This window comes from Coregonus lavaretus (genome assembly GCF_964263955.1).
Source record: "Coregonus lavaretus genome assembly, chromosome: 31".
Classification (NCBI taxonomy): Eukaryota; Metazoa; Chordata; class Actinopteri; order Salmoniformes; family Salmonidae; genus Coregonus; species Coregonus lavaretus.
This window is the reverse complement of record NC_140018.1, coordinates 35,556,583-35,700,761: the sequence shown is the minus strand read 5'-3', so window position 1 is coordinate 35,700,761 and position 144,179 is coordinate 35,556,583. Positions and strand designations below refer to the sequence as shown.

The following is a 144,179-nucleotide window of genomic DNA, read 5'->3' as shown; positions in this document are numbered from 1 at the left end:
AGACAGATCCGGGACTTGAACCCGATCTAACTTCTCTAGAGAGACCTGAAAATAGCTGTGCAGCGACGCTCCCCATCCAACCTGACAGCTTGAGAGGATCTGCAGAGAAGAATGGGAGAAACTCCCCAAATACAGGTGTGCCAAGCTTGTAGCGTCATTCCCAAGAAGACTCAAGGCTGTAATCGCTGCCAAAGGTGCTTCAACAAAGTACTGAGTAAAGGATCTGAATACTTATGTAAATGTAATATTTCCTTTTTTTGTTTGTGTTTTTGCTTTTGTCATTATGGTCTATTGTGTGTAGATTGATGATGAAAAAAAAACGATTTAATTAATTTTAGAATAAGGCTGTAACGTAATAAAATGTGGAAAAAGTCAAGGGGTCTGAATACTTTCTCAATGCACTGTATATGGAGACTGTTTAGTGCCAAAAATAAGGGGTTAAATAAATGTCAAAATAAATAACAAATGCTCCCTGATCTTTCTGATACAGTGGCTTGCGAAAGTATTCACCCCCCTTGGCATTTTTCCTTTTTTGTTGCCTTACAACCTGGAATGAAAATTGATTTTTGGGGGGGGTTTGTATCATTTGATTTACACAACATGCCTAACACTTTGAAGATGCAAAATACTTTTTATTGTGAAACAAACAAGAAATAAGACAAAAAAACTGAAAACTTGATCGTGCAACTATCCCCCCCCCCCCCCCCCCCCAAAGTCAATACTTTGTAGAACCACCTTTTGCAGCAATTACAGCTGCAAGTCTCTTGGGGTATGTCTCTATAAGCTTGGCACATCTAGCCACTGGGGTTTTTGCCCAGTGAAGGCAAAACTGCTCCAGCTCCTTCAAGTTGGATGGGTTCTGCTGGTGTACAGCAATCTTTAAGTCATACCACAGATTCTTAATTGGATTGAGGTCTGGGCTTTGACTAGGCCATTCCAAGACATGTAAATGTTTCCCCTTAAACAACTTGAGTGTTGCTTTAGCAGTATGCTTAGGGTCATTGTCCTGCTGGAAGGTGAACCTCCGTCCCAGTCTCAAATCTCTGGAAGACTGAAACAGGTTTCCCTCAAGCCTTAGAAATTGCAGCCCAAATAAATGCTTCACAGAGTTCAAGTAACAGACACATCTCAACATCAACTGTTCAGAGGAGACTGCGTGAATCAGGCCTTCACGGTCGAATTGCTGCAAAGAAACCACTACTAAAGGACACCAATAATAAGAAGAGACTTGCTTGTGCTAAGAAACACGAGCAATGGACATTAGACCGGTGGAAATATGTCCTTTGGTCTGATGAGTCCAAATTTGGTTCCAACCGCTATGTCTTTGTGAGACGCAGAGTAGGTGAACGGATGATCTCCGCATGTGTGGTTCCCACTGTGAAGCATGGAGGAGGAGGTAGGATGGTGTGGGGGTCCTTTGCTGGTGACACTGTCAGTGATTTAGTTAGAATCTAAGGCACACTTAACCAGCATGGCTACCACATCATTCTGCAGCGATACGCCATCCCATCAGGTTTACGCTTAGTGGGACTATCATTTGTTTTTCAACAGGACAATGACCCAACACATTTCCAGGCTGTGTAAGGGCTATTTGACCAAGAAGGAGAGTGATGGAGTGCTGCATTAGATGACCTGGCCTCCACAATCATCCGACCCAACACAATTGAGATGGTTTGGGGTGAGTTGGACTGCAGAGTGAAGGAAAAGCAGCCAACAAGTGCTCAGCATATGTGTGAACTCCTTCAAGACTGTTTGAAAAGCATTCCAGGTGAAGCTGGTTGAGAGAATGCCAAGAGTGTGCAAAGCTGTCATCAAGGCAAAGGGTGGCTACTTTGAAGAATCTCAAATATAAAATACATTTTGATTTGTTTAACACTTTTTTGGTTACTACATGATTCCATATGAGTTATTACATAGTGTTGATGTCTTCACTATTATTCTACAATGTAGAAAATAGTAAAAATAAAGAAAAACCCTTGAATGAGTAGGTGTGTCCAACTTTTTGACTGCTACTGTATATACAAACATATGTGGACACCCCTTCAAATTAGTGGATTCGCCTAATTTTGAAGCGTGTAGTGCGTAAAAATCGTCTATTCTCGGTTGAAACATTCACTACCGAGTTCCAAACTGCCTCTGGAAGCAACGTCAGCACAAGAACTGTTGGAAACAAGTTCTCTGGAGTGATGAATTATGCTGCATGCCCCAATGCATTTTTGACTGGTACTGTATATACAAACGTATGTGGACACCCCTTCAAATTAGTGGATTCGCCGAATTTTGAAGCGTGTATCGCGTAAAACTCGTCTGTTCTCGGTTAAAACATTCACTACCAAGTTCCAAACTGCCTCTGGAAGCAACGTCAGCACAAGAACTGTTGGAAACAAGTTCTCTGGAGTGATTAATTATGCTGCATGCCCCAATGCATAGTGCCAACTGTAAAGGTCCATACAGAAATGGTTTGTCGAGATCGGTGTGGAAGAACTTGACTTGCTTGCACAGAGCCCTGACCTTAACCCCATCAAACACCTTTGGGATTAATTGTAATGCCGACTGCGAGCCAGGCCTATCGCCCAACATCAGTGCCCGACCTCACTAATGCTCTCGTGGCTGAATGAAAGCCGCAGCAATATTCCAACATCTAGTGGAAAGCCTTCCCATAAGAGTGGAGGCTGTTATCGCAGCAAAGGAGGGGACCAACTCCATATTAACGCCCATAATTTTGGAATGAGATGTTCGACGAATAGTTGCCCACATACTTTTGGTCATGGTGTGTTGTATTGATGATTGTGGTCAACCCCTTATTTTGATCACTTGTTTCTAAAGCATGACAAGTAATCAGTCAAACCTTAGTTTGTAACAAAATGCTAATCTAATACAATCAGAGAGTCCCATCAAATCCAGTGCTGACTTGGGAGTGTTTGTGAAATTAGTTACCTTTGGCCTGCCGCAAGGATTGTCTGAACTTTGGATCCAGGGTGGTACTCTGGCGGTACTGGATCTCTGAAAGAGAGATATGAGAACTATAAAAGCCAAGAGCCAAAGCAGAGAAATCAGTCTTCAATGAAAGAGGAGGATTCCCCAATCCCAAACGCTTCCAAGAGTTTCTTCCAGCCCATTATGGGAGATACAAAGCTCTTCCTTTTGCTGCTGCTAGGCACAGCCTGTGTCTTGGCCCGTAAGTAAAGTGCAATTTACACATTGTTTTTTAGGTCCTTGTTTAATACATTATTTTCATTATTATAAAACACTTTTCTGGTAGTGCAGTTAGCATCAGATTGTGTTGAAATACGCCTGACCTTAACAAAATATAATATACCTCATTCTGAGTACCCTACTTCCAATTTTTTTTTATTGACATAGGCCTATATATAATTAATATATGCAGCTAATACATTTTACAGACAGACACTTTCTTTAATGGGGGATGTTGTGTGCACTGGTATTTGGTAACTGTTCTCCTAATGCTTTTTTTCATTTTCATCATTCACAGAGCAAGATGTTGGGAATGCTGATGGACAATCTCCAACTTGTCTCTGTAAGTTTGTTCTTTCTTCATTTACATTTTAGATGAAGGTATTACAGTATAAAATAGTCCCTAGGGAAGACTTGTTTTTCAACTAGCTTCTAAACTAAAATAATTACAAAATGTCAAGGAGAAAATAGGAGGAAATAACCATGTTGCTAGCTACTGTTAGCTTGAAGCTTCAAGAGATTTTGTTTTACCTCAGGATTAAAATGAAAATACCTGTTTTTCCACTTGAAAATATTGCTAATATAGTAAACAAGTAGTGTCGATACAAGTATGATGGGGAATTTTCGTGATTTATACACTTCATTTGTAAACATTTAAACATTTAAAAAGAGGGAACGAACAGAACAGAACAAAACTGCTGCTTACCTCAGTCATTATGGGAAAGTTCTGAACGAATACGCGTCTCTTATGTCATCAGAACCCAAAACAGGTGGGAGATTAAACAAAAAGGAGGGTGATTTTGTGAGAAGTAATCACTGCTTGTTATAACCATAGAGGAAGAGGTGAATCTTTGTTATAACTCCTTGTAGCCTACTCAAATCAGCAGTGGTGTAAAGTACTTAAGTAAAAATACTTTAAAGTACTACTTAAGTCGTTTTTTGAGGTATCTGTACTTTACTATTTCTATTTTTGAGTACTGTTACTTTTACTTCACTACAATCCTAAAGAAAATAATGTACTTTGTTCTCCATACATTTTCCCTGACACCCAAAAGTACTCGTTACATTTTCAATGCTTAGCAGGACAGGAAAATGGTCCAATTCACTCACTTATCAAGAGAACATCCCTGGTCATCCCTACTGCCTCTGATCTGGAGGACTCACTAAACACAAATGCTTTGTTTGTAAATTATGTCTGCGTGTTGTAGTGTGCCCCTGGCTATCTGTAAATAAAAAAAATACAAGAAAATTGTGCCGTCTGATTTGCTTATTATAAGCAATTTGAAATTATGTATACTTTAACTTTTGATACTTAAGTATATTTTTGCAATTACATTTACTTTTGATACTTAAGTATATTTAAAAACAAATACTTTTAGACTTTTACTCAAGTAGTATTTTTCTGGGTGACTTTCACTTTTTGTATCAAGTCATTTTGCGTTAAGACATCTTTACTTTTACTTAAGTATGACAATTGGGTACTTTTTCCACCACTGGACTTTGAGCTCTTATGATGAGATCACCGTTCAGTATCAGGTTGACTTGCCAGTTTCCTTACTCAATAGTCAACCAGAACTCCTTATCTCACTAGAGATAAGATGTCTTTCAACATATGTCCAATCTGTACTTATTGCTCCCCTCTTGCTAATACATTAAATTGCAATGTCATTTATACCCCCTTCTTCTTAGTGGCAAAGAGGTTCAAGAACTTCAGGAGATTTGTGTACGAGTATGAAGTCGAGACCCTTAATGGCGTAAATGGAGCTACCAGCCTCAAGAATGGCCCTAAAGTCACCTGCAAGGTACGTGACAGACAGCTGAACCCAGAGCCCTCAATCAACTCTTCTGTGCTTTTGCTCAACTTCCATTCCTCAAAGCTGTTAATGAGAACCTTGACGACCTTGTACCTAGCCGGTGGGGATTCCGGTGGGGTACCCCCACTCAGGTAGTGGCAGTGCTGGCAACACTGGCTGCAGTAACCCATGGGGAGGGGGTCACACTCGGACAATCAGAGAAGGGGCATATTATTGTGGCCCTGGTGGCACAAAATAATCAAAGGTCTGACTGCACAGAGATGCTGGGGAAAAAGGGTCACAACGGGGGACCAGAGTGTGTGTGTTTCATGGGAGGAGGGTGGATCGGATCTTCGTCACCTAGAACTTGACATTGGTTAATCAAATCTCACATTTTTGCTCAATCTTGCATGCTTTCTCAAACAGCTGTAACTGTATATGCATTCGTAAATCAGGTCCTTTCTTGAGTTGGGCTCTGGGATGTAACAACATTTGAGCATCTGAGCTTATGGTTGATTGTGGTTGAAAGGGGTTGAGTGTGTAAGAGTGTGTAAGAGTGTGTGTGTGTGCGTGTGTGTGTGTGTGTGTGCGCGTGTGTGTGTGTGTGTGTGTGTGTGTGTGTGTGTGTGTGTGTGTATCCCACATCTGTTGCAAGGGGGTAAGGATGTTAGGGACAATATAGGATGAATCACAATAATTGTGTGCTAAAATAGTAATTGCTTGACAAAAATGCAATGCAATGGCAATCCTGGTTATAGGTAACAATCCTTTGAATGAACTGCCGACATTATTACGCATATTAATTGTTAATAATGGAAATTAAGATATGCAAGATATTTGAATAGATATATATTTTTAATAGGTATATATAAGGCAAATTGAGGCGAGAGCATTGGGAATACTTTTAGAGGTTAATCTGCTTCTGTTCTGTGGGTGGCACTGTGTACTGACCGGGAGACCCATGGGGCGGCGCACAATTGGCCCAGTGTCGTCCAGGGTAGGGGAGGGACTGGCCGGCATGGATGTAGCTCAGTTGGTAGAGCATGGCATTTGCAACGCCAGGGTTGTGGGTTCAATTCCCATGGGGGGCCAGTATGAAAAATAAAAAATAATAATGTATGCACTCACTAACTGTAAGTCTCTCTGCATAAGAGCGTCTGCTAAATGACTAAAATGAAAAATGTAAGTTGGAAGTTTACATACACTTAGGTTGGAGTCATTAAAACTAGTTTTTCAACCACTCCACAAATTTCTTGTTAACAAACTATAGTTTTGGCAAGTCGCTTAGGACATCTACTTCGTGCATGACACGAGTAATTTTTCCAACAATTGTTTACAGACAGATTATTTCACTTATAATTCACTGTATCACAATTCCAGTAGGTCAGAAGTTTACATACACTAAGTTGACTGTGCCTTTAAACAGCTTGGAAAATTCCAGAAAATGATGTCATGGCTTTAGAAGCTTCTGATAGGCTAATTGACATAATTTGGAATTGCAATTGGAGGTCTACCTGTGGATGTATTTCAAGGCCTACCTTCAAACTCAGTGCCTCTTTGCTTTACGTCATGGGAAAATCAAAAGAAATCAGCCAAGATCTCAGATAAAAAATTGTAGACCTCCTCAAGTCTGGTTCATCCTTGGGAGCAATTTCCAAACGCCTGAAGGTACCACGTTCATCTGTACAAACAATAGGACGCAAGTATAAACACTATGGGACCACTCAGCCGTCATACCACTCAGGAAGGAGACGCGTTCTGTCTCCTAGAGATGAACGTACTTTGGTGCGAAAAGTGCAAATCAATCCCAGAACAACAGCAAAGGACCTTGTGAAGATGCTGGAGGAAACAGGTACAAAAGTATCTATATCCACAGTAAAACAAGTCCTATATCGACATAACCTGAAAGGCCGCTCAGCAAGGAAGAAGCCACTGCTCCAAAACCGCCATAGAAAAGCCAGACTACATTTACATTTACATTTACGTCATTTAGCAGGTATACCAGGTATTCCTTAAAGAGGTGGGGTTTCAAATGTCTCCGGAAGGTGGTGAGTGACTCCGCTGTCCTGGCGTCTTGAGGGAGCTTGTTCCACCCTTGGAGTGCTAGAGCAGTCAACAGTTTTGACTGGGCTGAGCGGGAACTGGGCTTCCGCAGAGGTAGGGGAGCCAGCAGGCCAGAGGTGGATGAACGCAATGCCCTCGTTTGGATGTAGGGATTGATCAGAGCCTGAAGGTACGGAGGTGCCGTTCCCCTCACAGCTCCGTAGGCAAGCACCATGGTCTTGTAGCAGATGCGAGCTTCAACTGGAAGCCAGTGGAGTGTGCGGAGGAGCGGGGTGACGTGAGAGAACTTGGGAAGGTTGAACACCAGACGGGCTGCGGCATTCTGGATGAGTTGTAGGGGTTTAATGGCATAGGCAGGGAGCCCAGCCAACAGCGAGTTGCAGTAATCCAGACGGGAGATGACAAGTGCCTGGATTAGGACCTGTGCCGCTTCCTGTGTAAGGCAGGGTCGTACTCTCCGAATGTTGTAGAGCATGAACCTACAGGATCGGGTCACCGCCTTGATGTTAGCGGAGAACGACAGGGTGTTGTCCAGGGTCACGCCAAGGCTCTTCGCACTCTGGGAGGAGGACACAACAGAGTTGTAAACCATGATGGCGAGATCATGGAACGGGCAGTCCTTCCCCGGGAGGAAGAGCAGCTCCGTCTTGCCAAGGTTCAACTTGAGGTGGTGATCCGTCATCCATACTGATATGTCTGCAAGACATGCAGAGATGCGATTCGCCACCTGGTTATCAGAAGGGGGAAAGGAGAAGATTAGGTGTGTGTTGTCTGCGTAGCAATGATAGGAGAGGCCATGTGAGGATATGACAGAGCCAAGTGACTTGGTATATAGCGAGAATAGGAGAGGGCCTAGAACTGAGCCCTGGGGGACACCAGTGTTGAGAGCACGTGGTGCGGAGACAGCTTCTCGCCACGCCACTTGGTAGGAGCGACCGGTCAGGTAGGACGCAATCCAAGAGTGATGGTTCACAGTATCAAAGGCAGCAGACAGGTCTAGAAGGACAAGAGCAGAGGAGAGAGAGTTAGCTTTAGCAGTGCGGAGAGCCTCCATGACACAGAGAAGAGCAGTCTCAGTTGAATGACCAGTCTTGAAACCTGACTGGTTTGGATCAAGAAGGTCATTCTGAGAGAGATAGCAAGAGAGTTGGCTAAAGATGGCACGCTCAATAGTTTTGGAGAGAAAATAAAGAAGGGATACTGGTCTGTAGTTGTTGACATCAGAGGGATCGAGTGTTGGTTTTTTGAGAAGGGGTGCAACTCTCGCTCTCTTGAAGACGGAAAGGACATAGCCAGCGGTAAAGGATGAGTTGATCAGCGAGGTGAGGTAAGGGAGAAGGTCACCGGAGATGGTCTGGAGAAGAGAGGCAGGGATAGGGTCAAGCGGGCAGGTTGTTGGGCGGCCGGCCGTCACAAGTCGCAAGATTTTATCTGGAGAGAGAGGGGAGAAAGAAGTCAAAGCATAGGGTAGGGCAGGTGAGCAGGACCAGCAGTGTCATTTGACTTAACAAATGAGGATTGGATGTCGTCAACCTTCTTTTCAAAATGGTTGATGAAGTCATCCACAGAGAGGGAGGAGGTGGGGGAGGGGGAGGAGGATTTAGCAGGGAGGAGAAGGTGGCAAAGAGCTTCCTAGGGTTAGAGGCAGATGCTTGTAATTTAGAGTGGTAGAAAGTGGCCTTAGCAGCAGAAACAGATGAAGAAAATGTAGAGAGGAGGGAGTGAAAAGATGCCAGGTCCGCAGGGAGTCTAGTTTTCCTCCATTTCCGCTCGGCTGCCCGGAGCCCTGTTCTGTGAGCTCGCAATGAGTCATCAAGCCACGGAGCTGGAGGGGAGGACCGAGCCGGCCGGGAGGATAGGGGACATAGAGAGTCAAAGGATGCAGAAAGGGAGGAGAGGAGGGTTGAGGAGGCAGAATCAGGAGATTGGAGGGAGAAGGGTTGAGCAGAGGGAAGAGATGATAGGATGGAAGAGGAGAGAGTAGCGGGAGAGAGAGAGCGAAGGTTGCGATGGCGCATTACCATCTGAGTAGGGGCAGAGTGAGTAGTGTTGGAGGAGAGCGAGAGAGAAAAGGATACAAAGTAGTGGTCGGAGACATGGAGGGGAGTTGCAGTGAGATTAGTAGAAGAACAGCATCTAGTAAAGATGAGGTCAAGCGTATTGCCTGCCTTGTGAGTAGGGGGGGACGGTGAGAGGGTGAGGTCAAAAGAGGAGAGGAGTGGAAAGAAGGAGGCAGAGAGAAATGAGTCAAAGGTAGACGTAGGGAGGTTGAAGTCCCCAGAACTGTGAGGGGTGAGCCATCCTCAGGAAAGGAACTTATCAAGGCGTCAAGCTCATTGATGAACTCTCCAAGGGAACCTGGAGGGCGATAAATGACAAGGATGTTAAGCTTAAATGGGCTAGTGACTGCGACAGCATGGAATTCAAATGAGGAGATAGACAGATGGGTCAGGGGAAAAATAGAGAATGTCCACTTGGGAGAGATGAGGATTCCTGTGCCACCACCCCGCTGACCAGATGCTCTCGGGGTATGCGAGAACACATGGTCAGACGAGGAGAGAGCAGTAGGAGTAGCAGTGTTTTCAGTGGTAATCCATGTTTCCGTCAGCGCCAAGAAGTCGAGGAACTGGAGGGTAGCATAGGCTGAGATGAACTCTGCCTTGTTGGCAGCAGAACAGCAGTTCCAGAGGCTGCCTGAGACCTGGAACTCCACGTGGGTGGTGCGTGCAGGGACCACCAGGTTAGAGAGGCAGCAGCCACGCGGTGTGAGGAGTTTGTATAGCCTGTGCGGAGAGGAGAGAACAGGGATAGACAGAGGCATAGTTGAATACGGTTTGTAACTGCACATGGGGACAAAGATCTTAGTTTTTGGAGAAATGTCCTCTGGTCTGATGAAACAAAAATAGAACTGTTTGGCCATAATTACCATTGTTATGTTTGGAGGAAAAAGGGGGTTGCTTGCAAGCCGAAGAACACCATCCCAACCGTGAAGCACGGAGGTGGCAGTGTCATGCTGTGGGGGTGCTTTGCTGCAGGAGGGACTGGCGCACTTCACAAAATAGATGGCATCATGAGGAAGGAAAATTATGTGGATATATTGAATTAACATCTCAAGACATCAGTCAGGAAGTTAAAGCTTGGTCGCAAATGGGTCTTCCAAATGGACAATGACCCCAAGCATACTTCCAAAGTTGTGGCAAAATGGCAAGTCAAGGTATTGGAGTGGCCATCACAAATCCCTGACATCAATCCTATAGAAAATGTGTGGGCAGAACTGAAAAAGAGTGTGCGAGCAAGGAGGCCTACAAACCTGACTCAGTTACACCAGCTCTGTCTGGAGGAATGGGCCAAATTTCACCCAACTTATTGTGGGAAGCTTGTGGAAGGCTACCTGAAATGTTTGACCCAAGTTAAACAATTTAAAGGCAATGCTACCAAATACTAATTGCGTGTATGTAAACTTCTGACCCACTGGGAATGTGATGAAAGAAATAAAAGCTGAAATAAATCATTCTCTCTACTATTATTCGGACATTTCACATTCTTGAAATAAAGTGGTGATCCTAACTAACATAAGGCAGGGAATTTTTACTAGGAATAAATGTCAGGAATTGTGAAAAACTGAGTTTAAATGTATTTGGCTAAGGTGTATGTAAACTTATAATAATATTATGCCATTTAGCAGACGTTTTTATCCAAAGCGACTTACAGTCATGCGTGCATACATTTTTGTGTATGGGTGGTCCCGGGGATCAAACCCACTACCTTGGCGTTACAAGCGCCGTGCTCTACCAGCTGAGCTACAGAGGACCACTTACTACTTCAACTGTATGTATATGTATATATATTTGCAAAAAAATATATGGGGGATTGGAAGTGATGCAGACAATTACATTGATGGAAGCTACAATCTATCTGCAATATTAAAGCTGATCTACCCCCTTAAGAGAGAAAAAATAAAATCATAATAATACATTTAAATAACTTCCATTCCTCCCTTATAGAAGGGAACATTAAACGAACAGTCCTCTGACCATTCCTTTTCTCCTTCGTCTCACAGGTTGAAATCGATGTGCCCCAAACATGCAGTTTTATCCTGCGCACCACAGAGTGCTCTCTGAGCGAAGTCATTGACGTTGACGCAGAGGGTTCCCCTGTGTTCATGCCCGCTGCTGGTGCTGAGGCTTTCCAGGCTGCCATGGAGAAGTACGTTATCATGTCACTTTTATCCCACAGGGATTTACAGACCTTTTCAATTTCTTTATAACCCTTCATGGTAGAATAAAAGTATACGAAATAAGTAGTTACTAAGATGATCACCCCTTTCTTGAACAGGAACCCCCTGAAGGTCATGGTTGAGGGACAGACAGGTGTGAAACTCTTCCCTGAGGAGGATGAGACCATCACCATCTTGAACATCAAAAGAGGAATTGTCTCTGCTTTAATCGTGCCTGCTTTGGAGGAGGAGAAGAACAAGGACATGGTAAGAGCTGACAACAGTAATTTCCTCACCTGCCATCTCACTGCCAATTATTCAGTGACGTGAAATAACAGTACTAAGGTCTGGTCATCAAGGCAATTGGATTTTGTTTGTGCTATATCAGGGTGATAAATATCAAACCACAAGTTGTTAGAATGACTCCCTAGAATGACACCACCATATACAGTATAAAGCTGCAGGTTAAAGTCCTTAATAGCCTTATGTTAAGACAGTGTGGCTCCTCCTGTGCTCTATCTATTATATGGAGTTGACCATTCTAGATCTATATACTGTAGATAGCCTTTTTGGGAACAGTCGTGAAAAGGAAACACAGATGGCAAAGTATACTGTGTAAACCTAATAATAGATACTTCCTCTCCTGAAATGGATGAATGGACCTCGCTAAAGTCGTGTAGCTCACTTCATTACTCCCTTCTTGTTTAAAAAGCTCTGTTCCACAAGCTTCCAACATACCTCACTTCCCTTTTGGAATATAAAAATATGAGCTGCCAAAGCTCTTCGCAGTGTTTGTTAACTCTTGAGGTCCCTCTTTACGCCACAAAGTTTGGTAAATCCGCCTTCATTTTTAATGCACCACAGTTATGGAATACCTTACAAAACAAATGACAGTTTAAAACTGTTAAAGGAGTTGTTTCAATTGATTATAATAACATGTAATAACCTGATGTAATGTATTTTTAGCTGTCTTGTAGTTTTTTATATATATTTTCTTGTTGTTGTTGCTGTATTGATGTACTTTTTGTCCTCAGGGCACTATTGTTAATGAGACACTGGTCTCAATTGGGTTTCCCTGAATAGATAAAAGTTATTAAAATAAATAATATTCTTTCACTCATACAAAAACTCTCACAACTTTCAGGCCACCCTTCATGGAGTGTGTGAGACTGACTTCACCGTTAACTCCAGGGAAGACATAGCCACTGATGTCACCGTCACCAGGGACCTGTCCAAATGTGACAGCTTCATTGCCCAGAGGGACCACACCAGCCCCCTGGCTATCATCTCTGGCATGGTAAGAGGGGGGAAAAAACTAAACTTGATGGCGATCCTTTACAAAAAAAACATTTGGTAATTTTTCGATTAAGCACTACATTTGAATTGAATATCATAGTTGTATTAATTTACACCATAAACCCACCATGATTGTTGTTCCTGACAAAGCATTTGATTCTGGTTCCCTGTCAACAGCAATACCCACTGTCCAAGCTGATCAGCAGCACCCAGACTTGCAATTACAAGTTTGACAATCAGAAAAAGCACATGACTGCTGGATCCTGCACTGAGAATCACATTTTCCTGCCTTTCTCCCACCAGTAAGTCCAGACAACTACATATCTGTTTTTCCAGTGAATAGCATACTGAGTCTGCAATGATGTTAGCCCAGATATGATCCTGGCCAGTTTGTGATTCATCAAATGTTCTTCCATCCTGTTTCCCAAATGCAGGACTGAGTATGGAGTGTCAACACTGGTGAAACAGACTTTGACTCTCCTGGAGACAAGCAAGATCAACGAAAGAGTCTTCAACCACAGTAAGAATTTCCTCTCATAGTTCCCTTTACTGTTCAACCTTAAAAAACAGGACAAAATTCAGCTTTTACCAAAATTATGAACAGTATGTGTACTGTACCAGGCGGCCATTACAAAATTATCTCGAAAACATATATTTTACTCTCTGAAGATGAGGCCAACCTCAAGGGTCTGCCCATGGAAGCCGCTGAGGACAAAGCTGCCGTCCAAACCGCAAATGCTGCTCTTGCCACCATGAGGGAACTGAACAACCTGTCCGAGACCAACCAGGGCCACCAGCGTGCTAGCACCTTCCAGAGACTCGTGGCCGAGCTCCGTGGACTGAAGGGTGAGACTATGAGCCCCGCCGTCCCCGAGATGGTGTCCGTGTCGTACGCCCTGACCTGGCAGGCCCTGGCTCAGTGTGGTACCCCCGAGTGCAGCAGTGCCATGCTCCAGCACCTCAGGACCTTTGGGACTGAATCTATTGAGGTTGATGCTGCCGTCTATGCCCTGGGACTCCTGCCCCACCCCTCCCGCCTCCTGGTCAAAGACATGCTCAGCATGGCTCAGTACAAACAGAGCAAGCCCATCATGTTTTCTCTAGGTAACGTTGTCAGAAAGTAAGTCCAAAATGTATGCTCTACTTGGTTATCGACGGTGACGGACAATGACTTATGGTTTCAATTTAGTTGAATAAACATTGTGGTCCAAATGTTCATTGCCACCCTCTTGTTTTGTGTTACTAGGCTCTACCAGGCTGAGGGCAAAGTCACCCCCGAGATCACTGCTGTGTCTGAGTTCCTCGCCTCCCTTCTGGGTGCTGAATGCACTGGAGAGAAGGATCTGACCTTCCTGACCCTGAGGGTATGTTGTTGCTCAACCAATCAGCTACTTCCCACCTAATCACATGACATGGAAAGTTCGACTTCATTGCTTGTTTATCTGAATCTCTCTTTTTGTAATGGCGTCCAGGTTGTTGGCAACATTGGAGAGGCCATGGAGGCTGCCGACGCTACCATGAAGACCACCCTGCTGAAGTGCATGAGACAGCCCGCCACAACCCTGCAGGTGCAGCTCGCCGCCATCCAGGCCTTCAGACGCATGTCTGTGACCGATGAGGTAAACTATATGCAAACTCCAATACAAACTTGAAAAATACAAATAAAATGGGCCTGTATTCAAAAAGTGTCTCTGAGAAAAGTAATGATCAAGGATCACGTCCTCCTTATCCATATAATGTTGTTCATTATGATCCAATCAGCACTCCTACTCTGATACTCTTTGTGCATAAGGGCCCTGCACTGCTATACTGTAGCACGCATTCTCCTTTAACTAATTAGCTGCCATTTTGTTTTCATTTCCAGGTGCGCTCTAACCTCCAGAGAGTGAGCTCATACTCTAAGGGTGCCGTGCAGAAGAGACTGGCAGCCTACCTGATTCTGATGAGGACACCTGGGGCAAGTGACCTGGAGCTGGTGAAGAAAATACTGAAGGCATCGATGCAGGAGCAGAAACCAGAGGTCCAGGAGCAGAATGCGCAGGTCAAGGCCTTTGTGACCTCTCATATCTACAACATCATCCACTCCAATGACCCCGAGACCATGAAGTATGTATAAACTTCCTCTGAAACAGACTATCATAATTTTGACCACCAAAATAGTCAACTATCTAGTGTTCTACAGTGGCTTGCGAAAGTATTCACCCCCCTTGGCATTTTTCCTACTTTGTTGCCTTACAACCTGGAATTAAAATTGATTTTTGGGTGGTTTGTATTATTTGATTTACACAACATGCCTACCACTTTGAAGATGCAAAATCTTTTCTATTGTGAAACTAAGACAAAAAAACAGAAAACTTGAGCGTGCATAACTATTCACCCCCCCCCCCCCCCCAAAGTCAATACTTTGTAGAGCCACCTTTTGCAGCAATTACAGCTACAAGTCTCTTGGGGTATGATTTTTGCCCATTCTTAAAGGCAAAACTGCTCCAGCTCCTTCAAGTTGGATGGGTTCCGCTGGTGTACAGCAATCTTTAAGTCATACCACAGATTCTCAATTGGATTGAGGTCTGGGCTTTGACTAGGCCATTCCAAGACATGTAAATGTTTCCCCTTAAACCATTCAAGTGTTGCTTTAGCAGTATGCTTAGGGTCATTGTCCTGCTGGAAGGTGAACTTCTGTCCCAGTCTCAAATCTCTGGAAGACTGAAACAGGTTTCCCTCAAGAATTTCCCTGTATTTAGCGCCATCCATCATTTCTTCAATTCTGACCAGTTTCCCAGTCCCTGCCGATGAAAAACCTCCCCACAGCATGATGCTGCCACCACCATGCTTTACTGTGGAGATGGTGTTCTCGGGGTGATGAGAGGTGTTGGGTTTGCGCCAGACATAGCGTTTTCCTTGATGGCCAGAAAGCTCAATTTTAGTCTCATCTGACCAGAGTACCTTCTTCCATATGTTTGGGGAGTCTCCGACATGCCTTTTGGCGAACACCAAACGTGTTTGCTTATTTTGTTCTTTAAGCAATGGCTTTTTTCTGGCCACTCTTCCGTAAAGCCCGGCTCTGTGGAGTGTATGGCTTAAAGTGGTCCTTTGGACAGATACTCCAATCTCCGCTGTGGAGCTTCGCAGCTCCTTCAGGGTTATCTTTGGTCTCTTTGTTGCCTCTCTGATTAATGTCCTCCTTGCCTGGTCCGTGAGTTTTGGTGGGCGGCCCTTTCTTGGCAGGTTTGTTGTGGTGCCATATTCTTTCAATTCTTTAATAATGGATTTAATGGTGCTCCGTGGGATGTTCAAAATGTTCGATATTTTTTTATAACCCAACCCTGATCTGTACTTCTCTACAACTTTGTCCCTGACCTGTTTGGAGAGCTCCTTGGTCTTCATGGTGCCACTTGCTTGGTGGTGCCCCTTGCTTAGTGGTGTTGCAGACTCTGGGACCTTTCAGAACAGGTGTATATATACTGATATCATGTGACAGATCATGTGACACTTAGATTGCACACAGGTAGACTTTATTTAACTAATTTTGTGACTTCTGAAGGTAATTGGTTGCACCAGATCTCATTTAGGGGCTTCATAGCAAAAGGGGTGAATACATATGCACACACCACTTTGCCGTTATTTATTTTAGAGAATTTTTTGAAATAAGTACTTTTTTTCATTTTACTTCACCAATTTGGTCTATTTTGTGTATGTCCATTACATGAAATCCAAATAAAAATCCATTTAAATTACAGGTTGTAATGCAACAAAATAGGAAAAAGGCCAAGGGGGATGAATACTTTTGCAAGGCACTGTACCTATCTACTTAATATTAATACATTTTCACCATATTCTTGCTTTTCTACTCAGGCTGGGTGACAAGATCATGGATGTCCTTGCTGACCCTACCATTGCAACCACTCATGGTGACTACGCTACTATGTCTCGCAACTACAAGATGGATGCTGCCATGACTGGCATGAAGACCAGCATGCAAGGAAACATTATCTTTGATCCCACCAGCCAACTGCCCAGGGAGATCATGCTTGAGACTACCCTGAAGGCATTCGGCTATAACATGGACATGTGGGAGGTATGCAAAAACAGAAAGATGTTTTTATGTCTAGTAACAGGCTTTCTAATGTGATTTTGTTATATATCTACTCTACATTGCATTGTTCTTTTGTCTATAGATTGGCATAGAAGGAAAAGGCTTTGAGCCAACCATTGAGGCTCTGTTCGGAAAGAACGGGTTCTTCCCCGACACTGTGTCCAAGGCTATGTATTGGGCTGGAGACAAGATGCCAGACCAGGTCAACGAGGTTCTGAAGAACTTTGCTGCCCCCTTGAAGAACGAGAAAACTAAGGTTACCACACATCTTGTCATGTTTTTATTACTCCCCTGCATGCTCACATTCAGTTTGCATTATTTGATCAATGTGTGTTAACTCTACTCAAACCTTTTGTTCAGGTCCCAGAGAACCTCATGAGGGAAATTATCCGCAACTTCAACAAGCTGGCAAATGACCTGCAGGCTCAGGAGTCCCCTGAAGCCATGGCCTACCTGAGGATCATGGGAACTGAGCTTGGATACATCAAGGGCAGCGAGCTGAAGGGCATGGCCCAATATGCAGCCATGTATGCTGAGATCCTCCTCAAGACCATGCCCACAGAGGTAATTCACCTGCATACATCTACCTGTACCTCCAAGTGTGAAGAACACTCGTTTTATGCTATTTCCTGCTGAGAACAATTTAATGTACAACATTTATTATTATAACATCAATTAATTTCTTCCCTGGGTTTAGGTCATGCAGAAGATGGTGGCAAGCACTAACAATGAATTGTTCGCCCATTACATCTTCATGGACAACAAGTTCTCTCTGTCAACTGCCTCTGGCTTCCCTCTTAAGTTCTCTCTGTCCGGTACCTTTGCCCCCGGAGCTAAGGGAGGCCTCCGCATTCAGCGTAACATGGTAAATATCCCATTCTCTGTTATCTACTATCTTACTGCACTTAACATTCTTTCGGAAAATACTAATTCAATTTTGTATTTCATTTTCAGTAACAGTAGTTTTTCATATAATTTATACATTTGTATCACATTGTTTGTAAATATTTATAAACATTCTCAAGCATTTATAACATTGGTAGTAATAATATATTAAATATTTATAAGCATTTATACATATAACCAAGTTTTCTAATGTGCCTCTCACTGCTATGTTTTAACAGCAGGAAGTGTCCTTCATGCCCTCTGTGGGAGTGGAGTTCGTCACCCAGATGGGAGTCCACATCCCAGAGTTTGTCATCTCCGCTGTGGAGATGCACACTAACATGTACCACGAGAGCGCCGTCAATGCCAAGATCACCATGGAGCAGAACCATATCAAGCTGAGAATCCCCGCTCCTCGGGGCTCCACCCAGCTCTTCAGAGTCAGGTAAAAGAAAATGTACCTCAAAAAGTAAATAAATAAAAAAAAAGCTCATTTTCTATTGAGTAAATGTATCAAAAGTCATATGATTTGTCAGTGATTTTGTTCTTCTGCACTTCTTCAACAATAGTAACAGAATGCTGACAGTGACCTCTGGTCAGGCTACTCTGATCCCCCCCATGGATGAGGGCAGGACCAACATCGTGAAATGCAGCCCTCTCTTCTCTGGAGTGAAGTACTGCACCACCGTCCGTTACAACATCGCTGGTGACAACGCTGCCGCTCCCTATTTCCCTCTCAACGGAGAGACTAAGTAAGTACAACATTTTAGGGAGTTTGGATGGGTTTATAGAAGGTTATTGCTAATCATATTTGAAGGTCACACTAGCATCATACTAAACAACAGTCTCTCTCCTAGGTTTGCTGTTGACATCCAGCCCACTGGCGAGGTCTCGGAGTACACCGCCACCTTCGCCTATGAGCTCCTCAGCGAGGGCAAGGAGGGACGCCAAAAGGTTGACACTGTGATGATGATCCTGAGAGCAGAGGGTAGGAACATCTCTGTCTAAGCACTAAATTTCCCATGGTTAATGCTTTGGTATTTTTTCAATATATAGCAGTGGTATGAATCAACTCAATTTGTGTGGTTAACACCTTTAGACAGAGCAAACCTAGAAAAAGCCTCAGACCTTAAAACATAGCTAGCCGCCTGCTCACCTGTGCAGAGCAACTAGGCCCTATCTTTAATTACGTCTTTAAGTTGTCACTCAACCAGCAGAGGGTGCCGAATCTATGGAAACAGTCTACTGTGATCCCAGTCGCAAAGAACAACCACACAAAGGTTCTTAATGACTACAGACCAGTCACCTTGACCTCCTTGGTCATGAAGTCCTTTGAGAAACTGATTAAGAAGGAGCTTTTGGACAAGACACAGCACCTTCTTCATCCGTTTCAGTTTGCATAAAGGGCTAAACGGGGTGTACAGGATGCTACTGTCACCCTTCTTGACCTTCTATGCAAACATCTAGAGGTCTGCTTTTAACACCATTCAACCCCACCTGTTAGTGAACTAACTCACTAATAATTTTGGTGTAGGTTCTCATGTAGTGGGCTGGATACTTGACTTTCTAACCAACATAATCTAGAGGGTGAGTGTGAATGGCTACTTGTCAGGGGAGCTGTCATCATCAACAGGCTCACCCCAGGAGTGTGTCCTCTCACCACTCCTCTATATCCTATACACTGATAATTGTCGTAGCCAGTATGAGAACCGACACATCCTGAAGTTGGACAACTGACGTGGACGACTGTAATAGTCAGTCTCCTTCATGCCGATGAAACTGCCCACGATCCTGTTGTTTATGATTTTGTACATTGTTGCGTTCTTACAGCTGAATGTGACAAAAACCAAAGATATGTGTATTGATTTGAGGCATCAACCCCCTACCCCTCTGAACCCTATCATCAATGGCCAGGTGGTAGACACTGTTGACAAATACAAGTATCTTGGCACAATGATTGATAATAAATTGAACTTTGAGTGTAACACTGACATTTTTGTGTAAGAAGGGCAAGCAACGCCTTTTTTGTCTCGGGAAACTGGCAAAGTTCCAGGTAGACAGGACCTTGATGACTCTCTTTTATAAGTCGTACATAAAGTCTGCGTTAACATTGTCTTTGATTTGCTGGTACGGCAACCTTTGTGTCAAAGCAAAAAAAAGGCACTAACTAGAATAGTGAAAGTGGGCAGTAAGAACACAGGAGTCCAGCAGAGTAGTCGGTCTGATCTGTACAAAGGCAGAATCAGACAGAAAGGCAGAATCCTTTCTGTCTGATTGTGCCCACCCCCTACACCATGAGTTCCAGGTCCTACCCTCTGGCTCCTGGTTTAGATTACCCACTATTAAGACTAACAGATACAATCACTCCTTCACCCCGATGACCATTGCCCTTTTGAATACAGGGAAGAGAAGAAGGTAGGCTAGGGATGATGATGATGTTGAGGATGACGATGGTAATATGTTGTTGTTGATAATGATGATGATGATCATTTTAGTTTTTGTCAGCACATTGTTGATATGTTGTTAACGAGATGATCTAAGAATGCACAGACCACTTTACTTATTAGGCAACTTTGGCTTGCTATACTTTTTTTGCTGTTATTGTGAAGTGGAAATGTCAAGGAGCAACAACAGTTCAGCCACGAAGTGGTAGGCCACACAAGCTCACAGAACAGGACCACCGAGCGCTGAAGCGCGCACCGCGTAGAAATCGTCTGTCCCCGGTTGCAACACTCACTACTGAGTTCCAAACTGCCTCTGGAAGCAATGTCAGCACAAGAACTGTTCGTCGGGAGCTTCATGAAATGGGTTTCCATGGCTGAGCAGCCGCACACAAGCCTAAGATCATCATGCACAATTGCAAGTGTCGGCTGGAGTGGTGTAAAGCTCGCCACCATTGGACTCTGGAGCAGTGGAAACGCGTTCTCTGAATCACGCTTCACCATCTGGCAGTCCGACGGACGAATCAGGGTTTGGCGGATGCCAGGAGAACGCCAACTGTCCCAATATATAGTGCCAACTGTAAAGTTTGGTGGAGGAGGTATAATGGTCTGGGGCTGTTTTTCATGGTTCGGGCTAGGCCCCTTAGTTCCAGTGAAGGGAAATCTTAACACTACATCATACAATGACATTCTAGACGATTCTGGGCGATTCTGTGGGGAAGGCCCTTTCCTGTTTCAGCATGATAAAGCCCCCGTGCACAAAGGTCCATACAAAAATGGTTTGTCGGGATTGGTGTGGAAGAACTTGTCTGGCCTGCACAGAGCCCTGACCTCAACCCCATCGAAAACCTTTGGGATGAAATAGAATGCCGACTATGAGCCAGGCCTAATCGCCCAACATCAGTGCCCGACCTCACTAATGTTCTTGTGGCTGAATGGAAGCAAGTCCCCACAGCAATGTTCCAACATCTAGTGGAAAGCCTTCCCAGAAGAGTGGAGGTTGTTATAGTAGCAAAGGGGGGACCAACTCCATATTAATGCCCATGATTTTGGAATGAGATGTTCGACGAGCAGGTCTCCACATACTTTTGGTAATGTAGTGTATTTGTATTGATGGCTGTCAGCCCTATGACTTGATATACTAGCTCATTGTATTCACTATAACTGTGTGGCATTATGATCCATATGGATTTTATATGTTCAATGTTGTTTTTTATGTTCCTTTGTTGCAAAACCAATTGCCCTCTGGGACAAACACTCTCCTCCTCCTTGTTTCTTTAGGTGCTGAACCCACTGAGGCCACCGCCACCATGAAGTACAACAGGAACAGGAACGTCCTGACCACCAACGTCCAGATCCCCGACTACGATGTGGAGGCAGGAATCAGTGTTGGTCTCACCGACAGCAGAGCCAATGGAAAGTCCATCACCATTGACATCACCAACAAGAACATCCCTCAGCTGTCTCTGATTGGCCGTGCCAAGTAAGTAAACGCAAAAGCCCTCCCCATTAGCCACATTCATTGGTCCTTGTCTTCATAGATCAGCACACATTGGAAATTAATTGAATCACTAAGAGATTCTGATGGTTTTCTTTCCTCCAGGCTTAAGAACATGATCGACGGTATGGTGCAGGTCCAGCTGGTTGTCCCTGCCTTCAAGACTGATGCAGCTATAACTGCCACCATGAAGAGTGCAGAGGAACTCACCCTGGAGCTCAGGAGTGACATCAAGCTCCCCGAGACCACCTGCTTTCAGGGAATCATCTTCAAATATGGTACGCTAATTCTACAAATTGATAACACACCACTGTGTGGGGTGGAGGGCTGATCTTTATGTGATTTTCACTTTATGTTCACTTTATGTGTGATTATGTTTATTTCACTTGTATGAAATGGACATAATGTTCAAAGTTGAATGTACTAATAATACAGCATATGTTCCTTTTAGATGAGAACAAGGTTCAGGTTCAGCTGGTGTCCGACATGGGCTCCGAGATCCAGAAGCTTATCCCTAACACCGAAGCCCTTCAGGCTTGGCTGAAGCAACTCTCTGAGGACATTCTGGACCAGCAGGTGGTCAAGACCGACATGAAACTGCGTCACATCTTCATCAAGTCTCTTGAGGTAAGACATAACACCTAAATCCTTTTCATAGTCACCTCAATTCTTTCAATTTCCATAGAAGTTAAACCAATTTTTTAACAGGCCAGCAACAATTGGTTGGACAAGATCACCACTGATGTTCCCATGGTTGAGACATTGAAGGACAACATGCCAGAGCTGGCAATGCCCACTATGCCCAAGAGACTGTACCTGAAATCGTAAGCACATCTGAAAGAAGTTAACTCTTTTTGAGTCTCTTTTCTTTGTTGCCTAGTAATCTATGTGATGTCAGTGTCCAAAAAGTCCATCCATAGACATCTCATTGATAGTAACAAACTATTTGCATTCTTTAATTCCTTCAACAGTGAGAGCACATTCAAATACCAGTTCAACAAGGACCGTGTCACCATCAGCATCCCCATGCCACTCGGAGGAAAGTCATCTGAGGAGCTGAGGATCCCTGCCATGCTGACCACCCCAAGTCTGTCCATGCCCCAGGTCGGTCTGGAGCTTGCCTCCAAGGATGTCCAGGTCCCCACCTTCTCCATCCCCTCCAACTACGACCTCTCTGTGCCACTCCTCGGAATGGTCGAAATGTCTGCTAAGGTGAACAGCAACTACTACAACTGGGAGGGCATGGTCTCCGGTGGCAACAACTCTGTGGAGTCCCCCAGCTACATTGCTCAGTTTAAGGTGGTCGTTGACAGTCCAATTGAACTCCTCGCTTTCACATCTGAAGGTAAACCTTTACTCTTAACTTTTTTCAAACTTTTATATTTTTTATAACCTTATCAAAAGCATATAGTTAATTTAAAATCCGAATCAGAAAGGCGTTTTACAGATTGCCGTATTATCTGTATTATTTTGGAGGGGGGACATATTACATTATAACTTCAAATTAGATTATACAATATAACTTACCTTAAGTCAGTTTGACTAATTTACCTTGTGTGTACTATAGTGATTTCATGTCCCTTGTTTTGTCTCTTTATAGGAACTGCCCTCATCACTGACATGCCAGAATACTCTCTGAAGGCTATTGTGAATGGTTCACTGAGCCACAAGCTCATTGACAGCAGCTTTGAGGTCATGGAAACTGTCAGTGTGTCAGACAAAGTTAGAGCCACAGGCAACCACAAGATTCAGGCCTTCAGCTCTCTGGGTCTGCAGACATCCCTGGACATCACTTCCCAGGCCTCCCTGGCCTCTGGCATGCTAATCGGAGATGCTAATATGGATGGTAGTGTAACCCTTGGGTCCATGACCGCCAGCACCACCTACTCCCAGTCCTTCTCTGTCAAGCCCATAAAGAAAGAAGCCAGAGCCGAGTCCACACTGAGGATGAACTCCCCAATCCTGGAGATTATCAACAGGCTGAAGGCCAGCTATGCTGATGAGCAGCTTCTGATTGAGTCCAACACCAACCTGAACAACAACCCCATTAAGCACACCACCAAGTTCAGCATTGGCTACAAGGAGGCCCAGCTGACCATCAAGACTGACTCTGTGACCAAGGCTAAAGAGAAAATGATCCGCAGCCAAGTGGACTTCACCGCCTCTAGGAATGAAGCCAGCATCAGTGTAGAGAACCAGGCTGATGATACCGAGAACCGTGCCTATTCCCTACTCTCCGGAGCCCTGAACACAGCCGGCCTGGAGATCAACGCTGACTCTTCCGTCAACTACCACATCAGCCGCGCCTCCCACAAGGCCACTCTGACGCTGAACCAGGAAGGTCTGGCAACAAGCGCCACCACCACCGCCGCAAGCTTTCCCCTGACCTTCGAGAATGTCTTCCATTGTGGAGTCGATACCACCAGGGCCCACATGTCCCTCAACACCAAGGGAGCCATTTTGGAGAACACCGCTGTCCTCAACTTGGAGGGGAAAGTGGCAAGCTCTGAGGTCTACCTGAACAGCATGTACATTGGCAATCTCTTCGAAACCAACACCAGGAACATAGTGAACCTGAAGGTGAACGAAGACGGCCTGGCCCTCTCCAACAACCTGGTCGCTGCCCTGTATCAGATGGAGACTGAGAACACACACACCCTGACTCTCACTCTCAAATCCCTGGCCTTCCGCTCCAAGACTGAGAACTTCTTAAACGAGGAGAACACCTACAAGCACGACATCTCTGTCGACATTCAGCACGTTGGTGTATCTGTGAACATGAACAACGACCTCAAGATCACAGACATCCACTTTGTCAACGAGGCCATGTTCAAGGTAGAGGATTACAAGATGGAACTGACTGGCAACCTGAAGGGAGTCTCTAACGAAGAGGCCAATTTCAAGCACACCTATGAGATCAGTTTTGCTGACGTGACCGCCACTGCTAAGTGCAACACCCATGGAAAATACATGTCATCTCAGATTACCCACACCGCTGACCTTGAGATTGCTGGTCTGTCCACCAAGTTCAACAGCGTGGCTAGCATCAAATCCCAAACTATTCTGGGGACAGCACTGAACCTGGACAGCACTGTCAACGTTGTTGCTGAGCCATTCATGGTTGACATTTCTGCCCTATTCAACTCCAACGGAACTCCGAAGATGTTTGGAATTCAGAACATTGAGCTGTTCAACCAGTTCCTGTTGAAAGCGGAGCCCCTGGCTTTCTCCCACTCCTACGAATGCAAGGCCTCCACAACCCTCCTGCTGGAAAATGGAGACTCCGTCGAGACCAACCTGGGCAACAAGATCATCAGTAGTCTGACTCCTCAGGAGCAGTATGCCTCAATAAAGATGACATCCAAACTGAACAACCATGAATTCAACCAGGAACTTAGCACCATGAACAATGCTGAAATTATGGGAATGGATATGACAGGAGCTGTTTTCACCACCATCTTGAACAAGGCCAGTGAAAACCAGGAATACGCCATCTCTGGCTCCCTGAAGTACAAGAAGAATAGTGACAGCTATTTCATTCAGCTGCCTTTCGTTGAGCATATGCCTGCGGTTATTAAACAAGTCAAAATTGCAATGATGATGACGATGGAGAACAGCAAAGGCCTGCTGCTAGATATTGACACCAAGTATGAAATCAGAGCCAAGATCCAGGGGAAAGTGGGAGAACTGAAACAAGTTGTTGAGAGCTTCGACATCAACCTGTTCATTCAGGACCTGAAGAACTTAATCAACTCCATTGAAAGCCACATTCCTACACTGATGTCCAAGTTTCCCACTGAAGAAATCATGAATGTCCTGAAGTCAGTCAAGGACACCGTTATGAGTTGGATCAAGAAAAATGACATCGCTGGCAAGATGAATGCTATTTACACCAAAATTGATGAGATCCTGTCCAATTATGAGGTTGAAAAGATGGTTGAGAACATAATGGATGAGGTTGTGGAAATCATGAAGTCCCACCAGCTCAGAGAACATATTCAGTCAGCAATCAATGCTCTTACGTCTATTGACATCCAAGCCACACTGAAGAAAATCATGGCACATGTGAACTAATTTGTAAATGAACTGAATGCCTTTGACTTCAAGCAAATGGTAGACGACATGAGTGTATATTTCATTATAACTTCAAAAATAAATCTTGGATGACCTGATGGCCACCATGGAGAAGATACAGGAGCAGTTGATCGTCATTGTGAAGAAAGTTGGAGATGTCACTCTGGAAGATATCATGAGCAGGCTGTCTGCATTCCTGCGCTTAACTTTGGAGAAAACCGAAGAGCTCATTGTCTCCCCCAAATCTCAGGATGCGGAGAAACTCACCATGTGGATGAGCAACGTCTACAGCGACGCCATCAACTCCTGTGCCATGTATGATATCACACAGCAGATCAAGGAAGCCAAGAGAATCATCAGAGAATACTGTGACCTCGTCAAACTCAAGCTTGAAGACTTCTTTGCTGAAATGTCCATTGAGCAGCTCAACGCTGATATCCAGTCCTGAATTGACTCCATAATTCACTGCATTAATGCCATCCACACCAAGGTCATTGAGTTCCTTCAGGACATTACCAGAAATGCTGAGTCTTTTGTCACAGTGAGTGACAAACAGATGGACATTGAAATTCCTATTCCATTCATTGCACAGCTTGACATGTAAAACATATATGCTCAACATACAAACATAACTGTTATTCTCACATACAGTGTAGCCTATTTATATTGTAATGCATTTCCATTTATCTTTTGTAAATTACTAATTTAGTTTATTATTCACAAGGTAAGACAGCCACCTTGACTGGTCTTACTTTGCTCCCTTTGTATCTTGTTCTATTTAAAAACTTGAAAGGAAAACATGAATAAAGACCATTTATACTGCAAATGACAAAATACATTTTCTATATCACTCCCATTCATATCCTTTCATCCATCTTCTTTGGCCACTATCAATAACAGTAACTGAGTAAGCCTATGTCATCTTATCATACACAGTAAATTGGACTGGTGGGTCTCTCTGATTTTTGTCAAATACCCTATGAAACAATGTTTTTAAATTAAATTAAATCAGAGGCGCAATTTTGGTTTTAGAAGTGGGGGGAAACATAACTTGGTGGAGGGTCTGGTGGTCCTCCCATTTTTGGGGGCATCTAAAGCTCATTTCCTTCATTTCTACACAATCTAATATGACCCATGGCCCTTCTAGCCTTCTCTATTTAGAACAACAGAAAGTAAGAAAAAATGCCCAGTCATCAAGCTAGGTAAGATATCATTATTAAATGTTTAAGTGATTGATAAGACTGAACTATATCAATGATAATTCAATAATCAATATTGTGTTGCAATTTGCACCTTTAACCAATAGCCTAACAAATGAACAACTCTTACACATAAAGTACAAAGACTTTTGATTGTCTTTATTAAGACATACGCTATATCATAGTTCAGCCAGACCGCCCAGCCAGCCTGAGCCACCTGCACACCCAACCCCCACCAGTCTAGTCAATAACTCAACTCTCTCCCCAACACTTCCTTCCCATCTTTTTTTTTTATGTCTCAAGGAAAGGTTTGGAAACAAAAGTGGCATCCAGGCCTTATGAAAGTTGGACAGTATACCATTAATTTTGTAATAAATCAAATCTAGTGATACATAACTTGACATTTCTTCCATCCATTGTGGGAGGGTAACCAACCTTCCAATTAATGGCAATGCATTTCTTAGCCGCTATAAATGCTAGGTTACACGATTTCTTCTGATAAGTCTCCAGTATCAACATTTCCAAGCAAACAAAAACAGGGAGAAGGGAGAATCTGTAGACATGCTGAGATAAAAGAACATACTCTTTGCCAGAATTCAGCCAGCCTTCACAAGACCAAAACATATGCAAATATGTCCCCTTTTGTGTTTTACACCTCCAGCAGAATAATTATATTTCTGTGTGCATGATATTCAGTTTCACTGGCGTATAGCACATTCTATGGATGGTCTTAAACTGCAGTAATTTATTTCTGAGATTATATGAACATAACTGTGCATTCTAACATATCTATAGCCATTCATCATCATCAATAGCGTCTCCCAGGTCTTCCTCACATGTTTGTTTTACATATTTTGTGTCATCGGGAAAAGCCTCTATCAACCCTTGATACAGTTTGGAAATCAACTTTAGAGGTTTGTCAGACTGCTTTAAAATAGTTTCAATCTTTGAAGCTTCTTACTTGTATTTGCTGCACAGAGAAAATAAAGTGTTGTATCTGCAAAAATTCACCTCAGCTCCGTCACAGACTGGTCTTCCCTGGCTGCTTGACCCTGATGAGACCCCTGTCACCATCTGATCCTGTTCAGATAATGCATTACAAAGAATTACATTGGTGTACATTTATACATTATATTACCCATGAATAGAATGAATGGTTCAACAATTGAAATGACCATTATTCCCAGGTCCCAGACTGTAGCCTACCCATCAACACCAACTTTTGGTTAGCTCTGCTAGCTAATGGTGCAATGGTACATCATCAAATGTACTTCTGTTGAAACAAAACAAAACAAAGGCTATAAAACATTTCCACACACACAACAGCTGTTAGATACTGCTACCTGACAGATACTGTTGAGGATAACTAGAGCTGAACTGGCTGTGGTAGCTACTAGCTAGCTAACTAGCTGCTAGTAGTTCATTCACTTCAGTCGAGAGGGGATGAAACATTAGCTAACGTAACGTCAGTTACACTACTAGCTCAGCACTGTGAATATCTAGATTTTTTTATTCTGTCAAAAAGCAGTTACCTTGCCAGCTAGATCAGTCAACTAAATGGTAGCCAGTTTCTGCGCTGCTTGTTTTTACAACTCTGAGAAAAGTAAAAGCAACACCGACAGCACCTGCCTCTGTTCATACCTCCTGTGCTGGTCCTATATGCCAGCCTTTCAGAAGCTTTGCCTTCACACAGCCTGTCCGCACGCTCTGTGATGTCTGTGCGGTCCTAAATCCAGGCGCCTTCTTCTTCTTCTTCTTCTTCTTCTTCTTCTTCTTCTTCTTCTTCTTCTTCTTCTTCTTCTTCTTCTTCTTCTTCTTCTTCTTCTTCTTTGGGATTTGCTTGAAAGATCGCATCCAACTTTTAGTTGCATACACCACCACCTACTGTACTGGTGTGTGAGGCTATTTACGGCCGACCTATATTATATTATTAGATACAATAATACAATATTTTGAAAAAGGAAAATTACGCTATCACCTATCAGCCCTCTCTAAAAAGAAACACCCCCTGCAGCTGTTCTGCAGTAAATCCTCACAATCCCAAGTACTTCTCTGCCGCTGCCACTACAACCTCTGTTACTCTCGATTAATTTCTGCAGTACATTTAACAACCATGGCTATAAATGCTAAAAAGCCCACCTTACTGAAGCACATATTCTTCCCATCACTCTCTCGATCTCTACTGATCTCTGCCTACTCACAGGAATACTCTCAGGATCCCTCACCCTGTACCCATCTTCCTCTACCACTCTCTTCACTGCTTTGGTATACAACACTTTCTGTACTACTCTAACCCTGGCAACCTCAACCTGCCTTTCTCTCAACGGATACCTCCGATCTCCAGCCCCATGATCACCCCCACAACTAATACTCACAACTTTCTCCACCGATACCACACATTCCTTCGTCTCATGCCTTCCTGCACACTTCTCACATCTAGGCATCTCTCTCCTACACACTGCTGCAATATGCCCATAACCTTGAAACCTAAAACACTGTAATATTTTCGGAAGATAAACTCTCACAGGATAACTGACACTTCCTACCTTGTCCTTATCTGGTAACGACTCCGCATCAAAACTCAGCATGACAGATAATGTCTTCTCCGTTTCTCCACCGGATCTACGTCTCATCAAGCGGCGGGCGTCACAGACACCGGGAATCTTCCATTTCAACTGCTCCTCCTCAACACTTAATGCCACCCCTGTTACCACTCCTTTCTACGGCGCCCTGCTCCGGAGAGCAAAGCACGGCACAATTCTTGTCCCTAATCTCGGAATCTAGAGCGCCCTCTCCCTCTGGGCGGAGAAAACACAATAAATCATCACGAGTCCACTCCGAGTTACCTTCACCAACTCAACAGTCCCCAACCTCTCCTCCACCCAACCTAACACCACATATGGATCAACCAAACAGCAATGATCCATTCTCTCTACAAATCTCACTCCCACTGGGCCAAAATCATCCTTATCATCCTTGGGACGAGGCCCGAACTCGGCGATCCTCGCCGCAGGTACTTCACCATCACTCTCAACAAGTTCCATCTCTGAACTACTGGAGCACGTATCCCTGTTTTTGCACTTGACACCCACCTTCCTCACCTCACTACTTCCCTTACAATTATCATGTCTCATATTTTAACTAAATGCAATCTATTAGCTTCTAAAATGTGAGTAGGTATATCTATCTGTCCGATAACGCATTCTGATTGAATGGTTTGTCCTGCACTTTGTAAAAACCCAGAGTGCATGTTGGAAAAAGGTATTGGTTCCTTTCTAAACATAGCAATGTGAATGCAAAGAGGACTCGGTCTACAAAATAGTTGAAGTGAACTGGCAAAAGAGTTGAGTCCTCATTCAAAGGCAAGGTTAGTGTGAATACAAAGAGAACTGAGTTCTTTTGCTCTTTTTTTTTTTTACCCCTGAGCTTACTTTAAAGAGGACTGAAATCGGTTCTTAAAGAGGACTATATGTGAAAACACCCTAAGTCGAGTTTTCCCAGGAAGCTGTGATGAGCTAGGAAGCTGTGAAGCCAGCTTTAGCCTATTGCATGTTTATGAGTTGGTTATAAAAAATGTGAAACAATGTTGTGTATGTTAACTATTGCCTGATTGTGTTTAAATGTGTATGTTTTCTGCTTTTCATTAAATCATGTATGGCTACAAATATTGTACATACATTCCTTCATAAGGACAGAATATTGTAACATAGGCCTATAAAAATTTGTTCATATGGGCAGAATGTATATACATTTGTTCATATGGTTATATAAAGGCTGAAGGCTAAAAACAGCCAATATCTAGTTTCTACAATGTATTTTCATTTTAAAGAATACGTATTTCTGTTTTATCTAGTTTTTACACTATCCATTAACACCAACCATTCACTATAAAACCTTTCTTTATCAACAAAATAGCTTAGTAAAATATTAAAAATGATGGGGCAAAAATAAGCAGGCCTAAAACGTTTATTTCAAATAATAACAATAAGAGTAGGCTACATGACAATGTAGCGCCATAAAACAAGTTCAGGAACAAATCTTCCAAGAATGTGCTTAAAGGATTTTGGAGTCATTGAAAGGGTTGAAATTGATGTGTCATGATGAAGTGTCCAAGTAGGCTAGGTGCTCACTTTTCTCAGATGCATTTTGGAGTATTCACAACTGCAACTTGAAAGTGTAGGCAACGCTCTTCAGGTAAGACTCCAGCTGTTCAGTCGGGGTGTACTTCTGAACCAGTGTCATTGCAATGCCTCGATGAACTTCCAAATGGTGGGGTGGGTAGTGCCAAGATTTTCCAAAAATGTTCGATGCCAGCCCTCCATTTCATTGTTGGTCTTCACCAAGTCTTGCAGGACAGCATTGTAGCAGTTCCATATTTCTGATAGATAGAAGCAGATTAGCAACCATGTTATTGGCCTTGGGCATGATGTCATCAATAATCAGAATAAGAATAATAAAGGCATTATGTTAAACAAGACATACCTATGGGGAAAACATTGTCTTTCTTCCAATGCGTCCAACCTTCTCCCCAACCCATGTTGCCTGAAAGTAGGTCAGGAGCTCCTCCAGTTGATGTTCCGGGCACTGGAAGCACTTCGTATCCAGCATTACTTGGAGATAACCCCGTCAGTGAGCGTTATGCAACCTCGGCATTCAAAAGCGTCATATTTGGTGCACTTTCAGAAGCAGTTATTTTTTTTAATTGAAAATGGGAACAATGGGAAAGATAGACAAATACTTTTCAGATAGATTTCAAAGTGTGGAGTTGCCCATCCCTGGCCTGTAGAGTCAACCCAAAATATGGTATTCTGTTCTTTTGAAATAGCCTACATTTTCTGTATCATATTGAGACTAAATTAAAGGAAAAAGGCCAAATGGATTTGGTGATGTTTTCCTATATTAAATGGACTTATTAGACTGCTAACATTAATTCACTTCCTGTTGAATGCGGAACGAGGGAGAGCTCAGTTTGTTGTTTTGGAAAGTTTTTAAAGTCTATTGAAAGGTTACTTAGTAGCTAGCTACCTTTTGAGTTTGGATCCCGCGACGCGGTTGGCATCAGTTGCTGGGACTGCTACTATCTGTCCAGTGATCCTGCTGGGTCTGAGGAGCTGTTTGGCGTAGCAGCTAGCCTAGCTGCTAGCTAGGTGCCTATCAAGCTAGCAGGGTTTTCTTAAGGGCTTTAACACAGCCCGCAACGCGGGTAGCCATTTAGCTTTAAGTATTTTGTCCAAATACTGGTGGTCAACTAATAAAAGAATGGACAACCTGACCAGAGAGGTCCAGGAACTAAAAACAGTTTGTAGTTCTCCCAGGGTCAGCTCGATGAGTTTAAACAGGAGAACGCCAAGATGACAGCAATCTGTAAGTCATTGAAATAGGGTTAAGGTCAGTTCTGTATGTGAATCCATAATAACGATGATGGAGAAATCAGCCGGAACAACATGGTTGTGGATGGAATTGCAGAATCTCCACATGAGACCTGGACGGAGTGTGAGGACAAAGTGGGGGAAATGATCTCGGAAAAACTGAAGATGGACCACAGGAAGATTGAGGTGGAGCACGCAGACAGAACTGGAAAACCCACCACCAGCCCAGGTGACAGGCCCAGGCCGATAGTGGTCAAGTTCCTGAGGTTCAAGGACAAGGTAGCTGTTCAGGAAAGAGCCAAGAACTTGAGAGGAACGAGGACTATCCTGAAGCTGTGCGCCAGAAGAGGAAAGAACTTATCCCAGCCATGAAAGCTGCCAGAGCGCGTGGGGACATTGCTTACATCTGCTATGACAGGCTCATTGTCCACCCTCCCTCCCAAAAGCCTGGAAGGGATGAGAGAGCCAAACCTATGGGTTCGTAGCTTCAACCCCCACAGCACACACAAACATTTACACACACCAACTGATTAATGGACTGCTGAATGTATATTATTTTCTATTGCTTTGTTTGCTCTTGTCAATATTATGTCTATCTCTGATAAGCTACCCAGGAAAGGGCTGAAAATAGCCCATATTAATATACAGTGAGGGAAAAAAAGTATTTGATCCCCTGCTGATTTTGTACGTTTGCCCACTGACACAAGACATGATCAGTCTATAATTTTAATGGTAGGTTTATTTGAACAGTGAGAGACAGAATAACAACAACAAAATCCAGAAAAACGATTGATTTGCATTTTAATGAGGGAAATAAGTATAATAATAATAGCCATTTAGCAGACGCTTTTATCCAAAGCGACTTACAGTCATTCGTGCATAATTAATTTTTTTGTGTATGGGTCGTCCCGGGGATCGAACCCACTACCTTGGCGTTACTAGTGCCGTGCTCTACCAGCTGAGCTACAGAGGACCACAAAAAAATTAAACACGACATCAGGGGAGAGCGCGAACGCAGTCCCCCGCTACCAGAAATTATGCAATCGAGATTTCCACATTTGGGAAATTCGCAGGGGTCATCACAGCTGGAGTACAATGGCTGAGCCTCGCCCTGGGTGAACTGCCTTCTTGATCACGGTATCTCCCTTGCCAGGTAAGTATTTGACCCCTCTGCAAAACATGACTTAGTACTTGGTGGCAAAACCCTTGTTGGCAATCACAGAGAACAGACGTTTCTTGTAGTTGGCCACCAGGTTTGCACACATCTCAGGAGGGATTTTGTCCCATTCCTCTTTGCAGATCTTCTCCAAGTCATTAAGGTTTCGAGCCTGACGTTTGGCAACTCGAACCTTCAGCTCCCTCCACAGATTTCCTAAGGGATTAAGGTCTGGAGACTGGCTAGGCCACTCCAGGACCTTAATGTGCTTCTTCTTGAGCCACTCCTTTGTTGCCTTGGCCGTGTGTTTTGGGTCATTGTCATGCTGGAATACCCATCCACGACCCATTTTCAATGCCCTGGCTGAGGGAAGGAGGTTCTCACCCAAGATTTGACGGTACATGGCCCCGTCCATCGTCCCTTTGATGCGGTGAAGTTGTCCTGTCCCCTTAGCAGAAAAACACCCCTAAAGCATAATGTTTGACGGTGTGGATGGTGTTCTTGGGGTCATAGGCAGCATTCCTCCTCCTCCAAACACGGCGAGTTGAGTTGATGCCAAAGAGCTCCATTTTGCTCTCATCTGACCACAACACTTTCACCCAGTTCTCCTCTGAATCATTCAGAGCAAACTTCAGACGGGCATGTATATGTGCTTTCTTGAGCAGGGGGACCTTGCGGGCGCTGCAGGATTTCAGTCCTTCACGGCGTAGTGTGTTACCAATTGTTTTCTTGGTGACTATGGTCCCAGCTGCCTTGGGATCATTGACAAGATCCTCCCGTGTAGTTCTGGGCTGATTCCTCACCGTTCTCATGATCATTGCAACTCCACGAGGTGAGATCTTGCATGGAGCCCCAGGCCGAGGGAGATTGACAGTTCTTTTGTGTTTCTTCCATTTGCGAATAATCGCATCAACTATTGTCACCTTCTCAACAAGCTGCTTGGCGATGGTCTTGTAGCCCATTCCAGCCTTGTGTAGGTCTACAATCTTGTCCCTGACATCCTTGGAGAGCTCTTTGATCTTGGCCATGGTGGAGAGTTTGGAATCTGATTGATTGATTACTTTTGTGGACAGGTGTCTAACAGGTAACAAACTGAGATTAGGAGCACTCCCTTTAAGAGTTTGCTTCTAATCTCAGCTCGTTACCTGTATAAAAGACACCTGGGAGCCAGAAATCTTTCTGATTGAGAGGGGGTCAAATACTTATTTCCCTCATTAAAATGCAAATCAATTCATAACATTTTTGACATGCGTTTTTTCCTGGATTGTTTTGTTGTTATTCTGTCTCTCACTGTTCAAATAAACCTACCATTAAAATTATAGACTGATCATGTCTTTGTCAGTGGGCAAACGTACAAAATCAGCAGGGGATCAGATTATTTTTTCCCTCACTGTATGTAGCCTTACAAATAAGGTTCATGAAATCAATAACTTGCTAACATCAGATAACACGGAGGCCACCGTATCCTTGGGGACCTTCAATGCTGCAGAATTGTTTTGGTACCCTTCCCCAAATCTGTGCCTCGACACAATCCTGTCTCGGAGCTCTACGGACAATTCCTTCAACCTCATGGCTTGGTTTTTGCTCTGACATGCACTGTCAACTGTGGGACCTTATATAGACAGGTGTGTGCCTTTCCAAATCATGTCCAATCAATAGAATTTACCACAGGTGGACTCCAATCAAGTTGTAGAAACATCTCAAGGATGATCAATGGAAACAGGATGCACTTTAGCTCAATTACGAGTCTCATAGCAAAGGGTCTGAATACTTATGTAAATATGTTTGTTGTTTTTTTGGGGGGGGGGGGGGGGGGGGGTTATACATTTGCAAACATTTGTAAAAACCTGTTATCGCTTTGTGTGTATTGGGTATTGTGTGTAGATTGCTGACGTATTTTTATTTATTTAATCAATTTTAGAATAAGGCTGTAACGTAACAAAATGTGGAAAAAGTCAAGGGGTCTGAATACACTGTAAATATGTGTGTGTGTGTGTTTATATATGTGTATATATTAAATTAGTTTAATTTAGGAAATCTGTTCCCAGTATTCCCACAAATAAAAGAAGAAACATATGAGATCGTGTCTCAATATAATCAACTTATGAAATGATTGTTCTTTTCAAATACAATCTCTTTTTGGGCATAGTTGTGGTTAATTTGTATACAAATTATTATAATTATGTTCCGTCCCACCGAGCATCTGCTCCGACAAATAACGGCCCGCGACTGAATCTAGTTGCCTACCCCTTGTCACGCCCTGGCTCTGGGACTCTGTTATGTTGAGCCAGGGTGTGTAGTTTCTATGTGTTTGTGTTCTAGGTTCATTATCTAGCTCATGTGTTTCTGTGTTGGCCGGGGTGGTTCTCAATCAGAGGCAACGAGTATCAGCTGTTGCTTGTTGTCTCTGATTGGGAACCATACTTAGGCAGCCTGTTTTCCACAGTGTATTGTGGGATCTTGTTCCGTGTTGATTTGTGTAGGTTACCGAGGACTTCACGTATCATTTTGTTGTTTTTGTTTGTGTGGTGAATATAAAATAAAGTATGTACTCATATCACGCTGCGCATTGGTCCACTCCTTTTGACGATCGTGACACCCCTGGTCTATAAGGTCTTTAGAGGTAATTGTTTACAACTATCAATTCTCTATTAGAAGTATTCTCTATAAAGACATGACTGCTATTATTTCCCAACTTCCCTTTGATTTGCAATAACACTGATGTTAATCTTTGTCATATCAATGGAAAACCCATCGGCACATAAGGTGAGCCAGAGCTGGAGATCCATTGATTAGATATTGATTGTCCTGCAGCCGGCAATTTTTTCCTTTAATTCTCTATTGCTTTTTCATCTAAAATGTCATTTTTTTGTTGTTGTTTTACTATTTAGAGATACAGAGTGCAGTTTAGTAACTAGGTTTTGTTTCAATTAACCTGCAAATGCACAAATGCACAAATCTATGTATGTTGCAGAGATTATGTAACATAATGTTACATACTTTAGTTTGTTTCCACCAATGTACTTTTGTTGAGTTTATCTAGGACTGACAGTCCCTACCAAAAATGTCCTCTACTTTGCCTTTTATGTGGAAGAATAAACATTGTTGGAAAATGTATGTTCATACGATATAAACAAATTACTATAGTACACTATGGTATAAATAGTCTGCGAAAACACTACAGTGAATACCATAGTATTTACTGTAGTATTTACTAGGGCCTGGACGATACCATTATCGCGATACTCATTAGTATCCTGGCAAGGGAACAAAACACAAAGCAGTCCTAATCATTATGTTGTCATCCAGAGTCACATTTACTTATTTTCCAAGATTTAGCACACAATATTTTACATACAGCAGGTTTTTAATAGACAGATACTGGTATCATCCTGGCCTTAGTATTTACTGCAGTATACTGTTGTATTTACAGTTAACTATACTAGAAATACTGTAGTAAAAGAAAGCTGTAGTATATACTATAGTAATTAATGTTGTGTTTTTGCAGATTTCAGTATACTGTAGTATTTACTGTTGTCACACCCTGATCTGTTTCACCTGTCTTTGTGATTGTCTCCACCCCCCTCCAGGTGTCGCCCATCTTCCCCATTATCCCCAGTGTATTTATACCTGTGTTCTCTGTTTGTCTGTTGCCAGTTCATTTTGTTTTGTCAAGCCTACCAGCAGTTTTCCCCTTGCTCCTGTCGTTCTCAAGTTCCTGTTTTCTAGTTTTCCCGGTTTTGACCATTCTGCCTGCCCTGACCCTGAGCCTGCCTGCCATTCTGTACCTTGTCACACCACCCTGGATTATTGACCTCTGCCTGCCCTGACCCTGAGACTGCCTGCCGTTATGTACCTTTTGGACTCAGATCTGGATTACTGACCTCTGCCTGCCCTTGACCTGTCGTTTGCCTGCCCCCTCTTTTTGTAATAAACATTTGTTACTTCGACACTGTCTACATCTGGGTCTTCTCCTGAAACGTGATAACTATGGTGTTTTTGCGGACAGTACTATACTGTAGTATTTACTGTAGTGTTTTTGCAGACATTACAGTAGTATTTACTATAGTTTTTACTATCTTTGACATAGAAGTGGAGGCATTCTCCTTCAGGAAACCTCCTTGAGAAATACTAAAAGAGCTCATTTTCCATAAACTATAGGTAGGTAGGACTGGGGTCTGTAATATTTACTATAGTTTAACAAAAGTGTAGTGTTTTTGCAGATAAGACTGTAGTATTTACTATAGTATTCTACAGTATACTACAACATTCTATAGTAAGTACTACACATGATCACAGAATACTACAGTGCATAGTATAGTATTATGCAGTATATTTACATTTTACATTTTAGTCATTTAGCAGACGCTCTTATCCAGAGCGACTTACAGGAGCATTTAGGGTTAAGTGCCTTGCTTAAGGGCACATCGACAGATTTTTCACCTAGTCGGCCCGGGGATTAGAACCAGCGACCTTTCGGTTACTGGCACAACGCTCTTACCCACTAAGCTACCTGCCACCCTGTTGTAAACTGTACAATAGAATTTTATAGTAAACTGTCGTATTTTTTTGATGTTGGTAGTATCCAAAGGTAGAGACTTCCTCCATTTGGAACCAAACTTGTTTTAACCATGATACAGTGTTGTGTTCGAGACCACCTAAAGCGAGACCGATTCAAGACCAAGACCGGAGAAATGCGAGTCCAATTCAAGACCATGATTGTAATTTTCTTTAGACATTCAAAATAGTGAAAAGATGCATGGTGAGGGAAAATAGAGCCACTCTACAAAGAGAAAAAAAGATCCAATCAGGATTTTTCTTTGCTGGTCTCTGGGAAGATAAATCTAGCTATCTTAATCAGCTATTGGCTAGGCCATCAGAAGCTAGATAAAGGCATCTGCCATTCAACTGTATTAAGGCAAAATTTTGGAGTGTGTCGTAGAAATATTTGACTAAAAAGTAGTCAACTCAAAAATATATCTCAAGCAACCTTAGCTTGTGAATCCAAAAATTTGACTTTATTATTTGCATAACAAAGCCGAGCTTGCTCCATGGAACAACTGCCTCTCCTTGACTCAAAGATCTCCTTTTATACACATACAAATGCATAATCATGTTTACATAGCATATACAATTACTCCCCTTAGGGCAAATGATTAACTTATTTTAGTGCCACTTTAGTACCCTTATCTTTTAACGTCCACATGTGGTTTACTCCAAAAAGGCCATGGGCGCTTTTCCATATGAGGCCTCTTTCCCTTATCTCGTTATATTGGTGGCAGACCCTTTCTTAAAAATAATACACTTACATACATTAAAACATGGTTACACACTGTATTGGCTATATTCCTTATTTAAACATGCATCTGGATTATAGAATGTCAATCATATTTACTATATTTTACTTTTGACATTTCCCAACATTTGCCTTAATGATACATAAAATATTACCATATAATCCCCCCTTTGGGACTTCCAAAGTCCCAATAATGACAAAGATTTACTTTAAAATGAATGTAAGCCTGTGCATTTTCTTATTCTTAGCCTTGACCTATGTGGTTACTTTTTATATGCATATATTTAAACCAATATATCTTCCTCATTGTTTGACCCATCACGATGAGGACCCAGAGCCCAGTCAGGTATTGGATACAAGTCTGCAAGGTTTTCCTCTATATTAACCTCCAAGTTTTTCTGTTGGGCTTTGTAACCATGGCAGGCCCATCCACCCCCAGGAACAACTTCATACAAACATTCAGGATTCCCAAATGGACAGTCCATTGGTCCTCCTTTAACATTACAAGGTTTCGCATATTCATTAACATACTGTCCTGGAGCTCCCTGAACTGGGTGTATTTCTTTGGCTGAACTAGTAACAATTGTCTGTACAGTCATTTGTTTTACTGTGGTTTGAATCAAAAGTGATTTTAACAGAGGTAGTATACAACAAAACACTAGTCCCATCACTACAAGTGATATTCCTATCATTATTGCCATTTTTGTAAACATTGCACCCCATTTTCCCAAAGTTAAGTCCATCCAGTCCCAAACATGAGCATCATACCCAGCATTGTCCTTAACCTCTTTTCGTAGTCCTTTGAGCTTAGTCATTGCTTCAGTGAAAGAACCATCCGGGGCAGTATTATTGGGGATAAAAGTACAACATTAATCTCCAAACATAACACAAACTCCACCTTTTTCCGCTAATAGCCAGTTTAGAGCCTGCCTATTCTGCCATGCCATTCTACTGGTAGCCTGTACTTGCTCTCCTAGAGCTGATAATGCAGATTCTGTGTAATAATAATAATGTGCCATTTAGCAGACGCTTTTATCCAAAGCGACTTACAGTCATGCGTGCATACATTTATTTTATTTTTTTTGTGTATGGGTGGTCCCGGGGATCGAACCCACTACTTTGGCGTTACAAGCGCCGTGCTCTACCAGCTGAGCTACAGAGGACCTGTGTAATTAATAAACCTTTGTTGATTATAATAAATATAATTGATCCATTCTAGGTTTTTGTTGGTTGAAATCCAGACAAATATTGATTCAAATCCTGCTTTAATTTAATCTCTTGTCTTATATTTATTTGGAATTCCTCTGGGTTGACCTATTGCATCTAAATATACATTGGGGTCATGTTCATATGATCTTTTTACCCTTTTATTATTATTCTGTGCATCCCTATTTGTTGTTTTGTCTACCTCCCACTCTGATATAACCACCTCCTGAAGCATTTGTACTCTAGCACATACTCCCTTCCATCCTTTAGGCAAAGTAGCTCTAATCTTTTGTTCTCCACATACCCAAAATAAATCTGCCACTGCCACCGATTGATCCTCATAAGGAAAAATCAATGGCATTGCCAGTGTTTGCTTCTCACATTCCCCAGGGTCACCCGGCCCTCCATTTGTAGCTATTACCCCAGTTCTTGATCCTGCTGCCTGATACACTGCTCTGTGGGGGGTATCTGCATTCCAGGACATATCTTTATTTAGGTGCCATGTGGTCTCACACTTTCCCTTAAATTTTCACAAATCGTGCTCCCCATCCGTTTTATTGTAGCATTCATAATTTTGATTATAGTCTATACAGTATTTTTCTGGTGCTTCCATTTTTCTGGGCTTCTGATATCTAATTTTTTACACCACTCTCCCCATCCTACTTGATTATAGAATCTGTAATGATAGGGATTTCCCAAAAATGATAAACATTCTGCAGGACAGTAGGGCCTTTCTCCTCTTTTAAGATGACAGTAGCTTCGTTTAAAGTTAGCACAGTCCTTGTAACTGTGTGGATTTGGTATTACTATCAATTCTTTTAACGGAGAAGGAGCACATACTAAACAATTTGTTTTTCTATTAATTATTTTAGCTGAATATTGTGCCCATTTGTACCAATAATTTTGCATGGCTCCCTCCCATAGCCTTTCTATTTTTGTTGATGCTTTCATTACTTTCGGTATTACTGTTGGGGCTGAAGTAGATTGTCTATTTTCCTGACTTCCCCAATTAGTTAAAGAATCCCATACATTTTGAAAAAACCCAGTTGTTCCTATTTTTTCTAATCCTGTCTTTGTTGGTTCAACTGCTATAGTACTTAGTGGTCCTTGGGTAGTGGTCATAGTTACATTAAATATTTCAGGTTCTTCTTCCTGTCTAGATTGGTGTTTGGAAATAGGATCAATGTCTATTGTTGTTATACTATTCCCTTCTAACCCTTTAACGCTAACTATTTCCAATATGTACTTTGCATTATTATCTTGAGTCAATTCCTTAAAGGTAATTTCCCAACTAATGTCTCCTTTGTTAACTTCTATTTGGCAACCATATTCATCCCAGATTGCTGTTTCGAGCTATTTCCAAAGGTACATGCTTTTTTATTCTATTTCTTATTTTAGCTTCAGGAACCAATTTCTTAAGTACTGATGAAATCATGAGATGTTTGGCTTGTTTTATATCCATTATTTGTTCATGTCCATTCCCTTTTATCTCAACTTCTACACAATGATTTTTTAGGCATTTTATTCTAAACATTGCATATCCTTCAATCTGACATTTCCCCAATCTAGGCCATCCTGTGTACGATACTTGTTCTTTATTCACAACAACAATTCTTCCTGGCTCAGTAAGACTATCTCTAGAATATTGTATAGTTGTAGGCAGACTCACCACCATCTCTCCTAGGTTAACTGCTATTACCGTTCCACAGTTCTTAAATTGTCGGAGATCATGTGAGGGCAGAGAAGTCAATTGTGGGAAAATCCCTTTCCTCAACAGCAGAGGAGTCTCTTCCTTCAATGGTAGAAAGATCGCTTCCTCCTCCTTCTCCTGTTGTCCCTCCATTCCCTGGGTCTCTGCTTGTGTTTGGGGGATCTGCCATGGCAGGTATCCTATCAGCAGTATTCCCCACATCATCAGGCCCCACCTCCCTACTCTCCGGATTTTCAGGAGGGAGTGCCTGTTGTCCTTCGACGTTGGCACTTGGACTCGTGCTTGCTTCTTCTTCTTGGACTCCATCTGGTGCCTCGACATCCTCCGCTTCCCCACGGCTCGCCGACGGCAGACCGGTTCTCTTCGGGACCCTGGTGCAGTGGTTTAGATGGTACCACGTCGTACTTCCTTCCACCTGTACTGCTGTGGGCGTCGCTCGGATCACTGTGTATGGTCCTTCTCTCCTGGGCTCGTTCCACTTCCTGCAAAACACTCGGATGTAGACTCGATCTCCTGGAATCACCGGCCCTGGCTCCTCTGGTCCAGGTTCCGGTTCTCGCCCTTTTTCCTGGAGATAGATCACTTTATGTATAGCAGTTAGTTGTCTTACATATGCTTTAAGTTCCATCTCTAATTGTTCCAATGAGGGTCCTTTGTAGGGCCCTCTTAGACCTGGCACTGGCATGGGTCGACCCGTAAGCATTTCATGACGGGTTAGATGCGTATTTCTGTTAGTTTGCATGCGATAACTCATCAACGCTAGTGGTAGTGCATCCACCCAATTGAGCTTTGCACTGGCACAGATTTTATTCAGTTTAGCCTTGATGGTACCATTAATTCTCTCAACCATTTTTTTTGTTTTTTTTTTTTTTCCCCTGAGATTGCGGCCGATACACACACCCTAGTCTTTGCTTAATCCTTAGCTGCTGTAATACTTGCTTCACTGTTTTCTGAATAAATGCTGATCCTAGATCTGCTGAGGGTACCGCTTCTACCCATCTACTGAATCTATCTATGATCACTAGCATGTACCTTTTGCCATTCACCTTTTTTTATCATATCTACATAGTCCATGACTAAATGTCAAAATGGTCCTTCAGGAACTGGTATGTGCCCTATAGGCGTTGTTATTCCTTTCCTTACATTGTTTTGTGCACACACCTCACATCTTGCTAATGCCTCATCTATTGTTGCCTGTTGGTATGGAGACCAGTATCCTTGTTTTTTAATTTTCCTTACTATCTCCCCCCTTGCGCAATGGTCAAAACCATGCGCATCAGTTATCAATAAATTGAGCAACACAATGGGTGCTACTATGGTTCCTTCATGAGACCTCCATAATCCCTTCACATCTTTGGTGGCCCCTCTTTGGTGCCACATAGTCTGTTCATAAGGTCCTGCTCTTTCCTGCATCCTTATTATATCATCTGGCTGTGGTATGGATTCAATAATGACCATTGGTGCTGTTAACACTGGGACGGTGCATCTAGATGCCTTCCTTGCAGCTTCATCAGCTGCATTGTTTCCTTTGGTTATAAATCAATTTCCTTTCCTATGCGCCTGACATTTCACTATCGCCAATTTAGTGGGATACATTAACGCCATCATTAATTCCACAATCTGCTCGTGGTGTTGTATGGGTGTACCATCGCTTTTCTTGAACCCTCGCTGCTTCCAGACTGCCCCAAATAAATGACACACCCCATGTGCATATGCTGAATCAGTATAGATATTAACAGTTTTTCGTTTCTCTAGGATGCAAGCTGCAGTGAATGCTTTTAGTTCAGCCAACTGGGCTGAGCATGGCTGTGGACAGTATTCTGCTATCACCTCTTTGAAATCTTCTCCTTGTTTTTGCACTACTGCATAACCTGCATGATTTGCCACATGATCTTTATAACAGGATCCATCAACAAAATACTATTCTATGCACTCTTTCCCCAAGCTCGACAATGGGGTTGACTCTAAGTCTGGCCTTAGTCGAGTAAATGTCAATGAATCTGCTACACAGTCATGTGCTTGCCCCTCAACCTCCAAGGGGATTCTTTCAGCTGGGTTTACTGTACTGCATCGTTTAATGGAAACATCTGGATAGGTCAATAGAGTCATGTATTATAAAGTTCTAGCATTGGTAAGGACAAACTTCCCTTGTTCTATTAGTTCCACTATTTTATGGTGTGTATGTATTGTTACTGGGTATCCCATAGTAATTGTGGACGCTTTGTCATATGCATATTGTAATGCAGCTAGACCTTGATAACAGGGTGGATATCCCTGGGCAACAGAATCTAGTTTAGAACTATAATACGCAATAGGTTGTTTTCGTCTTCCACTACATCTCTTGCATAAGTACCGCTGTTGCATACCTACAGTGAGGGGAAAAAGTATTTGATCCCCTGCTGATTTTGTACGTTTGCCCACTGACAAAGACATGATCAGTCTATAATTTTAATGGTAGGTTTATTTGAACAGTGAGAGACAGAATAACAACAAAAAAATCCATAAAAACGCATGTCAAAAATGTTATAAATTGATTTGCATTTTAATGAGGGAAATAAGTATTTGACCCCTCTGCAAACCAGGACTTAGTACTTGGTGGCAAAACCCTTGTTGGCAATCACAGAGGTCAGACGTTTCTTGTAGTTGGCCACCAGGTTTGCACACATCTCAGGAGGGATTTTGTCCCACTCCTCTTTGCAGATCTTCTCCAAGTCATTAAGGTTTCGAGGCTGACGTTTGGCAACTCGAACCTTCAGCTCCCTCCACAGATTTTCTATGGGATTAAGGTCTGGAGACTGGTTAGGCCACTCCAGGACCTTAATGTGTTTCTTCTTGAGCCACTCCTTTGTTGCCTTGGCCGTGTTTTTGGGTCATTGTCATGCTGGAATACCCATCCACGACAACATTTTCAATGCCCTGGCTGAAGGAAGGAGGTTCTCACCCAAGATTTGACGGTACATGGCCCCGTCCATCGTCCCTTTGATGCGGTGAAGTTGTCCTGTCCCCTTAGCAGAAAAACACCCCCAAAGCATAATGTTTCGACCTCCATGTTTGACGGTGGGGATGGTGTTCTTGGGGTCATAGGCAGCATTCCTCCTTCTCCAAACACGGCGAGTTGAGTTGATGCCATAGAGCTCGATTTTGGTCTCATCTGACCACAACACTTTCACCCAGTTCTCCTCTGAATCATTCAGATGTTCATTAGCAAACTTCAGACGGCCCTGTATATGTGCTTTCTTGAGCAGGGGGACCTTGCGGGCGCTGCAGGATTTCAGTCCTTCACGGCGTAGTGTGTTACCAATTGTTTTCTTGTTGACTATGGTCCCAGCTGCGTTGAGATCATTGACAAGATCCTCCTGTGTAGTTCTGGGCTGATTCCTCACCGTTCTTGTCACGGTTTCGGCCGAGGCGGCTCCTCCTCCTTGTTCGGGCAGGTTTCGCCGGTCGTCGTCTCCGGAGTTCTAGCTGCCACCGCTCGATGTTTCGTGTTTGTTTGGTTTTGTCTGTTAGTCGCACCTGTTTTGTGTTAGGTCTCGTTGAGCACCCTATTTAGTTTCCTCGTTGTTAGGTTTGTGTTGTGTGTGATTGTTCGTGTCGTTGTTGCGCTACCTGTCACGGTACGCTACTGTCCGTAGTTACCTCCTTGTGTTTAGGAGAGTTTTACGCACCTTTGTGTGCGCTTGCATTACGCCTGTGTGCGTCCTTTTGCCTCCGAGCTGTTGTGGATTATTTTTGGGCTAAGTAAAGTCTTGTTGGACTTACCCTCTGCTGCCTGCGCCTGATTCCACACCACACCTATACACAGCACCGTGACAGAATCACACACCTTCCGATGGAATCAGCAGGAGCACCCGTCGACCCCATGGAGGAGCGTCTCCTTGGACACGAGCACCGGATCAACCGGATCGGGCACGCCTTGGAGGGCGTCATGGACACCCTCCGTCGATGGGAGACCAGCGGGGTTCCCATAGCCCCACCTATCGCACCATCACCTTCACCACCGGACAACCAGGCCGTCCATCGACCGGAACCCAGTGGGATTCGGCTCTCGCTCCCGAGGGCGTACGACGGCACCGCTGCCGGGTGTCAGGGGTTCCTTCTACAAGTGGAGCTCTACATTGCCACCATACACCCGGCGCCCTCGGGATACGAGAGCGTGTCCGCCCTCATCTCCTGTCTCACCGGCAAGGCGTTGGAGTGGGCCAACGCTGAGTGGAGGGGAATAGACGCCGCCACCGTCACGTATGCGGAGTTCTCCCGTCGCTTCCGTGCGGTTTTCGACCATCCACCAGAGGGGAGAGCGGCGGGGGAACGGCTATTCCACCTCCGACAGGGGATGAGGAGCGCTCAGGCGTTCGCACTGGGGTTTCGGACTCTAGCGGCTGATGCGGGGTGGAATGAGAGGGCCCTCATAGACCACTTCCGATGTAGCCTTCGGGAGGACGTCCGCAGGGAGTTAGCCTGCAGGGACAGTACACTAACATTTGACCAGCTGGTGGACATGGCCATCAGACTGGACAACCTGCTGGCGACCCGCGGACGTCCCAGGTGGGGGCCTCCCATTCCACCCTCCAGCGCCTCCGAGCAGTGTCCGATGGAGCTTGGAGGTGCTGGCGCTAGAGGGAGGGGAGGTAGGAGCCCGAGGGGGGCAGTCTCCTGCACCAAGTGTGGGCGCGGAGGGCACACCGCGGCTAGGTGCTGGGGAGGGTCCCCTGGTGAGGGAGAGAGCCGGTCGTACAGTGGGGAGTCCACCCAGGTGAGTAGGCGCCCTACTTACCCAGAGCTTTCTGTCGTGCACATTACCTTACCTGTTTGTTTCCCACAGGTTGCACCTCGGTCCCAGCATAAGGCGCTAGTCGATTCAGGCGCAGCTGGGAATTTTGTAGACCGGAGATTCTGTATTAAGTTAGGGATTCCCCTCCTTCCAGTCGACAAACCCTTTCCTGTACATGCCCTAGATAGTCGTCCGTTAGGATCTGGGTTGATTGGGGAGGTCACAGCGCCACTTAGGATGAGGACGCAGGGGGGTCATGAGGAGACGATTCAACTCTATCTGATCGACTCTCCTGCGTATCCAGTGGTACTGGGGCTTCCCTGGTTGATGACCCATGATCCTACTATTTCGTGGTGAGAGAAAGCTCTTAAAGGGTGGTCTGCTCAGTGTGAGGGGTTATGTCTGGGTGTTTCCGTAGGGGCGACCTCGGTGGAGAGTCCGAACCAGATGCCAGCACTGCACATTCCTCCTGAGTATGAGGATTTGGCGCTCGTGTTCAGTAAGACCAGAGCGGCACAGTTGCCACCTCATAGACAAGGGGATTGTGCGATAGACCTCCAGACAGGAGCAGCGCTTCCGCGGAGCCATGTGTATCCTTTGTCCCAGGAGGAGAAAAAGGCAATGGAGACTTACATTGCCGAGTCTCTGGGACAGGGATACATACGGGCCTCCACTTCTCCCGCGTCCTCGAGCTTCTTTTTTGTGAAGAAAAAGGATGGAGGTTTGCGTCCGTGCATTGATTACCGCGGTCTCAATCAGGTGACGGTGAAGTACAGCTATCCACTTCCTCTGATTGGGACCATGACGGAGTCCTTACACGGGGCAAAGTTCTTCACAAAATTGGATCTCAGGAGCGCATATAACTTGGTGCGCATTAGGGAGGGCGATGAGTGGAAGACAGCATTTAGTACTACATCCGGCCATTACGAGTATCTCGTCATGCCATACGGGTTAATGAATGCTCCATCAGTCTTCCAATCGTTTGTAGATGAACTTTTCCGGGACATGCAGGCGCAGGGAGTAGTGGTGTACATAGATGATATTCTTGTGTACAGTGCTACTCGGGCCGAGCATGTAGCCCTGGTGCTCAGGGTATTGAGGAGACTGTTGGAGCATGACCTGTATGTCAAAGCTGAGAAATGTCTGTTCTTCCAGGAGTCAGTTTCCTTTTTGGGTTACCAGTTGTCTGCGTCGGGTGTGAGAATGGAGGTGGACCGAGTGTCCGCCGTGCGTAATTGGCAAACCCCAACTACGGTTAAAGAGGTGCAGCGGTTCTTGGGTTTTGCGAATTACTACCGGAGGTTTATCCGGGGTTTTGGACAGGTGGCAGCTCCCATAATGTCTCTTCTGAAGGGGGGTCCGGTGCGCTTGCAGTGGTCAGCTGAGGCGGACAGGGCCTTTGGGAGACTGAAGGACCTGTTTACCTCGGCCCCGGTGTTGGCGCACCCGGATCCCACTTTACCCTTCCAAGTTGAGGTGGACGCGTCTGAGGCCGGTATCGGGGCAGTTCTATCTCAACGATCCGGTACACCACCTAAGCTCCGCCCCTGTGCTTTTTATTCTAAGAAGCTCAGTCCGGCGGAGCGGAATTATGACGTAGGGGACAGGGAGCTGTTAGCCGTAGTACAGGCCCTAAAGGTGTGGAGGCATTGGCTTGAGGGGGCTCAGCACCCTTTCCTCATTTTGACCGACCATCGTAACCTGGAGTACATTCGGGCAGCTAGGAGACTGAATCCTCGCCAGGCTCGATGGACTATGTTTCTCGCCCGGTTTGTGTTCAAGATCACTTACATCCCTGGGTCCCAGAACGGGAAGGCAGATGCTCTGTCCCGTCGGTATGACACGGAGGAGAGGTGCGTGGAGTCCATTCCCATACTACCGGAGTCTTGTCTGGTGGCACCGGTGGTGTGGGAGGTCGATGCGGAGATCGAGCGGGCGTTACGCACCGAGCCTAGTCCTCCCCAGTGTCCGGTGGGTCGGGTGTACGTCCCGCTCGAGGTCCGGGATCGGCTGATTTATTGGGCTCACACGTCCCCCTCCTCTGGACATCCGGGTATTGGCCGGACGGTGCACTGCCTTAGTACGAAGTACTGGTGGCCAACGTTAGCCAGGGATGTGAGGGTTTATGTCTCCTCCTGCTCAGTATGTGCCCAGTGTAAGGCGCCCAGACACTTGCCCAGGGGTAAATTACAGCCCCTGCCCGTTCCACAACGACCCTGGTCTCACCTCTCGGTGGATTTTGTTACCGATCTTCCCTCCTCCCAGGGGAATACCACCATCCTGGTCGGTGTGGATCGGTTCTCGAAGGCCTGTCGTCTCCTTCCCCTGCCGGGTCTTCCTACGGCCCTACAGACCGCTGAGGCTCTATTTACTCACGTCTTCCGGCATTACGGGGTGCCCGAGGATATAGTGTCCGATCGAGGCCCCCAGTTTACCTCCAGAGTCTGGAGAGCATTTATGGAACGTTTGGGGGTCTCGGTGAGCCTTACCTCGGGTTACCACCCGGAGAGTAATGGGCAGGTTGAACGAGTCAACCAGGATGTGGGTAGGTTTCTGAGGTCATATTGTCAGGGCCGGCCGGAGGAGTGGGCGAGATATGTGCCCTGGGCCGAGATGGCACAGAACTCTCTCCGCCACTCCTCCACCCAACTAACCCCTTTTCAGTGTGTATTAGGGTACCAGCCGGTTCTGGCACCATGGCATGAGAGCCAGATCGAGGCCCCCGCTGTGGATGAGTGGGTGCGGCGCTCGGAGGAGACGTGGGACGCTGCACACGTCCATCTGCAGCGTGCCATACGTCGACAGAAGACGAGCGCCGACCTACACCGCAGTGAGGGGCCAGTGTACGCACCTGGAGATCGAGTCTGGCTCTCAACCAGAAACCTGCCCCTCCGCCTGCCCTGCCGGAAGCTGGGTCGGCAGTTTGTGGGGCCTTTTAAAGTCCTGAGGAGATTGAACGAGGTGAGTTACAGGTTAGAACTACCTATTGATTACAAGAATATTAACCCCTCGTTCCATGTGTCTCTCATCAGGCCGGTGGTAGCTGGTCCACTCCAGGACTTTGAGATTGAGGAGACTCCTCCACCCCCGTTGGACATCGAGGGGGCTCCGGCGTACACGGTTCGGACCATCCTGGATTCGAGACGCCGGATGGGGGGTCTCCAATATCTCGTGGAGTGGGAGGGGTACGGTCCGGAGGAGCGGTGCTGGGTGCCAAGGAGGGACATTCTGGATTCGTCCCTGATGACCGAATTCCATCGTGGTCATCCTGCGCGCCCTGCTCCGCGTCCCCCTGGTCGTCCCCGAGGCCGGAGTTCTAGCTGCCACCGCCTGATGTTTCGTGTTTGTTTGGTTTTGTCTGTTAGTCGCACCTGTTTTGTGTTAGGTCTCGTTGAGCACCCTATTTAGTTTCCTCGTTGTTAGGTTTGTGTTGTGTGTGATTGTTTGTGTCGTTGTTGCGCTACCTGTCACGGTACGCTACTGTCCGTAGTTACCTCCTTGTGTTTAGGAGAGTTTTACGCACCTTTGTGTGCGCTTGCATTACGCCTGTGTGCGTCCTTTTGCCTCCGAGCTGTTGTGGATTATTTTTGGGCTAAGTAAAGTCTTGTTGGACTTACCCTCTGCTGCCTGCGCCTGATTCCACACCACACCTATACACAGCACCGTGACAGTTCTCATGATCATTGCAACTCCACGAGGTGAGATCTTGCATGGAGCCCCAGGCCGAGGGAGATTGACAGTTCTTTTGTGTTTCTTCCATTTGCGAATAATCGCACCAACTGTTGTCACCTTCTCACCAAGCTGCTCGGCGATGGTCTTGTAGCCCATTCCAGTCTTGTGTAGGTCTACAATCTTGTCCCTGACATCCTTGGAGAGCTCTTTGGTCTTGGCCATGGTGGAGAGTTTGGAATCTGATTGATTGATTGCTTCTGTGGACAGGTGTCTTTTATACAGGTAAAAGCTGAGATTAGGAGCCCTCCCTTTAAGAGTGTGCTCCTAATCTCATCTCGTTACCTGTATAAAAGACACCTGGGAGCCAGAAATATTTCTGATAATAATTATTTCCCTTATTAAAATGCAAATCAATTTATAACATTTTTGACATGCGTTTTTCTGGATTTTTTTGTTGTTATTCTGTCGTTCACTGTTCAAATAAACCTACCATTAAAATTATAGACTGATCATTTCTTTGTCAGTGGGCAAACATAAAAAATCAGCAGGGGATCAAATACTTTTTTCCCTCACTGTATCACATCTGTTTGCCACATACAACAAGAATGGTTTTGTGTAATCTGGGGCTGCTAGAGCCGGAGCTGACTGCATTTCCTTCTTCATTGTTTCAAACGCAGTCAATTCATCACTGTTCCATTCCAGGCTTGCTCTGAGGTCTAGTTGTCCTGCTTCTTTCATGATTTCTCGCAGAGGAGCAGTATTAATCACATACTCCTCTATCCAGTCTGAGCTGAATCCAGTCATCCCTAAGAACATCATCATCTGAGCAACTGTTTGAGGGAGTGGTGCCTTGCAGATTCCTTCCAGTTGTACTGTTGCTATCGCCTTTGTTCCATGTGCAATTGTTCTTCCTAGATATTCAACTTGAGATTGGCAGTACTGAAGTTTCGTTTTTGACACCTTGTGTCCTCCTTCTGCCAGTCGCTTTAAAACCTTAATAGAATCAGCATGGCATTGTGCTAAGGAGGCAGCGCAGATCAACAGATCATCCACATACTGGATCAATGTTCCTTCAAGTATTAGATCTTCTAGATTAGTTCTTAACACCTGATTGAACACATGAGGAGAATGCTTAAATACCTGTGGCGTCCGAGTATATGTGTATTGCTTACCTTTGTAGGTAAATGCAAACAAGTGTCTGCACTCTTCTGCCAGGGGCACACAAAAAAATGCTCCACATAGGTCAATCACTTTGAAGTACTTGGCTTCTGGGGGAACATTGGTGAGTAGCGTATGAGGGTTTGGAACATCAGCAGGCTAATCTTGTACTATGTCATTTATGGCCCTTAAGTCATGTACCAGCCTCCACTTTTTCCCATCTGCTTTAAGGACCGGCAACAAAGGTGTGTTACAACAACTTTGCGTTTCTATCAGTACTCCTGCTTTTATCAGTCCCTCAATTGTGGCACTGATGCCCTCTACTGCTTCAGGTTTCATATGGTATTGAGCCCTCCAATGGGGCTTAACATCTGGCTTTATTTTGACAAACACAGGACTTGCTGATTTTACCAATCCAACATCTGTATCATGTTGTGACCATACCTCATGAGGTATGTTTTTCTCCATTTCCTGTTTTTGCTGGTCCTCAAATTCTGTTGCTTCCCCTAGCTGTGTTAGCTGTTTGTCACGATCGTTGGAGGAAGTGGACCAATGCGCAGCATGATGAGTGAACATACTTATTTATTAGAGAACAAAACAACAAAACGATAACGTGACGTCCTTGGTTACAAACACTAACCATACACGGAACAAGATCCCACAACACACTGTGGAAAACAGGCTGCCTAAGTATGGTTCCCAATCAGAGACAACAAGCAACAGCTGATTCACGTTGCCTCTGATTGAGAACCACACCGGCCAACATAGAAACAAATGAACTAGATAATCAACCTAGCACACAAAACACATAGAAACAACACACCCTGGCTCAACATAACAGAGTCCCAGAGCCAGGGCGTGACAGTACCCCCCCCCCCCAAAGGCGCAGACTGCGACCGCGCCATACATAAACCGAACAGGGGAGGGCCGGGTGGGCATTCCTCCTCGGAGGCGGTTCCGGCTCCGGGCTTGACCCCCACCCTCCAACAAACCCCCCATAGCGCCCCTGGTCCGGTCTGGCCCTGCTGGCTGGATCTGGACTGGACATCGGTGGAGCGGATCGCTCAGGCTCCGATGTGGAGCAGCTAACCGGTACCTGACCAGGCACCGGTGACCCAGGCATGGGCTGTGCGGGGAGCAGGAACGGGCCGGATCGGGCTGACGACGCGCACCACAGGCTTGGTGCGGGGAGCAGGGACGGGCCGAACCGGGCTGATGAAGCGCACCACAGGCTTGGTGCGGGGAGCAGGGACGGGCCGGACTGGGCTGACGACGCGCACCACAGGCTTGGTGCGGGGAGCAGGAACGGGCCGGACCGGCCTGACGACGCGCACCACAGGCTTGGTGCGGGGAGCAGGGACGGGCCGGACTGGGCTGACGATGCGCACCACAGGCTTGGTGCGGGGAGCAGGAACAGACCGAGCCGGGCTGGCGACGCGCACCGTAGGCTTGGTGCGAGTGGCAGGAACAGGCCGGGCCGAGCTGGCGACGCGCACCCTTGGCTTGGTGCGGGGAGCAGGAACAGGCCGGGCCGGGCTGGCGACGCGCACCACAGGCTTGGTGCGTGGGACAGGAACAGGCCGGACCGCACTGGGCACACACACCACTGGCCTTACATGGGGATCAGGAACGGGCCGGACCGGACTGGCTACACACCTCAGTACCTCTCGCCGTGCCTCTACATATTCCTTCCCTCTACTCGCCAATGGCTCCCGTAACCCGGTGGCCTTCTCTCCTCGTCCACTAACTCGCCCCTTATCTGCCTCCAGCAGTCCCGTCGTCCACAGTGTGAGCCCCCCCCTAAAAATGTATTGGGTTTGTCTCTCCCCCGTGGCTATGGCCTCCATGGCTCTCGCCAGACTCTCCCTCTTCTGCTCCCAAGTCCAACCTCTCTCCTCCTCCCGCGGCTTGACCCAGTCGAGGTTGATATCCTTTAGAGCCCTCTCTGGCGTTGGCTCCTGGACACGCTGCTTGACCCAGTCGAGGTTGATATTCATTAGAGTCCTCTCTGGCGTTGGCTCCTGGACACGCTGCTTGGTCCAGTTATGGTGGGATCTTCTGTCACGATCGTTGGAGGAAGTGGACCAATGCGCAGCGTGATGAGTGAACATACTTATTTATTAGAGAACAAAACAACAAAACGATAACGTGACGTCCTTGGTTACAAACACTAACCATACACGGAACAAGATCCCACAACACACTGTGGAAAACAGGCTGCCTAAGTATGGTTCCCAATCAGAGACAACAAGCAACAGCTGATTCACGTTGCCTCTGATTGAGAACCACACCGGCCAACATAGAAACAAATGAACTAGATAATCAACCTAGCACACAAAACACATAGAAACAACACACCCTGGCTCAACATAACAGAGTCCCAGAGCCAGGGCGTGACACTGTTGTGATGTAACTTCCACTTCCCTTGGGCCCCAGCCATTATTGTAGTATGGTGTATCTTGATTAAGGCTTTATCTGTTGAGTGATAAATCAGTGGATTTTCTGTCTTGTTCCATTGAATTGTTTTTGCTCGCTTCATCATGGGGCCCAAATCCTTGGCCTCCATTCCCTTGTTCACCAGCAAGGTAATGTGTGGGGTAGCTTTAGAAACATTGTACCATTTTGCCACAAAGTCTGAGCCATCCATGTCCGTCACCTCCATTGCTGCTCCTTGTTTTCCTATAATTATGTACTGAGACATTATAGGTACTGATTTCCCATTTGTATTTAACAACCACAGTTGCTCTAAAAGATCATCACGATAGGGATCATATTGCATGGTGCAGTGAAATTCTGACTTTCCTCTTTCTGCTTCTGGTATCTGAGCCTGAATAAACCTACCCCATTTCTTTACTACCCTATCTACTTCTGTCTCAATATCCCCTAACCAATAGACATTTGCTGTATCCTGTTTCATTACCATTTGTAAGTTTAACCCTGCACTGTCTATAATTACCCCTTCAGAGGAACATCGAATTTGTATATCCATTTTGCATAGGGCATCTCTTCCCAATAGGTTGACAGGGGTGTGTTCTGATACAAGTATAGGGAGGGTTGCGGATTTGTCATCCGCTGTCAGGCGAACTGGAGCTGTCATTGGAATTAACTGCGTTTGTCCCGATAATCCTATAGTTTTGGCATATTTGCCAGATATGGGGAGGTGTGAGGCATAATTTGGACTTACACAGGTGTAAGTGGCTCCAGTGTCAACCATCATGGGTGTGCCTCTGTTCTCTATTTGAACCTGAAACATTGGTTCTTGATCAGCTCGTGTAGTTAGTACTGGAAACTGACCCTCCCCGGTAGGATTCTCTGGGCACCCCTAGTACCCCTGATTGGGCCATGCCCATGGATTCACAGGACCTTGGATTTGTTGCTGATTTTGTTGCCAGCCGTCAGGTTGCTTTGGTTGCCAGCCGTCTGCTTGCTTCCAATTATTTTGGTTTTTGTTCCCCTGTTGTTGCCAGGGGTTTGTGGGGCAGTTTCGTCTGGTATGCCCTGGCTGGTGGCATCCCCAGCAAATTCCAGGTGGCCCTTGTGGGCCCCGATTTCCTCCTTTCTGATTATTTTGCTGAAATTACTGCTTTTTATTGTTATTATTCCATTGCCGGGGTTGTTGTGCATACACATTCACTACTGGTGCTGTGGGTTGTACTTGGGCCTGTGGCGCGGGAAGCAGATATGGCCCATCCTGGAGTGACTGCAGCCATCATTCCTGTTTCATTCGCAGGTGCTTTTACTGGGGCCTGGATTTTCTTCTTCCCTCTGTTTTTCAGTTCTTCCAATTGGAGTTGAGTCAGTTTACTCTGAATGTCTCTCCCCTGCTCCATAAGTCTCTGTTCATCCTTTCTGTGTTTTTCTACTGCATGTATCACATGGTCACAGAATTCTTTGTGTGTCTTTGAGGTTAGTCCCACCACATTCTCCAGCCTGCTTCTCACTGATTGGGGCATGGCCTCTATTATTGAGTTTTGGAATAGAGTTGTCATCAGTGTGTCCCATTCTGGATCTCGTTCTGTTTCCAGTCTCCATCGTTTCATCTGTTCATGTAGATAGGCAGCTGGATTCTCAGTTTCTCCCAGTGTCCCCCCTTTCAGTGACTTGGGGTCAATTCTCGCCGGGTATTCCAGTCTTAGTGCTTGCCAGACTTCAGGGCGGTGTGAATCAAAGTCCATCCCATCTCCTTGTGGGTCACTCACTTCGCTACTCAGGTCACTGTTCCCCAGTATATCCTCAATTTTTGCCTTTCCAACCACCCACGTGCCTTCAGATCCCCCACAGCCAGCAGTTTCCCCATGGTTTGTTCCTCAAAAATCCTAATCCATTTTCCTGCCCCATCGTGCAAATCTGGCAGACGGGCAACCAATACTTCCAGGTCCTGGTCCTGTGATCCCCACGGAACATAGTGAGCCTGGGTACCTTTTATTAGAATTGGATATTGTCCCTTGTATTTTTCAGGTCTTCTTAATGTTATCCTATTCCGCAATCTTTCTTCCCTTACACCTTGATTGCAATCTCCCCATATGTCAGCTGCTGTTCCTTCTTCCTCCTCTAGCTCTCTGCCTGTACGCTGTCTTACCTCACTTTGCTCCCTCACTTTTTCTTCCTTTTCTCTCAACATTCTCCTCATCCTGTCCATTTCTTTCTCTATTAGTTTGTTTGTTGCTTCAATATTTGCCATTTCTTATATGAGAGTTCTCCATCATCTCTCTTCGTCATTTTCATTCTTCCCAATGCTTCCCTCAGCTCTCCATAGCATTCCAATCTGTTTGGCTTGATTTCTGCCCTTCGCTTGATTCCTTCTGTTTTCTTTGAGTCTTTTTCCATCCTTTGGGAGGATGTAAACAAAGGTCTTTCTTCTTCCATTTCTATTTTTCCTTTTATTGATATTACTCCGGACACCTGGGGATATTGTCCACAAACATACAGTGGGGAGAACAAGTATTTGATACACTGCCGATTTTGCAGGTTTTCTTACTTACAAAGCATGTAGAGGTCTGTAATTTGTATCATAAGTAAATAATAATAATAATAATAATAATAAGTACACTTCAACTGTGAGAGACGGAATCTAAAACAAAAATCCAGAAAATCACATTGTATGATTTTTAAATAATTAATTTGCATTTTATTGCATGACATAAGTATTTGATACATCAGAAAAGCAGAACTTAATATTTGGTGCTTCTCTTCTTTCCTGTGTCTTTTGCTTTATGGTTCCTTATCATTTCCTCACACACCGAGACATCAAATGTTCCTCCTTCTGGCCATTTGGTGCCCATTTTCCTGGTGCGTTTCTCCAATTTTTCAGATATTTTCGTTATTTCTTCCTTGCCTAAGGGATACCTAGCACTCAGTATTTCTACCGCCGTTTTATTCATATTTATGGCCTATATTTTTAACTTCCTTTTTAATCTATTTTAGTATTCGTCCTATTTATTTATTTCTCCTTCTTAATTCTTAATTAGTATTCGCTTTTATTGTTAAACTATTTGTGCTTCTTTGATTATTGTTTGGTCAGAACTTATTTATTATTAATGGGCATTTGACAGTCTCTTTATATAATAATAATATCCCCTGATGTCCACTTTTCCTTTGTGTGGACACCTCATGAATCTTCCCCTTGCTAGTGTTTTATCTAAGCTTTAAATCACTCAGCTATATTCTTTATGTAATAATAAAATAATGTCTCCTGATGTCCACTTTTCCTTTGTGTGGACACCTCATGAATCTTCCCCTTGCTAGTGTTTTATCTTAGCTTTAAATCACTCAGCCATATGTGTGTTCCTACCCCTATGAGCATCCACACCCCATTCACTCTTTCTCTTCTGGTGTGAGACCGGGTGCGTCCTTCCTACCAGGTTACACTTACGTAACGGTCCAGGAAAGGTGCGTCAACCTTTCCCCACCAAGGACAGAGATTTTCACACTCACTTGTACTCTCACTCTTTCACACACTTTTCTAAGTTACCTGTAAACTTAACCCCTTCTTGATACACTTCCTCGACACAAAAAAAACTGTTTTATACAGGATTTCTATTTATTTAGCCCCCTAGGTGATACACTTCCTCGACACACCTGGACTTCTACCTATCCTACGCTTTCCTAAGCAACCTGTAAATTCTGCCCTTCTTCTCTGATTCACTTCCTCGACACAGAGAAAAAACGAAATTTATACAGGATTTCGGCTACCTAAGCAGTCCTAAAAAACGATTCACTTCCCTGACACGTTTTAAAGCGGTATTCGTAAGACTTTCTAACATGTTATTCTCTAATCGCTCAACCAGATGGACAGCCGCCCGTGCCGAAATGACCCAGACAAAGTGATCAGCAAGATGAATCAAATGAATCGACAGAGTCAAACAGACGCATCAGATGAGCAGCCGAGTGACCCCGATGATTGAATGCACGAATTGAGCAATCGAATCAAACAGATCGATCAGACTGTCCAGATGAGCAACCCGAATGAGACAGATGAATCATCCAACTTGACCACAACCAATCAAATCACAATGGATTAAACAGAATGACCAGCAGGACGAACAACTGAATCAAATGACCTGAACAAATGGTTCAGACGAACAACCGAGTGACATCGACGAGTACAAGACGCGTCAAAACAGTCGGTTTTGTCAAACAGATGCAATCATACTGACCAAATGATCAACTCAAACGAGACAGATAACCCACCCCACTCAACCACAATGACTGACTCACACCAACCCAAGCAGACCATCCACCTACCGAGCAGATCTACTTAAACTATTTTCTACTTATTGCAACCCTCGAGGCTTTTCATCATTTAACATGCATTTTAAATCCAAAAGCTCCCAGTCTCTAATTTTCTGGTTCTTAAATTTGGAGAGACCTACTTGGTATTCTGCACCTGAGGCCGGGCCCCGGATCGAACCACACAAACTTTATACTATATAAGTAAGAACTTGGCTTACCTTTTTTTTTTTAAAGCGGCCGCTTTTGTTTGTATGGTCCGTCCAAGCCGTTTCACAACCGCAGATGTACACCGTCTCTGGTCCCCGTTTTCAACTCCTGGCAACGCTCGCCATTATGTCGTAGAAATATTTGACAAAAAATAAGTCAACTCAAAAATATCTCTCAAGAAACTAGAGCTTGTGAATCCAAAAATTATACTTTATTATTTGCATAACAAAGCCGAGCTTGCTCCATAGAACAACTGCCTCTCCTTGACTCAAAGATCTCATTTTATACACATACAAATGCATAATCATGTTTACATAGCATATACAATTACTCCCCTTAGGGCAAATGATTAACTTATTTTAGTGCCACTCTACCCTTATCTTTTAACATCCACATGTGGTTTACTCCAAAAGGCCATGGGCGCTGTTCCATATGAGGCCTCTTTCCCTTATCTCATTATATTGGTGGCAGACCCTTTCTTAAAAATGATACACATACATACATTAAAACATGGTTACACACTGTATTGGCTATATTCCTTATTTAAACATGCATCTGGATTATAGAATGTCAATTATGTTTACTATATTTTGCTTTGACATTTCCCAACATTTGCCTTAATGATACATAAAATATTACCATAAGTGACAGTGGACTCAACCAATTACATTTTGCCTTAATGGGTGGGACCGTTTATAGAAAAATGTATGGAAACTTCTGTCTTCTTGAAGGCCAACAGGTCACGCAAAAGCGAGCAGTAGTTTTCCCACGGTCTAGCTAGCTAGCTTTTGTTGTGGGCTAGTTTGCTATGGCTGCAGCAGGTGTTATCAAAGAGGATGTTGTTGCTAATTTGTTAGCTTCTCCCTTTTCAAGAGTAACTTTCAACAAGAAGTTAAGTTTCAAATTATCATCATCTGGTGAGTGGAACTGTGTGTGTTATTGCAGCGCGCTTGCTGTTGTTAGACATCTCTATGAAAATAACTTATGTGTGTGAAACATTGTTGCATTTAAAGTGGAACTGACAGCATTTTAGCAACATGAAATATTATTAAAGTCTGTTCATATACACCCCCAGGAAGAATATGACACTTTTAAAAAGATTTTCTGACAAGCGACCACTTAGATATGGTCATTTTCACATTTTCATAAATTCTTAGAATGTTTGGGATTTACGTATACTAAGGCATTTGTGAAAATTCTATAGCAATATAGAGAGGGAAAGCGGCCGTGCATTTGGAGAATTAATAGACACTGCAGTAAATAAAACCGAATAAAAACATCTGTCTTGTCCAGGTCCAGTCTACCTGGCTATCGCCAATCAGAGCTACAGTAGGCCTTTATACAAACAAGCCATTTGCCACACGGGCCTGCCATCATTCACTTTGAACTGGACTGTGTGTTTTTACAGGCAGTTGCAACAGCACGACTTTAGAAGCCACAAAATACACCTGAATGGATTTCTGCAAATATGTAAAGACCACGGAAGTCCTCTTACATTTGGTAACTTTACAGTCCTATTGATCAAACAACCATGAAAAGGTAGGCTCTCTCTACCTCAGTTATGCACATCAACAACAACAAGATCAATAATTAATGCTAGCCAGAGCAAGATGAGCTAAAATCTAACGAAGGAACTTTAGATAAACCCTCTCAAACATTTTCAGCTAGTTGGCCATCAAAATTGCACTGATAAATGATGAGGAATTGTAGCCTCCTCATCCTTCTGCAGCTTGCCTGCCAATGCATGCTTGTCCCAACCAAGCACCCAAACTAATTGGCTAAAGTTGGCTAGCTTGCTAGCTAGCTACTTCCAGACACAAATGAGAGAACACCTCACTCTGACCATTTTACTCGCTGTAGCAGAGCTGGTTAAGCTGTTTACATGTTAACTAGAGCGTTCTTGAGTAACTATTACTTTTTTTGTCTATGTTTACTGGCACCGGTCATATTCAGCTGGTGTTACGCGTTTGTAAATTCATCAGTTGATCTGCGCTCTGGCACACTGAAATCGGAGTAGATAGCCAGAGTGAGATTGCAAACGCAACAGATATGCTAACTGGATAACAGTCGTTCAAGTTCTTGCTAGCTAACCAAATGACACCTGCATCTCTAGCTGTGTATAGCCACCGAAAACAATATGAGGGGAAAAAGTCAGTCACTCAACCACTCCTCCAATGACTGCTGTCTTTCCATCGGCCCTATGCAGTAGTGTTGCCTGGAGAAGTGGATATACTGACATTTTGCCAAAAAGTTCCCAACTGGCATGCCCAGTGAAGGAAAGACAACCTGTGTGAAAAATCCTATGTTTTCCTATGCTTTTTATGAGTTTTCCTGTGGAGTTTTCAGATTGTCACTCTCAAAATCACAACTTTTTTGAATAGAAAACATACAAACATTTGATGGTCTTAAGTCCACAATGCAGAGAGCTGTGAAAGCCTGTCTGCAGATCAAGAGGTCGCAATGAAGAGCAGTGGTTCTCAGTCCTGGTCTTGGGGACTCAAAGGGGCGCACATTTTTGTTTTTGACTAAGCGCTACACAGCTGATTCAAATGATCAACTCATCATCAAGCTTCAAGTGGTATTTATGTATTCATTTGTGATGCTATCCTTGATATGATCCTGCTGTTGTCACATGCTACACATGCACATGTGTGTACACATGCACATGTGTGTGCACATGTATCTATCTATCCAATGTTATCATTATTTGTTATAAGAGACATTATACTTTAGTAATCCACAATGACCTGGTGATGTAGAAGTCTAATAATGACATTATCTTCCATAGTCCTACAGATACCTTGCAACTGGAGATTCCTTCAAAATGATTGCCTACAGTTACTGTGTAGGGCACTGCACGGTTGGGTGACCAGGGCCATCTGGGACTGCCGCCTGGGGTATTCAGGTGTGTGAAGGCTACCTGTGTTCTGCAAAGTAAGACACTTAATTATTTCTATTTATATAACTACGCTATATTGTTTTTGTTTTTTTAGGAGGTAGATCAGCTTTAATACTGCAGATAGATTGTAGCTTCCATCAATGTATTTGTCTGCATCATTTCCAATCTCCCATATATTATTTTGTAACTATATACAATACCAGTCAAAACTTTGGACACACCTACTCATTCAAGTGTTTTTCTTTATTTGTACTATTTTCTACATTGTAGAATAATAGTGAAGACATCAAAACTATGAAAGAACACATTTGCAATCATGTAGTAACCAAAAAGTGTTAAACAAATCAAAATATATTTTATATTTGAGATTCTTCACATAGACACCCTTTGCCTTGATGACAGCTTTGCACACTCTTGGCATTCTCTCAACCAGCTTCACCTGGAATGCTTTTCCAACAGTCTTGAAGGAGTTCCCACATATGCTGAGCACTTGTTGGCTGCTTTTCCTTCACTCTGCCGTCCGACTCATCCCAAACCATCTCAATTGGGTTGAGGTCGGGTGATTGTGGAGGCCAGGTCATCTGATGCAGCACTCCATCACTCTCCTTCTTGGTAAAATAGCCCTTACACAGCCTGGAGCTGTGTTGGGTCATTGTCCTGTTGAAAAACAAATGATAGTCCCACTAAGCCCAAACCAGATGAGATGGCATATCGCTGCAGAATGCTGTGGTAGCCATGCTGGTTAAGTGTGCCTTGAATTCTAAATAAATCACAGACAGTGTCACCAGCAAAGCACCCCCACACCATAACACCTCCTCCTCCATGCTTTACAGTGGGAACTACACATGCGGAGATAATCCGTTCACCCATACTGCGTCTCACAATGACACGGCGGTTTGAACCAAAAATCTCAAATTTGGACTCCAGACCAAAGGACACATTTCCTCCGGTCTAATGTCCATTGCTCGTGTTTCTTGGCCCAAGGAGGTTTCTTCTTATTGGTGTCCTTTAGTAGTGGTTTCTTTGCAGCAATTCGACCATGGAGGCCTGATTCACACAATCCCCTCTGAACAGTGGATGTTGAGATGTGTCTGTGACTTGAACTCTGTGAAGCATTTATTTGGGCTGCAATTTCTGAGGCTGGTAGCTCTAATGAACTTATCCTCTGCAGCAGAGGTAACTCTGGGTCTTCCATTCCTGTGGCGGTCCTCATGAGAGCCAGTTTCATCATATCGCTTGATGTGTCATGAGCCTCTCACTCCACCGGGTTACCACCTTATTTTCTTCCACTCTGCTCACCACTCTCTCTACTCAGCCTAACTAGCTCCACCTGTCCCTGCTCTGCTCTGCTCTAATTACTCTGCCAGCTGCGCTGCATTACCCACTACCTCTCCCAGTATTTAAGGCCCTGTCTTTCAGCTCTCCGGTGTCAGATCGTCTGCAAAGCTCACACCCGGAACCTGTTTGCTCGCGCTTCTGGCTCACCCTGGTTTTGTGACCCCGGACCTGCCTGATTTTTGGATACTCGTCTGCCCCAGGAGATCCAGACCTGCTTCTGCCATTACGACTCCTGACTACTCTTCAATCCCGGTAACTCTGACCAGCCTTCTGCCTTGCTACTACGTATTTTGGATTTCCCTTGAACTGTACTGCTGCCTTGTTTCATTCCGCCCTGTTGTGTCTGTGTCTCCCCCCCCCCCCCAGGACTTCTGGACCACCCACCAGCGGCTTCATAGGACGCATCGCTGCCACTGGGGGGGGGCACAGACCCAGCACATTGGACGGGATCCCTGTTACCCCTGGAGCCTTCATTCACTCCCTACTTCCCTTTTCCCTTAAGTTTAATAAACTTTCTGGTGTGACGCAATTGTGGTCCTCTGGTCGTCTGTCTGAACCGTGACAGTACGATCTGACCATTATGGACTCAGCGCACACTTTCCCCGACATGGAAACCGATGAGCATGAGCAGCAGTTCCAGCAGCAGCAACAACAACTCGCCATGATCATTCAACTCCTCACCAACCTGACCCCAGCCAGTCTGCCCACCAGCCCTGCCCCCGAGTTACCTGCCCCGGTCATTGCAGCCGCTGCTCCGGAACCCAAGATTGGAAACCCCGAGCGGTTCAACGGCGATTCAACCCAGGTCCGGCCATTCCTGACTAGCTGCCGACTTCAGTTCTCCTTGCAGCCAAGGACCTTCGCCACGGAGGGGGCTAAAGTTGGGTATGCCATCACTCACCTGACGGGCCGAGCTCGACTCTGGGGAACAGCAGAGTTCGAACGTCAAACCCCCGCATGTGCAACCTTCGACCTGTTTGCTGAGGAGATGCTGAAGGTGTTTGACCTGGATTCACCAACCGCAGAGGCGTCTCGTGAACTGTTCAGTATTCGACAAGGCAGACGTACAGTCGCAGACCATTCCATCGACTTCCGAACCCTGGCTAGACGAAGTTCTTGGAACACACCATCGTTGGTGGACGCGTTCTTCCATAGTTTGGCTGACTATATCAAGGACGAGTTGGTCTCCCATGAACTGCCTTCCACTCTTGATGAAGCCATCGCACTAACTGTCAGGATCGACAGAAGGATACAGACCCGTCGTCGTGAGAGGGGGCGCCAAGGTCCACCTACTACCGGCATTCGGAGAGATCCGACTGGGCTCCTGTCATCTACTGCCACTCACCCAGGTCAGCTTGATCAGTCTGAGCCTATGGAGATTGGGCGAGCCTCTCTCACTCCTGCAGAGCGCCAGCGACGCTTCACCTCTAACCTCTGCCTCTATTGTGGAGGTGATGGACATCGTGTGGTAACCTGCCCTTTAAAGGGCCGAAGCTCACCGGGCATAGGGGGAGTCCGGTTGAGTTCAATGACCATCCAGTCCTCCGACCGCAAACCCCTGCTGCAAGTTCACCTCCGCCTCTCTGACTCAACTCACACCCTGGCTGCTCTGGTGGATTCTGGCGCCGAAGCCAACATAATGGACATCAAGCTGGCACGCCAACTGGGACTGGAGAACCTCCGTTTGACACCTCCTATTCCTGCCCGGGCACTGGACGGACACTTACTCGGATCGGTCACTCATGTCACGGCCCCGGTCTCGATGGGTCTGTCCGGAAACCATCAAGAAACTATCCAGTTTCACCTGCTCCCCTCTCCAGGCCAACCCCTCATCCTGGGTTACCCATGGCTCCGCCGGCACAACCCTCAGCTCGACTGGGTGACCGGGGTGATCAGGGAGTGGGGAGAGGACTGCCACCGAACCTGCCTGCTTGCTGCCGCACTACCCCCTCGGCCAGTACCTACTAACTCCGCTCCTGACCTCTCCAATGTCCCAGAATGCTACCATGGTCTCAGAGAGGTGTTTGACAAAGCAAGAGCCACATCTCTGCCCCCTCACCGACCGTACGACTGTGCCATCGACCTCCTCCCTGGAACAGCCCCTCCAAAGGGTCGTCTTTATTCGTTGTCTGCTCCTGAAAGAAAGTCCATGGAGGACTACATCAATGGCTCTCTGTCCGCAGGATTAATCCGTTCATCTTCATCTCCTGCTGGTGCTGGCTTCTTCTTTGTGGGGAAGAAGGACGGATCTCTTCGCCCCTGCATCGACTACAGGGGACTCAACGACATCACAGTGAAAAACCGTTACCCTCTGCCTCTGCTCACCTCGGCTTTTGAGTTGCTCCAGGGAGCCACTGTTTTTACCAAGTTGGATCTCAGAAACGCTTACCACCTAGTGCGGATCCGGGAGGGAGATGAATGGAAAACCGCATTCAATACACCAACAGGCCACTACGAGTATCTGGTTATGCCTTTTGGCCTCACCAATGCTCCTGCTGTGTTCCAGGCTCTAGTGAATGATGTACTGCGGGACATGTTAAACAAGTTTGTCTTCGTTTACCTGGATGACATCTTAATCTACTCCAGAAACCTGTCTGAACACACCCGCCATGTCCAGCAAGTCCTTCATCGTCTTCTGGAGAATTCCCTCTACGCCAAGGCAGAGAAATGTGAGTTTCACGTCAAGACAGTGGCCTTCCTGGGGTACATAGTGGCAGAGGGAAGTATCCAAATGGATCCTGCCAAAGTATCAGCAGTCACTTCATGGCCAGTTCCGGAGAACAGAAAGAAGCTGCAACAGTTTCTGGGGTTTGCTAACTTCTATAGAAAGTTTATCCGGAACTACAGTACCGTTGCTGCCCCTCTCACTGCTCTAACCAGCACCAAGCAACCCTTCACCTGGACCCCAGCAGCCGACAAAGCCTTCAGTACCCTCAAGGTGAGGTTCACCTCCGCTCCCATCCTCCAGATGCCTGATGTGGACCGGCAATTCATTGTGGAGGTGGACGCCTCGGATGTGGGAGTTGGTGCGGTGATTTCTCAGTGGGCTGCGGAGGATAGGAAGCTCCATCCCTGTGCCTTTTTCTCACGTCGGTTGTCCCCCTCTGAGTGCAATTACGACATAGGGAACCGTGAGCTGCTGGCTGTGAAGCTTGCCTTGGAGGAGTGGCGTCACTGGCTGGAGGGGTCCACCATTCCATTTCTCGTTTGGATCGATCATAAGAACTTGGAGTACATCCGCACGGCCAAACGGTTGAACTCCAGGCAGTCCCGCTGGGCCCTGTTCTTCACCAGGTTTAATTTCACTCTGTCATACCGGCCTGGATCACGCAACACCAAGCCAGACGCCCTCTCCCGTCAATTCCAGAAGGATGACACCCCCTCCAAGGACCCTGTGTCGATTCTGCCAAGTCCCTGCATCGTTGCAGCTCTGACCTGGGCTGTTGAGGAACAGGTGCTGGAGGCTCTCCGTAACCAGCCAGGTCCCAGCACTTGCCCAGCTGACCGCCTTTTTGTCCCCGAAGACCTGAGGTCCCAGGTCGTTCAGTGGGGACATGACTCCCGCCTAGCTTGTCACCCTGGCTCCACCCGCACTTACAACCTGCTCGCCCAGAGGTTCTGGTGGCCCTCTCTGAGGAAGGATGTACGGGAATTCGTCCAAGCCTGCCCCATCTGCAACCAACACAAGTCGTCCTGCCAGCCCCCAGCCGGATTGCTGCAGCCCCTGCCTGTGCCCAGACGTCCCTGGTCTCACATCGCCCTTGACTTTGTCACGGGGCTGCCCCCTTCAAGTGGCATGACCGTCATTCTCACCATAGTTGACCGTTTCAGCAAGATGGCACACTTCATTCCCCTCCCCAAGCTCCCAACCGCCAAGGAGACCGCCCAGGTGGTCCTGGAACACGTCTTCCGGATCCACGGACTGCCTAAGGATGTAGTTTCTGACCGTGGTCCACAATTCTCCTCCGCTTTTTGGAAGGAGTTCTGTCACCTGCTGGGAGCCACAGTCAGTCTGACTTCCGGATTCCATCCCCAATCCAATGGGCAGTCAGAGCGGGCTAATCAGGAGCTCGAGAAGGCACTGCGATGCATGACTTCACGCAACCCCCACTCCTGGTCGCAGCAATTGACATGGGTGGAGTACGCACACAATTCTCTGACCTGCTCTGCCATCGGTATGTCCCCTTTCCAATGTGTTTATGGATACCAGCCTCCTCTATTTGCCAGCCAGGAAGAGGAGGTTACTTGCCCATCTGCACTTGCTTTTGCCCGTCGATGTCGCCGCACCTGGTCACAAGCCCGAGCCACACTCCTCAGATCCGTTGCCAGCTACACTACCGGGGCCAACCGTCGGAGAATTCCTGCTCCCACCTACCATGTTGGTCAAAGGGTGTGGTTGTCATCGAAGAACCTGCCACTCAGGGTGGAGTCGCAGAAGCTGGCACCTCGGTTCATTGGCCCATTCCCTATCATAAGAGTGATTAGCCCAACTGCTGTCCGGCTCCAACTGCCTAATTCCCTGAGGGTGCACCCCACTTTCCATGTGTCTAAGATTAAGCCCATCCATGAGAGTCCGCTGGTCCCTGCTGCGCCTTGTCCTCCTCCTCCACGGCTCGTCGATGGTGGTCTGGTTTACACCGTCCGCCGCCTGCTTCGGTCCAGACGGAGGGGTAGGGGTCTCCAGTACCTCATTGACTGGGAGGGCTATGGACCTGAGGAAAGGACCTGGGTGCCAGCTAGTCGGATTGTGGATAGGACTCTCATCACCGCTTTCCACCAACAGCATCCTGATCAACCTGCAATCCGTAGGGGCCGCCCCAGAGGGGTCCCTAACCGTCCTGCCCGCTCGGCTTCCTGTCCTGTGCCTGATCCTGTCTCGGGACCCGTCCCATCTCCCGACCACGGCCCTCCGGCTTCCTCCGAGGATGAGGACGTTCACTCGGACCGTTCGGAGGAGTTCTAGCCCTCCTCCGGCTCCCCTCCTCCCGCCCGGCGTGGTGTTGCTCTTGGGACTTCTGGGGCCGTCCCTTGGGGGGGGGGTTCTGTCATGAGCCTCTCACTCCACCGGGTTACCACCTTATTTTCTTCCACTCTGCTCACCACTCTCTCTACTCAGCCTAACTAGCTCCACCTGTCCCTGCTCTGCTCTGCTCTAATTACTCTGCCAGCTGCGCTGCATTACCCACTACCTCTCCCAGTATTTAAGGCCCTGTCTTTCAGCTCTCCGGTGTCAGATCGTCTGCAAAGCTCACACCCGGAACCTGTTTGCTCGCGCTTCTGGCTCACCCTGGTTTTGTGACCCCGGACCTGCCTGATTTTTGGATACTCGTCTGCCCCAGGAGATCCAGACCTGCTTCTGCCATTACGACTCCTGACTACTCTTCAATCCCGGTAACTCTGACCAGCCTTCTGCCTTGCTACTACGTATTTTGGATTTCCCTTGAACTGTACTGCTGCCTTGTTTCATTCCGCCCTGTTGTGTCTGTGTCTCCCCCCCCCCCCAGGACTTCTGGACCACCCACCAGCGGCTTCATAGGACGCATCGCTGCCACTGGGGGGGGGCACAGACCCAGCACATTGGACGGGATCCCTGTTACCCCTGGAGCCTTCATTCACTCCCTACTTCCCTTTTCCCTTAAGTTTAATAAACTTTCTGGTGTGACGCAATTGTGGTCCTCTGGTCGTCTGTCTGAACCGTGACATGATGGTTCTTGAAAATGTCTGTATTGACTGATCTTCATGTCTTAAAGTAATGATGGACTGTCGTTTCTCTTTCCTTATTTGAGCTGTTCTTGCCATAATATGGACTTAAGGCTATCTTCTGTATACCCCCGCCCCCTAACTTGTCACAACACAACTGATTGGCTCAAACGCATTAAGAAGGAAAGAAATTCCACAAATTAACTTTTAAAAAGGCACACCTGTTAATTGAAATGCATTCCAGGTGACTACCTCATGAAGCTGGTTGAGAGAGTGCCAAGAGTGTGCAAAGTTGTCATCAAGGCAAAGGGTGGCTATTTGAATAAAATATATTTTGATTTGTTTAACACTTTTTTGGTTATTACATGATTCCATATGTATTATTTCATAGTTTTGATGTCTTCAATATTATTCTACAATGTAAAAAATAGTAAAAATAAAGATTTTCCTGCCCAGGCAGGAGAGGAGCAACGGCAACACAGAAGCCGGCCGAGGAGGAAGCCCGAGAAGCAGCCCCAAGAAAAAAAAATGTGGGGGGCTAAAGGGGTGGTCGAGGAGCGAGAGAGAAGGGCCCCGACCACTGCACCCGGTGGGTTTCCAGATTGAGTCCCTACGACCATGGGAAGAAGAGTGGGAACAGTTCTATACTGAGGAGTCGGAGGATGACGACGACGATGAGTTTCTGTTCCCTAACTCGTTGGGGCTCCCGGAGGAGTCCTCACTGGAGGAGGAGTGCCGAGAGAGAGAGAAGGATCGGTTCTGCAGGGTAAGAGAGGAGGCTACCACATTACGGGGGCTGATAGCTAGAATAGAGCGGGAGAGATCCATTCAAGAGGAGGCACTGCAGGAGGCTTGTAGGGAAAAGGAGGAAGTAGAGGCATGGAGAGAGGAGCTAATTAGGCAATATAAGGAGCAGGGGTTAATAGGGGAACCCAGGTATGCGGAGAAACGCACTGTATCGCCAGTGCGCATGCACAGCCCAGTGCGTTCTGTGCCAGCGCCCTGCACGTGTCGTGCGAAAGTGGGCAGCCAGCCAGGACGGGTTGTGCCAGCTCTCCGCTCCAGACCTCCAGTCCGCCTCCACAGTCCGGTCAGGCCCGTTCCTGTCCTCGCACCAAGTCAGTGGTGCGTGTCGCCAGTCCGGCCCGGCCTGTTCCTGCTCCTCGCACCAAGCCAGTGGTGCGTGTCGCCAGTCCGGCCCGGCCCGTTCCTGCTCCTCGCACCAAGCCAGTGGTGCGTGTTCCCAGTCCGGCCCGGCCCATTCCTGCTCCTCGCACCAAGCCAGTGGTGCATGTCGCCAGTCCGGCCCGGCCCGTTCCTGCTCCTCGCACCAAGCCAGTGGTGCGTGTCGCCAGTCCGGCCCGGCCCGTTCCTGCTCCTCGCACCAAGCCAGTGGTGCGTGTTCCCAGTCCGGCCCGGCCCATTCCTGCTCCTCGCACCAGGCCAGTGTTGCGTGTTCCCAGTCCGGCCCGTCCCGTTCCTGCTCCTCGCACCAGGCCAGTGGTGCGTGTTCCCAGTCCAGCCCGGCCCGTTCCTGCTCCTCGCACCAAGCCAGTGGTGCGTGTTCCCAGTCCGGCCCGGCCCGTTCCTGCTCCTTGCACCAGGCCTGTGGTGCGTGTTCTCAGTCCGGCCCGGCCCGTGCCCGTTCCACCGGTGCCTGATCCAGCTCCGGTCAGCTGCTCCACTCCGGAGCCAGAGCAATCTGCTCCACCGGGGTCCAGTCCAGCTCCGGTCAGCGGCTCCACTCCGGAGCCAGAGCAGTCCGCTCCACCGGTGCCTGATCCAGCTCCGGTCAGCTGCTCCACTCCGGAGCCAGAGCAGTCCGCTCCACCGGGGCATAGTCCAGCTCCGGTCGGCGGCTCCACTCCGGAGCCAGAGCAGTCCGCTCCACCGGTGCCTGATCCAGCTCCGGTCAGCGGCTCCACTCCGGAGCCAGAGCAATCCGCTCCACCGGTGCCCAGTCCAGCTCCGGTCAGCGGCTCCAGTCCTGAGCCTGAGCAGTCCGCTCCACCGGTGCCTGGTCCAGCTCCGGTCAGCAGCTCCAGTCCAGACCCAGACTTCAGCCCCTCTCCAGGTTCGGGGTCTCCCACACCAGGGTCCAGACAGGGCTTGGATATCGTGGGAGGAAGGAGAGGGGAAGCAGCGCGCTGAGGTCCAGACCAGACCAGGGGCACAACAGGGAGGCGGAGAGTATGTTTGTTGTGTGTTCAACCTTAGGACTTCACGTTTCATTTGTTTATTGTTTTGTCGTGTGTTTATTCAGTTTAATAAACATGTACACATTTCACGCTGCGCCTTGGTCTGACCCGTCCTTGAACGAACATGACAAATGGTAGGTATATTTGAACAGTGAGAAACAGAATAACAACAAAAAAATCCATAAAAATGCATGTCAAAAATGTTATAAATTGATTTGCATTTTAATGAGGGAAATAAGTATTTCCCCTCTGCAAAACATGACTTAGTACTTGGTGGAAAAACCCTTGTTGGCAATCACAGAGGTCAGACGTTTCTTGTAGTTGGCCACCAGGTTTGCACACATCTCAGGAGGGATATTGTCCCACTCCTCTTTGCAGATCTTCTCCAAGTCATTAAGGTTTCGAGCCTGACGTTTGGCAACTCGAACCTTCAGCTCCCTCCACAGATTTTCTATGGGATTAAGGTCTGGAGACTGGCTAGGCCACTCCAGGACCTTAATGTGCTTCTTCTTGAGCCACTCCTTTGTTGCCTTGGCTGTGTGTTTTGGGTCATTGTCATGCTGGAATACACATATACGACCCATTTTCAATTCCCGGGCTGAGGGAAGGAGGTTCTCACCCAAGATTTGACGGTACATGGCCCCGTCCATCATCCCTTTGATGCGGTGAAGTTGTCCTGTCCCCTTAGCAGAAAAACACCCCCAAAGTATAATGTTTCCACCTCCATGTTTGACGGTGGGGATGGTGTTCTTGGGGTCATAGGCAGCATTCCTCCTCCTCCAAACACGGCGAGTTGAGTTGATGCCAAAGAGCTCCATTTTGCTCTCATCTGACCACAACACTTTCACCCAGTTCTCCTCTGAATCATTCAGATGTTCATTGGCAAACTTCAGATGGGCATGTATATGTGCTTTCTTGAGCAAGGGGACCTTGCAGGCGCTGCAGGATTTCAGTCCTTCACGGCATAGTGTGTTACCAATTGTTTTCTTGGTGACTATGGTCCCAGCTGCCTTGAGATCATTGACAAGATCCTCCCGTGCAGTTCTGGGCTGATTCCTCACCGTTCTCATGATCATTGCAACTCCACAAGGTGAGATCTTGCATGAAGCCCTAGGCCGAGTGAGATTGACAGGTCTTTTGTGTTTCTTCTATTTGCGAATAATCGCACCAACTGTTGTCACCTTCTCACCAAGCTGCTTGGCGATGGTCTTGTAGCCCATTCCAGCCTTGTGTAGGTCTATAATCTTGTCCCTGACATCCTTGGAGAGCTCTTTGGTCTTGGCCATGGTGGAGAGTTTGGAATCTGATTGATTGATTGCTTCTGTGGACAGGTGTATTTTATACAGGTCAGAAATCTTCAAAGGGTCTAAAGTATTCAGACCCTTTACTCAGTACTTTGTTGAAGCACCTTTGGCAGCAATTACAGCCTCGAGTCTTCTTGGGTATGATGCTACAAGCTTGGGGAGTTTCTCCCATTCTTCTCTGCAGATCCTCTCAAGCTCTGACAGATTGAATGGGGAGCATCGCTGCACAACTATTTTCAGGTCTCTCCAGAGAGGTTTGATCGGGTTCAAGTCCAGGCTCTGGCTGGGCCACTCAAGGACATTCAGAGACTTGTCCCGAAGCCACTCCTGCGTTGTGTTGGCTGTGTGCTTAGGGTTGTTGTCCTGTTGGAAGGTGAACCTTCGCCCCAGTCTGAGGTTCTGAGCGCTCTGGAGCAGGTTTTTAATCAAGGATCTCTCTGTACTTTGCTCCGTTCATCTTTCCCTTGATACTGACTAGTCTCCTAGTCCCTGCCGCTGAAAAAAATCCCCACAGCATGATGCTGCCACCACCATGCTTCACCGTAGGGATGGTGCCAGGTTTCCTCCAGACGTGACGGTTGGCATTCAGGCCAAAGAGTTCAATCATAGTTTCATCAGACAAGAGAATTTACACAAAATATCCCATAATAGATATATTTTGTTTGTTTTTAGTCCTTCTCTACCCTCAACCTCTCCCATCTATTTCTGATATCCATCCAGTTTGATTTCTATTTGCCATATATTTTTAACAGTGCTGTTTTGCAAAGGTTCTGAACCTATATACATTTTACGGACACAGTACATTTTACATTAGTTATCTTGTTGTTATTAGTCCCACCCTTCAGTTCCATTCAACCCCTCCCATCTATCTCTTAACGCCATCCATATTGGATTTCTATTTGCCATATATTTTTCAACTGTGCTGTGATGTTTCACAAAGTTCTGAACCTTTCTATTCTCATAGTTTCTACAGATTGTAAATTAAAGATAAACATTTTTGATAAAAAGTATTATTATATTATTGAACGATTGACTATGACTTTTCAAATCACCCAGCAGTGCTATCTGCAGATTTAGCTCCAGGTAAATGTTGCAATTCTTCAGCCATTCCTACGCTACATTGTTTGTCCTTGTGTGTCTGTGCATGTTTTTCAGTATAAAGTACTCTGCAGCCACTTAGTGTGGACACCAGGTGAGGCCACACACACCGATCTCTTTAACTAACTTATTTTCTCAATAACAGGCTCTCTCCTTCACTTCATCCCTCTCCCCCCTTCTCCCTAAATCCTCTAGGTTATATCAGCTGTGTCAGTGAACCTCTCCCGCATCTGAACTGGCTGACACAGCATGATCAGAGGTGAGAGGTCACTTGGTCGGGTCAACAGGAAGTATTATTAAAGGGATGCTTTACATTGAAATACAGATAGAGATGTAGTAGTCCCAGAGTTAATGATCCAAGGTCAGTTTTGCATTTCACCTCCTGATGATTATCATGTCTGACAGTGTTAGAATAAAAAAAAAACACAAGGCTTAATCATACTATCTCTCTCTCCATCTGTCTCTCGTCTGCAGGTATGTTTTGATGTGAGAGAGGATGCCAACCCCCAGTCCCGACATCGCCACCTCACCCGCTCTTAAGATAACCTTGAGGCCAACTGGGGGCCCAAGGCTGGTTAGGAGACACCGCTAGAGACACTATTATGTAATTGTGATGAACTGAGAGAACATTAAGTTTAGTAGCACTGTAATCCATTAATCATATGCTGTCTTCCCTGCTCCTCTGTTCTTACCTCTTTCCCTTTCTGTCTTTTACAGTCTTTCTCACACCTCTCTCCCCACCTCCTCTTTCTTCCTGTTTTTATAATGCACACCAGATGTTCATGGAAGTACAGATTTAACTTGTATTTATCATATAATATTACAATTAGAATATTTATAATGCATGTATTATGTGTTTATAACACTTGGATAATTAACTTCTTTCAATAAAGCGTTTCACATTCTCTACTGGTTGAAATTAAGTCTCTCATTTGATGAAATACTACACCTATCCTGTGTCCTCAGATAAGTGCAGATGAAGGAAATTAGATATTGAGATGAACCTGTTTACATTATGCATTATAATTGTGTTGTATTGTTTTTTAAATTCTGTTTCTGTATATATGAATTACAAATCAGCCTTTAACTAGTTAAATCATGTTTCTAGTCTATTGCATAGTTACAATGTGTAACCATTGATGTCCCAGGACCAAGATTGGTAAACACTGTTGAAGTGTATAATTGTAATACATACATGCAGACACAGCGTCATTCAAAGACTGGAGTTTGATACTCCTAGTATTGGATATGACTGAAAAAGAATGTCACAGACATTCATACCTGAACCGCACCTTTATTTCCAAGGTAGAGTACAGTGAATATATTCAATGTACAGGCTACAATGTGGGGAAATCATTCTTGGTAATAGCTACATGTATATACGACTTGCATCCTTGGCACAATAAAGTTATATTATATTCTACTCAATCCATAGGCTTCATTAATGCCATTCAGACTGTTTTGAAGTCGATACAACTGGCTATGATAGCTGAGGTTCATAGCTAGGTTCAGAACTAATATTTATACCAAACGTTTTAGGGTCCATACACAGATCGGCTACATAGCTAGCTACACATCCATAGGCATACAGGTATTTTTATCCTCCACTACACAATACGCAAGAAAATAGTTAGCTATCTACGTTACTTCAGCTGCATTGCATGGCAAATATCAGCAAGGCAAGCTTACAAAATTGTAAATTCCATTTGCAGTAAATGCTTCAGCTAGCTAGATTCTTTACATCCACTGTTTAACAAGACGACAGCCTGGTTTGCTGGTTTTCTCAGGAGTCCCTAAAACATGAAACAACACAAATTACAATTTCAAACTCATGTCACAACGCCCATAAAGCTAGCTAGCTAGATGACTAATGTTAGCTAGTCAGCTAGCTTGCTATATATTGACTTTCTTAAATAAACTTTATGATAAAAAAATGTGCATAATAATTTGTCTCTACATTAACTAACATATTCGTCTCAACTGTACATTTTTTGCATGATTTGTTATGATGTTTTATACAACGGGTGGGTCTAATCCTGAATGCTGATTGGTTAAAACCGCATCCCAGCCGGTGTCTATTTAAGCAATAACGCACGAGGAGGTGTGGTATATGGCCAATATACCACGACTAAGGGCTGTTCTTAAGCACGACGCAACGCGGAGTGCCTGGATTCAGCCCTTAGCTGTGGTATATTGGCCATATTCACTGTAGGCAATTTCAGGCAACACTGTAGGCTACACCTCAGTAAGCACGGACCGACGCCGACGCCTTTTGGATGTCTTTTTTTGGATCACTTCTGGACCGGCCCTGATTTCAACGTCCACGGACATAGGATTTTGGTCCAGTCCGGACAAAATCTGAACCAATCATAGACGTCTATGTTTGGTTCAAAATTTGTCCGGTCTGGAACAGCCTTGATTTGGCCCAAACATGGACATCTATAAATTACTTATTTTCAACTTTCATTCAGAACCAAAAATGAGCCTGATTTCATTGTCCGGAAAATACGTATTTTTCAACATCCGGAAAAGATGCCTGTTCAACGTCCTGGAAAATATGTATTTTAAACAAACGAAAAATACCTTTTCACCTTTCATTTAGAACCAACATTTTACCTAGCTTCAACATCTGGGACGTCTTTTCAAGGTCATTTTGCTTTCTGGAACTATTCTAGTTTTGCGGGGGGTGCATTTTTTGGTCTTGCCTATGGCAGCAGAACGGCAAGGACCGGCCCTGCGCTGGCTGAACATAAGCTTATCATTATGAGTTTTATTTACTCCGAGTCAAGACCGAGTACAAATGTATCCGACACTCGATATGTGGTCTCGAGACCGAACTCGAGATCGGTCTACTACAACAGTGCTATGATAGCGTTTGTCTTCTGCCTCTTTTCTTTGGGAATTCAATCATACATGATTGTATATGGAAAAGGGAGGAAAAGGAATATGAAAGAGAGAGTACATGGTTCTCCTTTCCTGAACGTAAACAAATGTCCCAGCAATAGTACTTTACAGGGAAGAATGTGACTTTTACGTAATTGCAACCAAAAAAGAACAACCCTGAGAGAAATCCTCCCGACTCCACCAAGATGTAGGTGGAAATAAATTAAATTCTAATAATGTCTCCAATGGATGTTCAATGCTGTCATCTGAGGAGACCCTCCCAGGCTCCCACCACATAAAGCAAAGTTAGGTAACATCACAGCTTTCTATACACAGCATACATTTAGTTTTATTGGCACGTGTATGTCTCCTAAAAATATTAACTTGGATATGTCAGTGGGTATCATAAGTATTCAACCCCCTTGGATTTGTTCACATTTTGTGATTTTTTTTGCAATTGATCATGACAAAATACTCCATAATGTCAAAGTGAAAAGACAATTCTACACATGTTAACAAATTAATAAAACTGTAATAACTGCATATACACCCCCTTTGTTTAGGCAAGCCTAAATCAGTTCAGGAGTAACATTTTCTTAACAAATCACATAATAAGTTACATGGTCTCACTCTGTGTGAAATAATAGGGGTTGACATCACAGGAGGTTGGTGGCACCTTAATTGGGGAGGACGGGCTTGTGGTAATGGCTGGATCGGTTTCCATGTGTTTGATGCCATTCCATTCGCTCCGTTCCGGACATTATTATGAGGCATCCTCCCCTCAGCAGCCTCCTGTGGTTCACATGATTGAATGACTGCCCCTACCTCTGTCCCCCATACATACAACATCTTTAAGGTCCCTCAGTCAAGTAGAGAAATTTCAAGCAGAGATTCAACTACAAAGACCAGGGAGCTTTTCGAAAGCCTCATAAAGAAGGGCAGTGGTACTGTAGATGGGTAACAATAACAATTCATTGAATATCTCTTTAAGCATGGTCAAGTTAATAATGATGCTGTTGATGATGTATTAAACCACCCAGACACATCAAATATAATTCTGAACTGAGCTGCAGGAGAGGAAGGAAACTGCTCAGAGATGTCACCATGAGTCCATTGGGGATTTTAAAACAGCGTTGGAGTTCAATGGCTGTGATGGGAAATACACATGCGGAGATCATCTGTTCAACCATACTGCATCTCACAAAGACACAGTGGTTGGAACCAAAAATCTCAAATTTGGACTCCAGACCAAAGGACACATTTCCACCGGTCTAATGTCCATTGCTCGTGTTTCTTGGCCCAAGCAAGTCTCTTCTTAATATTGGTGTCCTTTAGTAGTGGCTCCTTTGCAGCAATTAGACCATGAAGGCCTGATTCACACAGTCTCCGCTGAACAGTTGATGTTGAGATGTGTCTGTTACTTGAACTCTGTGAAACATTTATTTGGGCTGCAATTTCTGAGGCTGGTAACTCTAATGAATGAATCATTTGCAGCAGAGGTAACTCTGGGTCTTCCATTCCTGTGGCGGCCATCATGAGAGCCAGTTTCATCATAGCGCTTTATGGTTTTTGCGACTGCACTTGAAGGAACTTTCAAAGTTCTTTACATTTTCCGTATTGACTGACCTTCATGTCTTAAAGTAATGATGGACTGTCTTTTCTCTTTGCTTGGACTTGGTCTTTTACCAAATAGGGCTATCTTCTGTATACCCCCCCTACCTTGTCACAACACAACTGATTGGCTCAAACGCATTAAGAAGGAAAGAAATTCCACATATTAACTTTTAACAAGGCACACCTGTTAATTGAAATGCATTCCAGGTGACTACCTCATGAAGCTGGTTGAGAGAATGCCAAGAGTGTGCAAAGCAAGGCAAAAGGTGGCTATTTGAAGAATCTCAAATATAAAATATATTTTGATTTGTTGAACACTTTTTTGGTTACTACATGATTCCATATGTGATATTTCATAGTTTTGATGTCTTCACTATTATTCTACAATGTAGAAAATAGTAAAAATAAAGAAAAACCCTTGAATGAGTAGGTGTTCTAAAACTTTTGACCGGTAGTGTATATAACTCAGTCGGGGTCTCAACTTACTGTTGAGAGTTAGAATAATAGAATACACAAGGTGCAATTTCGAGTCACTCAATTAGCCCATGTCAGGAAAACATTTTTAGATCGGTAAGTTAGTCTAGCGGCTCAAGTTAATTTCCTGCAATTCTACACATTTTGCCATGGGGCGGAGAGAAGATTTTTCAATTTTATAACTCATTTCATGCAATCCTACTAATTTTGCCATGGGGCGGAGAGAAAAATGTGCAGTTTTACAGCTAATTTCCTGCAATTCTAAACATTTTGCCATAGGGTGGAGGCAAATGATTGCAGTTTTTAATATGATAACTGATGATAAATGGGTCCCACCTCAGTTGGTAATTCGATCATGCTTACTAAAAGTGTAGATAGCTGGCCGCTAGACTAACTTACCAGTCAAAAAAAATGTTGGCTGACATGGGCTAATTGAGTGACTGCTGATGCACAACCAAATTTCGAAATTGCACCTTGTATATTCTATTATTCTAACTCTCAACAGTAAGTTGAGACCCCGACTGAGTATTTTGGGGGAAATTGGTCTGCGGGCTTACAAAAGGGGCCGCCAGTTGCCCATCCCTGCCCTAAACATATCTAACCCCAATATCCCTGAACATTGTAAATATGGTATTGGAACTGACCCTGGAACTCACCCTGTATATACAGTAGCTTACTTACTTTCTTGTGTTCTTCGTATTTCTATTTCTCATGTGTTTTTGTTCTACTTGACTTTTTCATAAATGTTGTATAGGACTACTGATATTGATTACTGCATTGTTGGGAAAGAGCAAGCAAGAAAGACATTTCACTGTACTTGTGCAAGTAACAATACAAACTTGAAACTAGAGTGGCCAAGTTACAGTTTTGACATAAATCTGCTTGAAAATCTATGGCAATACTTGAAAATTGCTGCCTAGCCAGGATGCCCAACACCTTGACAGAGCTTGAAGAATTTTGAAAAGAATAATGGGCTAATATTGCACAATCTAGGTGTGCAAAGCTCTTAGAGACTTACCCAAGACGACTTACAGCTGTAATCGCTGCCAACGGTGTTTCTAATATGTACAGTATTGACTCAGGGGTTTGAATACTTATCTAATCAAGGTATATTATTAGTGTTTAATTTTTTAATAGTCTATTTTTTTTACTAAAAGAATTGTTCCACTTTGACATTACAGAGTATTTTGTGTAGATCACTGACAAAAAATGAAATTTAATCCATTTGAATCCCACTTTGTAAGACAATCAAATGTAAAGAAATCCAAGGGGGGCGAATTCTTATGATAGCCACTGTAGTTACCATATTGTAATAACAATGAACAAAATAATATTTCCTGTGGATAAACTAGTTGACCTCCAAGCATAATTTCACACATTACACATGTTAACATTTAGATTTTTTTAAATGATCATTTTGTATATTTTGCTCCAAAACTTGATTACTGGGAATAAAACAGCAAAAAAATAAGTCCCACCCATCAACCGTATGTTGGTTCACAGGCAATTTTAATGTGGTACTGTAAAGGTAGGGCACCAAAAACATCAATAAAACAAATAGTTTATTGAGACACTCTGACAAAGACCACATCATATCAAGACGTGTCACCATTAACTGAGTGCCTTCTCAAACATTCACTGTGTAACTTATTTTTGTTGCTTTCAATTGAACACCTTTCACCTCCTATATAACCTGGTTGGGCATCTAAGAACTTCCGTGACCTACAAAAAAGTCTCCCCTCTATGATTTTCCTGCATTATGTTTTTCATGTCTCTGTCTCCACTGCACCTGTTTCTAGACAATGTATTGTCGTTTTACAATTATTCTGTAATATCCTGACAGTTCTCTTGATAGAACCATCCCAAAACCATCCCCATTTTAGAAACACAAACTGGCTATCTCCCCAGTTTAAACCAATAATGTAGACAATACAGTAGAAGGGGAAAGCATTGTGTCATTATTGTCTTAAACCACCTTCACATTTAGTAGGCCCACCAGTGCTTCCAGTCATTTATGTGTGTTTGGGGTGTGATGGAAAGCAGTCTCCCAGTCTTCCTGTTTGCCCTGTCTTTATCTGTGTTTTCTGTCCCCTGAGCTCATTTCCTCTTATTGTGCTGTAATACTATTTCCAGAATTGTTTTTCTTTCTGTTTTATTTCTCCTCTTTTTTTGATAACTTTCCACACCACCTAACCCCTTCCTGTATCAAGGGTAGTTTGCATTGTCCTGAATTGTGTTGCAATTTATCCTAAACAAGGCTGGAGTGAAAACATGCATGATGTGGGTGAGCTGCTTCTAACAATAAGTTATAGCTGCATTACATAAGCTGATTGCTTTGTGACCCTGAGGAACACAAGACCCATAGGTCAGGGGTGAGAGATGATTTTCAAATTTGATATCCCTATAATAACGGTGACCTTCAATTCCTGACTTTGGAGTAAATTCTTGCTATGATGATCCACTATGAAACTGTACCTATCAATTATGGGACAGATAGTTATGCACAAAAGTAAAATAATGAGGTTTTACCCAAGTGCATTTACAGTTTACATCCTCAGCAGAGGCCACACAAATGGAATTCAACCGGCAGTAGGCTATACATTCTGATCATATCTTTATTATTTAAAAACATAAAACAATATAAATAACTGTGACACAAACTTGAAGACATAAAAACATATTGCACTATGGGGGTCTTTCTGAAACTCCACCATATTCAATATGTGAAATAATTGCATTAATTCTTTACACTTAGTGCTGCAGAGGGGTAACCCTGTCATCTTAATGCAATGTCAACCATTTACACACACAAACAAAACCCACTGAAGGCAGGATGAACAGCCTTTTTGATCAATATGAGAGCAGCTTGACCAAATAAAAATGTAGTCTAAGGCTTACACTTCAAAACAGTCATGTAGGCTCCAACACTTTGAGCAAGTAGAATCTTGGCTTGAAAGCTGGGCAGTATGAAAATGAATGCACTCACTAACTGTAAGTCGCTTTGGATAAGAGCGTCTGCTAAATGACTAAAATGTAAAGTGTAAATAGCCTCTTTCACATTAATAATACAATGTGACCATATAAGGGGATAAAGCGTTCACTAAAACTCTAGGTTGTGCGATGGTTTTTCCTTTTGAGCACTGCTTTCAGCTATAGGCCTATCTTTCCCTCCACATATTGCATAAATTGCCAAACACACTGGTTGCATGTCAACAAGCCTTGGCCCCCGACACTCAAGTAGGCTCCTTGGAACAAGATCCTCAAAGACTACAGCATCATTTCAGGCAGCATCTTGAATGTTTGACAAACGTATTTCTTCTGTAAATTACTTGTATTAGATTATAAGGTAAATTTATCAGAAGAATAGATCAGATGATGATCCATAATCGGATTATTATTTATTTTGAACATTATGCTACTGGCTCGCAAGAAAGTCTTTAGTGGGAGACACAAACAGACGTGTTTTTTGTTGTTGAACCTTTCAAGCACAATGACAACAGGTCTTAATGGTGTTTGCAGCCGTACATTAAAGTAAGATAGGGCTACATTATCGCTTACGTCAGCTGTTCATTCGATCACAACAACAGACAGCAGTTTACAGAACCGCTGGAGAGTTTTGATCTCTTCTGTAAAGCTGCACGTGTCGCAGTGTCGAACACCTCCCGAATACCATCCTTTGTTTTAGCAGAACACTCCAAATAGTCATATGCATTAATGCGCACGGCCATGGCGCGCCCGTCCTCTGTTTTCACGGGTTCCTGTTTCATTCTGGACAGCTCGCTCTTAACATTGTCGTCGTTGCGCAAGTCTCTCTTGTTGGCAACTAAAATAATTGGCACGTTGGGACAAAAGTGCTTAACCTCTGGCACCCATTTCTCGGGGATGTTTTCGAGGGAGTCCGGGCTGTCCACGGAAAAGCACATCAGGATGACATCAGTGTCCGGATAGGACAGCGGGCGAAGGCGGTCGTAGTCCTCCTGTCCAGCCGTGTCCCACAGTGCTAGTTGGACTTGCTTGGTGTCCACTTCAATGTCCGCCACATAGTTGTCAAATACAGTTGGCACATAGACCTCAGGAAACTCGTCTTTGCTGAATACAATCAGCAAGCAGGTTTTCCCACACGCGCCGTCACCGACGACGACCAGCTTTTTTCTTATCTCTGCCATTTGTTGCTTTTGGCACAGATAGACCACTTTCCCTTGATTCTAGCTGTTCAACAAATATGACATTCGAAAATAATTCTGTATCAGCTGTCTTTGTGTTAGCTAGCTAAGAAGACTGATTCTGGCTGTAGGCTATGAGTCTTGTTAAAACTTCATTTAACGTATGCTCGTGCGTTTAGCCGCTGGATTCGATAATTTCCAAATATTTCTCCCTGTCCAACCACTGAAGGCTTGCTTTATAAAGAACATGGGTGCTTTCCTAATATAGCAATCCAATCGTAACTACGGAGGTGAGATCATCATTTCGGGTAAAGGAGGTGATTGGATCCCAGTCCTGCTTTGTCGGTAGGGGAGGGTAGCGTACGACGAGGATCATGTCTCGCCCAGATACCGACCTGGGATCAACTAATTTGGCAATATGTCTTTGGCATATTTCCTACATACATTTTTTTTCAATAAATGTTTCCTAATTCACAATCACATAACATAATGTATGAATACTCATTTGACATAGGCCTATATGCCACTATCCATCTGACAAACACATAGGGCCTATCCCTAAAGTATTGCCAGCTCTAGGCCTACAAAAAAAGTATGTTTATATTTCAATAAATTGTGGCTCACAGCTGGCCATCAAATAACAAGATAACAATTCCCAATGTCACGTTTTTTTCCAGGGCCTGAGCTCAGGCAGGCCTATGCTACCCATGAAACAACCTTTTTCTCTCCCCATGAAACAAAGATGATAAGATATTGCAAAATGTCTCAAACCAATAGGACTATTTGAAATGAGCTCATCTAGATTCTGTGTCCTACTGCGCGTGCCATGATGTGTTCCCATTCACAAGAATCATGTTGGCGTTCCAAAAGGCCTAGCTATTCATATACATCATATTGAGGCGATTTAAAGACAATTGATTGAGATAGGAGCATATGAAGTTGAGTCTTCATCGGTTTTTGTCACACCAATGGAATTAGTCATAGTTGTCATATTGATTAAACAACATGAAAAATATTGATAATAATAATATGCCATTTAGCAAACGCTTTTATCCAAAGCGAATTACAGTCATGCGTGCATACATTTTTGTGTATGGGTGGTCCCGGGGATCGAACCCACTACCCTGTCGTTACAAGCGCCGTGCTCTACCAGCTGAGCTAAAGAGGACCACCCATACTTTCAGCATTACTGAAAGTTTACACGAATGACTCCCTAGTAGACTTTAATCGATACAGAGAAATCATGCATACTACATGTAAATAATTGACAAATTATGAGTGGGTCATTTTTCATAGGTCCCCTGTTGCTCAGTTGGTAGAGCATGGCGCTTGCAACGCCAGGGTTGTGGGTTCGTTTCCCACGGGGGACCAGTATGAAAAATGTATGCACTCACTAACTAAGAGCGTCTGCTAAATGACAAAAATGTAAAATAGTATATTTTATAATAATCGCAAATATTGGCTTGTTTGACATTTTAGTGCGCAGGTCTAACGTACAACATGCATATAGACTGCAGGGAGGGCACTAGCGTGATAGTCAAACTCCTTCGTTGCACGTTCAATCGTAGCTAATCATTAAAACACGGATCTCCACGGAAACAAAACAATATACATTTCTACCACTGACATTTTGTACAAACATCGCTCTGTACCCGAAAAGACAGCGCGTGAGTATCTACGTTTATATAATGCGATGTATTACGCATTCTCGCTATTTTAAGCGTGGATTATTGCTTTGGTCGTTGAGTATTTCCCCTTTTGTTTAGCGGGTAAGGCCCCTCTCTGTTTGGAACTTGGAGGGGGGCCATGTTGTTAGTGAGTGTGTAGCTAGTTACCCAGCAGCAATGGTGTTTTGTTAATACAGCTCACCAGACGGCATTTGTATGTTTCGCTCGGTTAACAAGGGTTGCTTCTGTTCAACGGCGTATGCACAACGGAGAGTTATGCTTTCATTGTATACACTTATTTAACTACACTAGTAATTTTACTGCGCTGATATTATCAAACTGAAAAGGTAAGGGGCCTCCCTTACTCTGCCTAGCTAGGCTAGTAGCTAACAACCAAATTCAACGTTGACGCTAGATTTGCAAGTGAATTGGTAACGTTAGGTAGCTAGCTAACTTGGCTTCTGTCTACTGTTAGTTTAACGAACAAACATGATAGCCAGCTAGCTAGGCAATATGCTAATTAGCTAGGTATCTAACTACTAGTTCACGAATGGTTGTTTTGCCAGTCTGAGCCAATGACTGAGCTCTGAATTAAGAAGCCAGTTGTCTTGAACAGAGAAATCGTGGACGTAGCTAGGTAGTACTGTAGTTAACTGTTTTTCTGACGTCAGTTTCATGCAAAACTAACCGAGTCTGCTAGCTATAGACATCGTTTGTTGGTTTAGCTAGCTAGTTATAAAGTAGCCAGCTAAGTACCTACCGAACTACTCGTGGTATTCAACATCCCTTTCGTGAAATCAATAACCACAATACTAGCTAGCGAACGTTAATTATCTAGAGACTCTATGCGAAGTTGCCAGCTAACGTTAGCTAGCTGGCGAATGTTACCAATTTCGCGTAAAACGTGTTTGAATGGCGTTAGCTAACTAGCTAGGTAGTTAAAGTAACGTTAACGAACTATCTACAATATGTAGCTAACGTTAGCTAGCTACTAACTAGGTACGCCGGCTTACTACGTGTGTAATATTTATTTAGCTAGCTAAAGTTAGGAAAACACACATCCGACAACGACGAGTTGAACACTCCAGCCAGACATTCATTGTTCGATTGGCTACGCTAACAAGTTAGCTAGCTAGCTAAATAAGCTAGCAACGGTAGAGCGATCCATCTAGCTAACGTTGTTTTGCTAGCTATATCAAGATATTGGTTTCCACTGTCTGTGATGTAGGTAGCGTTAGCTAGTTAAGTTTAACCATGGCATGTTCACGATTTATGTTAGTTATCTAACGTTAGCTGTTTGGCTAAGAAGGCCAAAGCAAAGCGCATATTACACGGACTTTCGGGACACTACCGACGGTACCGTAACGTAATGACGTTAGCTAACTTAACTATGTAAAGTTAGCTAGCTAAGTACGTTAACGTTAGCTATGTACAACAATGTAATAAATAAGTTGTCTAGATAGCTAGGTAACGTTAGCTAAGTCAAATAAATGGCATATAACGTCCCCAGAGAAGATTGTTACTAGCTAGAGACAGTGCTTATTTAGCTAGAGACAGTGCTTATTTATGACGCTGACAGTGCTTTATGCTGCAGTTCTGCAGACCTTTCAGCTAATTTATTAAACAAATCAAAGAACGGAAACTCTGTCTTAACGTTTGGGACCAAAAAAGTATATATTTTTAATGATTTTACTAGCTACAGTTAATACACACGTGTATGTTTGGTTGGTTCAATAAGCTTACATTCAATATCAGAAACCTCAGCCTAATGTTTGACAAGTGCTATCCATAGCCAATGTAAAGCAACCCTCTGACATGTTCTGTTATTTCCCCTTCCATAGGCTTCCCCGTGGAATGAGCGTTCCATGCAGCATCCTAGGTATGAATGACGTGGCCTGGCAGGAGACACGAGGTGGGATGCTGCACACAAATGGTGCCCCTGAAGCCGGGGGTGTCAGAGTTCACGGAGGGGGATCCCTGGCAGCCGTAGGGGGAGCAGGGCAGGGTCCTGGAGGGCCACACCCTCTGCAGGGCATGGATAGGGGCCCCAACCCCACCCCAGGTACCCCGCAGCCTCCACTGAGTGGGCGCTCTCAGGACGATGCCACAGTTGGCTACTTCTTCCAGAGGCAGCCTGGGGAGCAGTTGGGAGGTTGCACCCCTAGCAAGCACCGTTGGCCTACAGGAGATGGCAACCACATTGACCAGGTACAATGATTTTGCCAGGGTCAAACTGCTTGGCTACAAACTTCCTGTTTGATAATTATACAATATTTGAACGAAGCAGACCTTAGACCCTTTAGAAACTACTTTACCACCGCAGAGAAGTTATGCCGTTTCAGCCCCCTGCTTCGATTCCAGGCTGTATCACAACCGGCCGTGATTGGGAGTCCCATAGGGAGGCGCACAATTGGCCCAGCGTCGTCCGGGTTTGGCCTGTGTAGGCCGTCATTGTAAATAAGAATTTGTTCTTAACTGACTTGCCTAGTTAAATTAAGGTTACATATATTTTTTTAAATAAATGAAGTAAATTGCACCAGCCAAAGACTGCCGAACCGTTATTCGGTTAGCCTCTGAAAATAAATGTCATCGGTCATGCTTTAGGTTAATTTGCATAATTTAGTGGAATTAAATTGGTGCATTTTCGTTACTTCATCCTATATCTTATTTATCACACACGCACCGCATACAGAGCCTAGTTTGAGTGGAATAATATCACCTGTCGGACAGCGAGCGCTACAGCTCCTTGAACAGCTGGTTGCTGCTGGAGTGAAACGTGTTCTTATAAGCCCAGTCATTGCGCAACAAATTTTAAATGAAATGTAAAAAACACTTGATGGCACAATTCTAGTTATATTAGCAACCCATCCTTGTTGCGTCTTTAGAGTCCCCCTCTTTCTAAGTTTCTAACTGAGATTTTCATCTGTCACATATGGAACCGCTTGCATCAGGTGCGCTATTTACAGTGCCTTCAAAGTATTCACACCCTAGACTTTTCCCACATTTTGTTGTTACAGCCTGCATTTCAAATTGTTTCAATTGTCCAAGTAGAATTATGTATTTTGATTTCTCTCCAAATTAATTAAAAATGAAAAGCTGAAATGTCTTGAGTAAATAAGTATTCAACCCTTTTGTTATGGCAAGCCTAAATAAGATCAGGAGAGTAAATTTGCTTCACAAATTGCATGGACTCAATCTGTGTGCAATAATGGTGTTTAACATGATTTTTTAATGACTACCTCATCTCTGTAAGGTCCCTCAGTCGAGTAGTTAATTTCAAACACAGATTCAACCACAAAGACCAGGGAGGTTTTCCGACTCCTGAGTGGCGCAGTGGTCTAAGGCACTGCATCGCAGTGCTAACTGTGCCACTAGAGATCCTGGTTCGAATCCAGGCTCTGTCGCAGCCGGCCGCGACCGGGAGACTCATGGGCGGCGCACAATTGGCCCAGCGTCGTCCAGGGTAGGGGAGGGAATGGCCGGCAGGGATGTAGCTCAGTTGATAGAGCATGGTTGTGGGTTCGATTCCCACGGGGGGCCAGTATAAAAAAAATATATGTATTCACTAACTGTAAGTCGCTCTGGATAAGAGCGTCTGCTAAATGACGTAAATGTAAATGTAAAGAATGGCACCTGTTAGTAGATGGGTAAACAAATAAGAAAGCAGACTTTGAATAGCCCTTTGAGCATAGTGAAGTTATTAATTACGATTTGGATGGTGTATCAATACACCTAGTCACTACAAAGATACAGGCGTCCTACCTAACTCAGTTGCCGGAGAGGAAGGAAACCGCTCAGGGATTTCACCATGAGGCCAATGGTAACTTTAAAACAGTTAGAGTTTAATGACTGTGATAAGAGGAAACTGAGGATGGATCAACAACATTGTACTTACTCCACAATACTAAGCTAATTGACAGTGAAAGAAGGAAGCCTGTATAAAATACAAATATTCCAAAAGATGCCTCCTGTTTGCAACAAGGCACTAAAGTAATACTGCAGAAAAAATTTGGCAAAGCAATTAACTTTTTGTCCTGAATACAGAGGGTTATGTTTGGGGCAAATCCAATACAACACATTGAGTACCACTCTATATTTTCAAGCATAGTGACGACTGCATCATGTTATGGGTATGCTTGTAATCCTTAAGGACTGGGGAGTTTTTCAGGATGATAAATAAACAGAATGGCGCTAAGCACAGGCAAAATCCTAGAGGAAAACATGGTTCAGTCTGCTTTCCACCAGACACTGGGAAATGAATTCACCTTTCAGCAGGATGATAACCTAAAACACAAGGCCACATCTACACTGGAGTTGCTTACCAAGAAGATGGGGAATGTTCCTGAGTAGCCGAGTTACAGCTTTGACTTAAATCATGGCCCAGCGTCGTCCGGGTTTGGCCGGTGAAGGCCGTCATTGTAAATTAGAATTTGTTCTTAACTGACTTGCCTACTTAAATAAAGGTACAATAAAATCTGCTTGAAAATCTATTGAAATACTTAAATGGTTGTCTAGCAATGATCAACAACCAATTTGACAGAGCTTGAACAATTTTGAAAATAATGTGCAAATATTGTACAATCCAGGTGTGCAAAGCACTTAAACTTACCCAGAAAGACTCACAGCTGTAATCGCTGCACTTTGTCATTATGGGGTGTTGTGTGTAGGGGGGGAAATTTATTTAATACATTTTGAATTTGGGCTGTAACACGTGGAATAATTCAAGGGGTATGAATACTTTCTGAAGGGACTATAGAATGGTATTTTCCTGCGAATTGAATTTTGGCAAATGTTTGAAATTATCTTTTACATTGGCTGCTTCATTACAGTAGTTGTATGTTCAATAATAAATCATTTTGGCTGTGAGACAATTGGCTTGTTACGGTTGCATGTTTCAATTAAACTCAATGAAAAATGTCAGTTCCTTGTATGTATGCTTAGTATCTTCTGTTGTGGGGGGGAAGAGTCTCAATCAGTGATCTCTCGCACAAAGGGAAAAGGCTTTGCTGATAGCTAATATCAATGACTTAAAATGGGGAAAATAACATCTATTGTGTCTAGGGATGTTAATCGGTTAGCTGCCGAAAATAAATTTGACCTGTTGTGCTTATCGGTCTATAGGTTAATTTGCATAATTTAGTGGAATTAAATTGTCTCGTGTATTTTCATTAGTCGTCATGTATCTTATTTATCACGCGCACAGCATACAGAGCCTAGTTTGAGGAGTGGAATGGCCTATCACTTGTTTTGACAGCGCGAGAGCGTCCTCAAAAAGCATGTACTGGAGTGAAACCTGCTTTTATAAGGCCAGTCATTGCGCAACAAATAACAATTCTGATTGCAATCGCGTGTTAACTGTTTTGATGGGCACGATTTAAAGGGGGTAAAAAGCTGTTTTTAATTTCTCCATCTCAACTTGTAATTAAAGCGTGCCTCCCAGGCAGGCTATCAGTGCGTCACCCACCACTTTACAACGTGAGTGTGAGGCATTATAATTGTTTGAAACCTGAATGTTTTACTTTCCTTCAGATAATGATAATTGTCTTGCCTTGCCTCAAAGGAGCGTAGCCAAAATCCAACCATAGAAATGTGAAGGCAATTCAGTGTCGCTTTATTTGAAGTGCATTTTATGACGGCTTCTTAAGAACTACAGAGTCCTCACAAATCATCTATAACCGTATATATTATGATCTATAAAGATTAACAATGTGGCATAACTGTGTGACACAATCATCAATTTATTTGTTCATGCTCTATTAAACCTTTATAGAGCATGTACGATTATAGATTTGTGACCTGTTTATGCAGTGCTTTATTATCGAAAATATTTTTCATTGTGTGGCAAAATTTCTTTGTGTGGGCGGAGCCCTGCTTCAATAATGCAACACTGCATGTATAAATGTTAATTACAGGCTAGAAGACTTTACAATACAAGCAGATACGAGTAGCTTCCAGTTTTGTAGACTTACGTTCCTTGCTAGGTTACAGCTGAAGCGAACATCAATTCACTACCCTAGTACTTTGTTTGTGATAATATACAAACTATAACGCAAAATATGGTGATTTCAAAGCTGATTGTCATCAAAAACCATAGTCCGTGTCATTGCCACTACCTTTATTAATTAACTTTGTCTCCCTTGCTTCAAGTCTCTTCTGTCTCTCTTACTGTGTGTGAATCACTAGGTCTTAAAGAGACAGCGCACACTTCTTAAAAATATAAAACAAGAGGTTGCGTCTTATATGAAAATGTTAAGTACAATAAAATAAGTCCCATATCGAAGGCAAACATCTGTAGCCCCATGAAACCAGCCAAAATAAGGGAAATAACTTGATGCATGCACACTCATATTGAATATGCATTCTACAGTATAGTGAATGGGGCTACGCTTAATCTTGATTTACCCAGTTTATCAATATAGATTTACCTTTAAAATAAATGATTATGATATTAATGTAGTTAGATTGGTAAAAAGTCAAATTGATTGTATAAACAGTCACTGGTCATGTCATTGTCGGTGTGACCAAATCATGTGCTGGTGCCATCAACTGAAAAAGTTGGTAGCACCAGTGGAGAAGGTTAGTCTAGAACCCTGGTAAGTTATTTCTATATAACATTTAAATGAACAGGTTAATTTATTTAAACTTTTAATGTTGAGGACAATAAAATGTAAATGAGTGATGTTTTATAGAAAACTTGCAAGTGCTACAGGAGTTGGCATCAATTTGCTTTCCTCCAATTTCGCTATGATGACCAGAGCTAGCCTATTACAAATCAGGATACCATATTCACCTGGTCGAATTGTGTGTGCTGTAACTGACTGAAACCAAACATTTTTTCCTATCTCAGGTTCGCACCGTGGATGAGATGAACTATGGTTTTCAAGCCCTTGCTTTGGAGTCCAGGGGCATGGGTGAGGTAGGTTGAGATCCGCCACATTGCAAGTTTCTTCCCTTTTAAACTTAGGTTCTGTGCTACATCTTCCAGAATGTTGAAGTTGCCATTTTGCCTTCTCTTTACAGATGCTGCCAGCAAAGAAACTGTGGGATTCAGATGAATTGGCCAAGGATGGAAGGAAAGGGATGCTCCTTGGAGAGGAGTGGCGGGAGAATGCCTGGGGATCTTCTCGTGAGTGTAGTTTTCTGTGCCTCTGCTGGTCTGTCTGTATGTGTTTTACCCTCAGGTTTTTTGAGAACCGCAATGACTGGAAGTCTATCTGCTAGCAGATACCCATAGATTTCCAGTCATTGCGCTAACGGTAGTTAGCATTGGCTCGCAAAACTGCCTCTAACTTCCTCATACTGGACACAGAGACATAACAATGGTATCTGAGTTCATCTGATTCAGGGGAAGTAGATAAAGTATCAAAATGACCAATTCAACCCCAAAATCTTAATGTCCTTCTATGCATAAATAAATAGTAGGCTTGGGCGGTATCCAGATTGTCATACCTTCATTACCGACCTTGTGCCATCCCGGGATATCCGGTAATGCCGGCAATGAAAACAAGTGGCGCTGATTACACACTGTCTGCAATCCAAAGGTTATTAGGTTTGGGGGACCCTGGTATAAACGTTATATTTTTCCAACTACCCACGGTATGATTTTCAATACCTTGCGGGCGTGCGTGCTACGCCACTGCTTATAACTATAAGTTAAGTATAACTATAAGATGTGTGAAATTATATCCAGCTCAGGCCTCCAGCTATGCATTTGCAGGGCTCTATGCTGACCTTTTTTACAAGGAGCATGCGTGCGCCTAAGTAAAAATGTTTTCGTTTTGAATTCCATACTTCTAACTAGATCACCTGGCGCATGCTGCACAACAGTGAGTGAGTGACTCACAAGGCTCTGGTCTCGCATCGTTGTGTGCTTGTAAACAAAATATGTGACTGGGGACTACTGGTAAGCTTCAGAATAAAAAATGATGTGACCGGTGAAATGAAGAACGCGATCAGCTTAACTCCTAACGTATGGCACAAGTTGACTGCAGGTATTTACTTACAAAGTAGCAAAATGGTTAAAAGGTATAGTTTCAACGGTATTGATGATATGGAAAAACCATCCGTGGCTATTTCCAAATACCCCGGTATACCGCCCAAGCCTAACAAATAGCCTTAGAGTTTAGTGCGGGAAGTTGAAATACTGCAGTTAATACTCAGTTCAACTGGTACCATTAAGACCATGCAGATAGCTTTTTCAAGAAATCTGCTGAAACTCCTCCTCTTCTTGAGGAATTGACCAAGCACAATCTTCCTATTATGAGCATGTCTCACAGTCCTTGATGTCTCTCTTCTTCGCTCCGCCCCCATTCCTCTGATGAGCAGATCACTCAGTGTCCCAGCCTATCATGGTGCAGAGGCGACCCGGACAGGGTTTCCATGGGAACGGCGATGCCAGCTCTGTGCTGTCCCCTCGCTCCGAGGGCGGAGGCCTGGGCGTGAGCATGGTGGAGTACGTCCTGAGCTCCTCCCCCGGTGACAAGATGGATGGCCGCTACAGGAACGGTGGCTATGTAAGTCTTTCTGCCAAGGGTCTCTCTTGCTCTCTCCCCTTCGCCAATCCACTCAGAACCAAGAGAAGACCTACATCGGGGTCAATCGATGGGTTAGCTGACAATGTCACAAACGATGCACTTGCTAAAATGGGGCAGAAGTCTGTGTGTTTATGATTATGGATGACCACATGGCTAGCAACAATGACAAGAAGCTGCCATGTGGGGAATCGTAGGTGGCTTGTTTCAGCTAGTTTTTGATACCATCTTGTTCTTGATACCATGTCTTGTTTTCAGGTGTTTTGACTATCATGTCTATGCTAATATGGTTAATATTTGCTAGCTAGCTAGCTAGCTAACCAACAACTAACAATATATTTGAGACAACAGGTGCTCATTGTGCACGTTTATTTATGTTTTCAATAAACAGTGGAGACAAAATATAGTTTAAATGGGTTGGGCTCTAGCCTCATGTTCTCCAATGGAGAATTGCTTCTCTTTGGACAAACAAGCATCAGTTTTTTTTGGTTTTGCAGGGCGGAGGGGACGTTGACCCTGACAGGAGGGAGAAGGGTGACGCGCAAGACAAGACGTCTCCGTTCGAAGAGGACAAGAGCCCTGACATGAAAGTGGGAGAGGAGAGTGACAGCAACGGGAGAGGCCTGCTCAACGGCATGGACAGAGACTGCAAAGACTTCAAGTACGGTTCCTTTTTAGTGGTTATTTGGGGGTGAATGGGGGGGTCATGAAATAATCATTATAAGATGTAGTTACCAATCCTTCACCGCACTTGAAGTTCCCTCTCTGGAGAATGAAATGTATTTGAATTGAGTTATGCAGATAAGACGTTCAAGTCACTTCCAAGCTGTATTAGATCCTTTTTTTGTTTGGTTAAGGCAGTCAGTCCTTGAGACTTTGCATAGAGACAGTTGTGAACAAAGCCTCAAAGACCCCCCCCCCCCCCACTTCTCCAGCCCCACCCCAGGAAGTCGCCAGGCCTCCCCCATTGAGGCGGTGGAGAGGATGGGCCCTGGCCAGGCTGGGCTGGAGATGATGACCCAGCACCACGCACAGCACCACGCCATGCAGCCCCAGAATCCAGCTCAGAACAAGCCCCAGCAGCAGGAGGACTTCCAGAGCCAGGAGACTCAGAACATAGGCGGCATGGAGCAGCAGCAGGGCGTGGAGTCCCTCCAGTTCGACTACGCTGGCAACCAGATCCAGGTGGACTCCTCTGGCACCCCCGTTGGCCTGTTTGACTACAACTCCCAGCAGCAGGTGGGTTGAACCAGGAACTAGGGACCAGATTTCTGTCAATGCATAGATACACCTGCTTGAGAGTAGTGGAAACTGGCATATTAAAAGCATCTAACTTGTTCTGTTTGTTTTCCAGTTGTTCCAGCGGTCCAACCATCTGACTGTCCAGCAGCTTACTGCCGCCCAGCAGCAACAGTATGCCCTGGCTGCTGCCCAGCAACAACACCTTGGTAAGTTGTAGTTTTATTACTATAGACAGTGTATGTACTGTGGATTTATTTATACATCTGCTTGGCTCCAAACGGTACACGTACAGACAAGGATTAGAGCATGTTTGTGCAAGATTGGGTAGTCATAGTTAGTGTTAAGTTAGAATGTTTTGTAAGTGAAAAATTTACTGAATGCCGTACTAGTTTGGTTTTGACGGCTATTTGATGATGTGTTATTCAATATCGACGCATGGCTAACTGTTTTCTCTAGCCGGCCTCGCTCCCACGTTCGTGCCAAACCCATACATCATCAACGCTGGACCCCCCGGAGCCGACCCCTACACCGCTGCTGGACTTGCCGCAGCAGCTACACTTGCCGGTTAGCAATCCACACACATACAGTGGTGGAGAAAGTACCCAATTGTCATACTTGAGTAAAAGTAAAGATACCTTAATAGAAAATGACTCAAGTAAAAGTGAAAGTCACCCAGTAAAATACTACTAGAGTACAAGTCTGAGTATTTGGTTTTAAATATACTTAAGTATCAAAAGTAGATATAATTGCTAAAATATACTTAAGTATCAAAATTTAAAGTACAAGTGTATATAAATAATTTCAAATTCCTTATATTAAGCAAACCAGGCTGCCACATTTTCTATTTTATTTTATTTACAGATAGCCAGGGGCACACTCCAACACTAAGACATCATTTACAAACGAAGCATGTGTTTAGTGAGTCCGGCAGATCAGAGGCAGTAGGTGATGACCAGAGATGTGCTCTTGATAAGTGTGTGAATTAGACAATTTTCCTGTCCTGCTAAGCATTCAAAATGTAACGAGTACTTTTGGGTGTCAGGGGAAATGTATGCAGAAAAAGTACATAATACTGTTTAGGAATGTAGTAAAGTAAAAGTTGTCATAAATGTTGAAGTACAGATACCCCAAAAAACTACTTAAGTAGTACTTTAAAGTATTTTTACTTAAGTACTTTACACCACTGCACACATACACACTGTACTCATACATAGCACCCTTTTCACTCTGAATGTGTACCGTCATTAATAGCTTCTTTATTTACATTTTAGTCATTTAGCAGACGCTCTTATCCAGAGCGACTTACATGAACAATTAGGGTTAAGTGCCTTGCTTAAGGGCACATCGGCAGATTTTTCACCTAGTCCACACTAATGTAACAATCTTCTACTTAAATGAATGCAACAATTGTATCAAATCGTTCATGCCACAGGTTTGGTAGTAGTAACTGAGGACTCCCTTCCCTTAGGGCCTACAGTGGTTCCCCCCCAGTACTATGGTGTTCCTTGGGGCGTGTACCCTGCCAACCTCTTCCAGCAACAGGCGGCGGCGGCTGCCAGTCACAACGCTAATCAGCAGGCATCCAATCAGGGGCCGGGACAGCAACAGGTAAGCATTTCACCGACTAACAGCAGCTAACTGGAGAATGAATTTGAGTATTGATGAGTTATGACGAAGGAGTATTCAAAGTGATCATGATTGATGTTGTCATTGCAGTCATTTTAAGTGAGGTTGGTGCTCTTCTCTCTCCAGGTGATGCGTGCCGGGAACAACCAGCGCCCACTCACCCCTGGTCAGGGCCAGCAGAGCCAGCAGGAGTCCCTGGCAGCCGCCGCCGCCAACCCGGCCCTAGCTTATGCTGGTATGCCAGGTCGGTTACACTATACACAGAGTAGCATTAGTTTAGGAGCAGACATAAGGCCTTTTTCCCATGCTATATTCAAATGCCAGTATGCATTCTACAAATGGTGGAATAGGCAAAATATGATAACACAACTACTGATGGCAGTAGATAACTACTGTAGCTAACTAGCCAGCTAACTTCTGACGCTAGCAAGCAGCAATAAAAGGGATTGCTTATGGGTTAGCATAACTAGCCAAACAATTTTTTTAATTTTCGAAATATTAGCTTGCATTTATGAGGCCAGCAAACATGTTCTTCGCATGCTAGGAACCTATTTCCTCCGTTTATAATGAAAAGGTGCCTCTCGGGTCCCAAAACACATGTTTTCTGGATACTTGTGGGAGAAGTGCTGATTATGTCGCCCACTGTATTCACTTTAGGTAGGCTGATTGCGTCTAGACTGAGGAGAAATCTGCACACAATGCATCCCTGACCACCTCCTGAAGTGGTCAGCCAGATCTGAACACAATCAGAGCACAAAGCGACATTTGTGCGTCTAGATCCAGTTTTCTTGTAAAACATTTTTTATATGCTATCTTCATATTCTGATCGCAGAAGTCGCATGTTAGTGTCAAGTGTAGACACAAAGTTGGTTGCAGGAACCGTGCTGCAAAGGACAATGTGAAACGAGAATAGCACGGTGTGTGAAAAGTGTAAGACCGCTGGTCACATGCACTAAATAGGCCTCAAGAGCCGACCCAAAGAGTGAGAGATGAAGTGTAGCATTTGAATATATCATCCTTGCTCTCTGCATTCTATGCATCAATGCCGCTCTTGAAGCCTTCGAAGGCATGTTGTGGATTGCCCTGTAGCCCCTTTAAACATGCTTAACAGGTCTGTATAGTGTTTAAGGGGGAGATACTTTAATATGCAAACTCATCTCTCATATTCACACTGTCGGAATACCTTTTGTGTGCATACTTCTTCCACCTGCCTTTCTCTTGCTTATGATTATGGTGCAATAAGATACCACATCTTCAGTGCCCTCACGCTCCCTGTCGTAGATCTCACACACACACACACACACTCCAGGCTGGTTTTCATAAGTGCGTTTCCCCTCAGTGTGTCTGTCTCCTGCCCACCCAGGTTACCAGATGCTGGCCCCCGCCGCCTACTACGACCAGAACGGGACCCTGGTGATGGCCTCCGGGGCCCGTGGCGGTTTGGGAGGGCCCGTCCGCCTGGTCCAAACCCCGCTTCTCATCAACCCACAGGCCGCAGCGCAGGCTGGTGAGTACCAAGGGTCGTCTGGCCCCATGTTCTCATACTGTTGCATTGTGGGAAATTGTGTATTTTAAAGGAGGCTTAGCAGCCAGTGGAATGAGTGCCACATTTAGTGTGAACACACCATTACTGTGCTTGTGAGAATTGAGCAGGAATTTATATCTCCAGACTCTCACTCTTGCAATGACGTGAATTAATTGCTAATGCCGATGGGACTGTCCCACAGTTTTATGGCACTTATCCACCTCCTGTTCTCTCCTAATGGGCCGCGTTGACCTAGTTTTTCTCCCCCTCTCTTTCCATCCCTCTCCTCTCTCCCTCCATTTAGCGGCCGCGGCGTCAGCATCCGGCTCGGGCAACAGCATGTCTGGCCCTCAGCCCAACGGCCTGTACCGCTCCATGCCGCAGCAGCAACAGCAGCCCCCGCCCCAGAACCAGGGCCTGCCCTCCAGCTCCTTCTATGGCTCCGGGTCGGTGCCGGCCAGCTCCCAGAGCAGCTCCCTGTTCTCCCACACATCCCAGGCCCCGCCGCCCACTTCCTCCCTGGGCTTCAGCGGCACCGGCGGCTCCCTGGGCGCGGGTCTGGGCTCAGCGCTCGGAGGCTTCGGCTCTTCAGGTTAGTGGAGAAGTAACTTTCAGGTTAATCATTATACATATGCAAAAAGCATGCATAAAATGTTATGCCATGCACCACAAAAAAAAGTATATTTTTCTCTTGGCAATTAACTGAGTTTTCCAAGATGGTGCATCTGTACCCCTGCTTTGGATTCTCTGGTGTTCTCTCCTTTCTCTCTCCTCCCTCTTATTTGTTTTTGTTCTCCCCTCTCCTAATTTCACCGTCTTCATTTCTCTCCCTCCCGTAGTGTCGAGCTCTACCAGCAGCAGCGTCTCTCGCCGGGACTCCCTGCTGGCAAGTTCTGACCTGTACAAGCGTGGCGGCAGCAGCCTCACCCCCATTGGCCAGCCCTTCTACAACAGCCTAGGCTACTCCTCCTCGCCCAGTCCCATTGGCCTAACGCCGGGCCACTCCCCCCTCACACCCCCACCCTCTCTGCCATCATCTCACGGCTCCTCCTCCAGCCTTCACCTGGGTAAGGCCGCAAGTTAAACCATTTTTCAATATTTTATTTTAGTTCGAGCGTATAGCATTACGGCCAAATATATTGGCACCCTTGCATTTTCCTTAAATAATTCTCTATTTCTTCTCAAATAAGTTGAAATTGGAAGAAACCTTTGGTCTCCACACCTTGTTATTGAATACTGGCAATTTGGCCTGCTCTTCATTAGCAGCAAACAGTGCCCTCAACCAACTGCTGTTTTCAGATCTTGCCATAGGGTTTTGCTGGCCATTTCAGAACAGTCCGTCGTTTCTTGTTGAACCATTCCTGGGTGCTTTTTGATGTGTGTTTGGGGTTGTTTTCCTGCTGGAAGACCCACAACCTTCAATGGAGACTGAGTTTTTGGACACTGGGTTGAACATTGAACTCAAATACCTGATCTGCTGATTTCATGATTCCTTGAGCACATTCAAGGCCCCCAGTACTTGAGGCAGCAAAGCAACCATACAGCATTATCAAACCTCCCCCATATTTAATTGTAGGGAGGGTGTTCTTGTCATTGAATGCTTAATTTGGTCATCGGTAAACACAGCGCCGATCTGTATTGCCAAAGAGCTCTGATTTTGTTCCATTGGTCCACAGAACATTTCCCCAGGATTTAGGCTTGTTTGGGTGGGTTTTTGAGAAGTTCAATCAGGCTTTCTTGTCTCAATCAAACATGGGGGAAGTACGCTAATGCTTTTGTCTTGCTTTGCTGTCTCTGGTACTGGTAGCCTTGAACGTGTGCAAGATATCATTAAATCAGAAGCTTATCAAGATGTTTTGGAGTGCAATCTTCAACCCAGTGTCCAAAAACGGTTAAAGTTGTGGGTCAAAAACCCCAAGCACACATCAAAGCACCCTGGAATGGTTCAAGAAGACACGCAGGACTGATCCTGAGTGGCCAGCGACGAGTCCAGATCTGCATCCATAACCTATGGCAAGATCCAAAAACAGCAGTTGGAGGGCACACCTCAAACATTGAAGAATTAGAGATGTTTGCTGCTGAAGAGTGGGCAGATTTCCAGTAGAATGCTGCAGCAAAGCTCATTGAGGAGGCTACAAGACTCATTTGTTGGCTGTGCAACCAAGTAGTAGCTCAGGGGCCATTTTCTCTATGCCATTTGTCTTTATTTTCTAAATGAAAATTGTAAACTGAAGTTAAAATAAGATGTGTTCTAAATCTAAGGTTTGGAGACCAAAAGTTAGTCAATTTCAACTTATTTGAGAAGAAATATGGAATTAAGAAAAGTGCAAGGGTGCCAATGTATTTGGCTGCAACTGTACATGAACTTCACTCGACCACTACTCTGCCTAACTGTGCACCTAGACATGCAACATCCATAGAGTTAATTCACATTCAAGTTAACGTAGTGAGGGTCGAAAAATAATATTTCTATGGCCACGCCCACTCATCCCTTTGTTCCGCCCTGGCATCCCCAACCCCCAGGCGGCCTGACGAACGGCAGTGGGCGCTACATCTCAGCGGCGCCGGGTGCGGAGGCAAAGTACCGCAGCGCAGGGGCCACCTCCAGCCTGTTCAGCTCCAGCAGCCAGCTATTCCCGCCGTCGCGCCCCCGCTATAGCCGCTCGGACGTCATGCCCAGCGGGCGCAGCCGCCTGCTTGAGGACTTCCGCAACAACCGCTTCCCCAACCTGCAGCTGCGTGACCTGCCCGGCCACATGGTGGAGTTCTCCCAAGACCAGCACGGCTCCAGGTGGGTGACGGATAGACGTACGGATCAACGGACACATACTCTGCTGCATATTACGCCCTCCTATCATGCTCTTGAATCACTTTCTTATCGCTATAATGTTCGGGTTACTCTTAAAATTCCCCTTCCATGTCCCCCCCCCCCCCCCCCCCCCCCCCCCTCTGTCTCCAGGTTCATCCAGCAGAAGCTGGAGAGGGCCACCCCCGCCGAGAGGCAGATGGTGTTTGGGGAGATCCTGCAGGCGGCCTATCAGCTGATGACTGACGTGTTTGGCAACTACGTCATCCAGAAGTTCTTTGAGGTGGGGACCGTTGTCACAGTTGTAGGGTTAGATTTGATGGCACTCGGGATACTTGTTATCATTGAATCGTAACCATACCAACTTTTAATGTGCCTTCAACCAATATATGTCTGATTTAGCTTTTTACTAGCACCGATATTGCTGATATGTTTTAATTTTTTTAAAGAAGGTTAATCATGATATGTGGTCGTTTTAACGACTTGGGATGCACCTATTGTAAGTTAATGTGGATAAGCGCGTTGGCTTAAAATGCATATTATATTCAGCAAACGCTCTTATCAATAATATATGCCATTTACCAGACTCTTTTATCCAAAGCGACTTAATCATGCTTGCATACATTTTCGTATGGGTGGTCCCAGTGGGAATCGAACCCACATTGTGGCACTGCAAGCACCGTGCTCTACCAACTAAGCCAGAGAAGACAGGTCGTCATAATTTTGCATCATCTAAATGTTCTCTGTGTGTCTCTGTGCAGTTTGGCAGTGCAGATCAGAAGCTGGCTCTGGCCACCCGAATCCGCGGCCACGTGCTGCCCCTGGCCCTGCAGATGTACGGCTGCCGGGTGATCCAGAAGGCCCTGGAGTCCATCTCCTCCGACCAGCAGGTAATTGTAAGTGGATCTTCACTTCTCTTCTGATTTTAGATGACAATTTTTTTTTGGGGGGGGGGGCTTCTAGGTTGTGTCCCAAATGCCACCCTATTCCCTATATACAGTGCACTACTTTTGACCAGTGCCCCATGGGCCCTGGTCAAAAGTTGTGCACTATAAAGGAAATATGGTGGCATTTGGGACGTTGCCCTACTGTTATTGTTTTCTGAGTAGTGTACTCTCCAGTAAGCATGGGTAAGCTGTGTAATATGGTCCTGTTGTCCTTCTCTGTCCACTTTGAACAGCCTTAAGCATCTTTGAATAGCCCTTTACATTGAGGACTATGGTAGACAGAGCATCAAGCAATTAGAAGGAAGAAAATGGATGTGTACTGTATAAATAAAATGACTGTCGTTCTATTTCAATGGGATTAACATAGACGGGTAGAAAAATGGTCAGAAGATGTATGGAGGGAGAGATGGATGGATGAATTACTCCTCTCCCTCTCGATCCCCTTCATCAGAGTGACATAGTGCGGGAGCTGGACGGCCACGTGCTGAAGTGTGTGAAGGATCAGAACGGAAACCATGTGGTGCAGAAGTGTATCGAGTGTGTCCAGCCCCAGGCCCTGCAGTTTATCATCGATGCCTTCCAGGGCCAGGTGAGAGCCCATTCATTAGGGCATGCAATGGAAAACTGTTTGCAACAGAAAAGGAAAATGTGTTTCTGATTGGACAATTTCATGTTACATCGTTTTTTTCTCTGTTTAGTGCTTAATGAACACGACCCAGAAAACATGAACACAACTGCCAGTCACATTGTGTTCAGCAGGGCACACCGCATCAAAGCATTTTACAACGGGGGAAACAAAAATCTATGTTTTCATTGGACTACTTCCAATAGCTGTACCTGCCCCTTTCAGAACGTTTTTCACCTACTGAAAACGACCCAGACACGGACATATTAGTCACTTTCACCCCCAGGATTCAATGTATGGACCAGCCGATTTGGGCCCTTTAACAAACATTTCCTAACATCGACATATTAATGACGACATACTCCTATTCTTCAATACATCTTCCTTAATGCATTTATCTGACGCTTTACTTTATTTTCCACTTATCTAGGCTCAAGGGAGACTAACCCATTGTGTTGACGCGTGTTGTCTCTTCCCTGCAGGTGTTTGTGCTGTCCACCCACCCTTACGGCTGCAGGGTGATCCAGCGGATCCTGGAGCACTGCACCCAGGAGCAGACCCTGCCCATCCTGGAGGAGCTGCACCAGCATTCTGAGCAGCTCGGCCAGGTAAATGCAGCCAGGCAAGCCCTGGTCTCAACTCCTAACTGCACCCCAGTCGCTCACACATGGTCAATGTAATGCTTTGCAGGGTTTAGGTGGTGGGTGTGGCAGTCAGCGCGGCTGGATTTTTAGAGAACCTTTTAGAGGCCTGCATCTTGGCGGTGTAGATGTTTTCATATTTAAGCCAATTTGCTGCAATTCTACCTATTTCTCCATGGAGCTGAGTGAGATTGTTTCAGTTTTAAAGCTAGTTACTTTAAATTTTACACATGTTGTCATGTGGCTGAGAGAGAAAATCTGGAGAAATCAGCAGTTGCTATATCCATTTTTGGACTTATAAACAAATATAACAAATAAATTAATCATATGTACCCATTTGATTATTATAAATGCCTCAAGCTTAGTTCAACTGTCGTACCCCATCAGAACCCAAAATATAAGCTTGTTTTACACCAATGTTAGTAAAGATACACAAGTGGAGGCTGCTGAGGGGAAGACGGCTCATAATAATGGCAGGAACGGAGTAAATGGAATGGGATCAAACACATGGAAACCATGCATTTGATACAATTCCACTCCAGCCATTACCACGAGCCCGTCCTCCCCAATTAAGGTGCCTCCAACCTCCTGTGACATACACTATATAACCCCCATACTCGGTCGGACTTCGACCCCTGGTATCATATAAACACATGACATGGAAGAATGCATAGAATTGCAGGAAATTTGCTTTAAAACAGCAACAACAAAAAATCTGCCCCATGTAAAATGTGTAGAATTGTGGGAAATGAGCTTTAAAACTGCAACACTTTCTCTCCGCCAACGAGGGGTGTGAATAGTTTGGGGTTGTGAGATGGGGGTTTGTTACTACGCCGATTTAATTACATTATCCATCCGGACCTTCGCCACCTTGGAAATTTGTGTGACCGGACCTTCCCAAATAGTACTTCAGTACCCCAGCTATATAGCCTCAAAACATTGTTAAAACTAATTGTGATATCCTGGATGGTCAGTCCTTGCATCCATAGTGCGGTCTATGAATTTGAGGTTACATTTCTTCAACCCCATCCCTCAGCTTTTTACCAAAACAGGGGCGGAGAAAATGCTTTGTTTCAACTGCTGATCGCTGCTTTAAAGCACATTTCCTGCAATACTACATTTTTGGCCATTGCTTATGCCGTGTTCTTATGCTATCTGAGTGACTCAAACATTATTACAAAATCAGTGGTGGCCCCATGACATTTTAGGAATGTTAGATTCTCGCTGTCTAGTTTCTATTTTGGTGATTGTTAGTTCTCAAAGATATTATAAAAATAAAGAAAATATTAGTGTGTGTGTGTGTGTGTGTGTGTGTGTGTGTGTGTATACACACACACACACACAATCATTATTTTTTGGGGGGGGTGGGAGTAGCGGCTACGAGTTTAGCAGCGGTGGTCTACTAAATTAATATATGGGAAACACTAGTGTGTGTGTGTGCATGTTTTGTAGTTCTTGTGATGTTTTCATTGTTAGTGTGGCTGTGTAGCCTGTGTCGTGTTCATTAGGGCCAAAAGGGTGACTGAATGGGAAAAAATAGTCCGGACAGTCCCTTCCTGTTTCAGTCCGTTTTCTTCCCTTTGGTGCCTAACGAACACGACCATGAGCAGTGTACATTTTAATCCTACGGTTAATGATAGTTAAGGATAAGTGTATTCCTGCTGGCAATGATTTCTACCTCTGACCTATAATATGATGTTAATTTAACCCCCCCCCCGCCCCCCACTTATTCCATCTAGAAATATCAAGGCGTTTCATTGGAGATGACACCCAAAACATATTATACAGTGTCCAGCGATGCACTGTTCAAGGTCAGAGCAATTCGCCTCCCACGCGGACGTCGTCCTCGTGTCGCCTCCCTCACTACTCCTCCATATTTCTCTCTTTCTCAATAACCAGTCTGCTTTAACACCGTAGAGGCCTTTTCCCTTCATCAAACTCTATCCCTTTTTTCAGGCCGTCTCCCTCCTCCTAAACTTAGAGCACGCCTCTTCCTCCTCCCCGCCGACGCCGCCTCCCTCCCTCTCCTCCTTTTTCTCCTTCCTTTGTTTATAAGACATCTTTCTGTCCTGTCACGTAGAGGATTCACAGCACCCTGCTTCTCGGCTCTGTTTGGATAATCCCTCTCTTAAGTCACAGGCGCCTCCTGATTCTGTCTTTTTTTCCTCCTGCCTTCCTTCTCTGATTTTAATTATCAATACTTGGTAGAAAGACTCCCCAAGTCAAGAGCTTTTCTTAGCCACAATTTGGACCCCACCAACATTGACATATTGTCCCGTATGCTTCAAACTTGACTGTGTAATTTGGTTTAAATCAAATGGGTGGGAGGGTGACAGCTGTAATAAAATAAGGCATGCTACTCATTTAAGGTGGTCAAATGTTGGCGAGTCACTATTGATATCTGGTCAGGTGAGTTTTAGTGTTCGTTTTCCTGCACAGCTTTAGGTATATTACGTTATTTTCCCTTAAAACCACACCCTGTCTTATCACCTATCCCTGAAGGGGCAAATATGCTGCTGGTTGCACATGGACCTATATAGGCCCGTGTCCCATGCAAACAAGTAGCATCTCTCTTGTCGTTTGACCTGCAGTGGTATTTTAATAATTTTATAAAATGTCTATGGTGCTTTTTTCATAAGATTCTCAAAGCTTTTCAAAAGCAAAAAAACAAACAAGCAATACATCATGAGTAGCCTAGCTATAGTTGGGTCAACCAATAGAGGCCAAGTCCGAGTGCATTCTCCCAAAGATGGAGAGGGACTGTTCATGGCTCGATAAGAGGAAGATGGTCAGGGAGATGATTGATGAAGAGTCTGGTGACAATCATGTTGAGGTCTACTCAGGGAACCAGCCGGAGTCGTGTAGTTACTGGACTTCTCCTTCACAATGTGTAGCACCCACTTGGGTGACGTCTTAGCAGCTCTGGGCCCCAGAAGCTCACCACACACAGTTCAGAGTAGTAGCCAGTCGTTCCCACGATGAGCCCTTTGCCTCAGCACTACATTCCTTTACTGCATCTCCAATTCCTCTCAAGCTTCAGGTGACTCTACAATTTATGTTTTCAAAAGATCAGGAACTAGCAGGCAGGTGAAACAAAAAAGCTGGTACAGTGTCCAGATGCAACATTTAAACAAAAACAATTAGCTAGGCAAGCCAAAAGGCGTTGACCTGCCAGTCAATCTGCAAATCTGTGGGTCAAAAAACAACCACCAGAAATAGGCAATGTTATAATAAACAAAACAGCTGATTTTAAAAAGATAAACACCATACAATTTATAAACACTTACGTAATTAAATGCACTACATGACAAAATATATGTGGACATCTGCTTGTCGAACATCCCCCTTTTGCTGCTATAACAGCCTCCACTCTTTTGGGAAGGCTTTCCACTAGATGTTGGAACATTGCTGCTGGGACTTGCTTCCATTCAGCTATGAGCATTTGTGAGTTTGGGCACTAATGTTGGATGATTAGGCCTGGCTAATAGCTGAATCCACTAATTTGAAGGAGTTTCCTCATACTTTTGTATATAAATTATTTAGACCCCTTGACTTTTTCCACATTTTGTTAGGTTACAGCCTTGTTATAAAATTGATTAAATTGTTGTTTTCCCTCATCAATCTACACACAACACCCCATAATAACAAAAGTGAAACAGGTTTTTAGAAATGTTTGCTAATTTATCAAAATAAAATAAAAATTACATTTACATAAGTATTCAGACCCTTTACTTAATACTTTGTTGAAGCACCTTTGGCAACGATTACAGCCTCAAGTCTTCTTGAGTATGACACTACAAGCTTAGCAAAACTGTATTTAGGGAGTTTCTACCATTCTTCTCTGCAGATCCTCTCAAGCTCTGTCAGGTTGGATGGGGAGTGTCGCTGCACAGGTCTCTCCAGAGATGTTAGATCGGGTTCAAGTCCAGGCTCTTGCTGGGCCATTCAAGGACATTCAGATACTTGTCCCGAAGCCACTCCTGCGTTGTCTTGGCTGTGTGCTTAGGGTCGTTGTCCTGTTGGAAGGTGAACCTTCACCCCAGTCTGAGGTCCTGAGTGCTCTGAAGCAGGTTTTCATCAAAGATCTCTCTGTACATTGCTCCGTTCATCTTTCCCTTGATCCTGACTAGTCTCCCAGTCCCTGCCGCTGAAAAACATCCCCAAAGCATGATGCTGTCACCATCATGCTTCACCGTCGGGATGGTGCCAGGTTTTCTCCAGACGTGACGCTTGGCATTCAGGCCAAAGAATTCAGTCTTGGTTTCATCAGACCAGAGAATCTTGTTTCTCATGGTCTGAGAGTCTTTAGGTGCCTTTTGGCAATCTCCAAGCGGGCTGTCGTACATCTTTTACCACTCTACCATAAAGGCCTGATTGGTGGCGTGCTGCAGATGTGGTTGTCCTTCTGGAAGGTTCTCCCATCTCCACAGAGGAACTCTGGAGCTTGTCAGAGTGACCATCGGGTTCTTGGTCACCTCACTGACCAAGGCCCTTCTCCCTGGATTTCTCAGTTTGGCTGGGCAGCCAGCTCTAGGAAGAGTCTTGGTGGTTCCAAACTTCTTTCATTTAAGAATGGAGGCCACTGTGTTTTTGGGGACCTTCAATGCTGCAGAAATGTTTTGGTACCCTTCCCATTTTACATTTGCATTTTAGTCATTTAGCAGACGCTCTTATCCTGAGTGCATACATTTTTTCATACTGGACCCCCGCGGGAATCGAACCCACAACCCTGGCATTGCAAGCGCCATGCTCTACCAACTGAGATACAAGGGGCCCGAAAACTTAGGACACTAAAGAGGCCTTTCTACTGACTCTGAAAAACACCAAAAGAAAGATGCCCAGGGTTCCTGCTCATCTGTGTGAACGTGCCTTTGGCATGCTGCAAGGAGGCATGAGGACTGCAGATGTGGCCAGGGCAATAAATTGCAATGTCCGTACTGTGAAACGCCTAAGACCACGCTACAGGGAGACAGGATGGACAGCTGATCGTCCTCGCAGTGGCAGACCACGTGTAACAACACCTGCACAGGATCGGTACATCCGAACATCACACCTGCGGGACAGGTACAGGATGGCAACAACAACTGCCCGAGTTGCACCAGGAACGCACATGCTGAGAGAGGCTGGACTGAGGGCTTGTAGGCTTGTTGTAAGGCAGGTCCTCACCAGACATCACCGGCAACAATGTCGCCTATGGGCACAAACCCACCGTCGCTGAACCAGACAGGACTGGCAAAAAGTGCTCTTCACTGACAAGTCGCTGTTTTGTCTCACCAGGGGTGATGGTCGGATTCACGTTTATCGTCGAAGGAATGAGCGTTACACAGAGGCCTGTACTCTGGAGCGGGATCGATTTGGAGGTGGAGGGTCCGTCATGGTCTGGGGCGGTGTGTCACAGCATCATCGGACTGAGCTTGTTGTCATTGTAGTTAGTCACAACGCTATGCGTTACAGGGAAGACATCCTCCTCCCTCGTGGTACCCTTCCTGCAGGCTCATCCTGACAGACCCTCCAGCATGACAATGCCACCAGCCATACTGCTTGTTCTGTGCGTGATTTCCTGGAAGACAAGAATGTCCGTGTTATGCCATGGCCAGCGAAGAGCCCGAATCTCAATCCCATTGAGCACGTCTGGGACCTGTTGGATCAGAGGGTGAGGTCTAGAACTCACAGCAAGAACTGGCAAATCTGGTGTGTGTGTGTGTTACATTTACAGTTAAGTCATTTAGCAGACGCTCTTATCCAGAGCGACTTACAATTAGTGAGTGCATACATTTTTCCTACTAGCCCCCCGTGGGAATCGAACCAACAACCCTTGCGTTGCAAGCGCCATGCTCTACCAACTGAGCTACACGGGACTACATGTATGTATGTATGTATGTATGTATGTACAGTGGGGAGAACAAGTATTTGATACACTGCAGATTTTGCAGGTTTTCCTACTTACAAAGCATGTAGAGGTCTGTCATTTTTATCATAGTTACACTTCAACTGTGATAGACGGAATCTAAAACAAAAATCCAGAAAATCACATTGTATGATTTTTAAGTAAGTAATTTGCATTTTATTGCATGACGTAGGTATGTGATACATCAGAAAAGCAGAACTTAATATTTGGTACAGAAAACTTTGTTTGCAATTAGAGATTTCCTGTAGGTCTTGACCAGGTTTGCACACACTGCAGCAGGGATTTTGGCCCACTCCTCCATACAGACCTTCTCCAGATCCTTCAGGTTTTGTGGCTGTCGCTGGGCAATACGGACTTTCAACTCCCTCCAAAGATTTTCTATTGGGTTCAGGTCTGGAGACTGGCTAGGCCACTCCAGGACCTTGAGATGCTTCTTACGGAGCCACTCCTTAGTTGCCCTGGCTGTGTGTTTCGGGTCGTTGTCATGCTGGAAGACCAAGCCACAACCCATCTTCAATGCTCTTACTGAGGGAAGGAGGTTGTTGCCCAAGATCTCGCGATACATGGCCCCATCCATCCTCCCCTCAATACGGTGCAGTCGTCCTATCCCCTTTGCAGAAAAGCATCCCCAAAGAATGATGTGTCCACCTCCATGCTTCACGGTTGGGATGGTGTTCTTGGGGTTGTACTCATCCTTCTTCTTCCTCCAAACACGGCGAGTGTAGTGTAGACCAAAAAGCTCTATTTTTTGTCTCATCAGACCACATGACCGTCTCCCATTCCTCCTCTGGATCGTCCAGATGGTCATTGGCAAACTTCAGACGGGCCTGGACATGCGCTGGCTTGAGCAGGGGGACCTTGCTTGCGCTGCAGGATTTTAATCCATGACGGCGTAGTGTGTTACTAATGGTTTTCTTTGAGACTGTGGTCCCAGCTCTCTTCAGGTCATTGACCAGGTCCTGCCGTGTAGTTCTGGGCTGATCCCTCACCTTCCTCATGATCATTGATGCCCCACGAGGTGAGATCTTGCATGGAGCCCCAGACCGAGGGTGATTGACCGCCATCTTGAACTTCTTCCATTGTCTAATAATTGCGCCAACATTTGTTGCCTTCTCACCAAGCTGCTTGCCTATTGTCCTGTAGCCCATCCCAGCCTTGTGCAGGTCTACAATTTTATCCCTGATGTCCTTACACAGCTCTCTGGTCTTGGCCATTGTGGAGAGGTTGGAATCTGTTTGATTGAGTGTGTGGACAGGTGTCTTTTATACAGGTAATGAGTTCAAACAGGTGCAGTTAATACAGGTAATGAGTGGAGAACAGGAGGGCTTCTTAAAGAAAAACTAACATGTCTGTGAGAGCCAGAATTCTTACTGGTTGGTAGGTGATCAAATACTTATGTCATGCAATAAAATGCAAATTAATTACTTATAAATCATACAATGTGATTTTCTGGATTTTCTAAATGTGTGTGTGTATACAGTGGGGAGAACAAGTATTTGATACACTGCCGATTTTGCAGGTCTTCCTAATTACAAAGCATGTAGAGGTCTGTAATATTTATCATAGGTACACTTCAACTGTGAGAGACGGAATCTAAAACAAAAATCCAGAAAATCACATTTTATGATTTTTAAGTAATTAATTTGCATTTTATTGCATGACATAAGTATTTGATCACCTACCAACCAGTAAGAATTCCGGCTCACAGACCTGTTAGTTTTTCTTTAAGAAGCCCACCTGTTTGAACTTGTTACCTGTATAAAAGACACCTGTCCGCACACTCAATCAAACAGACTCCAACCTCTCCACAATGGCCAAGACCAGAGAGCTGTGTAAGGACATCAGGGATAAAATTGTAGACCTGCACAAGGCTGGATGGGCTACAGGACAATAGGCAAGCAGCTTGGTGAGAAGGCAACAACTGTTGGCGCAATTATTAGAAAATGGAAGAAGTTCAAGATGACGGTCAATCACCCTCGGTCTGGGGCTCCATGCAAGATCTCACCTCGTGGGGCATCAATGATCATGAGGAAGGTGAGGGATCAGCCCAGAACTACACGGCAGGACCTGGTCAATGACCTGAAGAGAGCTGGGACCTCAGTCTCAAAGAAAACCATTAGTAACACACTACGCCGTCATGGATTAAAATCCTGCAGCGCACGCAAGATCCCCCTGCTCAAGCCAGCGCATGTCCAGGCCCGTCTGAAGTTTGCCAATGACCATCTGGATGATCCAGAGGAGGAATGGGAGAAGGTAATGTGGTCTGATGAGATAAAAATAGAGCTTTTTGGTCTAAACTCCACTCAGTGTTTGGAGGAAGAAGGATGAGGACAACCCCAAGAACACCATCCCAACCGTGAAGCATGGAGGTGGAAACATTCTTTGGGGATGCTTTTCTGCAAAGGGGACAGGATGACTGCACTGTATTGAGGGGAGGATAGATGGGGCCATGTATCGCGAGATCTTGGCCAACAACCTCCTTCCCTCAGTAAGAGCATTGAAGATGGGTCGTGGCTGGGTCTTCCAGCATGACAACGACCCGAAACACACAGCCAGGGCAACTAAGGAGTGGCTCCGTAAGAAGCATCTCAAGGTCCTGGAGTGGCCTAGCCAGTCTCCAGACCTGAACCCAATAGAAAATCTTTGGAGGGAGTTGAAAGTCCGTATTGCCCAGCGACAGCCCCGAAACATGAAGGATCTGGAGAAGGTCTGTATGGAGGAGTGGGACAAAATCCCTGCTGCAGTGTGTGCAAACCTGGTCAAGACCTACAGGAAACATATGATCTCTGTAATTGCAAACAAAGGTTTCTGTACCAAATATTAAGTTCTGCTTTTCTGATGTATCAAATACTTATGTCATGCAATAAAATGCAAATTAATTACTTAAAAATCATACAATGTGATTTCTGGATATTTGTTTTAGATTCCATCTCTCACAGTTCAAGTGTACCTACAATAACAATTACAGACCTCTACATGCTTTGTAAGTAGGAAAACCTGTAATATCGGCAGTGTATCAAATACTTGTTCTCCCCACTGTATGTATATACATGCATGCATGTATGCATATGCTGTTGGTAGAGCATGGCGCTTGCAACGCTAGGGTTGTGGGTTCGCTTCCCACGGGGGGCCAATATGAAAAAATGCATGCACTCACTAACTGTAAGTCGCTCTGGATAAGAGCGTCTGCTAAATTACTAAAATGTATTTTTTTTTTTTATGTATGTGTGTGTGTGTGTGTGTAGTATTTGATCCCCTGCTGATTTAGTACGTTTGCCCACTGACAACGAAATAACAAATGATCAATCTATAATTTTAATGCTAGGTTTATTTCAAAAGTGAGAGACAGAATAACAACAAAGAAATCCAGAAAAATGCATGTCAAAAATGTTATGAATTTATTTGCATTTTAATTAGGGAAATAAGTATTTGACCCCCTCTCAATCAGAAAGATTTCTGGCTCCCAGGTGTCTTTTATACAGGTAACGAGCTGAGATTAGGAGCACACTCTTAAAGGGAGTGCTCCTAATCTCAGCTTGTTAGCTGTATAAAAGACACCTGTCCACAGAAGCAATCAATCAATCAGATTCCAAACTTTCCACCATGGCCAAGACCAAAGAGCTCTCCAAGGATGTGAGGGACAAGATTGCAGACCTACACAAGGCTGGAATGGGCTACAAGACCATCGCCAAGCAGCTTGGTGAGAAGGTGACAACAGTTGGTGTGATTATTCGCAAATGGAAGAAACACAAAAGAACTGTCAATCTCCCTCGGCCTGGGGCTCCATGTAAGATCTCACCTCGTGGAGTTGCAATGCTCATGAGAATGGTGAGGAATCAGCCCAGAACTACACGGGAGGATCTTGTCAATGATCCCAAGGCAGCTGGGACCATAGTCACCAAGAAGACAATTGGTAACGCACTACGCCGTGAAGGACTGAAATCCTGCAGCGCCCGCAAGGTCCCCCTGCTCAAGAAAGCACATATACAGGGCCGTCTGAAGTTTGCCAATGAACATCTGAATGATTCAGAGGAGAACTGGGTGAAAGTGTTGTGGTCAGATGAGACCAAAATCGAGCTCTTTGGCATCAACTCAACTCGCCGTGTTTGGAGGAGGAGGAATGCTGCCTATGACCCCAAGAACACCATCCCCACCGTCAAACATGGAGGTGGAAACATTTTGCTTTGGGGGTGTTTTTCTGCTAAGGGGACAGGACAACTTCACCACATAAAAGGGACGATGGACGGCGCCATGTACCGTCTAATCTTGGGTGAGAACCTCCTTCCCTCAGCCAGGGCTTTGAAAATGGGTCGTAGATAGGTATTCCAGCTTGACAATGACCCAAAACACACAGCCAAGGCAACAAAGGAGTGGCTCAAGAAGAAGCACATTAAGGTCCCGGAGTGGCCTAGCCAGTCTCCAGACCTTAATCCCATAGAAAATCTGTGGAGGGAGCTGAAGGTTCGAGTTGCCAAACGTCAGGCTCGAAACCTTAATGACTTGGAGAAGATCGGCAAAGAGGAGTGGGACAAATCCCTCCTGAGATGTGTGCAAACCTGGTGGCCAACTACAAGAAACGTCTGACTTCTGTGATTGCCAAAAAGGGTTTTGCCACCAAGTACTAAGTCATGTTCTGCAGAAGGGTCAAATAATTATATCCCTCATTAAAATGCAAATCAATTTATAACATTTTTGACATGCGTTTTTCTGGATTTTTTTGTTGTTATTCTGTCTCTCACTGTTCAAATAAATCTACCATTAAAATTATAGACTGATCATGTCTTTGTCAGTGGGTAAACGTACAAAATCAGCAGGTGATCAAATACTTTTTCCCCCTCACTGTTTGTGTGTATACACTGCTCAAAAAAATTAAGGGAACACTTAAACAACACAATGTAACTCCAAGTCCATCACACTTCTGTGAAATCAAACTGTCCACTGAGGAAGCAACACTGATTGACAAATTTCACATGCTGTTGTGCAAATGGAATAGACAACGGGTGGAAATTATAGGCAATTAGCAAGACACCCCCAATAAAGGACTGGTTTTGCAGGTGGTGACCACAAACCACTTCTCAGTTCCTATGCTTCCTGGCTGATGTTTTGGTCACTTTTGAATGCTGGCGGTGCTTACACTCTAGTGGTAGCATGAGACTGAGTCTACAACCCACACAAGTGGTTCAGGTAGTGCAGCTCATTCAGGATGGCACATCAATGCGAGCTGTGGCAAGAAGGTTTGCTGTGTCTGTCAGCGTAGTGTCCAGAGCATGGAGGCGCTACCAGGAGACAGGCCAGTACATCAGGAGATGTGGAGGAGGCCGTAGGAGGACAACAACCCAGCAGCAGGACTGCTACCTCTGCCTTTTTGCAAGGAGGAGCAGGAGGAGCACTGCCAGAGCCCTGCAAAATGACCTCCAGCAGGCCACAAATGTGCGTGTCTGCTCAAACGGTCAGAAACAGACTCCATGAGGGTGGTATGAGGGCTCGACATCCACAGGTGGGGGTTGTGCTTACAGCCCAACACCGTGCAGGATGTTTGGCATTTGCCAGAGAACACCAAGATTGGCAAATTCGCCACTGGCGCCCTGTGCTCATCACAGATGAAAGCAGGTTCACACTGAGCACATGTGACAGACGTGACAGAGTCTGGAGACACCGTGGAGAACGTTCTGCTGCCTGCAACATCCTCCAGCATGACCGGTTTGGCGGTGGGTCAGTCATGGTGTGGGGTGGCATTTCTTTGGGGGGCCGCACAGCCCTCCATGTGCTCGCCAGAGGTAGCCTGACTGCCATTAGGTACTGAGATGAGATCCTCAGACCCCTTGTGAGACCATATGCTGGTGCGGTTGGCCCTGGGTTCCTCCTAATGCAAGACAATGCTAGACCTCATGTGGCTGGAGTGTGTCAGCAGTTCCTGCAAGAGGAAGGCATTGATGCTATGGACTGGCCCGCCCGTTCCCCAGACCTGAATGCAATTGAGCACATCTGGGACATGTCTCGCTCCATCCACCAACGCCACGTTGCACCACAGACTTTCCAGGAGTTGGCGGATGCTTTAGTCCAGGTCTGGGAGGAGATCCCTCAGGAGACCATCCGCCACCTCATCAGGAGCATGTCCAGGCGTTGTAGGGGGGTCATACAGGCACGTGGAGGCCACACACACTACTGAGCCTCAATTTGACTTGTTTTAAGGACATTACATCAAAGTTGGATCAGCCTGTAGTGTGGTTTTCCACTTTAATTTTGAGGGTGACTCCAAATCCAGACCTCCATGGGTTGATACATTTGATTTCCATTGATGATAATTTTTGTGTGATTTTTGTTGTCAGCACATTCAACTATGTAAAGAAAAGTATAATAAGATTATTTCATTCATTCAGATCTAGGATGTTATTTTAGTGTTCCCTTTATTTTTTTGAGCTGTGTGTGTGTGTGTATATATATATATATATATATACACACATTTACATTTTAGTCATTTAGCAGACGCTCTTATCCAGAGCGACTTACAGTTAGTGAGTGCATACATTTTCATACTGGCCCCCCGTGGGAAACGAACCCACAACCCTGGCGTTGCAAGCGCCATGCTCTACCAACTGAGCTATACAGTGTGTATGTATATATGAGGGAGGAGGATGTCTTCCCTGTAACGCACAGCGTTGAGATTGCCTGCCATGACGACAAGCTCAGTCCGATGATGCTGTGACACACCGCCCCAGACCATGACGGACCCTCCACCTCCAAATCGATCCCGCTCCAGAGTACAGTCCTCGGTGTAACGCTCATTCCTTCGACGATAAACGTGAATCCGACCATCACCCCTGGTGAGACACAACCGCGACTTGTCAGTGAAGAGCACTTTTTGCCAGTCCTGTCTGGTCCAGCGACGGTGGGTTTGTGCCCATAGGCGACGTTGTTGCCAGTGATGTCTGGTGAGGACCTGCCTTACAACATGCCTACAAGCCCTCAGTCCAGCCTCTCTCAGCCTATTGCGGACAGTCTGAGCACTGATGGAGGAATTGTGTGTTCCGAGTGTAACTCGGGCAGTTGTTGCCATCCTGAACATGTCCCGCCGGTGTGATGTTCGGATGTACCGATCCTGTGCAGGTGTTGTTACACGTGGTCTGCCACTGTGAGAACAATCAGCTGTCCGTCCTGTCTCCCTGTAGGGTTGTCTTAGGCGTCTTACAGTACGGACATTGCAATTTATTGCCCTGGCCACACCTGCAGTCCTCATGCCTCCTTGCAGCTTGCCAAAGGCACGTTCACGCAGATGAGCAGGGACCCTGGGCATCTTTCTTTTGGTGTTTTTCAGAGTCAGTAGAAAGGCCTCTTTAGTGTCCTAAGTTTTCATAACTGTGACCTTAATTGCCTCCCGTCTGTAAGCTGTTAGTGTCCTTAACGACCGTTCCACTGGTGCATGTTCATTAATTTTGTTTCATTGAACAAGCGTGGGAAACTTTAAACCCATTACAATGAAGATCTGTGAAATTATTTTGATTTTAACAAATTATTTTTGAAAGACGGGGTCCTAAATAAGGGAGGTTTCTTTTTTTGCTGAGTTTATATATTACAGGTGTGTGTGCCTTTCCAAATCATGTCCAATCAATTGAATTTACCACAGGTAAATCAATCAAGTTGTAGAAACATCTCAAAGATTATCAATGGAAACAGGATGCACCTGAGCTCAATTTCGAGTCATAGCAAAGGGTCTTTTTTACATTTGATGAAAGTAGAGACTCAGCGCTAGAAAATTGTATATCATGCACTGCAGTTGAGGAACAATGGCAAAATAATTCTGCTTTCAAAGTTGATGAACTTGTAACTCCACTTTTGAGAAAATGATCCTTGAATATTTTGGTTCACCTACTGGAGAGCTCTTTGTCTACACCCATTCCGCATCGTTCACAACCTCTTAAGCCTTAGCCCCACCCATCTCTTTAAGAAGTCACATGTGAGGCCATGTGCTAATCCCAGTGAGTAGTGTAGTAAACAACAAAAGATTTCAAGACTTATAGTAGCCTACAATAAGGAAAAACTCCAGGTAAAAATACACTATCTAGTCCTTGGCCTATATCCTAATCTGACTTTGGTGCAGGTCATGTTCTTCACATTACCTCATTTAGATAACACACACTATATCAAATCAACGTATCAAAAACAGAAAGTGTCCAGATGCAAATATTTTATTATTAGATTACTCTTACCCGACACGCTTGTCTTAAATGTTAATGAAATTAAATAATGGCCATACACACCTAGCGAACTTGATGGGTCATGTAATCATCTGGAGTCTTTTGTTTAGACCTCTAGTTAGCTACAATGAGCCGGCATAATCCCAACTCCTACTACTACCAATACAAACATTGTCATAGCTGTAGTATGAATCTGTAGGTAGCTGAAGCTAACCAACTAGGTTCAATGTTAGCTAGCTAACATTAGGCTATAACTTGCAATACAAATGGATTTCTGATTCAAATAATATTACTACACAGATAATACATGTAACGTTAGCTAGCGAGCCAGCAAGCTAACGTTCGCTAGCTACCAGTATGCTTTAACTTGCAATGAAAACAACTTCTGACAAAATTACAAACGTATAATATCTGAAAATGTAGCTCTTACCCGTATACATGGATGAACGCTTCACGGCAGACTGGAACCATTTTAACTTTGTTTGTAGCTACATCTTGTTTGGCCAGCGTTGTCAAGTCACTCCGGTTCACACTGACTGTGGCGTGTGCAATAATTAGCCCATCACAACTTTTTCCAACTGATCTGTCGATAGCGCCTGCTAAATTCAGGGCATCAATGTTGAGAAAAGTAGCAAAACATTAGGCTAATGTTAGTACTTTCTACCGCAGCGTTTATGAAAGATATATCAACACATACTGAGCAGCTCACATTATATACAGAGGCATGCTACATGGCAGACCAATCCAAACTCATCTCCCGGCATGTCCAGCCCCTCCGTTATCTCAGCCAATCATGGCTAGTGGGAAGGCTTCTTTTTCCATGGCTAAACCAACTTGGCTCGTAATTAAACTTTTTTTTAAATTATTATTTACAGATGGAATACACGTTTGTTATTAAGGTACATGAAAGATCACGTTCCAAAAAACACATTTTGATTAAAAAAAAAATAGAATGCCTATCCTGTGAAGTAGTGATGTGCGACATAGGCTTAGCTTCCTGAAACGGGTCACATATTTACAGGAGCTCTTTGCTTAGGCTGCTACTAGGGTGCCATGGTCACTACATAATTGGGGCTATTGATATTATTCTGTTGGGGTGTCATTGTAGATGTCTCTGTCAAACGGTAAATCTGTCAACTATCTATTGAGGGTCATATCTGAACATTATTGAATCCGTAGTGTGGGTTATCTAAATGATATTACAAGATGGTGAAATTAATTATTTTCCTTTGTTGTGAATGGGAAATGTGACCTACACAGTCTTTTGCTTCCATCGCCCCCTGCAGGATCAGTACGGCAACTACGTCATCCAGCACGTCCTGGAGCATGGCAGACCAGAAGACAAGAGCAAGATCGTGGCAGAGGTCCGCGGGAAGGTGCTCCTCCTGAGCCAGCACAAATTTGCGAGGTAAGGCAACAAAAATCGTCCCCTTTTTTTTTTCATAGCTGGTGAGAGACTCGTGGAGATGTGCTTTCCAATGAGGCCCACCTCCAATTTTAAAGTGACACTAGCCTCCACTGAGTGAGATGAATTAAGTTCATTGACAGACATATAGGGGCGGTTTCCCAGGTTCTTCAATGAAGATTCTTCCCCAGACTTTCAATGGAGACGCTCCATTGAGTTAAGCCGGAAGGACACTACACGTTTTTAACCCAATCTACGGGCTTCCGATCAGCCCCCGGCACATTTTTCAGAACAAGTAAAACTTAACGCCACAACCCGTAAAGTGTAAGCACATACCCTAATTTGCGGTTGATGGCTGCTTCCGGACACTTAGGGCGTCCTGATAATTTTCAAACATGTTGAATATATTCAGACATTATTGCCAAGTGTGAGCAGTGCTCAGAGCAGATGCGAGGCATGTCCCACCGTCAGCCAATCAGCTACTCAGAACTATAAAGATTCAGGCAGACGCTGTAAGGTCCCCACATGTAAGCTGAACCGGTATAAACATTCCTTCATTCCCATGTCCAACAAATATTTAAACTGCAATAAGTAAAGCTGTGCTGTGTTACTACGCCACTGACAGAATAAGGGAATATGCAAAGTGTTATGTATGTGGCTATTTGAGAAGTGTATGATAAGGGTAACGTGCAATGTATTATGTTGAGTGTGTCTTATGTATACAGCAGTACAGTGTGTCTAAGACAATTTTCCTCTAGGGACATTAAAGTTCATCCTATCTTCACATACCTCTCAAGTTAATCTCTCACACACACACACACTAGCTGGGCTAGGTTACAAGTCACATTTAAACCTGTTCTTACCTCAATCTTTCTGCAAAATCGTTAATCCATATCGTCCTTGTTTCCATTATCAGTGCCCAAATTCGCTTCTTTCTTGCTTTTGTCTTTTGCTTTTTCTGAGCATTACAATCAGTGATGTAGTGCTATATTTTTAGGGACAGAACCACATTTTTAATTTAAAATGTATTGCGTAATTTCTCAATTAAAGTTGGTACCAAAATGTAGCCTATTGAATGATATACATTTTGAATATACATCGCCTACAATGCATCACCCAAATGTAACAATTGCCTTTTCCTACACATAGTGGCTCAAATACAGTTGTTTATTTTTAAAATCCTCAAACACCAAATTAGGCCTACCTTATAAAAAATGATATGCCATCATCATTGTCAGTCATGAATGATAATTCTTCACATTTTACAGGTGAAGCGTCCATGCTGCATCTGCATGCCCAACCATTTGATCCCAATCAGTTTCATGGGAATTTACATTTCTATCTTATTCTTCTTGAATGATGTAGGCCAGGGATGGGCAACTGGCGGACCGCGGTGCGGCCTCCCTTTTGTAGGCCCGCGGGTCTTTTTATAAATATATTTTTTTTACTTGACTTACTGTTGCGAGTAAGAATAGTAGAATACACCAGGTGCAATTTCAAAATGTGGTTGTGCATCAGCAGGTTTTCTCTTGTTATGTCAACTTGTATCTAAACTTGTAGTAATCATGGTCAAATTACCGACCCGTGGGCCCCCATTGATTGATGTTTATTTTATATATATTTTTTGTCTCACTCATATCATATTAAAAACTGCAAACATTTGTCTCTGCCCCATGGCAAAATGTGTAGAATCACAGGAAATTAACTCTAAAACAAAATAATCTCTCTGCTGACGAGAGGGGCCACTAGAATGTTTTGTTCGCAAGGTAGGGGGCGCAACAATGTCGCTAAGGGCCCCCAAAAAGCACATCTGACTGCATGTGTCGGTATGGTTGTAGGTATGCAGATCCTCAAGCCACCCTGATGAGTTTAGATTTTTTGCGGCCCCCACCCACATCAAAGTTGCCCATCCCTGATGTAGGCTAACTACTGTTTTAATCAAATTTTACAGCAGAGGGAGTTAAGCTACCCTTCCACCTGTATTTTGTTTCAATCAAAGCATATTAAGCCTAGTGGCCCGGGCTGTAGAGTTCTGTCCGCATGAGAAGAGAAAAAAATGTGGCCATTCAGCACAATCATAATAAAATGTCATAAGTAGCCTAATTACATGGTGTTTTTGTTGAGTAGAGCCTAATTTTATACTATATTATATTTGTTTTATGTAGAATACTAATGAATCATTTAAGATCTCACGAGACATTGATTCAACTTTCATCTAAACTTTATTAAACAAGCATAATTCTGATAAATGGCAGCTGCACTACACCCCTTATAACAATACACATAAAGGAACACAGCATCTTCGTCTGCCATGATTTCCTTACTACACATGCGCAAATATAGCCCGATTTGTATGTACTTTACAGATTTGACTAATTCACCAAGATTTGGCTTGACTGAATCGTTAAATGGGAGATGTTCTCTGATGGGTAGAGCCGTAGATCCGGCAAAAACAGTTGTGTATTTTAGACTTTAACTGTTTAGTTCAGGACACCGGCCCATATAGTTTTGTTTTTAACTGAGCCCACGTCTCTCCCTAAGTAACGTGGTGGAGAAGTGTGTGATCCACTCATCCCGTGCCGAGCGGGGCCTGCTGATAGACGAGGTGTGCTGCCAGAAGGACGGCCCCCACAGCGCCCTGTACACTATGATGAAGGATCAGTACGCCAACTACGTGGTGCAGCGGATGATCGACATGGCCGAGCCCGCCCAGCGCAAAATCATCATGCACAAGGTTGGTTGGCATATGCCATCTGAAGTGAATTAATGGTAAACATTTTGGTACATAAATAGCTATTTCTCATTGGACAAGTTCAGGTTAGTCCCTCCCTGTTTCGTCCCGTTTGGTTCCTAGTGAGTACACACCATGTTTCACATTGCTTGTTAATTCAGATGAGATTAATTTATGCCAGGTTCATGTATTGCCATAAAACCAAAGGTTGGTGGTACTTTTGATACAGCATTTCTAGTTGTTATCCGAATTCTAATTGTTACCCATAGGAGTCTCGATTCCATGTGATATGAAAAGTATTTTACACTGAACAAAAATATATACGCAACATGCAACGATTTTACTGAGTTACAGTTCATATAAGGAAGTCAGTCAATTGAAATAAATTCATTAGGCCCTAATCTATGGATTTCACTTGACTGGGAATACAGATGTGCATATGTTGGTCACAGATACTTTTGGTCATGTAGTGTATGTGGACACCTGCTCGTCGAACATCTCATTAGAAAATCATGGGCATTAATATGGAGTTGGTCCCCGCCTTTGCTGCTGTAACAGCCTCCACTCTTCTGGGAAGGCTTTCCACTAGATGTTGGAACATTGCTGCAGGGACTTGCTTCCATTCAGCCACAAGCATTAGTGAGTTCGGGCACTGTTGTTGGGCGATTAGGAATGGCTCGCAGTCAGTGTTCCAATTCATCCCAAAGGTGTTCGATGGGGTTGAGGTCAGGGCTCTGTGCAGGCCAGTCAAATTCTTCCACACTGATCTCAACAAACCATTTCTGTATGGACCTCGCTTTGTGCACAGGGCTTTGTCATGCTGAAACAGGAAAGGGCCTTCTCCAAGCTGTTGCCACAAAGTTGGAAGCACAGAATCGTCTGGAATGCCATTGTATGCTGTAGCATTAAGATTTCCCTAAGGGGCCTAGCCCGAACCATGAAAAACAGCCCCAGACCATTATTCCTCCTACACCAAACTTTACAGTTGGCACTATACATTGGGGCAGGTAGCATTCTTCTGGCGTCCGCCAAACCCAGATTTGTCTGTCGGACTGCCTGATGGTGAAGCATGATTCATTACTCCAGAGAACACGTTTCCACTGCTCCAGAGTCTAATGGCGGCGAGCTTTACACCACTCCAGCAGACGCTTGGCATTGCGCATGGTGATCTTAGGATTGTGTGCGGCTGCTCGGCCATGGAAACCCATTCCATGAAGCTCCCAACGAACAGTTCTTGTTCTGACGTTGCTTCCAGATGCAGTTTGGAAGTCTGTATTGAGTGTTGCCACCAAGGACTATTATTAAACGCAACGCACTTCAGCACTCGGCGGTCCCGTTCTGTGAGCTTGTGTGGCCTACCACTTCGCGGCTGAGCTGTTGTTGCTCCTAGTCGTTTTCACTTCACAATAACAGTACTTACAGTTGACCAGGGCAGCTCTAGCAGGGCAGAAATTTGCCAAACTGACTTGTGGGAAAGGTGGCATCCTATGACGGTGCCACGTTGAACTTTCACTGTGCTCTTCAGTAAGGCCATTCTACTGCCAATATTTGTCTATGGAGATAGCATGGCTGTGTGCTCAATTTTATACACCTGTCAGCAACGGGTGTGGCTGAAATAGCAGAATCCACTAATTTGAAAGGGGTGTCCACATACTTTTGTATATAGTGTACCTTTTTTAAAAAGGGGGCGTGGATCAGAACCAGTCAATATCTGGTGTGACCATTAGGCTGTTGATTGTGGCCTGTGGAATGTTGTCCCACTCCTCTTCAATGGCTGTGTGAAGTTGCTGGATGTTGGCGGGAACTGGAACACGCTGTCATACACGTCAATCCAGAGCACCCCAAACATGCTCAATGTTTGACATGTCTGAGTATGCAGGCCATGGAATAACTGGGACATTTTCAGCTTCCGGGAATTGTGTACAGATCCCTTGCGACATGGGGCTGTGCGTTATCAGGTGATGGCGGCAGATGAATGGCATGACAATGGGCCTCAGGATCTTATCACGTTATCTCTGTGCATTCAATTTGCTGTTGATAAAATGCAATTGTATTCATTGTCCGTAGCTTATGCTTGCCCATACCATATCCCCACCGCCACCATGGGGCACTCTGTTCACCACGTTGACATCAACAAACCGCTCTGCCTGTACATTTGAAACCAGGCTTCATTCGTGAAGAGCACAATTCTCCAGCGTGCCAGTGGCCGTCGAAGTTGAGCATTTGTCCACTGAAGTCGGTTACGACGCTGAACTGCAGTCAGGTCAAGACCCTGGTGAGGATGACTAGCACGCAGATGAGCTTCCCTGAGATGGTTTCTGACATTTTGTGCAGACATTCTTTGATTGTGCAAACCCAGTTTCATCAGCTGTCTGGGTGGCTGATGAAGCCCCATTTACTGGCTCAAATAGCTGACCAATCAGCCTGTTGCCAACCTTTAGTTAACTTTTTGAAAAAATGGTTTGACCAGAGACAATACTATTTTACAGTAAACAAATTGACAACAGACACTTATAGGGAAGGACATTCAACAAGCACAGCCCAAATGACTGATTTGCTGAGAGAAATTGATGATAAAAATATTGTTTTGTTAGACTTCAGTGCTGCAGCTTTTGACGTTATCGATCATAGTCTGCTGCTGGAAAAACTTGTGTTATGGCTTTACACCACTTGCTATATTGTGGATAAGAGTCACCTGTTTAACAGAACACAGAGGGTGTTCTTTAATGGAAGCCTCTCCAACATCATCCAGGTAGAATCAGGAATTCCCCAGGGCAGCTGTCTAGGCCCCTTACCTTTTTACATGTTTACTAACGACATGCCACTGGCTTTGAGTAAAGCCAGTGTGTCTATGTATGCGGATGACTCAACACTATACATGTCAGCTACTACAGCAACTGAAATGACTGCAACACTTCAAGAGCTGCAGTTAGTGTCAGAGTGGGTGGCAAGGAATAAGTTAGTCCTAAATATTTCAAAAACTAAAAGCATTGTATTTGGGACAAATCATTCACTAAACCCTAAACCTCAACTAAATCTTGTAATAAATAATGTGGAAATTGAGCAAGCTGAGGTGACTAACCTGCTTGGAGTAATCCTGGATTGTAAACCGTCATGGTCAAAACATATTGATACAACAGTAGCTAAGATGGGGAGAAGTCTGTCCATAATAAAGCACTGCTCTGCCTTAACAGCACTAACAACAAGGCAGGTCCTACAGGCCCTAGTTTTGTCGCGCCTGGACTACTGTTCAGTCGTGGTCAAGTGCCACAAAAAGGGACTTAAGAAAATTGCAATTGGCTCAGAACAGGGCAGCACGGCTGGCCCTTGGATGTACACAGAGAGCTAACATTAATAATATGCATGTAAATCTCTCCTGGCTCAAAGTAGAGGAGAGATTGACTTCATCACTACTTGAGAGGTATTAATGTGGAATGCACCGAGCTATCTGTTTGAACTACTGGCGCACAGCTCGGACACCCATGCATACCCCACAAGACATGCCACGAGGTCTCTTCACAGTCCCCAGGTCCAGAACAGACTATGGGAGGTGCACAGTACTACATAGAGCCATGACTACATTGAACTCTATTCCACATCAAGTAACTGATTTAAGAAACATGTAAAAATACACCTTATGGAACAGCGGGAACTGTGGAGCAACACAAACATGGGCACAGACATGCATACGCACAATACACACGTACACATTTTGTATTGTAGTGGTGGAGTAGGGGCCTGAGGGCACACAGTGTGTTGTGAAATCTGTGTATGTATTGTAATGTTTTTTAAATTGTGTAACTGCCTTAATTTTGCTGGACCCCAGGAACATAATTAATACAAAAATGGCTGTGCCCCTGCCCAGTCATCTGAAATCCATAATTAGGGCCTACATTTATTTCAAGTGACTGATTTCCTTATATGAACTGTAACTCAGTAAAATGGTTGAAATTTTTTGCGTTTTAATTTTCAGTATACATTACCTTTTGCTGTTGTAAAGCACTATTCTGAATCTACTCAATACAAAAGTTAATGCTGACATCTAGTTGTGACATTACGAACTGCATTTTACTGCATAGGTTGAATTTGTGAACAGTGCAGTTTCAGATTTACTTTGAGACAGTTTAATTCCTTCAGCCCCTGTTTATTAGTATGCTTGTGGTGCTTCAAACACTTCTGCCTTAACCACTGCCATAGACAAATCTAAGAAGGTAAACTGAACAAGTGTTTTGTATTTTGGTGGTTATCGTGTAAACCACAAAAGTTATTAAATAATAAGACACTTATAGTATCTGTTGATCCTTTGAGCACAGTAAGTTAAGTTTTTATATTCATTCCACCTTTGAAAAAAACAATATATTGGCAGATATATAGGTAATCGGTGAATTTTGCCTCCCTAAAATCGGTATCAGACCTAAAAATCCCATATCGGTTAGTTTAGTCCAAACACAAAACTTTGCATCATATAAAACATTGCTCCATTATTACATTACAATTTTACATTGATCCTTCATTACAAATATTAAATACTCCATAAATAAGAATGTGTGTGTGTGTATCCACAGTCTGTGTTGTCCTGTTATGTGGAATGTTGGCCAGATTTACATTTGCTGTCCTATCACTTTTAATCTCTAAGTATCCTTCAAGGACAATGTTTTTAAGTGGGAGGCAGGCGGCTTTGTTTTTTAAAATCAAAACAAGAACAACTTTTACACCTGATTTGGCCAGTACCACTAAATGTTATAATGATTTAATCTTTGCTCTCTGCTACCCCAGATCCGGCCCCACATCGCCACACTGCGCAAATATACTTACGGCAAGCACATCCTGGCCAAGCTGGAGAAGTACTACATGAAGAGTGGCTCTGACCTGGGGCCCATTGGCGGGCCCACCAACGGCCTCATGTAGACCTGTCCTCCCTCCCGTGTCCCCTGACTAAAGCACAGAGTAGGAGCCCACACCCCCCCTTCTTTCTAGTTCTGTAAAGAGGCGTTCCATCAGGGCTGACCTTTGACACACCATTTGTCGTGTCCCCCATTTTGGGGGAATTACCCAAAAAAGTATTAATCTTCACCTAAGAAATGCTGTGACATCTGACCCTGCCACTCTAATGCCAACCATGGAGCTGGTCCCCTAAGTGGCCACGGAGGGGGGGCAGGCAGGCAGACAGTCTTGCAGGCAATCTCTTCCGGGTAAAGCACAACCCCCCCCGCCCCCCTTGTTTGATGGAGCTGGCTGGTTTTTCGTATATAATCTTGTACATTTTTTGTTTTTTACTTTGTAAATCCTCTGTAGAAAAAAAGATTACTGCGTTTGCTGAAAATGTACAATTCTTACAATTACACCAGCAAGTGACTTTATAAGGCTAAACTTGAGTGATCATTTTAAACAACTTTCCATTTGTTTTTGTACCCAGACGTACTACTACTATCATCTGTTCTAATTAAAAGCCAGGTGTTTAAATATAATATATAAATAATTATCTTTCTACTACCACACAATGATCCCAATGCACAAGCAATGGTGCCCATGCCAAAGCAGCTGATGGATCCATTTCTACTTATAGCACTGCATAGTATGGATAGATTATGAAACCAATCTTTCTCACCGACGATTACTATGTCTCTCGTGCCAATGCGTTAGTCACCCACTGGTCTCTATTGGACCAACTAGAATACTTTGCTTTGGAGAGCTCTGTGCTTAAATTTTTGGGGGTGTGTCATCCAGTTGGCTGCTCGTGATTGCCTTGATTTTGTTGCCTCTGTTTTTTCGCAGACGGGTGTAAGGCCTACTCTTGGTCTTGTGCTGTTGGTGGACAGCTTGCAGTTGGCTTGATTTGACTAGTCGGCTCCAGGCAACGACTGGCATCGTTACTAAACGGTGCACTTTGAGAAATGCATCCATAGGCAGTGATTCCACTAAGCCCCACCTATACAGTCTTACGCAATTATTTGTTTTTGCCGCTCACTCAATGGTTACTTGGGGGCTTACGCCAGACACGGCTACCGTAGACGTTTATTCTCTTTCAGAAGCAAAGCATGAGGTCGGGTTGTATAGTGAAAGTTTAACCTGGTTGTAATCTTTACATGTAATGACCGTAGCAGGGCTTGGGGGGGGGGGGGGGGGGGTTATGTTTAGGAGCAGGTTAAGCATAGGCATGCTGTGACAGGTTTTTATAACTTGGAATGATTTTTCTTTATCATGTTGTGGGACATCTTATCGGTCTTGTAGTTTGAGATGAACACTGCCCTAGAAACGGTATCTTTATGTACTGAATATTCATCTCTTCTTGCATAGAAGTAGTTTAGCAAAAATGTATAGCATCTTTAAGTATGAGTAAATATGAAATTGTTGCTTTTTTGGTTAGGGGGCTTTTGTGTAATGATGGCACCCTCACCACCTGCAGTTCAGAGGAGTAGGAAGATATGTAAGTGGCTCATTCCAGCGGAGAATATAATTGGGTTTTGGGGATGAGCTAACAAAAGGATCCTCGTTATGGGATTGCGAGACCGTCATAGAGGTGGTTTTAATTTGGTTTATCTTTTATTTATTTTTGCAGTCTGAATATGCAAGTGAATTGGGTAGGAGGGTAGTGGGGCCATCTAAAAAGCTATACAATTCATTTGTAATACTAGTAGTAATGGCTTTTGTTTTTTGCTTCATATGAATAAATTGTAGAAAACATGTAGTATATGTGCAGTTAATAAGTGTAAGTTTATTAGTTGACAAAAAAAATTATAGTTGTGATGTTTGACAGGCCTTGCTAAGTTGGTAGTGACGCTTTTATTTCGTCTGTACAGTTGTACATTTGTAAACGTTGATGCTGTAAATGGGATGTCTTTTACACTTTGGGGGAAAAAATAGCAAAAATGTGCTTTTTGATGTTTGTATTTTCATCACTCCTTTCCCCTCAAATATAATGTATACAGTTTTATTTGATCAAGCGTTATTTTAAAACAAAATATTTTTATGGCTTCACAATCTGACTTGTTTTTTGTTTTTAATCTGTTATGAAAAAGGTTGGCCTCATTTTGTACGCGGAGCTGTATAACATCTCCTGTTGATGTTGTCTTTCTGACGTGTAACAGTTTAAAGGAACACCAATGCTCTGTACTTAAAATGAGGCTGCTTCTGGTCCTCTCTGCTACCATGGAAAACTTCACAGGATATGACTGAATTATTTTTGTACAGAAGAGGGCTGTATTTTGGAACAGCTACTACCTTGTAAGTGAAAGAAATGTAAGATATTGTCAATTATATAAATATGAACATATGAGTTTTGTCACACTGTTAAAGTCATGTACATTTTCAGGTGGCCTTATGTACATTTCCAGATGTTAGATGAAGAGAGAAATACTCAATTTTTTTTGGAAGCAGAATTGTGACTATGTATGATTAAACCGTTCTAACATTTGATTATTTGTTTATTTGCGTTCTTTCATTTCTATATCCTGTTTATGAAGTTGGTGTTGTACAAACTGCAGTACTTGAATTTGGGACTTGAAGTTGTATTGAAATTAACCTGTTTTTGACCAGCAGATGGCGCTGTTTGGCAGTCACCAGTTAGCCTACTTCATTATCAATTGTTTTATTAAGGAGTTTCGAACGGGTTGCTGAATGTTCACATTCACTAGAACAGAAACTTTTATTGGCGCGATACAGCCTATATCTATAAGGAAGAAATCATAAATACAATCAATAGTTGTCTATAACTGTGACAAGCTCACTGTACCACAGGTAACTGCCAAAAGAAAGGAAATGCCTTAATAGGGCGTTGGGTGCTACACAGCTTCAATGCAACTTTGCATATATTCTACAAGTGTCTGGAACTGTTTCGGGGGAATGCGATACCATTCTTCCATGATAAATTCCATCATTTGGTGTTTTGTTTATGGGCTCATTTGAGTGGTAAGGCGAAAGCAACCGACTAGACAAGTCGGGGGGTGCATCTGCGACAGTTTTACACTGCTTTTCCAACAGCAAGGCTCAGTGCCCCCTCCCATATCACACACTCACAAACTGAAAATATACTTTATGTATGAACATTGTACAATCAGTTGGTGAGAGACGGCCTCAAATAACATTAATTTGTAAACATACACTGTATACACTAATTGCGGCAAAGTTTGTTCCTGTTTTCAGTCACGTTTTTGGGCACGTTCGTGTGGGTCAAACGCCCTAATGGTTGGTTGACAATAGAGCTGCCCACAATGCAGGTGATGGCTGCAGGAGGAAGTTGCAGTCAATACTTCATGACCTTTGATCACATGATTTTTGTAAAGTTCATGAAGTTGACATATAGGCGAAGGTCAGACAATTTTTATCCCCATAATGCAACAAACTTGGAAAGTAGGACTGGGAATTGCCAAGGACCTCACGATAAAATATCACAATACTTAGGTGCCGATACAATATGTATTGCGATTCTCACGATTCTATATGTATACTGTGATTTTATTGCGATTCGATGTCCCAAACATATTGCTTACCATATGTCTTCGATAGAGGAACAAGAGAGCATGAGGACACTAGTTTTGATCAGTCATGGAAATAAAAGTGCTGTAAACAAATTGTCTCCCTATTTAAAAAGATGGAAACAAGCTATGAAGGAAAAATGCAGTCGTTTTGGTGCAGGTACAGCCAACTAGCGCAAAAATAATATTGTCGAAACGATGTGATATAGTCAAAAATAATATCCCAATATGTAACTATTGATTTCTTCCCCCCCATCACTATTTGAAAGGTGGTGACCAACGATGGTCACCAACTTGACCAATGTGTTCCGCTCGAACACGGCAACTGTCTCAGGCACCGCTCCAGAATCTCCCGTAAGTGTTCAATTGGGTTGAGAAGGCCATGGCATATGGTTTACATTGTTTTCATGCTCATCAAACCATTCAGTCACCACTCGTGCCCTGTGGATGGGGGCATAGCAGGGGGAAGACTGCCCCCTCTCATTGAAGCCACAAAGTTCAAAGCCAACCGTGAAACAGCTGGCATTGTTTGCAGAAAACACGATCCCCCATTATAGTGAGTGGAAACATTTTTCCGTGTAAATAAATAAAACATTTGAAAACGGGGCGGCAGGTAGCTTAGTGGTTAAGAGTAGTAACCGAAAGGTCGCTGGTTGTGCCAGTAACCGAAAGGTCGCTGGTTCTAATCCCCGAGCAGACTAGGTGAAAAATCTGTCGATGTGCACTTGAGCAAGGCACTTAACCCTAATTGCTCCTGTAAGTCACTCTGGATAAGAGCGTCTGCTAAATGACTGAAATGAAATGAAGACAATCATGGTTCCAATAATTGCTTCTAATACACCAGGTCTATGTCCTTGAACCAATTATTTTAAAATCACACACAGAAGTAATTATAAGGATAATTTAGTTGCTAATGGCAGCCTGCAGTATTCCGGTCGGCCTTCAACTTGAGTTACTCAATGAGAGGGGGCATCACTGAGCTAGCCTGCAACGTCACTTCCTGGAATAGCTCAAACTGCGCATTTTATGATGCCATCTTAACCGACTTCATTTGGCTTCAATGTGCCATAGACCCCACAGTGGAGGTGTCATAATACCCATAAAACCTAGTGGTCAAACAGGTAAATGGTTCCAATTGTTTTTCCACCATTAATTTTTCATTAGAAACACTTAAAATAAGGGCTGTTTCGTGTAGGCTTACTCTGCTGTGACGTTTTGATAACCATGCAAATTTCTCTCGGACAAGGTGATTTTTATTAATATTTGAGTCTATTTACTCTGATTCGAAAGTGCTAATTAGTGTCAAAGTAAACATCATGCAAAACTACAAATCTCTGCAAGCTCCTGCACGTCATCTCTAGCTGACACCTTTGCTAACAGGTATTGTGTCAATTAAAAACTTGCACAAGACAGTTCACAGAATTGTCCAGTTAAAGAAATGTAGCCAATTTATTCATTACTACATTTAGCTAACATTAGATAGTTAATCCAGAGATTCCTACCTTTGCTTCGATTCGGCAGTTTCGTCCAGATCATGGCATTTGTAGTTCTTTATGATAATCACATTAGCAGCTAATTAGCATTTCATTTTTTGTGGGTAAATACAGGCAGAAGTACAGGCAAATATATTGATAAAAGTAATCTTGTCCTAGAGAGATTTACACGGTTATCAAAAAGGCACGCCAGGGTAAGCCTACACAAAACCCAGCCCTTATTTTAAATGTTTCTAAAATCCCCAATAGGGAAAAAATAATGGTGGAAAAACGATTGGAACTATTTCCCTGTTTGACCGCTAGGTTTTATGGGTATTATGACTCATACTATGGTACTCTATTGAGTCTTCACATATGAATGAATGCTGTCACTTGGTCGATGGCTTTGTCCATTCATACAGTCATTGGGGCATAGCCATGGTAGCCAAAATAATGGCCTGCCCAGCATTTTTATACATGACCCTAAGCATGATTTAATATTAACTGCTTAATTAACCACACCACTCCCTCATTTACTGCAAGTGTTTCCATTATTTTGGCAGTTTCCTGTATGCCTGTGCTTCTGTAAACAGAGGGCGGGTCTTTAAGAATCCCGCCACAGGTAGGTTTAACTCACACCTGTACTACTATGAGACGGAAAATATGTTTTAAGAGATACAGTTGTAATAAAACCACTGATGAGGATTTAATTGATATCCTCTTTTTCCCCCACTGTTTGCCATAGCCGCATGTTTACCTGCAATAACTACGTTGGTGAGTAGCCTGGTATACTTTTCTCATGAATGTTAGTGGCTGCGTTTACACAGGCAGCCCAATTCTGATCTTGTACCCAATTATTTGCAAAAGAGCTGATCTGATTGGTCAAAATAAAATATGAAGTAAATAAAAGATAAGAATTGGGCTGCCTGTGTAAACGCAGCCAACGTGATTTACGTGTTATGAATGTAAATTCGAGCAGTGGACGTTTCTCTGTCACCTCTGCTATGATGTTGCATTGAATGAACATAGGCTTCAGCATAAATATATACAGTGTGAAATATGAAATACCTTGTGATCGATTGCTTGTTAATCTTTTATAAGTATTAACAGTATGCCATTGAAATTTAATGTATTTTGTCATTAGGCCTATGAGAAAGGATATGGAGCATCAGCTCTCAGACAGGCTTTCAAGAACATTCAAAACTATGTTGTTAAAAAAAGCAGCAATCTACAGTATTGCGCAATGCAGCTGTCCGGCAGCCCACCTTTTGTCTGTATGTCTGGGCCCGTATTCATAAAGCATCTCAGAGTAGAAGTGCTGATCTAAGATCAGTTTTGCCTCCTAGATCAGCACTCCTGCTTTGCTTTATGAATACCGACCCTTATGTTCATGTTCAGATCCCACCGTCTATGGTTCAGATAATTGTCAAACATGTGGTTTCCATATGTTTGATACCGTTCCATTGACTCCATTCACGCGGAAATAGGGAGAGCTCGGTTTGTTGTTTTCGAAAGTTTGTTGTTTTGAAAGTGTATTGAGAAGTTTCTTAGTAGCTAGCTAACTTTTTAGTTTGGATCCCGCAACGCAGGTGGCATCAGTTGCTGGGACTGCTACTCTTTGTCCAGTGATCCTGCCGACCAAGGTCGGGTCTGAGGAGCTATTTGGCGTAGCAGCTAGCTTAGCTGCTAGCTAGCTGCCTATCAAGCTAGCAGGGTTTCTTGAGGGCTTGAAAGCAGCCTGCGACACGGTTAGTCATCTCGAGGGACAATCAAGGCGGAATAACATGGTTGTGGATGGAATTGCAGAATCTCCACATGAGACCTGGACGGAGTCTGAGGACAAAATGAGGGAAATGATCTCTGAGAAATTGAAGATGGACCACAGGAAGATTGAGGTGGAGCGCACCCACAGGACTGGAAAACCCACCACCGGCCACTTGACAGGCACAGGCCGATGGTGGTCAAGTTCCTGAGGTTCAAGGACAAGGTAGCTGTTCTGGAAAGAGCCAAGAACTTGAGAGGAACATATATCTTCCTCAACGAGGACTATCCTGAACTTATCCCAGCCATGAAAGCTGCCATAGCACGTGGGGACATTGCTAACATCCGCTATGACAGGCTCATTGTCCACCCTCCCTCCCAGAAGCCTGGAAGGGATGAGAGAGCCAAGCCTATGGGTTCGTAGCTTCAACCCCGCAGCACACACACCAACTGATTAATGGACTGCTGAATGTATATATTTTTTATCTTGCTTTGTTTGCTCTTTTCCATATTATGTCTATCTCTGATAAGCTACCCAGGAAAGGGCAGAAAATAGCCCATATTAATATATGTAGCCTTACAAATAAGGTTCATGAAATCAATAACTTGCTAACATCAGATAACATTCATATATTAGCCATTTCTGAGACTCACTTAGATAATTCATTTGATGATACAGCAGTAGCAATACAAGGACATAACATCAATAGAAGAGACAGAAATGCTTATGGGGGAGGTGTTGCTGTATATATTCAGAGCCATATCCCTGTAATGCTTAGAGAAGATCTTATGTCAAGTGTTATTGAAGTGTTGTGGTTGCAGGTTCACTTGGCACATCTAAAGCCTTTTCTGTTGCTATAGGCCACCAAGTGCAAACAGTCAGTATCTAAATAATATGTGTGAAATGCTTGATAGTGTATTTGATGTAAACAGAGAGGTCTACTTTCTTGGGGACCTGAATATTGATTGGTTTTCATCAAGCTGTCTGCTCAAGAGGAAGCTTCCCACCGTAACCAGTGCCTGTAATCTGGTTCAGGTTATTAATCAACCTACCAGGATGTTTACAAACACTACAGGAACAAGATCATCCACATGTATCGATCACATCTTTACTAATACTGTAGTTACTTTGTTCTAAAGCTATATCCGTACCCATTGGATGCAGTGATCACAATATAGTGGCTATATCCAGGAAAGCCAAAGTTCCAAAAGCTGTGACTCTTATGTGGATGATGTTAAAAATATTTGTTGGTCTGTTGTGATTAATAAGGAGCATCCAGACGCTGCACTTTATGAATTTATGAAATTGCTTCTTCCAATTTTTGATAAACATGCACCTGTTAAGAAACTCACTGTTAGAACTGTTAAGGCTCCATGGATTAATGAGGATTTGATAAACTGTCTGGTTGAAAGAGATGGGGCAAAAGGAGTGGCTAATAAGTCTGGCTGCACATCTGACTGGCTGACCTATTGCAAATTGAGAAATTATGTGACTAAACTCAACAAAAAGAAGAAGGAACTGTATTATGAAGCCAAGATCAATTAAATAAAAAATGATGGAAAAAAACTTTGCAGGACTTTAAATGAAATGCCAACAATGAACAGTGAGCCATCGTATTCATGCATAAAAAAAACAAATAATGAAACAAAAAAGCATTGCAAGTTTAATATTGTAAAGTTAGTGTGGGAGAGGTGGAAAAATTAATGTTATCCATCAATAATGACAAACCTCCTGGCATTGACAACTTAGATGGAAAGCTACTGAGGATGGTAGCTGACTCTATAGCCACTCCTATCTGTCATATCTTTAATTGAGCCTAGAGGAAAGTCTTTGTCCTCAGGCCTGGAGGGAAGCCGAAGTAATTCCGCTACCCAAGAGTGGTAAAGCGGCCTTTACTGGTTCTAACAGCAGTTTGACCAAATACAATGATATTTCTCTGTAAACAAATTAACAACATACTTTGAGCATGTTTACAGAGAAGGGCATTCAACATGTACTGCACTGACACAAATGACTGATGATTGGTTGAAATAAATTGATAATAAGAAGATTGTGGGAGTTGTACTGTTAGATTTCAATGCAGCCTTTGATATTTTTGACCATAACCTGTTGTTGAAAAAACATGTGTTATGGCTTTTCAACCTCTGCCATATCGTGGATTCGGAGCTATCTATCTAATAGAACTCAAAGGGTTTTATTTAATGGAAGCTTGTCTAATGTCAAACATGTCAACTGTGGTGTACCGCAGGGCAGGTCTATAGGCCCTCTACTCTTTACTATTTTTTACCAATGACCTGCCACTGGCATTAAACAAAGCATGTGTGTGCATGTATGCTGATGATTCAACTGTATACACATCAGCAACCACAGCTAATGAAGTCACTGAAACCCTTAACAAAGAGTTGCAGTCTGTTTTGGAATGGGTGGCCAGTAATAAACAGTTGCTGAACATCTCTGAAACTAAGAGCATTGTTTTTGGTGCAAATCATTCCCTAAGTTCTAGACCTCAGCTGAATCTGGTAATGAATGGTGTGGCTGTTGAACAAGTTGAGGAGACTAAATTACTTGGCGTTACCTTAGATTGTAAACTGTCATGGTCACAACATATAGATTCAATGGTTGTAAAGATAGGGAGAAGTCTGCCCGTAATAAAGAGATGCTCTGCTTTTTTGACACCACACTCCAAAAAGCAAGTCCTGCAGGCTCTAGTTTAGTCTGATCTTGATTATTGTCCAGTCGTGTGGTCGAGTGCTGCAAGGGAAGACCAAGTTAAGCTGCAGCTGGCCCAGAACAGAGCGGCACGTTTTGCTCTTCATTGTAATCAGAGAGCTGATATAAATACTATGCATGCCAGTCTCTCTTGGTTAAGAGTTGAGGAGAGACTGACTGAATCACTTCTTCTTTTTATAAGAAACCTTAATGTGTTGAAAATCCCAAATTGTTTGCATAGTCAGCTTACACACAGCTCTGACACACACACTTACCCCACCAGACATGCCACCTGGGGTATTTTCACAGGATGGGGTGGTCCAAAATAGGGGAGGGTTGTCAAATTCTTTTTTTTTTTGCTTTGGGGAGGGTTGTTTGGTTTTGGGGGGGGGGGGGGGGGGGGGGGGGGGGGGGGACACAGGGGAGGGTAGTGTGTTTTTTCCCTGGTTTACATTTTATATTCTGCTCATATGTGCCCTATAAACAATGACTTGACTTACTTTTGATATCACCCTAATAAAGTTTAGAAACATTTGTGAAGGTTTGGTATGTTGTGGCTATTATTAAGCTTTAGCTACTGCAGGCCGATGATGCAGTATGAAGGCAGTGCACCCAGGCGCTCCAACTGACTCCGACAGTTGAACTTAAGGTGAGGAAGACTGTTTCAGGCCTACCAGAGTTACTCCTATAATCAAACAATATAATGCTTATCTTTACACAACATATTCGGATCAAACATGAACAAATTACCCCCCTCCTGTACGTCTATATCTGTATAGCAGACGCAGTAGCCATCTGACATAAAGAAATTAATGTTGGTGTCGTAGCATGCCACTGGCATATCTCTATCTCTCTTGGGTTAGGCCTAAACACGGCTGGCCCGCTCATAAGGCAGGATTAGGCGGCTGCGTATGGCGGCAGAATGGCCAGGGCAGCATTTTCTGACAAAGACACACCTCCAACAACAACGCATAAAACCTCACATAATTCTGCCAAAGAAACAATGACAATTTCTCTCAACCAGTGGCAGATGGGCTTTTTAGGTTAGCGCTGATGCCACCCTGTGATAAGCAGTGCCCACTTTCTCAAAGTCATGGGGCACAAAATATGTTGCTTGTCCATTCACAGCATGCCTCTCTAGGGTGCTGTTGGAGAGATGCATCACTGCGGCACTCCACCAACTTTCCGTAAAAAATAAATAATCTAACAAAACTCATGTAGCAGATATAGGATATGGTAGAAAGAGTATGATGCATTTTTCTGTAGCCTACAGGCTGGAGATCAAATGTATGACAATCTAACAAGATGGACACTTTTTACATTGTGCAGGTTTCTCCGATCAAATAGTCTAACCTAAATGGCGCCCAATCAAATAAAAAATGTTAACAAAAAAACAGGACAGGTCAAAGTTTAACTTAAGGTGAGGAATACTGTTTTCTGCTAGGTGACCTAAACTGGGACATGCTTAAACCACCTGACCAAGTCCTAAAGCAATGGGACTCCCTAAGTCTTTCTCAGATTATTACCAATCCCACAAGGTATGACTCCAAACACCCAGAAAAGGCTACTCTCCTTAATGTCATCCTCACAAATAATCCTGATAGGTATCAGTCTGGTGTTTTCTGTAATGACCTTAGTGTTCACTGTTTTACAGCCTGTGTTCGTAATGGCTAATCAGTGAAACGACCTGTCCTGATTTCTAATAGACGCTTGCTAAAAAACTTTAATGAGCAAGCCTTCCTTCATGACCTGGCCTCTGTAAATTGCTATAGAATCAGCTTGATCCCCTCTGTTGAAGATGCTTGGACCTTCTTTTTTTATATTTTCAGTGGTATTGTTAACAAACATGCCCCCATAAAGAAAATGAGAATTAAAAACAGGTTCAGCCCCTGGTTCGACCGTGATCTGGCAGAGTTACTCCACCTCAAGAATTCCATTTGGCGAAAGGCTCGGCACACGCTTACTCAGGCAAATGAGAAATAAGTGCACTCAGGCTATCCAGAAGGCTAAAGCTAGTTACTTTAAGGAGCAGTTCTCTCTCTGTGGGTCTCCAAAGGACCTCTCACTTACATGGCTCTCCATCACATGATTGCGTCTTTCTCACAGGCTACAAGTGAAGACAGACACATCGGGACGCAACTGCGTGCGTCCTTATCCAATTCCGAGGTGCATATTGAAGATATTGGAAGAACTGTCCACATTTACTTTTCATCAGCCAACAAGATGAGTTGGCCTAACAAACAGCAAAAGCACCAGCCTATGTCAATCTACTATCCCCCATAGTAAAAAAGTTTACATATTCTATTCTGTGCAAGAAATAAATATTCCAAACATAGTCTGGGACAGTTGTGGGATGCGATAGATCCCAAATTAATACAACCACTAGCATAAAAAAAACAATTTTACGCAATGAGATCAGAACGTTTAGCTTAAAATGTTGATAAACTATTAGGCTATTTCTCCACATTATAAGCGCAGCAATGCGCACACCGCAGTAGGCTATAAGCGCAAATGTTCCATTAGCGGGAAAACACCATTATCAAAAGTGACCACAAATGCGATTATGCATGTAATGCTTTTATTATGAAGGTGCATTTTTATGGTGAAAATTATCTTCCCCAAACTTGAAACTCACACGCTGCTTATGTATGCCAGTTAGGCTCTACACTCCTTGTAAAGCGGATTAATCCTGTGTAGCTCAGTTGGTAGAGCATGGCGTTTGCAACGCCAGGGTTGTGGGTTCGTTTCCCACGGGGGACCAGTATGAAAACAAAAATGTATGCACTCAAAAATGTATGTAAGTCGCTCTGGATAATAATGTCTGCTAAATGACTAAAAATGTAAAACAATTAATGTGCTTAATTTTAAGAAGTTATTTGGACCCTTTACAGTAAGGGAAAAAAGTATTTGATCCCCTGCTGATTTTGTACGTTTGCCCACTGACAAATAAATTATCAGTCTATAATTTTAATGGTAGGTTTATTTGAACAGTGAGAGACAGAATAACAACAACCAAAATCCAGAAAAACGCATGTCAAAAATGTTATAAATTGATTTGCATTTTAATGAGGGAAATAAGTATTTGACCCCCTCTCAATCAGAAAGATTTCTGGCTCCCAGGTGTCTTTTATACAGGTAACAAGCTGAGATTAGGAGCACACTCTTAAAGGGAGTGCACCTAATCTCAGCTTGTTACCTGTATAAAAGACACCTGTCCACAGAAGCAATCAATCAATCAGATTCCAAACTTTCCACCATGGCCAAGACCAAAGAGCTCTCCAAGGATGTGAGGGACAAGATTGTACACCTACACAAGGCTGGAATGGGCTACAAGACCATCGCCAAGCAGCTTGGTGAGAAGGTGACAACAGTTGGTGCGATTATTCGCAAATGGAAGAAACACAAAAGAACTGTCAATCTCCCTCGGCTTGGGGCTCCATGCAAGATCTCACCTCGTGGAGTTGCAATGATCATGAGAACGGTGAGGAATCAGCCCAGAACTACACGGGAGGATCTTGTCAATGATCTCAAGGCAGCTGGGACCATAGTCACCAATAAAACAATTGGTAACACACTACGCCGTGAAGGACTGAAATCCTGCAGCGCCCGCAAGGTCCCCCTGCTCAAGAAAGCACATATACAGGGCCGTCTGAAGTTTGCCAATGAACATCTGAATGATTCAGAGGAGAACTGGGTGAAAGTGTTGTGGTCAGATGAGACCAAAATCGAGCTCTTTGGCATCAACTCAACTCGCCGTGTTTGGAGGAGGAGGAATGCTGCCTATGACCCTAAGAACACCATCCCCACCGTCAAACATGGAGGTGGAAACATTATGCTTTGCGGGTGTTTTTCTGCTAAGGGGACAGGACAACTTCACAGCATCAAAGGGATGATGGATGGGGCCATGTACCGTCAAATCTTGGGTGAGAACATCCTTCCCTCAGCCAGGGCATTGAAAATGGGTCATGGATGGGTATTCCAGCATGACAATGACCCAAACACATGGCCAAGGCAACAAAGGAGTGGCTCAAGAAGAAGCACATTAAGGTCCTGGAGTGGCCTAGCCAGTCTCCAGACCTTAATCCCATAGAAAATCTGTGGAGGGAGTTGAAGGTTCGAGCTGCCAAACGTCAGCCTTGAAACCTTAATGACTTGGAGAAGATTTGCAAAGAGGAGTGGAACAAAATCCCTCCTGAGATGTGTGCAAACCTGGTGGCCAACTACAAGAAACATCTGACCTCTGTGATTGCAAACAAGGGTTTTGCCACCAAGTACTAAGTCATGTTTTGCAGAGGGGTCAAATACTTATTTCCCTCATTAAAATGTAAATCAATTAATAACATTTTTGACATGCTTTTTTCTGGATTTTGTTGTTGTTATTCTGTCTCTCACTGTTCAATTAAACCTACCATTAAAATTATAGACTGATCATGTCTTTGTCAGTGGGTAAACGTACAAAATCAGCAGGGGATCAAATACTTTTAGCCTTCACTGTAGTTGTGATACAAACCTTATTTTTTATTTTATTTTTTATTTTTTGTCATTTAGCAGACGCTCTTATCCAGAGCGACTTACATGAGCAATTAGGGTTAAGTGCCTTGCTCAAGGGCACATCGACAGATCTTTCACCTAGTCGGCTCAGGGATTAGAACCAGCGACCTTTCGGTTACTGGCACAACGCTCTTAACCACTAAGCTACCTGCCGCCCCTTATCAAAACATATAGGCCTATGGGCTAGGCTACATGAGGTGTGCGACTATGATTCTAAAAAGTCGAAGGGGAAAAAAGGCATTGTTTCTTGCCTTACGCTGGGCATTATTCACAAGTGATAATATATAATTCACAAGTGATAGGCTAATATTGTCACCCATCAGACTATTCTTGATTTAATCTTTACATATACTAAATTTGTGTGAAATTTGGTTTGATTTCGAATGGACCATTATCATGCACCTGTCTCGAAACAGGGGCAGGGGAAAAAATACATGTAAGCTATGCACTTAAATATTGAATGGAGGACGCTTTTCCTGGGGTTCATTTTCATGCCAGGCAGGTAGGCTATACTCCTGTTGTAAGATTTTAAAGAGAAGCAATGTGCTTAATATTAGGAAAGTTAAGAAATAAATATAGTAGGCCTAGCCTATAGAAAGCTGAAGGGATCCTCCTCTTTTAAAGAGGTCATCACTCCCGCAATTGCATAGCCTATAGAAATGTTGCGCAACATGAGCTCATGGGCACTCGTGCTTGATTAGATTTTCGATAACATTTGCATTGATGTCAGAGTGATTAGAGGGACAATAGAGTGCTGAGTACCAGGCAGTTAGCAAGTTTGGTAGGCTACTAATGACCACCAGCAGCATCAGTGCTTGGAGAAGCCTAATCACCTGACTAAACGGTCATGTGGAATTAGACTGCCTTCATGACTCGTGACCGCCATTGTGGAAAATACATATTTTCAACGTCTGGAAAATACGTATTTTCAACTTTAATTCAGAACCGAAAATTAACCTAATTTCAACGTCCAGAAAATACATATTTTTCAACATCCGGAAAAGACTCCTTTCAACATCCTGGAAAATACTTATTTTAACCTTTCATTCAGAACCAAAAATTGAACCTAACTTTAACATCTGGAAAATATGTATTTTAGACCTCTTTTCAACGTAATTTTGCTTACTGGGACTATTCTAGTTTTGCAGGGGCAGCATTCTTTGGTCTTGTCTAGGGCAGCAGAAAGGCAAGGACCGGCCCTGGGCCTAAGCGTCTCTTCTTTTATATAGGATATGTTATTATTATTTATTAAAATATGAATATCATACAGTGGACACCTAAGCCTATAGGCAATTGCATGCAATGCCCTGATACATTTAGTGCTCAAAACTCTTTTAGCTGAACTGTGAGGTGGACAAAATTTGTTATAGGCTGTTTTTAAGGACACGTAAACGTGGCTCATTTGGCCAACATCCATCGTTTATTGATGGCACTTGCTGCGCCAGGTTGGATCTGAATGCATATGGATGTCCATTAAATTTGTCAAATGTCCGGTAAATTAAAATCTTCCCTGTCATGTTGTCCTGCGTCAAATTTTCCTAAAGGAAACTCTGAAATGGCATACAGTTTTTATGAAGATTATAGAATATTCACATGAAAATCTCTCGCCAATTGGATGGAAACCTAGCTATTGACACCGTAAAGACTGGCAAGTGCGCTAGTCCAGTGTCAATTTGATTATGCCTGCACATCATGGTTCACCAGCAGCCCCAAACATCTAAAGAATAAGCTACCAGTCAAACAAGATCATAAGAATTGTACTTAAACTTCCCCCTCATACTCATCTGGAGGTTAAGCATTTTTTCGTCTCTATGTCTGCAATGTGTCTATGTAATTGTCAGTGGCGGTGCATGGGTAAAATCACTGGGGAAGCCAAGCCCCCCCCCCCCCCCATATTACAGCCCATGTGTTGTGATAATTGCTTTGTTTGCTCTATAACCTGTTAATTCATATGCCTTGCGACCGTGATATCTAGGCCTAAAGGCCAAGACAATAAGAAGACATAGTGGCAGAATAAATTCAACCACACCTTTGTTTTAACAAAAAACGGATAGCAACCTCTGTCCAGTGAAGTCCACAAAGCATATTGCATGTACAGTAACAGAAAGTTACATGACCTACAGCATGGTCAAGCAAGTTAATGTTTCCGAAATTTTCGGACCACTAAACAACCAGTGGTGGACAAAGTACCCAATTGTCATACTTGAGTAAAAGTAAAGATACCTTAATAGAAAATGACTAAAGTAAAAGTGAAAGTCACCCAGTAAAATCCTACTTGAGTAAAAGTCTAAAAATATTTGGTTTTAAATAAACTTAAGTATCAAAAGTAAAAGTAAAAGTATAAATCATTTCAAGTTCCTTATATTAAGCAAACCAGAAGGCACTATATTCTTGTTTTTTAAATGTATGGATAGCCAGGGGCACGCTCCAACACTCACACTGTTTAGTGAGTCCGCCAGATCAGAGGCAGTAGGGATGACCAGGGATGTTCTCTTGATAAGTGTGGTGGTTGGCGGAACCCTCAACCTTCTGGCCCGTAGCCCTGCGTGGCATCGACTGTGCCACAAAAGCATGCTGAAGTGGCAAAGTCGATATCCACGTTTATAAACACAGGGTCCCTACAGTTATTGTTATTTGTGGTCATAAACCTTATTTTGAGTTAATTCTATGAAGAGGGAAGGTGTTCAATTTATTTGACAGTACAAGGGTAGGGTCATGTGAAAATATTTGTAACTTTGGGGAGAAGGGTGCATTTTTTTTATGACACCTTGAGTTGGACCAGCCCCTCTCCCCCCCAGTGAATTTCGATCTGTCCTTTGGGGTAAAGGACTAATATGAGAAAGGAAGTCTAAGGTGTGTGTATTAAGTACATTTTAATAATGCTTAATTATTAGTAAATTTTGGCCTATCCTAAGTGTAACAAAGCTCTGAGTCTGTCTGGCATTATGTCGGACATAATGGCTGAGTTTACACAGGCAGTCCTATTCTGATCTTTTGCCACAGATCATTTACATTTTAGTCATTTAGCAGACGCTCTTATCCAGAGCAACTTACAGTTAGTAAGTGCATACATTCTTCATACTGGCCCCCCATGGGAATCGAACCCACAACCCTGGTGTTGCAAGCACCATGCTCTACCAACTGAGCTACAGGAGGCCTGTGAATTTGACTGCCCGTGTAAACGCAGCCAATGTATAAACAGGGCTCTATTTTCGGCTGGCGTTAAGGCGGTGCTAGTGTCAAACGCATGCTCTTTGGCAATTTCGACTTGTAAAAGCCAGCACTCTGCTGTTAGTAATTTACCTGTCCCATATCAGCTCGCTTGCACTGAGGTGGGAGGGGTGGAAATATTTGAGGTGTGTCCTTAAAAATGTGCCAATTTCAAGCAGCGCTACTGGTGATATTTAAGACTCACCTAAAGCTGGTCTTAGCGGTAATGCAATTGATTATGGCACCGATTTTGCCAGCGGAGGCGCACACCATAGGGCTGGGACGATGCCAGTATCGGGATACTCTGTAGTGGCGTGGGAAGGAAACAAAACAAGAAGTGGATTTCACTTCTTTAGGAAAACAGCCTTAATGTTGCAAACAAACATCATTATGTTGTCATCCAGAGTCACATTTATTTATTTTCCAAGCGAAAGCACATAATATTTTACATACAGCACGTTTTTAAAGGACCAAAGTGTGTGTTCTGCTTTGGGTTTTCATTTTCGAAATGCGAATGCAATGTGCGTAAACTAATATTTCCATGTTAAAGCCAGAATTTGATTAGAATTTTGCTCTGTCTTTTTAAGCCTTATCAATAGCCTAGTGAATTTAATCTTTCTTATTGACTACGTTTGGCATGTCAATGTCCAGACTGCAATTTACAGTAGGCCTAGACCCTATATCAGTGTGAATGCTATAGCCTATGTTTAACAATGTATTTACATATTGAAGCAATGCAATTAGAACAATGTGGACCGCAAACATGTTCAACATATTTAGCAAATATGGGGCAGGCTATTTAACAAACTAGGCTACAACGGACTAACATTCGAATTGGAGTTGATGACAACACAATGCATAAAAGACCATAAATACACAACTTGAAGCAACCAAATATTTAGCCATGGAGCACTTTCTGTTTGGCCAGTGAGGTATCAAGCCTCGACAAACCCAGCCCTTTCGCGCCATCGCCAGCTACTGCGCTCATAATTCCAGTTGTGAAAGCTACCGCCAGCGCTAAGATTTACTATTGCGTTAGGCTTTTTAAAATAGAGACCACAATCTTATCTCTGCTCAATCACATTCACATTTTAGGTGAAAAATTACAAGATAAGATTCCGCTCTGAAAAGTACACCAGTGTAATTTTTCTTCTCAATATGCAGGATTACAGTTGCATCTTAAAAAGATGTGTGCTCATGTGTGATGATAGTGTTAATGTGTGATAATGACCGTGTCATGGACACAACTGAGTGCATATCACTCACCATTATTGTGAAGAGATTAATTTCACTGAGTTATTAATTTCACAGGGCAAGAGGAGTAAAATCAATTAATTATTCTCAGTATCACCATGATAGTGACAGAATATTATAGCCTAATTCTATATATTTGAATTAGTGAAAGAATATCACAAGAAATAAGAAATAAGAAATGTAACTATTATTTTATTTTACTAATGGATGACCCCCATCTGTTGTTGAGGTCTTAAATTCTAGGTTCTAGCCCCTCACTGGATTCTGTCAGATTCCTCACGAGCATTTCTGTTGTGAATCACACTTCTACCAACCATTTCCTTATGGCAGACAAAAGATCCAGTGTCCTGTTTGTTATCTCTTGCTGGGTTAATCTGGAAGTTTATTGACACTCACTCACCTTGTAGAATCCAGCCACTGCTATTGTCCCTACAGTTTATGTATTATCCCCTCTGCTTTTTTATAGGGCAGTGACAGCTTGCCGGCAGTGCCCCATCTTGAGTCATTATGTGTCAGCCATGTTGTGTTGTGAAGGGAGGAAATAGCCTGTGTTGCTGGTGTGGTGACGATACTGCTGGCATGGCACTTGACTTTGGACCCCATGATTCACTGGTTGACTCACAGCTTTGTATTATTGAGACAATGTTGTTGTAGTCTTTTCTTTTGTAGTCCTTAAGGTTACACAGGTATGACATAGTTCAAAGAGTTACAGGAAAGTTAACCCTGTAAATACTAGAATTGATTGACTAAATCACTAAAACTACCATAACATTTTTATAAATACTCCCTTGTTTTCTGTTTCTGTTACAATCCTCCTTGCCAAAGAGAGAGAGCCAGGTATTGGTACAGAGGTGCAGACAGTTATTGGCTTGTATGGGCAATGGCCTTATGTTTGACTTCTGGGGTCATTTCTACACTGAAGTTGTGTGTGTGTGTGTTTGTTTGTTTGTTTTACATTTCTCAGTACCAAACATCTCTGACCAAACATGCTTCCACTCCTTTCAGTTTCCAAAGTCAGCAGCAGTTCAAATGACTATGGCACAGTGAGGTTTACCACAATCTCAACATTTACAATGACAATGAGTCAAGATGAATCCTTGTTTAATGCCATCCACGAAGAGGATAAAAGCGTCCCAATTATAAGGAGAGACAACACCATAAATAAAATACCAGTACGTAATTTTACTATTTT

The 144,179-nt window shown here is 44.1% G+C and overlaps 3 protein-coding genes and 2 long non-coding RNA genes across 6 annotated transcripts; 2 read left to right on the top strand and 3 right to left on the bottom strand.

Annotated features, from left to right (window-relative positions):
• Nucleotides 1-3,120: 3,120 nt before the first annotated feature.
• On the top strand, nucleotides 3,121-25,648 carry LOC311107184 (apolipoprotein B-100-like; the record flags this gene model as incomplete). Its single annotated transcript, XM_084149674.1, is given in 26 exon segments — nucleotides 3,121-3,178; nucleotides 3,494-3,538; nucleotides 4,885-4,997; nucleotides 11,113-11,258; nucleotides 11,388-11,535; nucleotides 12,413-12,565; nucleotides 12,742-12,866; nucleotides 12,999-13,084; nucleotides 13,234-13,684; nucleotides 13,811-13,928; nucleotides 14,037-14,183; nucleotides 14,429-14,670; nucleotides 16,417-16,639; nucleotides 16,740-16,913; nucleotides 17,018-17,221; nucleotides 17,355-17,522; nucleotides 17,782-17,987; nucleotides 18,112-18,294; nucleotides 18,400-18,530; nucleotides 21,265-21,466; nucleotides 21,587-21,759; nucleotides 21,933-22,108; nucleotides 22,190-22,305; nucleotides 22,453-22,826; nucleotides 23,082-25,552; nucleotides 25,556-25,648. Coding segments are annotated over 26 exon segments (6,726 nt in total).
• A 12,622-nt stretch (nucleotides 25,649-38,270) lies between these two features.
• On the bottom strand, nucleotides 38,271-42,296 carry LOC311106886. Its single transcript, XR_014610360.1, has 2 exons — nucleotides 39,740-42,296; nucleotides 38,271-39,569 (listed from the first exon to the last, which is right to left on the bottom strand). It is a non-coding gene; the product is annotated as an uncharacterized lncRNA (long non-coding RNA).
• A 31,394-nt stretch (nucleotides 42,297-73,690) lies between these two features.
• LOC311106717 lies at nucleotides 73,691-143,506 on the bottom strand. Its single transcript, XR_014610356.1, has 3 exons — nucleotides 143,388-143,506; nucleotides 141,939-142,037; nucleotides 73,691-74,365 (listed from the first exon to the last, which is right to left on the bottom strand). It is a non-coding gene; the product is annotated as an uncharacterized lncRNA (long non-coding RNA).
• Nucleotides 80,143-81,909, bottom strand: LOC311106716 (rho-related GTP-binding protein RhoB). The gene has a single exon (XM_084149121.1). It carries the CDS (start codon nucleotides 81,707-81,709, stop codon nucleotides 81,119-81,121), a length of 591 nt encoding a protein of 196 aa, XP_084005247.1. The 5' UTR covers nucleotides 81,710-81,909; the 3' UTR covers nucleotides 80,143-81,118.
• On the top strand, nucleotides 83,174-126,971 carry LOC311106715 (pumilio homolog 2-like). Of its 2 annotated transcripts, none has more exons than XM_084149120.1 (23): nucleotides 83,174-83,373; nucleotides 85,215-85,581; nucleotides 90,221-90,289; nucleotides 90,394-90,499; nucleotides 91,699-91,886; nucleotides 92,402-92,565; nucleotides 92,840-93,143; nucleotides 93,259-93,352; nucleotides 93,603-93,710; nucleotides 94,615-94,754; nucleotides 94,899-95,007; nucleotides 96,136-96,279; nucleotides 96,602-96,889; nucleotides 97,137-97,364; nucleotides 98,821-99,088; nucleotides 99,257-99,386; nucleotides 99,865-99,999; nucleotides 100,502-100,639; nucleotides 101,158-101,283; nucleotides 103,056-103,127; nucleotides 116,706-116,827; nucleotides 119,366-119,558; nucleotides 124,332-126,971. In XM_084149120.1, exons 2-23 carry the CDS (start codon nucleotides 85,228-85,230, stop codon nucleotides 124,461-124,463), a joined length of 3,612 nt encoding a protein of 1,203 aa, XP_084005246.1. In that variant the 5' UTR covers nucleotides 83,174-83,373; nucleotides 85,215-85,227; the 3' UTR covers nucleotides 124,464-126,971. The 2 variants fall into 2 exon arrangements, with proteins under 2 accessions (XP_084005246.1, XP_084005245.1); XM_084149119.1 differs by having other exon boundaries at nucleotides 94,899-95,016.
• Nucleotides 143,507-144,179: the final 673 nt, after the last annotated feature.

What these genes read in the sequence shown, in the direction of transcription:
- LOC311106715 (XM_084149119.1), top strand. Translation starts at nt 85,228, where the DNA reads ATGAGCGTTCCATGCAGCATCCTAGGTATGAATGACGTGGCCTGGCAG. An exon ending in ACTACAACTCCCAGCAGCAG is followed by an intron (nt 93,144 to 93,258) that starts GTGGGTTGAACC and finishes TTTGTTTTCCAG; the next exon opens with TTGTTCCAGCGGTCCAACCA. An exon ending in TGCCCAGCAACAACACCTTG is followed by an intron (nt 93,353 to 93,602) that starts GTAAGTTGTAGT and finishes TGTTTTCTCTAG; the next exon opens with CCGGCCTCGCTCCCACGTTC.
- LOC311106716 (XM_084149121.1), bottom strand. Translation starts at nt 81,709, where the DNA reads ATGGCAGAGATAAGAAAAAAGCTGGTCGTCGTCGGTGACGGCGCGTGT.